Source organism: Mirounga angustirostris, unplaced genomic scaffold, assembly GCF_029215605.1.
Source record: "Mirounga angustirostris isolate CCGP_5_RB_7025 unplaced genomic scaffold, mMirAng1.0.hap1 SCAF_8, whole genome shotgun sequence".
NCBI classification, from domain to species: domain Eukaryota; kingdom Metazoa; phylum Chordata; class Mammalia; order Carnivora; family Phocidae; genus Mirounga; species Mirounga angustirostris.
The window spans coordinates 137931705-138072347 of NW_026991716.1; the positions used below are offsets into that span (position 1 = coordinate 137931705).

Here is a 140643-nt window from a genome sequence, read left to right on the forward strand (position 1 = left end):
GCCTGCTTCTCCCTCTCCCACTCCCCCTGCTTGTGTTCCTGCTCTTGCTAACTCTCTCTCTCTCTTTCACATAAATAAATAAAATCTTAAAAAAAAAAAGACTAATGATGTTGAGCATCATTTCATGTGCTCATTGGCCATTTGTTTATCTTCCTTTGCGAAATGTCGATTCAGATCCTTTGCCCATTTTTAAATTGAGTTATTTGACTTTTTATAATTGAATTGTAAGAAGGTGCCTGGTCATTAAGAGGAGTTGATATTTAAAGCAGCAGATCCCAATTGTGGGTCACATGGTCCTTAGGCGATTCACATATACATGTTATTTTTAAATATTTGCAAAAAAGTGTATATATATACCAATCATGAGGGCTCACCGGGCATTTCTCTCAGATTCCTTTCCTTCATTCAAGAACTATGAAAACCCAGAGTGGTCGCATGAGTTATGTCATGCTCATCTGGAGCTGATGGCATGGGGATTTTCAGAGTGAGATTGATGGCCCCAAAACAGAGGACAGAGCCACATCTCAGGCAGCCACAGTTCCTGAACTGGACAGATCCAGCATGCACTCCGCCTCAGTCAAGAGTATAAAGTGACATGCCTAATCTTAGTCCTTATACCCTATTCTGATTCCTACACTCTAGCATCCTGCTTATGCTCAAACCCCTTCCCTCCTCCAAACCATAGATGCTACTTCCTTTCCTAATATGGAAGAATGTTAAAGCTGGTAGTAAGTGTTGTCCTCTCTGGATTTTTTTTTTTTTTTCTAGTATACGTGTGCCTTACCCACTCCCATCTCTTGACCACGGTGTTGATTTTCTCTCCCCTGCTGCCATGATATGCTCCTTCCGTGAAGACTTCTCTAAATCCACTGAGCAGAATTAGTCATTTCTAGCCTTGGACTTCCAGGGCACTCTCTGGAGTCCTTTGGTATGCAGCTTGGTTAATTTGATTGCTTATTTATCCACTTACTCAACAAATATTTGACAGGTGCCTACTATATGCCAGTGATGTGCAAGGACTAGAGGGACCACCGTGAGCACAATAGATGAGATCCCCACCCTCAGAGAGCTTGGAGTCTAGTGGGAGCAACAGATCCTAAATAAACAAGTGACTCTAAAGCGTCAAGTGCTAGGGAGTGAAGAAGAGAAGCATGCTGAGATAGAGAATAAGATGTACAGAGAACAACTATTTAGATCAGTTGCAGCTGGCCTCACCAAATTTGAGAAGGTGCCAGTTTCCTCTGCTGGTGTGAGAAAGAGTGTTCCTGGCAGAAGAAACTGTATACACATAAGCCTTGAGTCAGGACAGAACTTGGCGAATGTGCTGTTCACAAAGGGGACCAGTGGGACAAAAGCTTAGTAGGGGGTGGGGTGGAACCAGAGGAGGAAGAACAGATTCATACTCTTGTAGGCCAGAGGCCAGAGTCTGGATTAATTTACAAGTGCAACAGGAAACTATTATAGTATTTTAGCAGGAGATTGCCATGACCCCAGAAAAGGCATAAATTTCTCCATCCACAAGCATGGGTGTGCAGAAAAGTGATTTCTCTAAAACCAAATTCAACTTTGCTGACAACTTTGCATTTCTTCTGAAGGAGAATTTCATCTTGCCACAAGTCAGTTGCCTCTAATTTACAACAGTCTCCTTTGGGAAACTACTAGGTTAACTGGGAGTCTTTCCGACCTCTCTGCCTTCCTCTTTCTCCCCAGGTGGTGTCTGGGTTCAGGGGAGGCTCCCATACTGTTCTGCTGTGTGGAGGTGCTTTATGGTCCTTGTTCATTTTGTTCTCACTGGTTTCCAAGCGGGTACACTATTTTTCAAGGCCACCTACATTGGGTCGACTTGGTTGGTCTCCGTCCCACTCTAGAGAGTCCTTTCAAGACCCCTGGCTATTTGAGCCATTTCCTTGCTGCTCTGCCCCGTTGTGAAGTATAGGGGCGGAAAAATTTTCCTCCTACTCTTTTAAGTTCTTCGGCTGACCCAATAATTGACAATTAGACAGCTAAAGAGGAGAATAACTAATTTAATTTTGTATGTACAGCAACCCCATAAAAATATGAGCCCCAAAGGCAAGTCCAGCAGTTGAGGCTTATATGCCATCCTGAGCTAAGGAATGGGATAGGGCCTGAGGCTTCAGAGGGCAGGAAGGTAATTCACAGGACATAAGAAGAGCAGATGTTGATAATTAGATGTTTGCCCTGGCATACGTATAAGTCATTTAGATAAAAGTTATCTCTGATAATAGTTCTCTCTCTGAGACAGGCACCCTATCTAAATTCTTTTAGGTAGATAAAGGAGAGGTAAAAGTTTTTCTTGAGTCTGCTGGACCTTGATTGCTTTCACCTCAAAATAATCTGCATGCTAAAATGACATATTTGGGGGTCATACATTCTGTTCCCTTTTATAAGCTTCTTTTAAACCCACTGGCCTGAGCACCTTGACATTACTATCCAACCACTCAGGTGCCCCGTGGGCACATGAATTGTCTTTGGGGTTTGCAGCCTCAAGGGCTTTGCCCCGAGAGCCAGGCATTCCTCAGTTTACCTGGGATTTCTCACTTTCTTGCTCTCCTATTCCAGCACTGACCCAGGAGTAGGGGATGGGCCCTTCCCAGGGACCCCCCGAATCTAAACTATAAATGATTCTCAATTTCCTTCTCACCTGCAGGCTGAACTCTGCCTTATGGGTGGGAAATGGCTCTTGGGCACTTCTGTGTGTTTGCCACTGTGAAGGCAGAGTTACCCCAGTCCTGGAAAGTGTAACAGGTCAGTATATTCCACCCTAGGGGGTTGAAAACTGGTTCCCTCTGAACCCATCTTGGCTCAAAGTGAGATTTCCCTTCATCTGGTCCAGTCCCTGCCCTCAGGATGCTCACCTCCACAAACACCTCTGTCCTCTATTCTAGAAGTTCTAGAGGATATAGGAGTGCCCTGGGCCCTAGAACAACAAACTGGGAAGTCTTGAGTCAACTAAAACCAGCTAATTGGCGGGCAGTATTCTGGTGATCATCAGCAAAGCACAGCCAGAGACTGGTGTCTCCATCTCTTTGGGACTCAAGGTTGCCTAAAGCCCTCTCCAGGCTTTGTCCAGAGGACCCTTCCCTTCCTCTCTGCTTCTGCAACTCCTGTATATTTTCTCTCAGCTCCACGAGCTGAAAAACCAGCTCTGTAAATCTGTATTTGAATCCTCGCTTGGTCCAGAAGCTAGTGAATCTGGGGCCAAGTAGCCAAGTATTTACAAACTGTTCCTGGTCTCAAGTGGGTGACTCAGGTCCAAGGGCGGGGAGGAGAGGCCCCGAGTCACAAGGGAAGGAATTTCAGGTGGGGATGGGGTTGGAGAGCTGAAAGGGAAATTCGCTGGCAAGGGCTTTGAAATCTGAGTCTAGAGTGTTCTAAACATTCTAAAATTTCCCCCTTGGCTGCCTTCTAACAAGCAGAAGACAGAGAAAGCCCAGTCAGGAGGCTGGAGTGGATGGTAACTGGGCCTGGGGTGGCTGATTTGTTTTGCATTTGTAGACCCTGTCATATTGTGTGTGCTTCTAAGTCAGGGACCTTATTTCATTATCTCAGGGACCCTTGGAGAGGAGTCCTACCCATTTGTGGAATTTACAAATTCTATTTCAGTCCGGTAACCTCCTCAACCTTTCAACCTTCATTATATTCTTGTTCTGCCAAGGACTATAAATTCCGTATACATTTTGATTTAATGGCAACAACTAGCCAAAGAAAGCAGATGTCTCTTGTAAACATATTCAGGATCTATTTTGTCTCCTGAATAGGCATCTCCTGAGCGGATACCTCCAGGAAGGCCCTGTTTGTAAGAGATTAGACAGTTAACGAAGCCTGTGTGATTAAGGGGGAATGTGCCATTTGCTGTTGGTTCTCAAGAGGTGTCTAATTTTTCCCTTAAGCCTAAAGCCAGCAAGTTCCAGAGCTCGGTAAAACCAGAGTCCGATTAGCCTTGGCAGAGCCCACGCAAGCTGTCTCCCTCGTTTACCAAAAAGGAAAGATTTGCTGGAGGGATGCCAAGGTCAATGAGAGACACACCTGTGGAGGTTGTATGCCTCCCGCCAAGATTTCCTGTCTCTTTGGTGGCAGATCTGCCCCTGCTGTGTGGACAGTCATACCATCTGCATTGAGTCTGCGGGACAAGAAAACGTGAAGCAATAATCCATATATAATTAGCTCTCCCCACCCAGCCTTTTCTAACTTCTGTAACCGCAACCCTTATAAGCATACTCTTGGGAAACAGAAAATCATTGTAAGAACTGCTCAATGGGGCTATTTCACAAACTCTGGAATAGAATTGTTTAAAAGCAAAGCACAGCGTTCAAGGTGGAAAAGCAAATGGGAAGCAATGGGACAGAAACAGCTGGTGTGCAGGGACCATTTTCTCAAGCAGCCGCCTGTCACTGTGGACATTTTTCTTAACCTAAAAGGAAGATCGCCTCTTCCATGAGTGTCTGTAGGCCTATAATGGCCACTGTAATTTTCTTTTCTTTTTAAGATTATTTATTTGTTTGTTTGACAGAGAGAGACACAGCGAGAGAGGGAACACACACAGGGGGAATGGGAGAGGGAGAAGCAGGCTTCCTGTGCAGCACAGAGCCTGATGCGGGGCTCGATCCCAGGACCCTGGGATCATGACCTGAGCCGAAGGTAGATGCTTAACCACTGAGCCAGCCAGGCGTCCCTCTATTTAACTTTATTTTTATTTTTATTTTTTATTTTTTAAAAATATTTTATTTATTTATTTGACAGAGAGAGACACAGTGAGAGAGGGAACACAAGCAGGGGGAGTGGGAGAGGGAGAAGCAGCTTCCCGTGGAGTAGGATCCCGATGCGGGGCTCGATCCCAGGACCCCGGGATTATGACCTGAGCCGAAGGCAGACGCTTAACGACTGAGCCCCCCAAGTTCCCCTGGCCGCTGTAATTTTCAACAGAAATGCTGGCAAGATTTACTTAGACCTATCAGAAAAGTGTATCCTCAAATCCAAGGGCATCCTTACCACTGCTCACATGGCTTTATAACAAAGATGAAGACTGTGAATGACAGAGGAATGAATGTGTGGGAGATGATGTTACCCAGAAAGGTAGCGCAGAAGCATCTAGATCCGTGGGTCCTAAACCTTTTGGGGTTGGGTGGGATTCACTCTTAAAAATTACTGAGGACCCCCAAATTGTTTTTTTTTAATGTGGATTATATCTATTGATATTTACCATATTTTAAGAATTATTTTATTTATTTTGGAGAGAGAGTGCAGGAGCAGGAGGGGCAGAAGGGGAGGGAGAGAGAATCTCTGGCAGATTCCCCGCAGAGCATGGAGCCAGATGTGGGGCTCCGTCTCACAACCCTGAGATCATGAACTGAGCCGAAACCAAGAGTCAGTGCTTAACCTGAGCCACCCAGGTGCCCCAGATATTTACCATATTCAAAATTAACACGGGAAAATTTTAAAAACACAGGAATCCCAAAACCCTCCTGCCATCAGCTGAGAGAGATACCACATCATCTCCTCACACCTCAGGTACCCTTTGGAAAACACCACTTTACACGTGTCAACAAATGAAAAAGGCAAAGCCCATCTGATTTTTATAGAAATAGCTTTGACCTCACGGACACCTCGAAAGGGCTCCCGGCCCACACTTTGGGAACCACTGACATAGAGAAGTGTAAATGGCTCCCACGTCCCTGCTGGACACCACTGAAGAACTGGATTCTGTGTACAGGGGGACCCTCAGTTAGTGCTGTTGAGTTTTAAATCTATAGCCTGAAAGGGGGTGCAGCACAAGGTGGAAAAGATGATCCTCATTTTATAGGGATTAAAAAAATGTGTTCCCCAGAGCAGGTTTACAGCAAGTCAGCAACAGAGTTGAATGGCAAATTTATTTCTGCTAATTCTTAGTCTACTTTTTTATGTGCATTCAACAAGTGTTTCGGTCACCGATAATTTAAAAACCATCACTACACACTGATGAGAGAAAAACTTTCTGAAGCCCTTATAGACGAGGGAAGCCAGTTTAGATTTCTAAGTCAACATGACTGTGTATGAACTTCGTTCAAACCGAAAGCCTGATTTTGGGCCGCCACGCATGCATTATACGTCCACTTTGTGAGTGAGTAGTCTAAAGGAAAACCATCCAGGGACGCCTGGGTGGCTCAGTCGGTTAAGCATCTGTCTTTGGCTCAGGTCATGATCCTATGGTCCTGGGATCGAGCCCTGCATCGGGCTCCCTGCTCAGCGGGAAGCCTGCTTCTCCCTCTCCCTCTGTCTGCCGCTCCCCCTGCTTGTGTTCTGTCTGACAAATAAATAAAATCTTAAAAAAATAAAGGAAAACAATCTTGTCCTTGGCATAGGGATCGATGCTCCCACTCCCTGCCTTCCTTTACAAAAAAACTGGTGTGATTCCTGCCCATATGCTAATCTATAATCTCTTGAGCTTTCATAAGACGTAAAAAGTACACAACCCTGTAAAAACTGCTCATTCTCTGGAGCACCTGCTTCCCTGTGAAGTGTGTTTCCCGGGCAGCTGTCCTAACTTGGGCTCAAATAAAAATCTCTTTCTTACTTTTAGAGATGCTAAAAGCTGTGTTCAATTTGCATTGACAACCTGTACCATTTATTGAGAGCTTAATGTGTATGCAGCATATGGAAGCTCTCTACGAGGGCTCTCTGTGTGCTTGAGGACAGTGCTGGGCACTTTACTGCCATTTATTATTATTCGTATTTCACAGATGAGGAAATGGAGGTTGGAGAAGTAAATCATCCAGATGGCCCAGCTAGAATGTAGGAGAGCAGGATTTCAAACCCAGGCTGCCTTTTTGAAATCCGGTGCTTGCCCACAGAACTATATTGTAGCTCATAAACACTCTGTGCACTCAAGGGCCTCTGGGAAAAGGCACGTGTAGGCCCATGTCCCTGGTCCATCCCTATTGCTACGTCAGTCCAACATCGGGTGAGGGTGGTTGTGTGCTTGGTGTCATACTAGATCCTGTGAAGGGCACCAAAAAATATTATGTAGTGTTGAAAGAAAGAAAGAAAGAAAGAAGAAAGAAAGAAAGAAAGAAAGAAAGAAAGAAAGAAAGAAAGAAAGAAAGAAAGAAGAAAGAAAGAAAGAAAGAAAGAAAGAAAGAAAGAAAGAAAGAAAGAAAGAAAGAAAGAAAGAAAGAAAGAAAAATAACAGGCCCAAGGTGGAGTCACTTGTCCTAGGACAGAAAAACCAAGACTTAATTGCAGTTTCAACCTCTCCCGGGAGTGGAATTTTAAACCAATAGATCTGAAATTTCTTGGTCAGCATTAGGGAGGTAATCTGCCTGATAAGACCACCTGCCCTTCCCCCTAAGGGAAGGTGACCTTGCCTGAAAGAATCCTTTCTTCTGCTGATAACCTCCTTTTCCCACCCCCACCCCCCACTTCCTGCCTATAAAAATCCTTCCATCTTACTTAAACAGCTCCTCAGAGCTCCTTTCTACTCCCTTGACGAGATGCTCCCTGATTCTCGAATGTTGAATAATGCCAATGAGATCTTTAAATTTATTCAGTTGAGTTTTGTTTTCTAGCAAAGGACACAAAAAATCATAAAATATAGCCCCTGCCTTTGAGTTTTGCCCAAATAAATGCACAAAAATGGAAAATTGACTAATGACACAAGTTAATTAGTATATGGCAACTGTCATTGGAGAAGGTCGTCCTTGGCATTCCAAGTGGGGATGCCGTGGGGCCCAGAGGGGTCCCACCAAGGCACTGTGGAGAAGAGGGTTTTGTGCTGTGCTTAAGGGAAGAGTCTTTTGTTGTTTTGTTTTGGGGTTTTTGTTTTGTTGGGGTTTGTTTTTGGTTTTGTTTTTAGCAGGAAAAGGTAATGGGATAGGAGTCAGAAACTAGACGTTAGCTGGTTCTGTTGTGTGTGAACTTGAGCCTGGTATAGAGCTTCTTGGGTTTGAGGGCTGTGGCGCAGCAGGGACAGCTCCAGCCCACCAGTGTCCCCGCTGGGCAGCTTGCCTGTTTCCTCACTCATGCCCAACATTCGAGTCTCCAGAGCCCCATCACCCAATGCAGCACGCCCACCCTTGCAGTAGTCTCTCAGCCAGCAGTCCTGCATAATTCAAGCTTCTGGCAGACTCACAATTTTCATGCTCTCCGAGTTGTTCTTCCCGAACCTCCTTTGCAATCCCCCAGACGTGTATCCACCTTGGGGTCCCCCACTTTCTTGTTCTGCAGCCTTGGGCAATTCCTTTGCCCTCTTGGGAACCTCCATCTCCCCCCGTGTAAGAAGCGGATAATAACGCCTTACGAGGTTGTTGTAAAGGTGAATGACTCGTCCCCTCAGTACGTGGCTTCAGACATCCTAGGTACTCGATAAATTAGAACGGCTCTTTATTGTCCGCCTCTGGTATACGGTACCTGTGACATAGTTGCAAGCAATGCAGGTTATGAAATGTTAGATTGGATTTATTTATTTCTTTGTTTCAAATTCTCAAATCATCACAGAACTGGGTCATCATGGAAGATAAAAAAAGAAGTAGAAGAAACATACTGCTGGTTTGCCAAACCTCTCCAGAGGGAGGGAGAGAGAATAAGACCGTGTTTTCACTCTGTAAGGGACTCAGCACTTTTTATTTTAATAAAGAACCACAAATCCCTAGTTATCCCTTTCTGATACGAGAGAATAGTCTTTATGAGGACTAGTAACATCTCATATGTAACAATCTACTCAGGGACAGAAGTTGGATAGTCAAAGAAGACCGATTGTTGACTCCAGACCCACAACCCTCAAACTCAAGTTTCTGCGTTGCTACTTTCCAGAAAATGAAGGGAGGGAGAGAGATGGGGGCTGGGGGGTGGAGAGGGAAAGAGAGAGAGACAGAAGGAAAGACTGCTTTGTAAGCACCTTCACCAGCCCCTGTGGTTGTCCTCACGATGCACTACTTCATCACTTTGACAAGCTAATAATTATTGTTGGTTTCTTTCCACTAAGTTTTTTCTTATGTGGGTTGGGAATCTCAACCTAAGAGAAGTGATAGTTTGCAGGGGTTTTTTGGTTTTGATTATTGAGGAGACACGAAGGGCTTTTCAATGGACTATGGGTGCCAAAGACATGTGTATATAGTCAACGTGACTGAGCCCCAGTGATGATCGGGGGAAGGATTCTTGGCGATTATTTCAATATTACCAATATTCATATCGGCAGAGCTTTAAACTTACATGCCACAGTTACATACATCTTTCCCATTTAGATCTCATAAGTATCTTTGATGAGGTTTCCACTTAGGATGACTTTAGCTGAAATAACAGATGATCCAATCCAGGGTTAATAAAGAGAAAATGGAAATTTCTTTAGCTCACATGAAAAGAAGTCTAGAGAAAGTCTTCTGTCTGCCATCTACATTGTATAGTTGTTGCTAAGGCTGGTAGGATGGCTGCTAGTGGCAATTTGGCCTGTAGGTTCTTGCCCATGATTGGGATACAGAGAGGCTAGCTTTGTGCAGCAGAATTTTTCTAAGAGCAAGGACGCTGATTTCACTGAAACTTCCAGTATTCTTCTCATGTCTCACTGGAACAGAATGGCTTGGGCAAGCCCATTTCTGAACTAACATGGCCCAGGGGATCAACATCTTAGATTGACTTAGACTAATCAGCTGGGATATAAAGATACCGAGCACTCAACTGTAATGTTTTTGCATGTGTTCATTTTCTAGATTGAGGATTGGCAGACTAGAGTCCTTGGAATAAATCTGGCTACTTGTTTTGTAAATAAAGTTTTATTGGAACACAACCATGCTCCTTTGCTCATATTTACAGATCATTTCATGCTGCAAAAGTAGAGTTGAATAGTTGTGACAGAGACTGTGTGGTCCACAAAACCTAATTTATTATCTGGCCCTCAATAGGAAGTTTGTTGACCCTTGTTCTAGAAGAAGAAAGTGGAGTTGAGGTTACATGACCTGTCTGAAGTCAAAGAGCTAACAAGAGGCAGAGGCTAGATCCTAACCCATATGCCCAAGCTCTCGCCATCACCAGCAGCTCAGAGAGAATTTCTTGGGATAGGCTTGCATTTTTTTGTGATGTGTGCCAATGCAGTCTTTTATACTCAGCAACACGGACATAGGCCTGATGAAATAAATATGTTTATAATGATGAATAATTCTTAGAGACAATGAATGAATTCATAGGCTGCTATAAATAGAGGAATAGTTTTGGGCATGAGAAAATTGAAGGGATATTTTATAATTCATTGTAATAAGCTTGATACCCCACTTAAAAATACAGAAACACCAACTGGAATAGGATTAAAAATTTTCAATGACCTTTGGGTTAAAATGAAAGATTTTCAAAAAATTACTTCACATAGATGAAATATTGATTCATGTTATTTTGATGAGTTTTATACAGAGGAAGTTTTAAAATGAAGGGAAAACAGTGAAATGACTGAATATAGCATTCATAAAAAAGACACACCTATGATATCTATTTTTCCTTTAGTATGCCTTCAATACCCCCTCCTCACCTTCCTTTCTCACTTTCTGTGGTAGTCAATCTCCAAGATGGCCCCCAGGCACCTTCACCTTCTCGCATGTATGCTTTCGTGTCGTTTCCTTCCATATTATATAAGGGTTGGTCTGTGTGACCAGTAGAGTATGGCCAGAGTGATGATGGGCAGCTCTAAAGCTTTGTCGCAGGGGGCATTGTAACTACTACCTTGGTTTCCCGATTTGCTTGCTCCGGGGGAGATCCAGTCATTGTGTAGGGCAGATGCTCAAGCAGCCCTGTGAATAGGCCCCCATGGAGAGGAACTGGAGCCTCCCACCAACAGCCATGCCAACTTGCAAGCCATGTGAGTATGCAGCTTTGAGGCAGACCTACCTCAGTCAGACCTTCAGATGATGACAACCTTCGGAGAGACCCGAGCCAGCACTGCCCTGCCCACCCACAGAAAGTGTGGCACATCATAAATGCTTACTGCTATTTTGAGTTGTGAAGTTTTGGGATGATTCATTAAGCTGCAGTAGATAACTAATATATGTTTCTTCCATATTAGGTCAGAAGAGTGGTGGTAGATTGGGTACGCAGGACAGAATGAAGGATTAGCCATGAAATAAAGGACAAAGAAGGAGGCAAGTAAGAAATTAAATGAAGGGAAAAAAGAAAAGGTCTGTCCAGATTTATCAGAGAAGTACAAGTTTGATATTCAGATAACAACAACAGGTAGCTTTTATGGAACACTTACTTGTGTCAAGCACTATGGTGGAATCTGTAAGTATGCTTTCTTTAGGGGGCCATGGGCTCTGATTTCTTCAGTTAGAAAATTTGCACCTTAGCATAAGGAAAGTGAAAAAGGGAGGGAATGGTAAATAGGAGGGCTAAAAAAAACTGGACAATAGAGAACCCTGGAAAGAAGGCTGCACACGAAATGAATTTGTATGGGACTTTAAAAACTTGGTGGGGAAATGTTGAAAATGTCTGTGTGTGTGTTACAGATATAAGACAGATACCCTTCCCCTATTCCCTATTTCATTTGGCTCCCCACTCATCCAGTAACTATCTGTTTCTAGGTACTGAGCTGTCACTGTTCTGGGCACTAGGAGTCACACTGAGGAAAACATAGCCACAGAGCTTGTGTTCTGGGAGGATTTCCTCTTTTTCAGTGGATGGCACCACCAAATACCCAGTTATCCTACAGGGACTGGGGAGCTGTCCTAACCCCTCTCTTCTAACCTCCACTAGGAGCACCCAAATCTGATGAGTACTTCCTGCTGCTCTCTGTCTTCACTGTGGCTGCTTGACCTGAACACTCTTCATCCTCTCCAGGTGGATCAGTTTCCTTAGGCCACGCAACAAACTACCACAAAGAATTGGGTGGCTTAGAGCAATTGAAGTTTCTGGAAGCCAGAAGTCCCAGATCAAGATATTGGCAGGGCCATGCTCCCTCTGAAGGCTCTAGGCCTCTCTCCTAGCTTCTGGTGTTTTCTTGGCCCAGGGCAGCAGAACTCCAAACTGCACATGGCATTTTTCCCTGTGTGTGGGTCTGCCTCTCCGTGATTCCTCTAGGTTGAGTGAGACATAGAGGAAACTCTGTCTCCTTTGGTTTCCTGCAGGCAAGTACCTCTCTACTTATCACTCTGAGTAGGAAATTATTTACTTGTCTCTCTTCTTAAATCTTTGAGTCCTTTAAGACAGGGACTGTGCCTTCTTTGCTCTCCCAGTGCTGAGTATAGTTATCAATTGAGAAATATCAATATTCAATATGTGTTTGTTGAATTAACTTTACTGCCTTCTCTTGGGGTTATGCCTTTTGTGGAGAGTGAGAAGAGAAAGGTGGTGGTCCAAAGAGTCACCTCGTTCCTGTTATAGTTTTGTGAGAGAGTGCACTCGTGGAGTCTTGCTAATACAGACCTAATGGTTTATATTTATTCATAAGCTCCCAACTCTCCTTGCAGGGAACATTACAAACTAAAGGAGCAGCAGTCAGATAATGGTTTGTTTAAAAGGGCACTATCTATTTCCCCATCTTCTCACTTTCATGAGGTTGTCTTGCTTCCTAGCAGGAGAACTTAAGAATGGATGTCTCTAATCTAAGGACTTGACTTTTCAACCACCAACCTGTAAGTGGTATTTTTGCTGCAGTTGCCCACGACACAGCCGCCACCATCCATTTTCATACATGTTTCTCATAACTGAACTCTACACCACTCCCAAGTGGAATGTCACAGGAACTTTCTCTTCCCTCTTGGCTCCTGTGAATCCCCTCTGTTCTCTTCCTATTCCTCTGCTCCTTTTCTGGCGTATTCTCTCTTCCCCATGAATATGGTGCTTCCCAAGGGTGGCAAATTGCTCTTTCCAAAGATGCCCACTCCTTAACATTTATCTCATTCGACTTTCTCTTCTTATGGAGTGACTGACACTCTCCCCCTGAGAGCTAGGGTCTAGGATTCCTCCTCTTGAAACTGGACAGGGGCTGGTGGCCGCCCTGATCAATTGCACATGCCCAAAGTGGGGTTACGTGACTTCCAAGCTGAGTCCACCTCTCTCCCTCTTCTCTCCCTTTCTCTCTCTCTGCTTGACTTGGAGCCCAGCCACCATATTTGAAGGAGCTCGGGCCACATATGGAGGCCACACACAGGCATTCCAGCTAAAAGTCTCAGTTGGCAGCCAGTGCTGACCATCAGACCGGGGGATGGGGGGTGGTGAATGAGTGTTCACATGACTCCAGCCTGAACTTTTGAATCTTCCAGTTGAGGGCCAGAAGTCATGGAGCAGAAAGGAGCCATCCCTACTGGGCTCTGCCTGAATTCCTGACCCACAGCTACTTGTGAGAATTAATAAATAATGATTGTTATTTTAAGTCACCACATTTGAGGGTAATTTATTACATTTTGATAGGCCTCTAATATGCCAAGAATCTCTTTTTTGTTTTTTCCCTGGGTGGTTTCATTCACTTTGTTGATGTCCAGTTATCTCTCCCATCACCAATTCTTCTTTGCAAGTGTCTCCCCATAATTTCTTCCAGTTCCAGCTTCTCGTCCATGTTCAGTGTTATACTGTCAGCTGCTTACTGGGCACCTTTCTCTGGGTGTTCCTCACACTCACTCTTGCACAGAAAGACACTTAACCTCTTTCTCCTCAGGTTCATGTCTCTTCTCCTATTCCCTCTTTCTGTTCTTGACACCAACCTTCCCATCTAGAAACTTTCATCATCATTGACACCTTCTTCTTTGTCTGTCCTATCCAACCAGATGCTAAGGTGTTGCATTGGGTCAGTTGGTATGTTTTTAGCTACAAGTAATACAAAAGCCAGCTAAACATGGTAGAGCAGTCTGGGTCCAATCAGAAGATAGAAAAAAGGATGTTTAATATAGAAAATTATTAACTATGACAAAAAAGCAACTATAAGATATGAAGAAACTCTATATGGTACACTAGGGCTGAGGGAGTGAACCCAAGGAAAGTCAGTCTTGGAAGGGGTTCAGATCTCATTGGAGAGGGTGGGATTCAGGTCACTGAATAGTAGAGAAGTTCTCTGCATTGGCCAGGCTGGAGCTGGTCTGCAGTTGCAATAAGTCCTCCTTCGGTACATGTGTGTGGGGGTGGGGTGGGGAGGGGAGGGTAGCAGATGATCAGCAACCAGTGGCACGGATGTGCTGGAAAGGACCGGAGAACCTGGTCTCCCACAGCGCCCCTCCAGAGTGCCTTCTACTCAGAAACCTTAACAGCATGCTCACTTTAAAGGAGAACTACTGGGCGCCTGGGTGGCTCAGTTGGTTAAGCGACTGCCTTCAGCTCAGGTCATGATCCCAGGGTCCTGGGATCGAGCCCCGCATCAGGCTCCCTGCTCCACGGGAAGCCTGCTTCTCCCTCTCCCACTCCCCCTGCTTGTGTTCCCTCTCTCGCTGTGTCTCTCTCTGTCAAATAAATAAATAAAATCTTTAAAAAAAAAAATAAAGGAGAACCCACTGTAAAAAAAAGTTCTTTATCACAGAACATATATTAGAGGGTGCATTTGGAGCTGAAACACAATAAATGATTAACTAACACACATGGCTTAAGCAAATTTATTTATTGTGTCACAAAGCAAATGATCAGATACTGGCCAGTTCTAGGGTTCCCTTGAAGTGGTCGGCAATGTCATCAAAGATCCTGATGTTTTCCATCTTTCTCCCACTGTGTTGGCCATATCTTCCCTCAGAGTTACAGGGGCTGAAGGACCTACAGGTATCTTATATAGAGAGCACTCCGTCCACCAAAAAAAGGGGGTGGTGAATTTCCTCCTTTGCTTCACTTTTTTTCTTTTTTACTTACTTTATTTGAATTCAAATACTTAACATATAGTGTATTATTGGTTTCAGATGTAGAGTTCAGTGATTCATCAGTTGCATGTAACACCCAGTGCTCATTCCATCTCGTGCCCTCCTTATGCCCATCACCCAGTTACCCCATCCTCCCACCCCGAACCCCTCCAGCCACCCTCGGTTTGTTTCCTACAGTTAAGAGTCTCTTGTGGTTTGTCTCCTTCTCTGATTTCATCTTATTTTATTTGCCTCTTTGCCTTACTTTCTATTGAAGATGAAAACATTTTGCAGAAGATCTCAGGAGACGTCCCATCAATTTCCATTGTCAGGATTGGGTCTTATGCTCTCCCTCTGGTTGTAAGACTAGCTGGGATGAAGGGTCTCTAGGCTCTTCAGTGAAAGGTGGGCTTTGCATATTGGAAGATGGCACCCTACCTGCCTCACACCCCTATCCCCATTCCCCTTCCCTCTGGGTAGTCACAACGAACCTAAGTGCCCTGGATAGTGACAAGCCCTGAATTCTACTCTTGGCCAGGTGTTAACCAGTTCTTGGGGAAGGACAAAAGGCTTTTTCCATGGTCTCTTTTATCTCCTTAATTTTGATACCTTTACTGAGCCGTTTCCAGTGAACTCTGCAACCAGAGGGATTTTCCTGAAGAGGTAACTGAACGTCCCTCTCTCAGGCTAGGAATCTCTCAATGAGGAGGAAGTTTCTGAGTTAAAATCATGGACTTCTGTACCAGATCATACAACTCACATCAAAGATCTGTCTCTTACTAATTGCATGACCTTGGGCAAGGTGTTTAGTTTCTTTATGCCTGAATTTCTCATCTTTTAAATGAGGATAATAAAAGTACCTATCTCCTAGGTATGCTATGAAGAGTAAATGGTATAATACAAAATGGTTTTTGGCACAGAGTGAGTCTTCAATACGTATCGCTTTTGTCGGCTATTATTGTTCCTCACTTAATATTTTTTTTAAAGATTTTATTTATTTATTTGAGAGAGAGAGAATGAGAGAAAGAGCACATGAGAGGGGGGAGGGCCAGAGGGAGGAGCAGACTCCCTGCCGAGCAGGGAGCCCAATGCGGGACTTGATCCAGGGACTCCAGAATCATGACCTGAGCAGAAGGCAGTCACTTAACCAACTGAGCCAACCAGGCGCCCGTTCCTCACTTAACATTCAACTGAACCTAAATTTCTTAAGTGACCATTTAAAATCCTGTAGGAGCTGACCCCAGCAAAATTTTTCCAAACTTACATTAAAATGGATGATCTTCCCTACTATGCCATGGACTACTTGAGGGAAGGATTATATTTTATAAGGCCAGGATTTAGCACAATCTTTGGCCAAAGTAGTTTCTCTGTATTCCTATGTGCTTTTCACTCAAGCAAAAGCCCTGGCTCATTATACAGCTTCTGTCTTTTTCTACCTGTGCCTTGCTCCTGCTGTTCTGTCTGCAATGTCCTTTCTCTATATTTCCTCCTCACCCCCCCCACCCCCCCAATCCAACTTCCTTCCAGGCTCATCTCAGAAGCAATCTCTTCCCTGATAGGATCTTTTTCCCAACTCACATTGGAAAAATGTCAAGCTTCTAGAAAAATCAAAAGAATAGTACAGAGCACTGATACACTCTTCACCTACATGTAGCAATTGTTAGTATTTTTGACATCTGCTTTTTTTTTGAGAGAGAGAGAGAGAGAAATAAGGGAGGGGCAGAAGGAGAGGGAGAGAGAGAATCTCAAGCAGGCTGCACACCCAGCTCGGAGTCTGACACAGGGCTCAATCTCACAACCCTGAGATCATAATGTGAGCCGAAATCAAGAGTCAGATGCTCAACCAACTGAGCCACCCAGGCAGCCTGACATCTGTTTTCTCTCAGTACATAATATCCTTTCTTTTTGGAGTCATTTAAAAGTTGCTGACATCATGATACTTTACATTCAGCATGTATCACGTAAGAACAAGGACGTTTGCCTACAAAATGACAATATGATTATCTCACCCCCCAAAATTTAACATTGATTTGATAATACTATTTACTATTCAGTTTTTTTCTCCTGGGAAAACAGATTACTTTGTTTATCATTGTAGGGATCAAGAAATAGCTAATAGATATGACAATGTGACTTGAGGGTTTTTTAGTAGAATTTTGCTCTTCCCTGGGTATTCAGAAAAGTTTCTGGAATTTTGTTGCATGCTTCTTCCTGGGTTTCAGAGAGATATCTGAGCACCATCAGTTTGATAGCTTGTGGTTTGTGTTCCAAAGGGCACCCACTCACTCACCCGCAGCTACTCTTATTTTAGACACCAAGCGGGACATCTGCACCAGCAGCATATGTATGTCCGTGGTCTGTCACCTGAACTTGTGTTTCCAAAGCCAGGCCAAGTGTCAGGTGCAAGAAGATTGAGCCTTCATGATGGTGTAGTTGTCGGAACACCTGGATTCCAAGCCCGAATCTGTCCTGTTAGCTGTGAGGTGTATTTGTGTTCTAAGACTGTTGTGACAATTTTTTAAAAAAGCAAAACTCAACTGAATAAAATTTTGAAGATATTGCTGGCTTTATTCAATCACTCATGAATCGGGCAGCATCTATTCTAGCGATAGAAAGGAGCTCTGAGTTGCTGTACAGAATGGAAGACTTACAGACAGAAGGGAAGAGAAGCAGTTATACTAGCAAAGGGGGAGTTAACTGGAAGGAAGTCACACTAGCAAAACGTAGTTTGGTTGTGGTGAGGATACTTCCCTTCAGGAGATGGCAGGGGTTGATCAAGCAGATGACCTCACTAGGGTTGACCAGCTGATTCCTGACTGACTGGTTTAAGATTCCGTTTCTCGGAGAGGCTGAAGTTGTAATTAAGTTAGGTCTCAGTTTGGTGTCCTGGAGCTTAGCATAAGTGATTCCATTTTGGGGCTGCTGTCTTGTTTTTAACACACAGTACCACAAACCGAAACTACAGGAATGTGCTGTTTCACAGTTCTGCCGGCTAGAAGTCCAAAATCAAGGTGTCTGCAGGACCCTGTTCTCTCTGAAGGCTCTAAGGGATGATTCTTTCCTTGCCTTTCTCCCAGAAGCTGGTGTTGCCGCCTATTCATGGTGTCCTTCACTTGTAGATGCTTCACTCCTCCATTCTTATATGTCTGTCTTCCCCTGTGTGTCTCCATGTCTCTACTCCACTGCTTATAAGGATACCAGTCTAAGACTGGATTGAGCCCACCCTACCCCAGTCTGATCTAAGGTCAACTAACTACATCTGCAAGGATTCTATTTTTAAATAAGGTCACATTCTGGAGTAATGGGGGCTAGGACTTCAACATATCTTTTCAGGGGACATAATTCAACCCATAACATGGGGTCTTGAGCCAACATCTTGGAGTTTGTATTTTCTCAAAGGTTTACTACAAAATTTAAATGAAATACAGGAGAATTATGCTCTATACCATTTGACTGTAGAGTTTCTAATATACAATTTATATTCAAGTTTTCCCAATTATCCTAGGTGTCCCTTAAACCTTCCTTTTTTGGGGTCCAGTCTCCAACTAAGGGTCATGCATTGCATTTTGTTGTCTTGTCCCTTTAGTCTCTTTTAATTCAGGATAGTAGTTCTCAAACCTTTATGTGTATGAAAATCTGCTGGAGAGCTTAGTAAAACAATTTTCTGGGGCCCATCACTGAAGATTTTGAGTCAATGGGTCAGAGCAGGGCCCATGAATTGGCATTTCTAACAAGCAGGAAAGCGATGTCAAAGCTGCTGGTCCAAGGACCACACTTTTGTGAACCACTGATACAGAACAGGGGTTGGAAAACTTTTTCTATAGAAGGCCAGATGGTAGAATAGGTTTTGTGTTGCAAAATACTCACTGAAATTGTAAGTGAGAGGAGCCATAGATAATATAAATGGGTATGGTTATATTCCAATAAAACTTTATTTAGAAAAGAGCTCTCTAGCCAGATTTGGCCCTCAGTGTTTTTTCTAACCCCAATTTGGAAGAGTACTCCTGTTTTATTGGAGAGGGAGTGCCTTACAGAGCACTGACATTTTAAAAAAAGATTTTATTTATTTATTTATTTATTTATTTATTTATTTATTTATTTATTTATTTATTTAATTTATTTAGAGCATGAGCAGGGGATGGGGCAGAGGGAAAGGGAGAGGGAGAATCTCAAGCAGACTTTACATGGAGCACAGAGCCCAACTCTGGGCTCGATCCCACAACCCTGAGATCATGACCTGAACTGAAACCAAGAATCGGATGCTCAACCAACTAACCTACCCAGGCACCCTGAGCATTGACATTTTTTAATTGTCTAGTTCAGTTTTCTTGTAGAATACTCCACAATCTGGATTCAATTGTTTTATTCTGATTAGATTTAAATTAAACATCTTGATAAGAGTATCATGTGAGTGATATTGTGTACTGTAGGGGAAAATTATGGAAGACTTTGAAATGGACCAAAAATAATATCGAGCAACCTCAATAGAAGACTAGGCACCACCTAATGCCCCTTGCTGGGGTATCTGATTCTATGGGGTTTTGGGCCTTTCATTGTCTGTGAGCTATTTTAAAACTTTGGAGATTGTAGAATACTGTTGATAATATCTATGATTCTTGTCTTTAGAAATGCAAATTGTGTCCACTGAATATGCAGTTGTTTTTTGATTTATGGATATTGACCAATCGTCCATCTATTAGGCAATTTAACTTCAGCATTCCTGACTGCTTATAAATGTGTTGGACTCTCTCTGGATTCCCCTTTGAGCCAGTTGTGACATGCTACTGGTTGTCATGTTAATTAATGAGTTAAATAATATCTTTAACACATGTTCATTTTACATCTGCATCTGAGTCATAATTATGCTTTTAAATGTTACCTTTAGCAGTATTCTTCATTGCATCACTTTGGGATGCAGGAAAAATTAGTTTATCCAAATATTTGTGATAACAATTCTAATCACTTGATTAAGGTGGTTCTTTTAAAGATATATTTCCCCTTTACTAGGGAAATATACTTTGAGGGTGATACTTTAAGACAAAGTGAATATTCCAGTTGTAATAATTCTTCACCTGATGGTTTTAGTATCCCTTGAAGTTCTTTGCCTGTATCAATTATAATAGTGGAGTTGCAAAATATAAACCCTTTCTAGATGCCCACAGTTGGACATCTGAGCTCTCCCTTTGAGCCACCACAACGCTTTCCTTTCTTGGGTTATATTACTCTTTCAGTAGCATGGTGACTAAGCCAGACTCTGGCACTGACTTGGCTCAAACCCAGGCTTTTTCTTACTAGCTGCATGACTGGCAAGTTATTTAATCTCTCTCGCCTCAGTTTCCTTATCTGTAAAATAGGCACAATAAAGGTACCCCTTTTTTATAGGATCGTGTTAGAATTAAATGAGCTAAATCAAAGCACCAGAATGCGACTTTGCACATAATTACCTGCTCAATAAATGTTAGCTACTATTGGGGCATGATTATGTGTATGTGCCTGAATCCCAACTTTGCCACATCTTAAAGCCTCTTTGGATAAGTTCCTTAACGTCTCTGTGAGTGTGTTCCTCATTTATAACAACGGTCCAGTCTCGTGGTTTCCAGATTCATGCTTAAGTGCTAGCTAGTAGTGTTTGGCACGGAGTAAGCATTAAAGATGAGCCGTCACCGCTGTGGTTAGTCCGTATCTTTTTATTTGCTCTAAAAGAAGGTAGGGGCGCCTGGGTGGCTCAGTCGTTAAGCCTGTGCCTTCGGCGCAGGTCCTGGGGTCCTGGGATCGAGCCCCACATCGGGCTCCCTGCTCCGCGGGAAGCCTGCTTCTCCTTCTACCACTCCCCCTGCTTGTTCTCTCTCTCTCCCTCCCTCCCTGACAAATAAATAAAATCTTTAAAAATATCAATTGAGGGCGCCTGTGCCTTCGGCGCAGGTCATGATCCCGGGGTCCTGGGATCGAGCCCCGCATCGGGCTCCCTGCTCGGCGGAGAGCCTGCTTCTCCCTCTCCCACTCCCCCTGCTTGTGTTCCTGCTCTCGCTGTCTCTCTCTCTGTCAAATAAATAAATAAAATCTTAAAAAAATAAAAATAAAAGAAGGTAGAATTTTTGCGTTCAAGACTTCAGATTTCTTTTCACTTTCGCACAGCGCATAGCTCAGAGCCATTCACATAGTGTGGGTTCAACAGAACATTTGAATAGAGGAATTAATAAAGTCTTGTTGGGGGCCACTCACTTCCCAGTTACATCTTTGCCTCCTTCGTACTCCCCGGTCCCATATTTGTGCTGCCTTCTCTAATGCAGGAAGCTCCGGCTTAGGAAAAAACATTCCCAGGGAAGGTTGTGAGAGGCTCTGCGAGGCGAACGCCAACCCCGCGCAGGGCTCCGCGAGCTGACTCCGCAGAGCAGGAAAAGTGCGTTCCCACTCGTCAAGGGTCCGAAGCTACGCTGCTCTGCGATGCCATTTACGGCTCGGCACCAAAGTCTGACCCTCTTCTTTTCCCCTCCCCGCCTGTCGGGCGAGGTTGAGGTACGGTAACTCGAAGTTGGGACGCTCCCACACCGCGACCCACAGCGGGAGCGGGAGAAAGCGAGGCCAGGGTCTCTCCCCGCCGAGCACCGGCGCCGGGACGCAGGCCCGGGCCACGCACCTGCGCCCCGCGCCCCGCGCCCCGCCGCGCCGCGCCGCGCTCACGTGACCGGGCCTGGGCGGAGCCGGGGCGGGCGGGGATCACCTGAACAAGGGAGTCATGTGAGCGGGGCGGGGCGGGAGGGCGGGGCCAGGCGCGGTCACGTGACGCGGTTCCGGGGCCGCCGCCGCCGAGCCCAGCCGAGCCGCGCAGCCCTCGGGCTCCTGCTCCGCTCCCTCGCCTCTCGTGCTCCTCTCCGCCCCTGCGCCTCCAGCTCAGCCTCCGCCCTGGCGGCACGACCATGTCCCGGGCGCGGCCCCCGGCAGCCGCGCGCCGCTAGCCCCGCGCTCGCCGCGCAGCCCGGGCCGGCCGCGATGGGGGCCGCCGCCCGCCGGAGCGCCCACCTGGGGCCCGCGCCCGCCGGCCGCCCGCTGCGCTCCCTGCTGCTGGTGCAGCTCCTGCTGCTCGTCTGGGCCCCGGGGGCCGCGCGGGCCCAGGGCGCCGAGTTCCCCGAGCTGTGCAGGTGGGTGGCCCGCCGGGGCGCGGGTTTCGCTCGCGGTGCCCCGGGCGCGCAGCTGGGCTGGGTGGGGGGCGGGGGCGCTCTGGGGGGGGACTGGGCTCCCCGAGTCGCCTTTCGTCCGGGTTTGGGTTCCTCCGGCCCCGAGGGAAAGTTGCCCGGGTAGTGGCGAGGGGTGAGAGACCGAGGGGTCGTGCGCGCGCGGGCGGGGGGCGCGGGGTACTCGCCGACCTGGCGCTGGCCCGGGGGGCCGCTGCCTAGCCACTTGTGGCTGTCACTGAGTCCGGGGCGGCTTTGTGTGCGAGCAGCCGGCCGCCCGGACCCAGCCGGGTGTCACACTGCGGGCGCCCTCCGCCCAGCCCTTGCCCTCTCACAGCGGTGCGCCTGCGAAAGTTGGAGGACGCAGGAACTACAGCTTTGCTTTGTTCCCACTCCACGTTTTCCTCAAAGTTCCATCAGCGGGACTTTGGAGAGGCCCCTTAGTGTGGAAGGACACCGCACGAATGGCCTTAGAGTTGGGGTGGTGGTGGTTTCATTTGCTGACTGATTTCCTCCATGTAGGTTTTCCATTTTCTCTTTAAAGTAGCTTTTCTGCAGAAGGTGACTCTTTTTTTTTTTTTTTGATCGAGGGAATGGAGGGTGGTCATCCTGTATTGGCTTTCAAGACTTTACCCTTCACTTCTCCGAGCCTAACTTCCTGTCTAGTTGCTCACATGATGTCATTGTCTCCAGGGTGGATTATTCTAGTGGAGCCTTTTGCTCTGGGAATCATGATTGTATAATCGCTAGTCCCATCGAGGACTGTTAGTGTCCTATGCTGGCGAGGATAGGAGTCCCGGGGCTGGGGAACTGCCAGTTATGAGAATTTTCTGACCAACCTTTTGTGGACTGTTTAGGATGATGGAAAACCCAACTTGTATTTATTTTTTAAACTTTGGTAAAAAGGAAGTGGGATGAAGAAGAGTTCAGAAAGACCAGTGAACTGGCGCTAGCAAGTTACGTCTCAGAATGAAGTTGAGCTGGCTTTGAGCTGAACTTTGAGTTTGTGGTGAGGTTTATGGGCTTCTTAGTTTTCCCTTGTATCAGACATGGTCTAATTCGTACTCCTGAGTTTAGAACTTGCAGATATCACTGTTCTAAGGAGACTGAGACTGAGTTCACAACAGAAATTCTTTGCAAGGTCCGTGTTCTTTATTTCTTTTCCCTTTTTGGGGAGGGGGAGGAAGGCAGGCTGGAGAGTTTACTGCACATTGTTTATAGGTTAGTTGGCTGCCCTAAGATACATATTACACAGTAATGAGCATGGTACGCAGAAAAGGGGGTCAATTTCTGCCAGGTCAGGCTGCAGCTAACATTTAAAGGAGGAGATTTTGGAATAATGGCTGCTGTGACCAGCCCTGCCCCGAAGAAATTAACTCAGCTGGGCTAGTGGTGTTGAAGTCTTGGTCCTGTTAGCAAATTGGAATTTACTTTTTAATAGTTAAGGTTAAAGTTGGCTTTGAGGGCAGAAACATGTAAGTGGCTGATGCGGGGGTGGGGGGCCCTTAGTTTCGGGTTGCTGTGAGGACTCACAGCGTCTTGAATCTGAATCTGCATTTGTTAACCTCGTTTGTGAGTGGAACATGGCCTCTGGGTCCAGTAGGGAATGGCCTTTGTGTCTTCAACTTCGCAAATGCTAGAGAGTGCTCTAGGGTGATAGGCATTGTTAGTGTGACAAATGTGTCCTCTGCAGTCTTAGAATATCTTTAAAGTTGGCATGTTTACTTTTTCTTCCAGATTTCCTTGGGACAGCAAATCTCCCTGTCCATTCCGGGGTGGGCTTGCACACATTTCTTTTCCCTGTCTTTTACTTCTCTGCGGTTTTGCGTTGAGACTTCTCCAGAGCTGTGCATAATGTCAGCTTTAAACTCAATATTCGGCTAAATGAAATTCTTCCTATTTGTTCCTGTTTTAAGTGAATACCTTGGCTTAAATACTTGTTAAGACTTTTTCTGGGGGGAGTGTCAGAATCTGTGTACTTTTATGAGATAACGCTGGCTAAAAGTTCCTTATCTCTAGCATATATCTGAGGAACAGGAATGCGAGCTGATAATTTTTTAAATCCAGTATGAAAAGTTTTACTTAGGGGGCGCCTGGGTGGCTCAGTTGGTTAAGCGACTGCCTTCGGCTCAGGTCATGATCCTGGAGTCCCTGGATCGAGTCCCGCATCGGGCTCCCTGCTTGGCAGGGGGTCTGCTTCTCCCTCTGACCCTCCCCCCTCTCATGTACTCGCTCTCTCTCTCATTCTCTCTCTCACAAATAAATAAATAAAATCTTTAAAAAAAAAAAAAGTTTTACTTAGTATCACCAAAGCAGGATGTGTTAAACTGCCTTTTTATTCTATCTCAGGGAGTCCATTTGTCTGAAATGTGAATAATCCACCCAGATTCCCCCCAGGAGTATGAAAAGCAGACTTTATTAGTGTTACTACTAGTGTTAGTGTAGCTTGGTCAAGTGGCCCCAAGACCCCAGGTAGACATCCCCAGTAGACACAAGGATCACATCCCAAATATTTGTAAATTGCTTGTTTGTAACACAGAACATACTTTTCCCATTGAAAATTGTCTTGTTCGTTGTGGTTTGATGCCTAGGGCATTCACCAGAAACCCATCATCCACGCCACAGCTTTGGAGTGCCCAGACACTGTACAGCTTTAACTAGAGCCCTGGTAGTAAATTCTCTTTGTCTCTCAATAAAAGAGTTGGGTCCCAGGAAGCAACCTCTCTCATACCCAGCTCTCTAGAACCAAAGAGGGTACTTTTCATCTGAGGTCCCCTAGAACCAACAGGAGGGAAGTCGAGTCTGCTTCAGGGCTGCCTGCAGGTCACCTGCTGAGGCCCCTGGGTGAGGGCAAAGCTGAGGGCCAGCTGTGGCCCTTCTCTCTCCTGGGGTAAGGAGGTGGCAGGGGTTTGGTTCCTGGTGCAGTTAGTTATTGGGAGGGGTGAAGGAAACGGCGGAGAACTTTTTCAGCAGCAGCCTTAAGAATATTTGTGCACATGGAGGAGAGGACAGGTCTCTGTGGGTTGTGCACTGAAAAGCAGGGACAAAAAAGGCGATTTTCCCAAAGTGCATCTGGCTCTACAGAGTGCTTAATGTGTTGCTTCTTAGAGCGACTCAGTCGTATGTTTTCTAAGACTCGAGATGACTGCTGTGCCGGGTGAGTCCTGTGCTGGAGAAGAAGTTGGTGGATTCTTTGTCACTCAGCTGTTTTGGGAGGTGGTGTGCTAGTGGAAAGAACGCGTTTCCTGAAGGCAGTGTGACTGGCTGTGGGTCTGGCATGGAAGGAGTATTAGTGCTGGGGAGGAATGTCTGGAGGTCAGTGGGGCTGGAACAGTGAAAGCAGGTGGGGGGAGGGCAGAAGCCAGGCCATGCAAAGTCATCAGAAGTCACCAAAAGTGACCAAAATGCTCTCTGCTCGTCAGTGGCCTTACTCATCACTGTGTGACTTACACTTTGAAAACTACCATTTTACATCATATGTAGTAGATGAGTTTCCATTTTGTTTAGGTGTTAACATCCTTAGGGGTCTTAACAGTTTGTACTAGTTATAAAATAATGCATTGGGCTGCTTGATTTAAGTAAAGTACTTTATAATTTATTCAGAACAAGTTTTCCCCCAATTGTTTGGGTACAAATGCTGGAAAGTTTTTATTATATCAGGAACAAGAGAATAATGAAGCCAGCTGGGAGTTGAGGTTGATTTAGTTGCTGTCTCTAAGGAGATTTTTTTTTTTTCTTCGATTTTTCTGAAGGAACAATGCTTATATGCTTAATTTGGGCCACATGTTAAACCTGGACCACATCCATTTGTGTGTGTACATTTCTTGCAACAATAAGTGTGTGTAGAAGCCCGAGGTTGTTAATTATGGGTACATTAGATCTCATGCATTAATTCTTAGAACAGCGTCCTGACAAATTCCTAGGAAATGAATTCCTGAAGGGATTTCACATCTTTTATCAGTGTTTCATAGAAGGATTTTTAAAAGATGGGGATTGAGAAAAATAATTCAGATGTTCTCATCTTTATTTTGATCTCAGCATGTAAAACTGTATTGTGCTGGTCGGAGGATTCAGTGGGGTCTCAGAACTGAGACTTAGTGGCAGAAGGTAGCTCGTTATTTTGCAGGTAACATTTTTTTTCTTCTTCGTTCCACCCCCCCCCCCTTCCTTTTTTGTTGTCCCCGCCATGGCGCTCTTTTTTTCTTGAGTAGATATGTAGGAGTGGAATTGTTCATTGAATATGGTGAGTGTTTAACGATGGGGGCTGTTAAACTATTCAGAAGTGGATGTCCGTTTTGCATTCCCACCGCAGTATATGAGGGTTTCAGTTCTATGTCCTTGTCAGCACTTGGTCTTATCAGTCTTTTTAATTTTAGCCATTCTAGTGGGTTTGTTTGGTATCTCAGTGTGGTCTTAATTTCCATATCCCGGACTCATGATGTTGAATATCTTTTCATGCATTCATTGGAATGCCTAATGATGTTGACCATCTTCCATGTGTTTATTGACCATTTGGGCAGCCTTCAGTAATGTCTATTAAAACCAGTCTTTTGTCACTCCCCTCCCCAATTCTTTTGGGGGTCATCTTAATGAGTTATAAGAGCTCTTTATGTGTTCTGAGTACAAGTCCTTTCTTAGATATGTGTAATGTGTACTATGAATATTTTTTCCCAGTCTTTTGGCTTGCCTTTTCATTTTTTTGATATGTACTTTGATCAACAGATACTTTTAAAAATTTTGATGAATTTCAATTTATCTTTTTTTTTTTTTTTTTTTAATGGTTTGTGCCTTTTGTAGCTTAAGAAATCTTTACTTACGCTAGGGTTTCTCGGCCTCCGCCCTATTGACATTTAAACTGGGTAATGCTGTGTTGTGGCACTGTCTTGTGCATGGAGGATGTTTAATTGCATCCCTGGCCCCCACCCACTAGATCCCAGGAGAGAATCCCTTGGTCCCACCCCAGCTGTGACCAACAAAAATATCTTCAGACAATATTAAATGGCCCCTGGTGGACAAAATCACCTCCAGTTGAGAACCACTGGTCGATCAAAGTCAAGCACATTTTCTCTTACAGTTGTCTAGAAGTTTTATGGTTTTAACTTTTATGTTTAGCCCTATGACCAATTTTTTGGGTTAATTTTTATGTATGATGTGAGGAGAGGCTGCAAGTTTGTTTTTTCATGAATATATTTAGTTCTGTTTACTAACATTTTATTTAGGATGCTTATAGCTGTTTTTAAGTGATATTGGACTGTAATTTTCTTGCCATGCTGTTCTTGGCTGAGTTTAGCATCAAGAATATGTTTGCTTTGTGGAAAAAGCTAGTTAGCTTTTAGTATTTTATATGCTGTGGAACAGTTTTGTATAAGACGGGTGTTTTCTCTTCCTTAAATTTTGGCAGAACTCACCAGTAAAGCTATCTGGGCCTGGTGTTTTTGAGAAGGTAGAGTACAGTGGAGGTGGAGTTTTGCTTATGGTTTCAGTTTTACCTTCTTTATGTATCTAGTCAGATTTTCTAGTTTTTCTTGAGCCAGTTTACCAAAACTCTATATTTTCTAGAAAATTGTCATTTTAATTTTGTATTCAATATATAAACATATACTGTGCTACTCTTACATTTTTGAAAATACTCTTTGTATCTCTAGGTAAATTAAAAAAAAAAGTTCTGATGTTTGTGCATTTTTGTCTTCATATTTAGTAAAGATTTGTCTACCTTTTTTGTTTACCCAGCTCCATCACTGTGTATTTTCAGTTTTATTAATTTCTGCTCTCTCTTAGTAACTTAGTCGAAAAGCTTAGATCTTTTATTTTAAATCATTTTACATAGTATGAGATGAATTTAAAGCTATATGTTTCTTTGTTCCAAGGACTGTGCCACTCAGAGCTTTGTTATATAGTTTTTCTTATCCTTAAATTCTAAATAATTTTTTTCAGGATCCAGAAGTTCTAACTGTTTCAACTTCCTGAACCCACTAGTTTTTTAGAATCATTTTTCCCTAGATGAATGGATATCTCCTGTGCTCCCCCCCCCCCCCCCATTGTGGCTAGTGAATGGGGTGGAATTTATTGTCATTTCCCTTGTGGCCTAGCACTTAGTCAAGTTGGGAGTGTTCTGTGTGTTTGGAAAAACTGTTCTCCATTTGGGTCAAAGTTTCTGTAATTGTGCTGTTCAGCTTTTCTTTATTGTAACTTATTCTTTGTCCTGCTTGACTTGTCTTCAATACTTTGTATCTGGCTACCACTTGGAGTTCCAGAAGAAAGTCTTGTTTCCCGTCTCCCAGCTTAGCCAATCTGTTGCTCGTAAGCTGTAAAGCTTTTCTGTTGTTGTTGTTTTTTCTCTTGATTTTTATTTCAACAGGGTCTTCAGTTGATGTATATTCACAGCTGCCTGTGAATCCATCTTTGTGGCTGCTGCAGCTTTCATCATTTCTGTGAAGATAGGTTGTAAAGTTCTGCTCTGATTGCTCTGTTAATTCTCTTTCCTTGGGCCCAGTTTCTTTAGTTGGGAGTTTGTCCTCGTTTTCATGGCGTTGGCGCCCTTTTGATGACTGGTGAGTCTTGATCGTGGTCTTGGCGATAAGTCTCGGACATTTGTTTTGGACATTTGTTGCCTGTCCTGGTGCAGCTGTGCAGGGTAGGGCTGGAAGCAGTTGTTGGATCTTGGCTCTAAATGGTTTCGGGGGAGGTTAGGGGAAGTTGGGGGATGGGCGAGGCAGGGCTCTGGCTGCTGCGTCTCTGTGTCTGCTCTTCGAATCGCGGGACTTTTCTGCCCTCCCAGGTATCACCCCCAGCCTGTCCCTGCCAGGAGATAGCTGATAAACCCGTGTTGATTGCAGTTGGCCAAGTGCAGTATGTGCTGCTTGCAGCTGGAGAGAGGAGAGCTGGATTATTGAGTTGGCTCTGGCAAATCTCCTTTCTCTGGATCTCAGTTTCCTCCACGAGGGCAGCGGCTGTCCTGGGTTTGAATTTGGACCCCTCCCTTTACTAGTTATTAGGTCTCAGGACAGTTACTGGTCCTTCCAGGCCTTAATTTCCTTTGGTGTCAAATCAGGGTGCTAGTCAAGTTTTTAGGGTTGGTTTGAGGATTCAAATGCATTTCAGTGCCTGTCCCATCCTCAGTGTTCATAAACGGTGGTGGCGTGGCGGTGGTGATTACTTTCGGTCTGTAAGTTAGAGTTGCCGCCTTATCTTCGCGATACTTTTAGCTGCTTACTCCGCACCCCCTGGGTTCTCTCTCTATTAGTGCCTTGGGGTTTCTGCCTCAACCAGAGAGCATTGCCTCTTTAGCCGTTTTCTACTTTGGCACTCCGTCAAAAGAGTCCTTTTGAGAAAGAAACGTTTCCATCATTTGAAAAAGTTTAGAAACCACTGGACTGTGCGATTCTCGGGGTCCATTTTGCATCCAAAATTCTGTGGTTCTGAGGTATGCATCCTTCAGGATTCCTTCAGTTGTGAGTTGCAGAAAGCCCAACTCAAATTCCCTTAAACAAGGAGGAGCTTGATGATAGGAGGTGTAGGCTTTGGGCGGATGCCAGATGCCATATGTCAGGCCAGCCCTGGGCCCCTTCCTGCAGTTTTCTTGGCTTGTCTTCCTTCCTGGGGTGGCTGCAGCAGTCTACCGTCCAGGGAAAGAGAGAGAGCCTCCTTGTTCATCTCCTGTTGGGGCTAAGAAGCCCCAGCTGACTTCTGCGGTGTCAGTGGTCAGCAGGGGTCCCTTCTTAGCTCTCCCTGGCCTTCCCTGGATGGGGTGGGTGGGTGGGTGCTGGATTGCAGGCTGTCTGTTGTAGGAGGGAATGGGAAATGAGAAGGCAAGCCAGGAGTTGGGGGGGATGGGTGTGCAAGCCCATCCTCAGCTCCGCCGTTCTGCTCAACTTCCAACAGCTGCTGCTGAAGAGGATTTTGAGGTGCCCAAAGCCCTGTGTCATCTGCCTATTTTCGTCTCTGTGTTAGCCAGTGCAGGGGGGCAGGTCGGTGTGAACCCTTCCCAGCGGAGGGTGCGGGGGAGTGCCAGTTACTCCAGTTCTATGAGCATGAAACTTGCCCTTCAGAGCAGCTAGAGACCTTCCGTGCGACTTTTCTGTTAGCATTTGTATGCTCTTAGATCCGCTGGGGCAACTGTCCTTCTGTAAACGCATGGAGGGCAGTTCCCTTGGGTGGAGGGAGCAGATCCTGACAAGTATTGTGGTTCACAGACGGCGAGGCGAGTTGTAGGAAATTAGAGAGATCGTGAAGGTGTTACTCTTAGTTTTGTTTTAAGGTATGGAGGCAAAGATTGCGGGATGTGGGAACAGCGGAAAGTGGCCTTTGACATCTAGTTGCCCGTGGGCAGCTGGGAGGAAAATTTTCAATCAGGGCCTTTGTGCTGGAATGCTGTAAGTATTCCTCATGCTTCTGTGTGTGCTCTAGGAACGAGCACATGGAGAGCACACTCAGGAGGAGATGCACTGTTGGATTTTGATTGTGTGTAAAATTCATTTGTTGCCATCTGTAGGTTCTCTTCACTCTGAAACCAGTTACACGTTGTGAAATGGTTTTGTACTGAAAACAAGAAACTCCCCCGACACTCCCTACTCTTTGCCCCTGGTCTGAAAATAGAAAACCAAACCGCCAGAATGGAAGTGCCAAAGAAGTGGATTCCTAGAAGTGACAAGGGTGCATCTCCACTGAGTCACCCTCATTTGTTCCTCTGAGCTCCTTCGCCTGCTGTATGCTGTACATGTGTTCCTCACCACAAACAAAGTGAGAAGCCAGCGTGGCTCTCTTTTCTGTCTTTGTTGAGTTGGCCTTTGGTTGACACTGAGGGTGAGAAGAGCTGTGGGCGGGGCCCCTTTACAAGGAAGGGTGCACTTCTCCAAGGCCTTTCTGTAAGATGACGTACAAGCAGAGACCACGAAGGAAGTGCCTCATACTGGGGACTATGTATCAGATGCTCTGGCGGGGAGCACGTGAGCACGCTGATGATGGAGGGGCTAGCATGAGTGTCTGAGGGAACAGAAGGAGAGGGCCGGAGGGAAGGGGGAGAAGTAGCTGGGGACCAGGTCCCATGGGCCATTGTAGTGACTCTGGCGGTGGGAGCCCTGGGAGGATTTTGAGCAGAGGAGTGACATAGGGTGGGGGGTGGCCAAGGTAGAAAGCTGGGACTTTTGATAGACCAGGTAAGAGGTGACAGTAGAGTGGACCAGGGTTGTAGCAAACAGTGTGGTGAAGAATGGTCAGAGTTGGGTATTTTGAAGGTGGAGCTGATGGATTTTCTGATGATTGCTTCTGGGATGTGAGGAGAGAAAGACGAGCACAGGGTTTAGTTTGCAGTTGGAAGTTGCATTGCAAATGGAGTTGCTGTTTTGAGAGATGGGGAGGGCTATGGGAAAAGCAGGTTTAGGGAGAAGACAAGGCCTTGATTTGGCCGTGTCGATGTTGAGATGTGTCCTAGCATCTGACTGGGGAGGTCGAGTGGGCAGCTAGAGCTGTGCCTTTGGGTTGAGGCCCTGGGCTGGGAATGTCCCTTTGGGAGCTGCTGTTGCCTAGCTGGAAAGCACTGGCGCGAGTACTTAGGGAGTGGTGGAGGCCAAGTCTGAGGGACCCTGTTCTTAGAGGTCTGCCGGATGCTGGGGAGCCTGTAGGGGAAGCTGATGAAGAGCTGCCAAGGAGATGGGACGAGAACCAAGAGAGCATAATGTTCTGGAAGCCTAGGGAAGACCGGTTGTAGGAAGCAAGTGGTCGGGTGTGTTGAATGTGGCGCAGTCAAGGACCACGAAGACTGAGAAGTGATCAGTGGATTTGGCAGCGCAGAGGTCTTTGGTGATGACAACATAGGTTTTGGTGGAGAAGGGGAGGGGGAAGCCCAGTTGGCTTTGAGGGAATGTGAGAGCATAGGATGTGCACACAGTAGGGTTGGAGTTTGCTGTAAAGGGATCAGCGTGATGGGTGGGGGCTGCACTGGCGTGTGGGCTCAAGGAGGAGTGTTGTAAAAAGCGGGATCTCTTACAAAAGGTTGGTACGCTGAAGGGAGTGATCCAGCAGAGAGAGAAAGATTGGTGACCCAGGGTGAAGGGAGAGAAGGAAGGAGAAGAGAGAGGACACAAAACCTGGGTGCTGTCCCCAAATGGGGGACAAGTCTGGCAGCCAGGACACCACGAAGGGCGGGCCTCAGGGAGGGGAGTGTGTGAGGATGGCGCAGGTAGACGGGTAGAGTTGATGGGGCCGCGGAAGTCTCTGTTTTGGTTTCCCTAGTGAGCCAAGAAGCAGGATATCTGCTCAGGGCAGCGGTTTAGCAAATGGCCGCCTTTTCTCTTCAGGTCACGTTTTGGTTGGTGACGCTTCTCCCGTGGCCATGTGGGGGAGGGCCACGCGCTCTGAGGCAGGACAGGCCTCGTTCAAGTACTGGCTTTGCCACTTTCCCAACTTGTGGCCCGAGGCAAGGTTGTGGACCTCAGAGGGCCGTCATTCTGTGTCTGAAGGGGGGCAGCACCTACCTGGAGAGGTTGGGTGCGGTTGAGGGACAGTGTTTGCAGATCATTCAGCAGAAGTGTGGGGCACGGGGTTGCCCAACAGATATTTCCCTTCTTCTTCAGAAAAGCTCTTGAGGAGGTGAGGTAATGCTGTTCTTTTGAAATGAGCTCATGGCGGCGATGCCTGGCCTGGCACTAAAGGGGTGCCCTGTGTGTGTGCTTCCTTTTCCCAGTAGGATGTTAGGTTTTGCTGGGCTGTAGGTGCCAGCCTGACATTTGACCCCAGCATCTTCAGAGCAGAGACTTTTCTCCTGTGTCAGCCGCACCGGCCTGGTGAAGACTGGGCGCCTGATGCAGCCTTGTCGGCCTCCTGCAGCCGAGCGACTGCCCAGCAGCCAGGAGGGCAGACTCCCCTGGTCGTTCGGTCTCTGCAGGAATGGCGCTGGGGCTCGGAGGGTTTTCTGGGACACTGGTGACAGCTTACGAGGGGACTGAGCATTATGGTTTGAATTCTGTGCCGTGGGCTGGTGGGTTGGCTTTAAAAGCAGTTGAATTCAGGCATCCGTATAATTAAGGAGGTTTAGCCTGTAATCCAACTTTTCTTTATGTGTATGAGGAACAAAGTCTGCGAACATCCAGGTAATTACTCTGATTTAAAAAAAAAGTCCTCACAGAGGGTTTAGGGTTGAAATACAGGCCTGCGTCCTGATATCGTAGAGTTGACCCGAGCAAAAGTGCCACGAGCATAACAGAGGAAGGACAGGCGGTCCTTTCTGAGAGGTTTGTGCTGTGAAGGGGCCCTTGCCAATTGACTTAAGAATTCCACACCGTGCATTGCAGTGGAACCTCCTTAGGAAGGGTATGTCCCGTCCTTTCTCCCCTGCACCTCTGCCAGAGTTTCAGATTCGTCAGGCCTCTGTTCTGGTGGCAGCTGGTGGCTACGTGGCCCAGGCGTGGGTAGGCCCAAAGTGGCTCTTGTCCTGAGAGATCCCAGGAGGCAGCAGGTGTTTGCGTGTGTGTGTGTGTGTGTGTGTGTGTGTGTCCTGAGGCCGCCCCCCCCTTCCCCCCCTCGTCTCTGTCTTGAGCTCTCCCAGCTCCGTGGAGATGGCCCAAGATAAGGGCCTGCCCCCTCCACTTCCTGGCCAGTGTTACATGACATTCCTTTAGGAGGCTCTAAGCCAATGTACCTTTTTTTGTAAACTCCATTTTTAAGCAGCCTGAAGCCTTCTATTGATCAGATGAAAGCCTTAAATCCTAGTCCCTCAAAAGTTCAACGTTCCTGGTCATGCTTTTCCTCACAGTGACTTTGTGCTGCAGCTGAGTTTCATAGATGAGGAAGTCGGGGCTCTGGAGATCAAGCGTGTCCCACACAGCTGGTCAGGGTGGGGCGGGAGTAGGAACCACGTCTGTGGGCTCCTTCCACTTGCTGTGGCACCTTTCCGAGTGAGGCTCACCTCCCTCTCTATTTCACATGACCTCTGTTAGTCACTCATGGTGCTTAAAACTTTGCTGGGCCACCCCCTTGCCCATCCCCTAGTGCCTTAGGCTCTGGTGCTGACTTAGAGCCTTGCTTACAGCTGGATCCCGCTCTAGCCAACTGGCTTCTTGCTCCCAGACCCTTTGTAACCACCCGGGAAAACCAAAGACTAATGTCTGGCACTTTATTGCCTTTTTTTTTTTTTTTTTGGTGCAGGCCCATATCCGTATCCACAGCTTTGTGGGTTTGTTCGAATAGGAAGTGAAGTACTTCCTGTATAAGCTTTTGCCATGCTGTGTCAAACTCATGTGTCCCCTGGCCTTGAGACCAGGGTGCAGATTTATCATGCCAAATCAGATTCTTCTCTTTTAGTGTCGGCTGCAGAAAGTTGTTGAAAACAGTGGTTACATTGAGCTCTTGACATTCTGCTGCAAATGTCCATTTTGGAAATCCTGCCTTTTTCCGCGCCCTCCTTTCCCCTGCGCGCCCCCTCCCCCCTTCTTAAGTTTAGGAGACTGTTCCAGATTTTTGAAGGTTAGCGAGCTGGATATATGAGCTGAGAAACTATCTGGTAATGATAAGGGGCAGAAGTGAGCCAAGCGATTTCCTGAATATTCTGCAAGAGGACTTGGATGCAGGCCAAAAATAGGAAAATCTTTTTTTGATGTTCAGGTTGGAAAGACTTTTCCCTTGTCCCTAAAATTTTAGATTTGCTGCTCACTCTGGATTCAGAAAAACATTCCTCTAGCCAGTTACTGTGCTGTGTGAATTTAGCCCACATTACCGAGCTTTGTTTTTTTTTTCTTTTAAGAAACCAAATTATAGGGCGCCTGGGTGGCTCAGTTGTTAAGCGTCTGCCTTCGGCTCAGGTTATGATTCCAGGGTCCTGGGATCGAGCCCCGCGTCGGGCTCCCTGCTCCGCGGGAAGCCTGCCTCTCCCTCTCCCACTCCCCCTGCTTGTGTTCCCTCTCTCGCTGTGTCTCTTTCTGTCAAATAAATAAATAAAGTCTTTAAAAAAAAAAAAAAAGAGAAACCAAATTATAGATTCACACATGCTTATTAATTTTATTACTGATTCCATCATACCTCTATATGGCTTTATTTTTTTTTTTTTTAAGATTTTATTTATTTATTTGACAGAGAGAGACACAGCGAGAGAGGGAACACAAGCAGGGGGAGCGGGAGAGAGAGAAGCAGGCTTCCTGCCGAGCAGGGAGCCCGACGCGGGGCTCGATCCCAGGACCCCGGGATCATGACCTGAGCCGAAGGCAGACGCCCAACAACTGAGCCACCCAGGTGCCCCTCTATATGGCTTTATAAGCCAATAATTAATTGTAGGCCAGTCATAAAAATTTTAATAGCTTCATGACCATTACCATAACCCCAGGACTCATGGAGTGCGAGGGAACTAAGGTATGTTTCAAGAGTGTGGCTTTGTGGCAGAAAGCCTGAAGAAGAGCACATGAGGGTTCAGGGGGCTGTTTTGTGTTGGGGGGAAGGAACTCAGTTTTCTAAGTTGTTTTTTTTTTTTCCCCCCCTCTAAGAGGTTGGGCATATCCTACATTTTACAATGGAATTTTATGTACTCTATTTTAGATTTTAGTGGTTTTAAAAATGAAAGAAACCCAAATTCTATTTTGCAGTATATTGCAGTTTTGCAGATATTCAGTGACGACAGAGAGGAAAACCTGAGAGGCGTCCCAGGAAGACACCAACCTCAACTAGTTTACACATTTTGTCCAGTTCTACTTCTCTGGCTTTTTCTTTGGAATTTTCTTTCTTTCCGACAGGCACAGCGACCTCGTTCAGTGGAGATGGCCCTGCATTTCTTCATTAAGCTTTCTGGACTCTGGGCCGTTGTGTTGGTCAGCTGGCTTTGCGGCTTCCTCCCTGCCCCTAGATGGGTGTTCTCTCGCCAGGATGGGTTACGCATGCGGCCTTTGCTGGAGCGGTTATTGGGAAAGTAGGAATGCCTTCCTGTCCCGGGCTTGGTTGACAGTATGCTTCTTGTGTGCCTCCTTCTCACTGGGAATCTGCCAACACCTTTCAGGATATTATGAAATTTAAACCAAATGAGGTTAAAATGGAACCTCTGTGCCACTGAACAGACACGGACTGACTGTGGTAGTTCAAGCCACTCTCAGTGGAGGCCATGGGATTTGCAGTCAGGGGCCGACAGTTTTAAGCTTTCTTTAAGGGAAGGACTTGGCCTGTGTGCTCACTTTTTATGGTGAAATTAATTGTCCATGTTTAGGGCATATTTCAGGAGCAGAATTCACTTTAAAATCAGAGATGTCTTAAAGTCATTTGCCTTGTGTGTGACTTCTGCCCCCTCCCCTGTTCCCCACCGGATCTGAAGGAGTGATGGTAGGATGTTTCCCAGTTACTGGTGACACTGTTGGGACTCTTGGTTGGGGTATCGAAGGGCAGCTCTCTGCCGAGCTGAGTACTCATTTTGAAGGAGAGTGAGTCAGAGATGAGTGTCCCTCTCAGTGAAGTCCTCAACCAGCTTGGATCCACAAGGGGGGGCGAGGATAGCTGTGGGAAGGAGGCCGAGGGGAGTGATACCACTGGGTGAGGGAAGAGAGTTTGCAGAAGGCGGCACCTTTGGTGTGCAAAAGTGTGCAAAAGAGCAGCAGAAGTGGATGGGGGTAGAGAGCAGCAGGAAGTGTAAAATGTGGAGGAGAACTTGAGTTTGGAAAGTTACGGTCTCTTGGGCAGTGTGGCACGGGGCAGCCTGCATCTCGCACAGGTTCACGGCGTTTCCTCGGACCATCCTCAGGTGGATTGGCTCACGCAGGCGGGATCTGTCATTTTAGTGGCATTTATTGTGACAAGATTTAAACTAAGTTCTGTGAACTGTTTTGTCAGTTGCAGTGTTGTAATTGAAACTGTTTTCTGGGAAGTTAAAAAAAACTTTTTAAGAATTGAAAATAAACGAGGCAGTTCACGTTGGTGGTTAAACACTTGCCCTTGGAGCTCAGATGGACCTGGTGCATTTCATAACTCCTTGACGTTGGGCAAGGGGCTTGATCTTCTGAGCCTGGGAATCTTTGGCTCCCGGGCCGAGGTGCTCGAGACGGTGGAAGAAGGGTGGCTTTGCTGGGAGAGCGGTGTCGTGCTGCCATCCTGGCCCACCCTGGCTTTCTTCCTGTGTTGGGGGTGGGGGAGGCGGTGACTGCCCCCGGGAGCTGTGCGGCTGGGGATGCCTAAGAAGACCCACGTTGTGTGTGGGCCATGCTAGGAGTGCTGGGGCAAGAGCTGGGGCTCCAGAGGACTTACTGGGTCTACATGTGTGTCTAGAAGCGCCAGGTGTGTACTGAAATGAATTTGGATTTTTTGAGAGTGGGAGGGGGACATTGGCTTACTATGCTTTACACTCTGGAAAGTGGAGTAGAATGGCAGGGATCTTGCTTGCTTTTGCTCATTTTCAAAGCCAAGGTTCTCACACAGATGGTGCCTCCAGAAGAGCAGTTCTACTGGGAATGGGCTGCCTCCTCTGAGGATGTTGGCCGAATTTCGCAAGGCTGGGACGGGGGGCAAGGCTGCTGGGTGCTGTTTCCCATTGACCAACTGCTTCCTCGGGCCTTTGGGGTTCTCCCTGTCCCACTTCCTTGTGCCCCGTCATTTCCCTCCGGGCCGCAGTGACCTGAAGACTTAATACTGGTTTGAGTGTTAGAGATTCAAGGAAATGCCGCAGGGCGCTCATACTATTTTGCTGCAGGAGATCTTCTTATTGCGGACACATTTCAAATGTGCACGTGTGCACTCTTGTGAGTGTGTGTATGTGTGTACATACACTACATTTCTACACAGCTTGCAAATATTTTCTTCCAGAGGTTTGGTGTAGTATAGATTAGAAACATGCTGCGGTCAGTCCTTCCTTTTTAGGTGATGTGATGAAGGTCCCTACACCAGCTGTTTCAGGTTGGGATTGTGAGTGGTGTTGAAGGTGCCAGCCTGGAGGGGCTGCCGTGTGGTAAGCGGTTATATCAACCCCCAGAAAAAAGCCAGCACTCAAATACTTTCATAGGATCCTCATCACTCCTCACTCCCATGACCACTTACCATTTTGATAAATCTTGACAAAGCAGTTATGAAAGGCAAATAGAGAAAAGAAAATCGAATAGAGCAACGTTTTTCTTTCTAGGGACACTGATTTCCAGATAATCAAGACAATATTCCCCACATTCCTTTTTTTCATCTCTTTTCTGCTCCCTAAACACACACTCTTTACAACTACCTTGTTTAAATATCACCTCTGCAAAATCAGCAGTGGATTTCTGTTTTTAAGAAAAGTATAGCATTTTAGGTACTGTGGGGATTTCTTTAGAGTTGATTCCTAGCAGTTGATTCATTCTAAAATATATCTATATATAGCTCTCTCATATACTTAGGATTGCAAAACACTTTCATGATGCCACTATTAAGGTTTTAGATTAGATGTCTAGTACCCCAGAAAAACATAGTCATGGCTCTTGAGTAAGAGATTAGCATTTTTCTTTAATTAACTGTAATTAATAGAAAAGTTTTGCTAATACTCTGCAAATAAAAACACTAGCTTAAAATTTCAAGGAAAGATCCATAGTGTGTTTGAGTGGCCTTCCTTTGTTTCAAGCACAAAATCAGAACTGCCTCCTTGAATCTGCAAAGCCCCCCATGTAGCCAGCCTTCCCATCCCCCACCTTGCTCCAGCCACACTGCCCTCTTTTCCATCAAGGTGCTGGTAAGTTCATTCCCTCCTCAGGGCCTAGTAGTGGCAGTGGCTCGTCCATCCGCTGGAATATTCTTCGCACCATGTCTTCCCCTGAGTTGCTCCTTTTTGTTGTTCAAGTCCCAGGGCAAATACTATCTCAGAAGACTCCATCTAAAGTAGGTCCTTGTTCATTTCCCAGCACGCACAATTTTGTTTTTGCTAGAGCACTCAGCATACTAGTATGTGAATTTGTTTACCTGTTTATTTTCTTGCGCGCGCCGCCCCCCACCCCCGGAGTGTGCAGTCCTGGGGGGCACGGATTTTCTGGTCTGCTTTGATCATTGCTGCACCCCTGAACTCCTCTGCAGGAAGTCCTTAAATATTTGTGAAGCAAATGAATAAAGGTTAGTGAAGGTCAAAGGAAACAGGCCTTTATTGATGACTTTCTCATGCCCGGTGGTCCTTGGGTTATTTTCTTTTGCCTTTAGCCTTCCTGCCTTTAGGAGATAACTCTAAGGGGTTACTGATAAAGAAGCTGAGTTCAAAATGGGTGGTTGCCAGAGGGAAGAGGGGTAGGGGGATGGGCAAAATGGGTGAAGGGGAGTGGGAAGTACAAGCTTCCAGTTACGGAAGGAACGAGTCATGGGGATGAAAGGCACAGCATAGGGAATATGGTCAGTGGTATTGTAATAGCCTTGTACAGTGGTAGATGGCAACTGTGGCGAACCCAGCCGAAGGAATAGAGATACTGAATCACTGTGTTGCACACTTGAAACTAAGGTAACATTGTGTATCAGTTATGCTTGAAAAAAGAAGCGACCTTCAGTGGTAACTGCTTATGAGCCTGGCTTTGCCTCAAGGCCAGCTCTGTTGGAACACACGAGCCTGTTTTTCAGGTTCCCAGCCGTGGCTGTCAGAACTAGGGGAGCATTCTGCCACCCTGCCTGAGTGCTGTTTTGTGTGCTTATGTCCCTTTGCTTCTTGGCAGGTAAATTTGATCAGTCCCCAGGCCTAGGTTCAGGAGAGTGCTTGGCTCCTTGCCTGCCAACAACCCCACTTTTGGGGCTCCTCCCTTACTGGACAGGGCTATAGGGGGAGGGGAGGGCTGCCTCTAGGCAGGGAGAGCCATGTTGCCTAGTGTTTTGTGTGTGTCCTTGTCCCGAGGCCCAGGGGAAGGGGGGCTCTGGGAAGAGCACTGCTACTTCTCTGAGCCAGCACTTTCTGCCGTCAAGGTGGTACTGCTTTGGGGAGATACACTCCTACACTTGCTTGGTCTCAGGGCTTAGCAACCCCCCCTCCCCTTCCCTCCCCCACAACTCCCGAGTGGGCTGAACCTAAGCAATTCATATTTAACTTCTCTTCAGCAATGCAGTTGAATTAATACAGTATCTTTGCATTTTGCAAGGAGCTTTTTAGTTACTTTCCTCATTTCCTGTCTTTAGCCTTGCTGAGGAAATGACCCCTGTTTTACAAAACGGACAAAACATTCTCCCCAGGAAGAGTGGAGAATTGAGAATAATTGTTTTGACAGAACTGACAAACCATTATTTTGTCCCAAGTATGCAGATTGACTCCTGAACAATTAACTCAGTATTTACTTTGCCAGAGGCTTGAACGGAGAGTGAGTTTTAATGCATGTTAAATGCTTGATGGAGTGGATCAAGCTAAAGTAAATTTTGCCCGAGTTTGAGTCAGATCGTTGATTTATCGCACAACTTCATCTTGTCAATTTTGGATCTGAACTGTAGCCGTAAAAGGTAAAACCAAGGAGAATTGTCTTTCATGCCATAACTCGTTTTTATATAACAAAGTTAAAAATAGTCCTTTGGCTTTTCAGCATTCCAGTGTGATTGGAAGGGTTACTATCTTATATTCAACATGATTCTTGAGCAGTTACCTATGAGAGTTGATATTCTTACATTGTAGAATTTTTAAGTATTTTGATGGTGGTCAGTCTTGAGGCAGCTTCAGGGCGGATTGAACCAGAGTGAGGTGGTATTTAGTGGTTTCTGTCCTGGCTTCTATTCAACTTAACATAGCTTGACTTTAGTATTTTTGGGTAATGAAAGTATGTCTTCTAGGTTGTGGTAGTTTTAAGTAAATGTGGCTTGCATGTGAAACTAGGGGGAGAAGTTTAATTATTGGCAGATCAGTGACAGTGACAAATTGTTTTTCTTCCTTTCTAGTTATACATGGGAAGCTGTCGATACCAAAAATAACATGCTTTATAAGATCAGCATCTGTGGAAACGTGGATATTGCCCAGTGTGGGCCATCAAGTGCTGTTTGTATGCACGACTTGAAGGCGAGCAGCTATCATTCCGTGGGTAAGTAGAACTACCCTTAAATTGCTGGGTGTACAGGATCCCAATTTTGTATAAATGACTATAGCTATCTACACATGTGCTTATATATGCTTATAATACGTAATATACATTTTCTGTTTTATCGTGGTTAAAAGTAACAATTTACATGTGTCCAACATGAGATCAAATTAGGTTATTTCCATCTAGTGGAATAATTATCATGAAGAATCATGAAGAATTATGTACATTTGTACTTATTGATACAGAAGGCTGTTTTCTAGATGGCTCTGCTTTCTCATGTTTTTCTTAAACCCGGTCTTTGTGATCTACTTAAAAACGTGCAAATGAGGTGGCCAACTTACAGCTGTTCTATTTTGATGATTCATGCAGGGGGGCCACAGGTGGGCCTGTTGGTCACTGTTACTCAGGTTTTCAGAAAGAGTAAAGGGAATCTTCCTCTTGACTTTATTATAATATTTGACTACAGTATTTCTGGCTGATGAGAAAGTACAGTGTAATGGATGGATACCGGATGCAGACAAGCAAGTGTCACTAGGAGGATGATTTGTGAAGTTGGCATGGCTGGACAAAATTTGAGAATGACCTAGTTGGGTTGGCTTTGAAAGCCAGGCAGGAGAGTTTTTTCTGAGATGTAGGTAGTGGATCCATTATAGATTCTTTGTGACAGTAATGGGGGAGGTGATCTGGTAAAATGCATTTTTAGAAAGCTGGGCCCAATGGAATAGGAGAGGCTGGTTAAAGGAGAGGCCAGAGGTAACTAGCTGAGTTAAAAGCTAAGGTACACGTTGACTGTGATGTAAACTAGCAGTTTCCAGTCTCATTTTACTCCCAGACACACATGACACAGATACTTTTCCCAGAGCTCCACACTTCCAAAGGGAGAGAAAGGTGTGCTAGATGATAGATACTTTCTGGATTGTCCTGTTCTTCAACTCAAGAAAGCAAACTAGTTTGAATGAATGCGAATGACCTTACACTAGCAAAGAGATAATCTTGAATCAGATCTGATTTTGCCAGTTTGTATTACATAATAGAAATAACGGAATTTGTTACTATAAATTTGATTTCATAACTAAATAACAACTAAATTTGTTGTGCATTTATGTGCCAGGCATTATGTTTTTTAAGTAAAATATCTTTAGTTCATTCAACAACTTTTTGAAGTAGGTGACTTCTTTTTCCCTTATTTTTATAAATGGAGAAACTGAAGCACAAAATGGATACAGGAGCTTATCAGAGGTTGCATGATTATGGATTCAAATGTTGACAGGTGGACTCCAGAGCCTGGGTACTTATTCTGGGCCGTGTTGCTTTGTGAGTCATAGGGTCACATTGGACAGTTGCATAGCTAAAATGGGAACCATGATGGGAAATCCGAACTCCTGGCTGTGAGAGGACAACTGAGAAAGTAACTTATGAACGTGATAGAAAGGGAAAAATGTGAATTTTGAAAACAGCCACAAAAACTGGAGCTCCCGATAGATGAGAGGAACAGAAAAGCTAGTATAGTAGTAGATCAAAAATAAATGAGAACTTAAGTATAACCAAAAGTTGGAGTGTAATTTAGCTATTTGTCCATTAGGAAACCGCTTTAGACCTCTCCTTCGTATCCTATAACAGAAATTTCAGATCAGTTAAAATTAAAAGTAAAATGACAATAGAACATTGGGAAGAAACCTAGCAAAACAGAAAAATAATCTAGGGGAGGTAGGAGCTTCTCTCAATAAATGATAAGAAAGACAGACAATCCAAGGAAAAATGGCAAAGTCGGAAGACAGGCAGTTCACAAAAGAAGAAATCCCAGATGGTCAGTACAACTTCATTAGTAAGCCAGGTGTAAATGCAAATCAAAGCAATAATGAAATCTCATTTTTCTTCTATCAAATTGGCAGAAGTTTAAATGGTTGAATCATAGAGTGTTGGCAAGGAGCCTAGAAACGGGCACATGCCTGTATTGCTACAGGTAAGATGGTTTTCTGTAACTCTTTTGGGAAGGTAATTGTTGATGTGCTTTTTATGGTGCCCACAAAGGCTGCTTTTGTACTTAGAAATGAATATTAAGACCTCAACTTTGGTTTAAACAATACTACATTATTTTTGATTAAAAAAATCATAGATTAGTTCTTCTGTAGGCAAATGGTATTGTTCCATATGTAAATCTGGCAGAGTTTAGCAGTCATTTTTATGGGACCCATGAACAGCAGTTGCAACCTAGTTGAACCATCTTTGCCACAATTTAAAATGATTTTTACATTTTACCTATTTGATTTCCTTTTAAAGTACTTCATATGTCTGATCTGACAATTAGAACTTAAGCACTAATAATTATAAATTCCACAGTTTAAGCTTATAATATAATAAGTCTGAAGTTCTCTTAGATGTTCTGATACTGTGTCACAAGTTTCAATCAGTTGCTCAGTTATTACAACCTGTGGATTGATTGGAGTCATAACGTTAAACATTGCCAGGATGTAAAAATATCGAATACGTTCACATTCCTCGTGCCATCCCAAATGGTAATTCTTTGGTCTTAATTTAATTAATCTTTCTGAGGGTTAAAAGCTGTGTAGATCTGCTTCAGGAAGCCTGTTACCAGCCACAGAACTGAGGTAACATACCCACCAGGAAAGAGTGTTAATTGTGGTTACTTACTGCCAAAGCCTGGGATTCTGACCGGCTTCTTGTTGGTGACCTGGGTAGGACCCGTTGTGGTTACTGCATCACGTGCCTTCATTTACTGTAAGGAAGCTGGCCCCTGACTTCAGATGACATTTGTATTGTTCAGTTCTTGTGTGCACTCAGAGAAACCTAGAACATCTCCAGGTTGGTCGCTGGATTGAATTTTGCATCTCTGACTCTTAAGATGTGAAAATCTCTTTTCCTCTTAAACCCTGTATTCTTTCCTTTTCTTAAAACCATATTTGGATATTTAAGATGATAATCTGGTTGAGTTTTAGATATGACTCATGTTTTGTCTTACTTACGGTCTCTCCTGATAGTCTGGCAATACCTGTTAAATTTTAAAGCCTGTATTCCCATAACCTACTTTTGTAAATCCTACCAGTAGAGGAATTAGCACTGTACCTAGATTTTGGTACAAGATGTGTTTTTTTGGTAGCATTGGTAACTGTGGCAAATATGCTGGCGCAACCTAACTGTATGGGGATGGTTCGGTAAATTGTAGTATATTTTATTCTGATTTACTTGGTTAAGTCACATCTTAAAAGATATATATATATATATATATATATATATATATAAATTATATTTTGCAACAGCCAACACTTAGTATTCATTTATTTATTTATAACAAATACGTGAATGAATCAGTCACTAAAACAGACAAAGTCCCTTTTCTTGTGGAGCTTACATACTAAGAGTGGAGTGGGGGATAGACAAACAAACAGTGGCTAGGCACTAGACCGTGATGAGTGCTGTAAAAAAAGGAAGGAGAGTCGGGTGCTGGAGGTCTCAGGAGTGTGTGTTCAAGAATATTAAATGGGGGTGAGTATCGCTGAGAAAGTGACATCTAAGCAAAGATTTGGAGCTGAAGGAGTGAGGTGGCTCAGGGAACAACCAGTGCGGGGCACAAGGGGGAGTATCTGAGGGGGGAGGGTACTGGTGGTAGCAAGAATAGAAATCTCTCTTAAAGAGTGTTCATATAAAGAGGAGCGGAAAAATGAGGCAGAAGCTGGGGGGAAACTGGGTAGAGAGGATTCTTTCTTCACTTGGTGAGAGAACATGTGAATAGTACACGTTGAAGGACATGACACAGTAAAGCGGGGAAAGGAAAGTGGGTAACGAGGGGAGCCTTGCCGGAGCGCATTGGTGACTAGCACGGGGAGGGTTGTCTGCCTGCCTGACAGGCTCTGAGCGATGTGCTGGGGAGGCCCGGTGGCCGCGCGGTGGGCCCTGAGGCCGCCTGCGAAGTCGGGATCGCCAGGGCTTGGGGCCTCAGCGAGGCCGAGTTGCGAGCTCGGCTGGGCTCGGCCGGGGACGCCGAGGGTTGCAGGCGAGGCCTGGTAGGCCTGGAGCGCGGCCTGGCCTGGCGGGCTCGGGTGAGCGCGGCCTGGCGCGCAGGGTCTGCAGGACCCGGCGCGGCCTGGCCTGTAGAGCGTGGCCTGGTCTGGCGGGTGCGGGCGAGCGCGGCCTGGCGGGCCTGGCGCGCAGGGTCTGCAGGACCCGGCGCGGCCTGGCCTGTAGAGCGTGGCCTGGTCTGGCGGGTACGGGCGAGCGCGGCCTGGCGGGCACCCTGGCGCGCAGGGTCGGGAGGACCGGGCGCGGCCTGGCCTGTAGAACGTGGCCTGGTCTGGCGGGTCCGGGTGAGCGCGGCCTGGTCTGGCGGGCCCGGGCGAGCGCGGCCTGGAGGGCCCGGCCTGGAGAGCGCTGTCTGGCGGGCCCAGCGCGTGGTCTGGCGGACCCGGCGCGGTCTGACGGACCTGGCCTGGAGACCGAGGTCTGGCAGACTCGCCACGGCCTGGCGGGCCCGGCAGGCGCGGTTTGGTCTGGCGGGCCCAGGCGAGCGCGGCCTGGTCTGGCGGGCCCGGCCTGGAGACCGCGGTCTGGCGGGCCTGGCGGGCCTGGCGCGCGCAGCCTGGTCTGCAGGACCCGGCCTGGAGAGCGCGGCCTGGAGGACCCGGCGCGGTCTAGTCTGGTGGGGCCTCGCCAGCGCGGTCTGGTCTGGTGGGCCCGGGCGAGCTCGGCCTGGTCTGGCGGACCTGGCCTGGAGAGCGCGGTCTGGAGGACCCGGCGCGGTCTGGCGGGCCCTGGTGAGCGTGGCCTGGCGGGCCTGGTACGCAGGGTCTGTAGGACCCGGCGCGGCCTGGCCTGGAGAGCGCGGCCTGGTCTGGCGGACCCGGCCTGGAGAGCGCCGTCTGGTGGGCCTGGCGCGCGTGGCCTGGTTTGGAGGACCCGGCCTGGAGACCGTGGTCTGGAGGACCTGGCGCGCGTGGCCCGGCGCGGTCCGGAGGACCCGGCGCGATCTGGCGGGCCCGGTGAGCGCGGCCTGGTCTGGCGGGCCCAGCGAGCGCGGCCTGGTCTGGCGGACCCGGCTTGGAGAGCGCGGTCTGGAGGACCTGGCGCGCGCGGTCTGGCGGGCCTGGCGCGGTCCGGCGGGCCCAGCGCGCGGTCTGGAGGACCCAGCGCGCGGTCTGGCGGGCCCAGCGCGCGGTCTGGCGGACCCAGCGCGGTCTGGCGGACCCGGCCTGGAGAGCGCGGTCTGGAGGACCCGGCGCGGCCTGGCGGGCCTGGGCGAGCGCGGCCTGGTCTGGCGGGCCCGGCCTGGAGACCGCGGTCTGGCGGGCCTGGCGCGCGCAGCCTGGTCTGGAGGACCCGGCCTGGAGAGCGCGGCCTGGAGGACCCTGCGCGGTCTGGTCTGGTGGGGCCCCGCCAGTGCGGTCTGGTCTGGCGGACCCGGCCTGGAGAGCGTGGTCTGGAGGACCCGGCGCGGTCTGGCGGGCCCGGCGAGCGCGGCCCAGCCCATTTGGCGCCGTCCTCAGGAGCTGGCCGTGGCCCTGGCGTGCTGGCCGCGGCCCCGCAGTCCTCACCCGGCTCTCGTCCGGGGAGGACGGCCAGGCTGGCCGGTTGCCGCGGTTGTCTGCCGCGGTTCGCTGCGGCCTCTCCCCGAGTGCCCCGGTTGGCAGCCGGTCCCGGCCACCGGGCGGAGCGGACAGAGGAAGAAGGCGAGGTGGACAGGCGGGTGCGATGCTGATGGGGGCCTGGCGCTTAGGAATGCCGGTGCCCCGTGCCGCGGCGGCAAAAGGTTGGCTGGATCCCTCCCAGCCCGAGGCCAGGGCCCTCCGCGTTTCCTTTTCAAGGCGGGCCCAGCTGTTATGAGGAGCCCCCGGGAGCTCTGGGCACAGGGCCGGAAGGGGCCGCTGTGTGGGGGGACAGGAGGCGTGGGGGAGGGTCTTGAAGGTGGGGGGTTGCGGCCTGTGAGCGCCCCCTTCTGGCCGCAGCGCGTGCCGCTTCCTGCCGTCCTCGCCCGCCCTCCGTGTCTCCTGGAGCGCCGCGCTGCAGGGGCGCGTTGAAGCCCCGCCCCGTCTCCCGGCGCTAGACACACCTACCGTGGGCGGGGCTACGGGCGCTGTCCACGGGGCGCTGTCCTCGGTCCCGGAGACTGCAGGGATTCTGTGCTTTCGGCCGAGAAAAAAGATTTTTGGACAGATCTCGGGAGTTTCAGGGAGAGAGCGATTCAGGCAGACCTTTGCACAAAGGCAGGCGGGCAGTCAGGAGAAAGAACCAATGGACTCTGAGCCTGGTGCTGTGGGGGCAGCTCTGAAACCCATTATCCCCTCTCCACTGGCATCTTAATTTTTACTCTCCTCCTCCTCTTCCTCCTCTGTTTCTTTTTAAAACGAAGATCTCAGGTGTTTGTATCGAATTGGACCAGTTACAATCCTGAGTTCATGATACACAGTCATAACTAATCCGTAGACTAACCATTTTCTGTTCTTTCTTTTTTTTAAGATTATTTATTTGAGAGATAGAATGAGAGAGAGAGAGAGCATGAGAGGGGGGAGGATCAGAGGGAGAAGCAGACTCCCCACTCAGCAGGGAGCCCGAGGCGGGACTCGATCCCTGTGACTCCAGGATCATGACCTGAGCCAAGGCAGACGCTTAACCAAGGAGCCACTCAGGCGCCCCTTTTTCGTTCTTTAATTATCTGTTTTGGATAATGTGATGAGCCCCATCCCTAACAAAATCTTGTAACCTGAGAATAACCACTGTCTGTGTGTTTTCTCCATCTTCTTGTCTCCCTTCAGTGGGAGTAATAATTAGCCTGTATTTAAAATTTTCTTCCCTTTCTTTGTCTCTCTCTTTCTCAAAAGTCTCTGTATGTGTGTGATATTTTTATCTTTATAGAAAGTGTGTATTATGCTATGTGTAATTTTCTGGGACTTAAAGTGGTAACAACAATATTATGTTGCTAAAGATTGGCCATCTTGTTATCTTTCACTGTGGTTTGTTCCAAGGAACTCTTATATAATATTGTGTGGCTCTCCCAAGGTAAGTTATTCACTGTTCTACTGATGGGCATTCGGGTTGTTTCCAGGTTTTGCTTATGTTTCATGTGTTTCACGTGCATGGGTTTCTTTTGTGTAGATACCTAAGAGTTGAATATGTAGCTCATGGGGTACATGAATGTTCAATTTCAGGACCTAATGCCATGCTGAAGCAACAAAGGAGAGCTAGGCCATTTCTTCTCCAACGCTTGGTATTTGACTTTTGTCAGTGGAATGGTTCTAATTGGTATGCCATGTGGTTTCAGTATGCAATTCCTTGATGACCAGTGGTGTTGAACATCTATCTCTTCATATATTTACTGACATATTTTTCTTCCCTTTGATGGATCTTATCCATTTTATGTTGGGTTATCTATTGCATGTGACCCATTCTACGTCTCTAGAAGCCTTAGAGTTTTCTCTTTGTCTTTAATATTAAAATTCATCGAGACATGACTAGGTGTGGGTTTTCCCTTATCTCTTCTTTTTGTGTTCTTTCAGGTAGAGGTTATTTTGTTTCACTTTCTAGGATTATAGAAAAAAAAGTTTTTTATTCTTTTGTTGTGTGTGAGTATATATATTCTTGATGCCAGTTCTTTGCCAGGTCTGTGTATCTCCCAGTTTATAACTAGTTTGTGTTCTTTAAGCTATTTTCTTTAAGCTATTTATGAATGTAAACTTTTAAATGTAAGAAGTCAAATATATTAATATTTTGGAGTTAATGCTTTTGAGTCTTAAATAGTTTTCTATATTAAGATCTGAACGACAACTATATTTTCTACTAAGAGTTCAAAAGTTTGATGTTTGTCTTTAATTATTTTAGAGTTGATTTTCATATACAGTGGTAGGTTAGAGATCCAATTTTTATCTTTTTTCCCATATGGATGGTCATTTTGTTTTTAGCTCCCTTTATTGAAGAGTCTGTTCTTTGCCCATTGATCTATTATTCTGTCATATATCAAGGTTTGATTCATACATATCTCTCTCTGCTCTCTGTTCTAATCTGCTTGTCAGTTTATCTGTTCCTATACCAACTTATCACCATATTGGTATGGTATAGACATTTTATTCTGGATTATTACGGTGACATACCAGGCAAACTGAGATGTAATCACCCCACTTGTGGGCCATTCTAAAGAATTTTGATTTTATAGCACGTACGATGGGAAATTATTGAAGGACTTGAGCAGTTGAGTTATATGTTCTGATTTTTATTTTCGAAGATCACATTGGTCAAGGTAGATGGGGAAGGGGGGATGGTGAGGGACAAGAGTGGAGGCAAGGGGACCAATCCTACGCTATTGCCAGAGTGTAGGTGAGAGATGGTAGTGGTCTTAGCAGCAGTAGTAGAGGTGGTGAGATGTGGACGGATTTGAGATGGAGGTAGAACCATTAGATCTTTCTGATTTCTTGAATGTGCTAGATGAGAAAAAGATAAAATTCAAATGTATTGTGTTTGGGGCTTGAACAGCAGCTGGGTGGATGGAGATGCCATTACTCAGATGGAGAATTCTGGGGAAGGGACAGTTTGTAAGTTTATGAGCCTTCAGATGAATTATAGTATGACTTTTAATTTGCTTATGCTTGGAAATGGCTTTATGGTTATGCATGTTTTATGGCTTGTTCATGCTCTTTCCTTTCCAAATAGGTGATTCTTCTTCAAAAACTGCAACCAGATCTCTTCTGGAATTCAGCACAACAGAGAGCTGTAAGCAAAGCCCAAATCACAAAATCCAGAGTAGCATTACCTTCTTATGTGGGAAAACCTTGGTGAGTCCACACAGAGTCACTTTGTAATGTTCCTTTTGTTAAAAATGTTTGCCCGTTAGGCATTCTTGCTGTAGTATTTTTCCAGGAAGAATAAGTGAGCAAAATTAAAAACACAAACAGAACCATCAAACCACCAACCAAAACACCATCACCATTAAGAGCCAATATGTAAACAAACCCTAGCCCATAGTTACAACTTTTAAGTGAAACTTGACCTACATCCTGTATAAAACTACAATTCAAGGTGATTAGTGTGTTTAAACTCAAAACACTGTTGAGTGTTTACATTGTAAGCATAAATTTTTTTCTTTCTAAAACTTCTTTTCCTAGCGTTTTATCTTGGTAGTTTTTAGAGCAATGCATTTATTTTTTTAAAAACTGTTTTTGTTTCCTCACTTACATTAAATTGGAGAGACTAGCATCTGTCTAGGAGAAGTCTTGGCCAATAGGTAATGGCCATTAATCATACTTTTTTTGAGTGTAACTAGTATTGCAAGGGGACATTATTTAAAGCATGATGTTTGTTCTTACTCTTGCATATTACATGTGAGTTGTTGGTTTTAATCTCTGGTATATAGAAAGGGATTTTCAGTAAATAATTGCTAGCTTTTAGGAGAAGCAATTTATGTACAGATCTTACGAAAGTTCTCTAATCAGAGTAAGAACCCATGTGTTTAGAAAAATAAGGTTGAGCGAACTCATGTGGGCTACCAGATTGCTTTAAAGTATCATTTTAGAATTTGGTGCTATGACTGTTGCATCTTCAGGCCCATAATGTCTCCCCTGAAGAACTTTAAAAATAGAACTTAACATTGTTAATTTTGGACCAGCCTGTCAGATGCACTCTTGTCTATGTTGAAACCTTAGAAAAAGATCTGTTTGCAGTGGCATGAAATATGGAGGTCTGTGTTACAGAATAAGCTAGCTGCTGCTTTAATTTTAACTGATTTCTTTCAAGAATTCTGTGTTCATCATATGAGAACCAGAATTGCAAAGAACTCCCTAGATTTGCACATGGGAGTGTAGAGGTAAATTCGGTGTCACATATCACCCAGCAGTGCTGTGGTTGACCATTTTGGAGTCGACCCTGGTTGCAGTCTGTGTGGAGGGGCTGCCCTTGAGTGTGGGGGTGTCTAAAGCGAGGCTGGTGTGTGAACTCGGTCGGGTCCAGATGGGCCTCCGTCCTCAGCTTACAGGAAGTATGAGGTCACATTTTCTGGCTTTGATTTTGTTGGCATTTGGTTAAGAGAACATTTGGAGTTTGAGAGTGGAAGGGCTCTGAGGATTGCCTCCCATGAGTTTACTGTGCTTGCATAGTTGGTGCAGTAGAACAGTTTTGGACCAGTTATACCAAAATTCCAACGTGATTTCACGAAGCTTTTGTCTCATAATTTCTGGGTTTGGGAACTTCTCAACGACCTTGATTAGCTAAAACAGTTGTGTCCTCCCTCCTTCCCCTTCTCGCTGCTTTTAAAATTTTCATTAGCCTTTACTGTTTCTAACTTTAAGGGGGGGGGAACCCCGTATGATATGCAGTATGGTAACTTATTTTTACTCTTTTTTAAAAATAGGGAACTCCTGAATTTGTAACTGCGACAGGCTGTGTGCATTACTTCGAGTGGAGGACTAGTGCTGCCTGCAAGAAAGACACGTTTAAAGCCAATAAAGAGGTAACAAGGGGACCCAAGGTCATGTGCTTATGAAGGACATTCTGGGACCTTTAAGATTTGAAATATTGGCACAAGCCTTTTGGGGTAAAAATCTTTTTTAGTTTTCAAATGCCATTTGAGCAGAGATGCCATGTGATTTAATTGTTAAAATGATGCTGGGTGGTTTTATTTTTAGGACAGGGCATTTAAAATATCCCAGGATGTCATTAGAAGTGATTGGCTCCCCCTCTACTCAGTTAGGTAGTTAGTTCGTTCTTGGTTTCTAGTACTATGCAACTCAGTGACTGACATGGGTGAGCTGGTGTTTGGATTATTCACTCTCCCTCCTGGCGCCCATCTCCTCAGCCTTGGTGTGGCTTCTGGATGCTGTGGGTCCAGGCCAGGTGTCCCTAGCTGTTCAGTTCTTTGCCAGTTCCCCTAGGTAGAGACTAGATGGCTGTTGTCGTTCCTTCCGCTCTTTCTCTGGTGTTTGGTCAAGTCATCCTTGGTGATTCGTGAAGCGTCCTCTCCCCGAGCGCAGAGACTGTTAGCTTGGCTTGGCTGTGTGGCTCTCCCCCCCGCCGCTCCTCCCCTCCAGGTCTGAAAGTGGTTTTATTACCTTAAAACAACCTCCACCAGAATCCACTCAACAAGCATTATACACCGCCCCCCCCCCCCCCCCCGGTCTGAAAGTGGTTTTCTGTGCTTGTCTAGGTGACAGGCTTCACCGGTTGATTATTTTCACATCTCTCCATTAAGTTTTATGTTCTGAAGGGTTGAGTTCAAAGACTCTCTTAGGCTCTAGGAACTGAAAATGGGAGTAATCGGTTATTTTCACTGATGGCCCAATGCAATGTCATTCAAGAAGGGCAAAAAGAGAGGAGTTTGTTTTTAAAAAATAAAGCCAAATGAAGCTATAAATAATAAATGATCAGTGGTTTTTCAAATATGGCAGTCTTTAAAAGAAAAGACAGTCTGGTAATGGAAGTGAAAGAGGCAAAATGTTGCCTCCTGGAAAAGAGCATAAGGGACACTCCGTGAGAAAAAAATTTCAAGTGTGGAAAGAGTCAAGGCCTAATACAGTGACACTGACCTTGAGGTCACGGTGTCAAATTTAAACCTTGAATTTTAATGCTTCAGTTAACCTGTGTGCCAGCACACGGTTCGTGGCAGGAAAAGCATCTGAGAACCACAGAGGGATGTGCCTCCTCCTCTCCTGTGGGACCTCAGAGCTGTCTGGGCCCCACAGAAGTCCTCCTGGGCTCTGGTTCTCCAGCTCAACAGTGATACCCATTTTTCCTGTTTTGACGAGTGTCTTCTTGCCTTGCTTTTCTGAACTGACTGTCATGTCTCCCAGTACCTGGGGAAAAATTGCTTTGCAAAATAGATACATAAATAGCTACTTGTTTTCTATTTTCTTTGTGTTGGAGGTCAGAAATCACAGACTATAGCCCCTGGGCCAAAGCCCGGCCCCGGCCTGTGTTTGTACAGCCCCAGAACGAAGAACAGTTTTTACATTTGTACAGGATTGTGAAAAAAGCAAAGAAGAACAAGACAGACCTGTGTGACTCACAGAGCCTAAACTATTTACTTTGTTTGCCCTTTATAGGAAAGTGAGGGGGCCCCTTGCTCTAAATCAGTTTTTGATGTTTGAGGGGAGAAGTATAGTCCATGTTTTTTCTCAAAACAGTGACATTTAATTTCTCTTAGAAGCTGATCTAAAAATGGATGAGAAATGTGCACTTTGTCCTCAGTGAGCCTCTCTTTAGGTCTAGTTGGCAGCCGGGGCTTTATTCATTCAGTTTTCATTTATGGGGGGCCTGTCGTGGGCCAAGAAGTAGGAATTTCATTAAATTTTGAAAGGGTTCTTGCTTTTAGAGAACGCCTAGATGGAGGGGATGGAGGGCAGGTCCTCGTTCACGGCCTGGATCCGTGGTGCCTCAGGTATGGGTGAATTGAGACCAGGGAGTGGAGGAGCGCGGCGGTCGCTGAAGCGAGCGGGTTTCCTCTTCTCGGTCTTCAGTAAGGTTTGAGTCCACCTTTCCACCTTACAGGCGATCTTACCACTTCAAAAACTGCAGTGAATGTTTTATGTTAAAAAAAAAAAAGCAATCCAGATTTGGTTTAGTGTCACTGGAGTCTGGATTTCCATACCTCATTTCGGTTGTCAGTTGCTCTGTCTGGTTTAGAATAATTGGGGGGCGAAGCTCACGGTAGTTCAGACACTGTCCTTACAGACTGCCGGTATAATGCTTGTTGAGTGGATTCTGGTGGAGGTTGTTTTAAGGTAATAATTTCTTTGAAATGTTTTGGACGTACGTCCTCTTACCATAGCACTCCTGGGAACACAGAGAATTCAGGACTGGCGTGCTCGTGTTCTTACCAGAGTTACATAAATGCAGTTCATATACGTCCGGCGCTAACAAGTTGATTCACTGTGTGGTGTGTGAGGCTGGCCAGCGGCCTCCTTCCCCCGTGGCTACATTCCTGCTCTTATGAATGTCTCCATTGCTTTGCTCCGTGGAGCAGGAAGTGGGGAGGACTTTCCCCAGGAGCTTTGACTGTTTTTCCGATGCACGCTCCAGTTCTGTGGGGTGCTGTGTTAGGCGTGTCTTCTGTTCCTTCCTGGAGTAGAGAGCCGGCCAGAAGTGGCTAAAACTGCCTCGAGCCGGGCGTCTGCAGACCTTGCTTACTGGAATCTCTCAAGCCTTTGGTGAAACTGAGCTAGCTGAGAACTACGAGCTCTTTCAGACGTGGCCCCGCTTCTTCCTGCCGGCTGCCAGCCTGCTCCCTTCTCTCAGAGGCCTTCATTTCGTAGCTGGGGAGTCGCCTCTTGTGTCCCGTTCCCACCGCTGGCCCGGTAGCTCCCTGCTTGAGTTACTGTTTCTGCATTACCTTGCCAGAGGATGACAGGCTTTCCATTTGCAGGATGATGGACGTCGTGGTCACTTTTCACTGGAGCCTCGTTACAGTCTGCAGGAATCCCTTTGATTTTGGTTGCTTTTCTGCAGGGTGCAGTGTGAGGCCTGGCATCTGGCCTTCTGACCTAGCTGGCTTTGTGTGCCTGCCCCCACCCCCCGCAACCTCCCCCAGTCATCAGTGGGACCACTGATCTTCTGTGGGCGTGGGGAGAGTTTGCCTTAGGGGTCTGGTTGAAAGGAGTTCACGTGTCCCCTGAGGCTTCGAGGAGGTGCCGGTTGACTTGATCCATTAGATCTCTGTGAAATCTCTCAGAACTGGACTGGGGAAAAGGGTTAGTAGGTCAGAGCATTCCTGCAGGTTTGGTAGCATCTTTCTAAGAAAAATTTGTTAGCTAAACAGTAAGCAGTTAACTTTTGTCATAGAGATCTATCTGCCTGTGAATACCCTCAGTCTAAGAGACCGCACGCATATCGCTTTTGCACCATCGTAAAGTGGAAAAATCGTAAGCAAACCACTGTAGGTCAGGGACTGTCCGTTGATCAGGGATTCAGTTTGAAGGCAGAACTGACAGGACCTGCTGATGGTTTTGGATGTAGAATGTCAGGGTCTATGATGATCTTAAGGTTTTAGCTTGAGCAGCTGGTTGAATGCCGAGATGGAGAGTACTGAAGTAAGAGCAGGTTTGCAGGGAGAAATCAAAGGCCCATTTATTTTTATTCTTTTTTTTTACTTTATTACTTTTTTATTGTTTAAATTTTTTATTTTTTATTCAATTTAGTTAACATATAGTATATTATTAGTTTCGAGGGTAGAATTTTTTATTTTTTATTTAACTTAGTTAACGTGGAGTGTATTACTAGTTTCAGGGGTAGAGTTTAGTGATTCATCAGTGGCATATAACAAACACCCAGTGCTCATTTTTAAATATTAAATTTGAGATGCTTTTGGGTATCTAAGTGATAATGGGAAGTAACGGTAACAAGTAACATTTATATGAACTTGACAGGAACTGTTCCAAGAACTTTACCTACATAAACTCATTCGGTCCTTATAGCAACCCTCTGAGCTAACGACTGTCATTATTTCCGTTGGACACATGGGGAAACGGAGGCACAGAGGTCAGATTGGCTCACGGTCGTACTGTCAGCAACCAGAGTTTGGAGCCGAGCATTCTGTCTCCAGAGTCTGCTGATAAACTAGATCTACTGTGGTTGGCTCAGAAGTCTGGAGTTGGGCAGGAGATGAGCAGGGGGATGAGTGTAGACAGGGAAGTGACCAGAGAAGTCAGGTATGGAGCACCTCTGCATTAAGGGTTGGAAGGGAGATGAAGAATGTTCCCAGGAGGCTGAGAAGGAGCAGCCAGCGGGTGGAGGGAAACCCGGAGACTCTAGGGGGCCAGACAGCAAAGGAAAGAATGGGGTTGGGCAGTAGGGAAGGGCCAGTGGCACTTGAATGCCACTGTGAGTGAGGCCGGGGGAAGGCTGAGAATGCACATCACGTCTGCAGCAGGTGGTTGATGGTGACTGGGTGGGGGTGGTTTTGGTGTGGTGCGGACAGCAACCTCCTGTGCCCATGTTCAGGAAGAATGGAAGGGGAGGAAGGGGAGTGGACGAGGATGGACCAGTCAGGTAATTTCACCATAAATTGCAGAGCTCCAGGATGAGGGCCGAGGGCAGTGGAGGGGTGAGGGAGGTCATCTGTAAGCTGGCAGATACTATAGCGTGCTGATGGAGATGGGGCGGTCGGGAGGGAAAGACGTGGTTCTCAATGCAGAGCAGCTGAGGCACTTGTTGACCTTCGTTTCTTTTGTTTCCGGGGGACCCCACGGCCTGATAGACCCTAAGCAGTGGAGACTGGTGTTCTGTGACATTGGTCAAAGGCTCTGCTGAGCCGGTACCCCAAGAAGATGGGTGTCCAAGACTCACTTTTTCTCTTCCTCTCTGCCAGGTGCCGTGCTATGCATTTGATGGAGAGCTCAAGAAGCATGACTTAAATCCACTGATCAAGATTAGCGGGGGTTACTTGGTGGATGACTCTGACCCGGACACTTCCCTGTTCATCAATGTTTGTAGAGACATAGGTAGGTTTGGGGGTGGTGGTGGTGAAGGGTTTCTTAGAAGGCTTCACTATCTTTGCCCTTCCACCGTTATTCCTAGTTGGATATCCATGTCACTGAGTCGGCCCTCTAAGGACGCAGAAAGATGTTCTCTGTGCATCAGCCCACCCCTGGACCCCCAGTCAGTTCTGGTTCCATCACCGATTTTGTCCAGACTGTTGGTCCATCTCAGTGAGTTCTCTCTGCCAGACATTTTGGTTCCAGGAATCTCGGGTATCTGACTTCCAGTGAGATGGTGGGAGAATGAACGGGGTGGGTGTGCTTGGCACCCCGAACCAGCTGCAGCAGGATGAGTCAGCCTTCCTGGGAGGGGCCGTGGGGAGGACGGCCTCGAGCCATCAGTGGGCTTTGAGTTGCAGGCCAGGTGACAGGGAGAGAAGGATGGTCCAGTGACCTTGCGAACTGGGTTGTGATGCATATTTTGTTCTAAGCCAACTTCTTGCCTCACTTCTTCCTTAGGAGTCAGAAGTGGTGTGAGAAGCTTGGGTGTCTTTGCTAAATAAACTGAAGGCTGTAAATCGTCTTTATCTAAATAGGGCATTAGGAAGTTTTACTAAGCCTTTGTTTTGTCAGCACTTTCTAGAACCTAGCTTTATGTGTTTTTCAGGGAGTTGTTAGTTCCGTAGACCAAGATTTGTTTTTCTCCTACACCAGCAGCAATCGTGTCACGAGTAAATTAGCAAATGAAAAGATCATCGTTAGTGTTTTCTTTATGTTCCTTTTTCTTACATTGTATATGGGACTTTGGCCTTAGAAAAGTTTGGAAAAAATATTAGGAATAAACTCAGTACAGGAGGGTGTGGCTGGGTGATAAGTATGAGTTTACGGTGAATTGTACAAATACATTAGGTACCATTTTGATGATTTCTAAACAGTTTTAAAACGTGCGTATACCACATACGTGCTTCACTAAAAGTGACCAGTGGTAATTTTAGATTTTTTGTGTGTCAGCTCTTTACATCATTCCTTTGTTCTCCAAGGACGGCTTTTAACGTTCTTTTGGAAAAAGGCAGACAGACAAAGCCTGTGTCTTAAATGGGCCCATAGTTCAGATTTGATTATAAAGCTGAAGAGTGTTGCAGATGATTGAATTCATTTTAGTTTAGAAAACATTAAGATTCCTGGTCTTTTATCATTTTGAGGATTATCTGAATTCAGTGGAGATTTTCTTACAAAAGTTTTTTCTTTGATTATTGGCAGTTTGGGTTGAACTTCAGTGACTTTGACTCACAGTAATTTTGTAAATTTATAATTCAGAAGTTAAAAAAAAAAATGGACTTACCAGTTTCTGTCCAGATATTCTCCATCCCCAGGAAGTTGCCTCGGGCCGCAAACCTTGTTGATAGTGACCCTGAGTACCTCAGGAGCAGTTGTGGGCTTGCGGCTGTGTGTCCGCTCTGCATGCTCAGGGCGCGTGCCTCCGGTTTTGCCTTCAGTAAACCAAGGGATCTGCTGAGCCGTGGGGGCAAGCGGCACAGCAGGGACACGGTGTGGACTCAAGCCACCCCCTGGTGCAGTTTTGCGGGACGGCCTTGACCCCCTAAAGGTCCACTTTCTGTCATACTGGAGAAGATAGGGCTTTAGTGGAAGACCCCCTCTGGTTGAGAAGGCTTGAAAGACCAGGCTGGGCCATAGCTACTCCTTTGTGGGGCACATGTTTTTTGAGCCCCTGTCATGTGCGAGGCCCTGAGTCACAGCCCTGGATGGAGCTAGAGTTAGGTACGGTCCCAGTCACGGGCCTGGGAAGCGAGTAAGGCCACCTCTGTGTACAAGCAGAGCTGCACGTTGTTCTGGGCCCATCTAGACGTTCTCTGATCCTCTCCCAAACCGCAGTTGGATAGTTGTGTCGTTAGAGCAAAGTTACAGAGATAGCAAGTGGTGGTTTTACGATCTCAACCCAGAGCTGTTTGTAGGTTCTTTCCGTGAATCTCCTCATCTTCCCACCAATCCATGGAGTGCCTGTGTTTTCGAAAGTTTGTTTATAGCTTGGAGAAGGGGATAAAGCTCAAGTTAGTGTATCTTTAGAAAAGGAGGTACGTACGTTCCTTGAGTACAAATTACACGATGGTCCCTGTTTCTCATCGCTTCTTCCCTACCAGGGGCAGAGTGAGTGCCTTGCAGTCTTGACTCTGCTTCCTAGCAGCCCCAGGGGGCAGGACGCACACACTTCATGCATCTGGAGAGGCCCCTGGTGTGCCTGTGGTCTCTCAGAATGGGGTTGGATCCTAGCTTGTTTGTTGTTTCCAGACTTCCACTACTTTGGGTTACTTTGAGGACTTTCAGAACTTGGGTGATTGTTGTCAAGGGACACCTGTGCATAAGGTTAAGTGTGATTACCTGTCCTGAGGTACAGTCTGATGGAGTGTCACACGTGATGTCTTACAGACTCGCTACGGGACTCCAGTCCGCAGTTGCATGGCTGTCCCCCCGGCACGGCTGCCTGCCTGGTGAGAGGGGGCCAGGCCTTCGACGTCGGCCAGCCCAAGGAGGGACTGAAGCTCATGAGCAAGGACAGGTGGGTCTGCGTTGGTGTGTGTAAACCTCAGCAAGTCCCTACAGATGCTTGTGAAGTCATCCGTGGTTGCTACCAGTCACATAGGCTGCTTTGCTTGTTGATTGTCTGATTACTGGTCATTACAGCCATTAAAGACGAATATCCTGATCCATCCCATATCCATACAGGTGTTCGGTTCATGAAATAACCCCTACCTTAAGGCGTGTTCTGATAGTTTCTGTGTTACTCATGAAGTTGCTTTTGTGTCCCTCGTCCTCTGTCCTTTGAGAACACCTTCGTGGAGGGGCAGTTTGCTTCCTGCCTGGGGTGTGGTGAGCACCCTCGTGCCCGGTGTGGGGAGGTTTGTTTCTTACGATACGCTGTGTTCTCGGTACATGCTCTCTCACTGCCTTTCTTCGTACCTTGAATTAGCAGAGAGATGTTTTTGTCCAGCGTGTCCCACGCCAGCCCGTCTTAGATCACGTCATAGATTCCAGAGGCCTTTGGTAGAAGCCTTGCTGTGGCTTGTTCTAGCACGGAACTGGTGGTGTATCGGGGCGGGTGCTTGTGTCCACAGAAGACTCTGGAGCATAACCTAAATTTAAAAATGTTTGGGAGGTTTCTATATGTGTGTCTGTATTAGTTTGCCGGGGCTGCTGTAACAAAGTGCCATAGGCTGGCTTCAGCAACAGAAATTTATTTCCTCTCCATTCTGGAGGCTGGGAGTCCAAGGAGTCAGGAGGGCTGGTTCCTTCTGAGGCCTCTCTCCTTGCCTTGCAGACGGCCACCTTCTCCCTGTGTCCTCACATGGTCTGTTCCCTCTGTGTGTCTGTGTCCTGGTCTCTCCTTCTGATAAGGATGCCAGTCATATCTGGTTAGCCCCACGCCCACACGCCCCGCACTCCCGTGGCCTCATTTTTACTTCATCACCTTTGTGTAATAAGCCTTGTCTTCGAGTACAGTCACATGCTGAGGTCCTGGGGATCAGGGCTGTGGAATATGAGTGTAGGGGGACACCATTCGTCCCATCACACTGTCCTGAGTGACAGGTGGGTGACTCCTCACAGGGGAGAGGAGACTCTGCACAACGTGGGCATTGAGTGAGAGTTCGAGTTTGTCTTCAGAGAAGAGGGAGGTCCCGTGTTTTCGGCGGCTCTGTGGCCTGCGCGCCAGGAATAGCAGGCGTGTCCTGCTGGGAGACCCCTGCGCACTCGGGCGGCTCAGGCTCTTCCTGGCTGTGGGAGGTCACAATGGCTGGGCCACTTGGCTGTCTTCAGGTTGAAGAGAAAAAGATCTTGGCTTCCACTTACAAGTTATTGTTGAGAGAAGAAGTAGTCGTGCAGCCTCGTGGACAGAGATGTACTCAGCCTGCTCGGCTGTGTTTATTTTGTTTTCTTCGATCGTTTATAGTTTTTTTTCTTGTTTGTCTTACTCGAGCAGCTTTTCTTAGTATTTAAATTTACATGTTGGTCATTTTATTTATTTTTAAAAAGAAAATAGCATTCATTGAAGTTTACTTAAAATCAGTTTGTTTTTTTTTTTTAAATGGAAATCGAAGGTATTTCATACTATGGCTTCCTTTATAGTTTAGTGTTCATTCTGTTACCCCTGGCCCCCAACTGAGTGAGCTGAATGCTCAGGGCAACAGATCAATTTGAGTGTAGTTCATACTTTATAACACTCTTTCCTCAACGTGTATTATTCAGGCTTGTCCTGAGTTACGTGAAAGAAGGGGCCGGGGAGCTAGACTTCTGTGACGGTCACAGCCCGGCGGTGACGATCACGTTTGTCTGCCCGTCGGAGCGCAGAGAGGTGAGTGGCTTGTCTTTGGAGGACTTTCCAGCAGCGCGCGTTAGCGTGGGCTGTCTAGGAGAGTGCATCTAAGGGGTGGGGCGGGGCGGTGGGTCTGGGGGCAGGAGAGGGGGAGCGAGAAAGCGGCAGCCGCGGTGGAATATCCGGGAAGACGTGCTTCCTGGGGTCGACTCTCCTGCACATGTGAGGGTCTCCGGGGGACAGCAGCTTGACGTTTGCTATTTCTCACCAACCCGGAGGGGCCCCTGCGTGTGTTGATGCAGGATGGTGTGTTGATGGAGGATGGTGTTTTCTAGTTTGTGTGAGATGATTTTAAGTGATTCATGGAAAGATTTTAAAATTTATATAGTAATGCTGATTTGAATGACTGTTTGAAAAGCCATATATATAATTTCAAACCTGTGATTTCCTAGCTAGTATTTGTTAGGATGAGGCAAGGTAAAAATAGCTGATTGGTTTATAGAAACATAGAACGAAATGAGTGGAACAGATGGTGTGCAGCCCTGGCCGAGCTTCTGCGGGCCAGTGGCCGGAGTTTGGGGGCTACTCAGGTAGGAGAGTCCTGGCCAGAAGGAAGGTTCTTACTCGAGGGTCTCACAGTGGGGCGTTTCAGCCCCTCCTCCCACACTCGCAAGCGGGTGCCTGACCCTGTCCTCTGGCTGTTCACTCACTTCTAGCACACTTTTAAACTCCTCGCGGGTAGGGCCGGAGTCTGGTTGTCCTTGGGCCCATGCCTGGCCGTGTTGCACGTGTCCGTTGCTGTTCGAGTGTTCTAGCAGGTGCGGGGTGCTGATGGAAGGGAGATAGCCCCCGGGGAGGAAGGGCAGGGCTTTCCTCTCATTTATTTCTGTCTCCTCATAATAGAATGAAGGAGGAGGAGCTGAATTCTTTGGCGAGGGAAGCGAGCTCCCCCTCCCCACAAACAAACATGGAATTTGGTCTGGTTTCTTGCTGGCAGCTGGCCTGTTTTGTGGGGGGGATGTGGAGACAGAGTGTAGGCCAGGCCAGCTTTCCGTTTTATGTCCGCAGACTTGCAGGGCCACGTGGCGTCCGCTTAGCAAAGACCTGACTGATGAGCGGTCAACGTGAGCTCTGAAGGTGAATGTTAGGGAACATTTGTGGACACTTGCAGATGTGGGGTGAGAGTCTTCAAGCCCCATGAGACAGGTGTTCCAAGCTGGCCGGGGTCTTTGTGTTGCCCTTTCCTCCCTGTATGTTCAGGGAGGAGCAGTTCATTCCACCACAGTGAGGCGAATTGGGAGTTTCCCTCCTTTCTTCTCCCTGGGATACAGGGTGCTTGGTGGCATTAGGAAAGGAGGCCGGTTTGTTTTTTGTGGAGTGAAAGGTTCCATTCCCAGCTTAACTGTTCACCGGACAGAACTGGGTGACATACGACACCTTAGCGCTTGAGGGTTTCTTTAAGTGTTTACACAGGCTTACTGAATGCCCTTAGGAGCTGGAATTTTAGTCAGTGTTCACTTTGTCATATAGACCTTTTTAAAAAAGATTTATTGAATTTACATACTATAATGTTCCCCTGTTTCAAGTACAACGAAATGGTTATTAGATATTAACCAAATTGTGCAACCACCAGCACGATCGAATGTGAGAACATTCCATCACCCCAGAAGAAACCTTGAGCCCAGGACAGTCACTCCCATTGAACCCCCAGCCCTGGCAGCTGCTAGGTGACTTTCTGTCTCCATGGACTTGCCTTTTCCTCTCTGATGAGTGAACCTTGCTCAGTGGGGCCTTTTGTGCCCGGCTTCACTCACTCGGCGCTCGGCACCCCAGCCCTAGGTGTCCAGCTTCCCCAAGCCAGGTGGTTAAAGCCTCGCTTTTGAGTCAGAACTGGACTTGGAGCTCTGTGTCTTACTAAGTTGTGACCTGTGTGTGTAGCCCTGGTGCTTCGTCCCGTGCCTGGCACAGGGCAGGCGCTCAAGAAACGTTTGCCGAGGAGTATTTCCTGGAAGCGGCGAGGCTATTCCTGGTACGAAGAGCAGCGAGGCCTTTCTCCCAAAGATGGTGGGAGAGGGTGCACTGCACCCTGGTCAGCAGTGATTGCATCCTTCCCTGTTCACACCAAACACGAGCATCTGAGCTCCCATTTGTAAAAGCAGGTCTTTGGCAGAATTTGGGTTTGTGGCGGGTGATGCCCTGGCTTCCCCCAAGGGCAAGAGCAGATTCAAGGACCGGTGAGGTGTGTCCGAGACCCCCTTTGACAACCTGAAGAAAGGAGTTACGGACCATCTCCCCAGACACACACACACGGTGACTTCTACTCAGCTTGGGGGTTCATCTGGCCAGCTCCCTTCAGCTCCGATAGAAAGGAGGGAACAGACCATGTGCCTTCACAGGTCATGGCTGCTTGCGGAGGCTGTGGCTGTTGGGTGATGTCGAGTCCAGGCTGGACCTCGGGTGTGACTCTGAAAGAGACAAGAACAGTTGCAAGTAAACAGGGTGGTTATATGCCAAGTGCTGGAACTGTGTTAGGGGTCGTTATCATTCAGAAACAGGAACGGAAGAATGTAAAAACCCAACAACGTACCTTTGAGCTTTTCAGAAGTATGGAAAATCTGCATTTAAAAACACTAATTTTGCTCCTTTCAAATTGTTTCTGATAGGGCACCATTCCCAAGCTCACAGCAAAATCCAACTGCCGCTACGAAATTGAGTGGATCACTGAGTATGCGTGCCACAGAGATTATCTGGAAAGTAAAACCTGCTCTCTGAGCAGCGAACAGCATGACATCACCATTGACCTCCAGCCACTCCGACAGGATGGAGGTGAGGGGTGCTTTGAAATGAAGCAGGAAGGGGGAACGTGTGCAGAGGGGCCCACTTCGCCTCTGCCCCTGGGTGGGTGTTTCCGAAAGGGGCTCGGGTGTGCTTGAAGTGATGCCCTCACCCTCTAGCACCTGTGGACCTAACAGAGCCTCTCCTCCTGTATTCCTCTTTCTTTAGCTCTGTCCTCCTCTTACTACGCTTCAGATGGAAAGGAATATATGTTTTATTTGAATGTCTGTGGAGAAGTTGAAGTACCGTTCTGTAGTAAGAAAGAAGCCGCCATTTGCCAAGTAAAGAAGAATGAACCCTCTCAAATCAAAGTAGCAGGAAAATACCAGAATCAAACCCTCCGGTGTGTAAACAGTAATTTTCAAGTGCATTGTGTCTGTTCTTGTGAAACATAACCGACTCCCCTTGTCTCCTTCCTCCTTCCATTTTCCATAAAGTACAGGCAGGTCCGTTAAGCCAGCATTCCTTCCTGTTTGACGTAGGCGAGTTGCCATTTGTCACTGAACCTGGCTTTCCAATAGGACTGTTTTCTGTGAAAACTGTTCGTTTTATCATCTGGTGTGTGTAAGGAACCATGGTGTAGGAAAGGTATTTAATCAGTTGAAGAGTTGATTTGGCCTTTGTATTTTAAAATGCATTTTTCTGAGGAGTTCTGATTTTTCCCTGGCAGTTTGAGAATCTGAAATGCCGTTAGCATTACATCAGAGTTTGAAACAACTAAGAAAACACATTCAGTACAATTCCTGGGACCCTTAATTTGGTAGCTATCTTCACAAAAGCGTTTTGAAAATGTAGCTCTCTGCAAATGAGTATTGTCCAGGATCCCTCAGGTAAGACTGTGTTTACGGCAGCTGCTACATATACTGTGTGTTTCTTGGGCCTTATTTATTTTGTACAAAATCCAAAACAAGAGTGGAAGAGTTTTCATGCTCACAGCAAAACCTTCAGTGCTTTCTTCCAACCAGCTATTACTTTGAAGTAAGAGGACGACAAGCCCATACATTTGGAACTCATTTCCTTTAGACGTTTTTCCCCAGCTGGGCAGAGAGCTTGCTGTTTTATGTCAGTCCTGATTTGTTGACGGTATGCAAAAGGCTTCATGTAGAAACGTGTAACAATTCAAGTTTCTTTCTTGGTTCTCCCAAACCCGTGTCTGTGTGTTACAAACATCTAGATACTCCGACGGAGACCTCACCTTGGTCTATTCCGGAGGGGACGAATGCAGCTCTGGGTTCCAGCGGATGAGCGTCATAAACTTCGAGTGCAATAAGACGGCAGGTGAGTGCCGGCGGTCTGTCCTTGCCCTTTGCAGTGATGGGAGCACGTGTGTTCTTGGGAGCGGCGTGCAGACGGACCAGGCAGACCTTCTCCTTTGGACGTGGCCACCTCTGGTCCCCAGACGAGGTTGCTCTCTTGGAGCGGGCAGGAGTACCCCTTCCATCCCACCCCACCCACGACACACACATCCTGTTTCCATTTTCCTCTGCTCTCTGTTTGTTTTGGGAAGGGGCCCAGCACTGGGCTTGCTGGGAAAGCGTTTCTGTCTTGAATTCTGGCTTGCACCGAAGTGAGTGCTGGTCCAGCAGGGTGGGTTTACTCCCTACCCGCGAGGGGTGGTCACTAAAGAGCTCTTCTTTTCTGAAGTTAGTCTCCAGACGACCCTTTATGCAAACGAGTGGCCCAAACGAGTGGCCCAAACGAGTGGCCCTGTGGTGGAGGCTGGACATGGGGGATTGCAAGAGGTCACCGGGCAAGTTTAAGTGGAACGTTTGGTTTTTCTGAGAGATTAGGATAAGCTTTCTTGAGGTCATAATGGCGCCAGCAGTTCAGAAAGCCGTGCTGCGGTCCGTATCTTGAAGCTCTCGGGCGTAGTCTGCATCTGCAGTGAAGTGATGGGATCCCATCATCATCAGAGAGCCGTCCCGTCCGTCAGCGTCCAGGCTGGGACCCCAGATGTGTGCAGGCGGACTGAGCCTCTGCATGGAGCTCTTGTTTTAGAGCTGGCCCGGTTCCAGTCGGCTGTATAGCCGCAGAGGCTCGAGAGGCTGCCCCACCCCTCAGGGTCTTTCTGGCTCTTCGTTCTGTTTGTTTTTTGCGTTTCTATGGCAGAACTTAGACCAGCGGTCATGAGGCAGGTTCCTCTGTGATTCAGCAGGGGCTTAGGGAGAGGCAACTGCACACGGCGTGCCTGTTCTAGAACCTCAAGCCTATGACAGTGAAGGGGGCCAGGGAGGTTGTGACGGGCACCAGGCTCTAATAAATTGCCTCGGGAACAGGCGAGGAAGGATCCTGGAGTAGAGCAGACAGGAAGGCTTTAAATCAAAGTGCCCTTCACTCCTGCCGCCCCCCCGCCGCCTTCACCTCTGCTTGTCTTCCCAGAGCGTGCACTCCAGTCTCACCCTGGAATCTGCTTGCTGGCCCTTTTGATAACATCCACGTTCAAGTGGATTTGTTCAGCATATGTTTTGTCCTTATCTATCTGCTTAGACCCCATGAGGCCCAAGGATACCGTAATGGCTGCGCGCTTTCCAGGCGCTCAGACTGGGAGTATAGAGGGAGAGACGGCACGGTGCCCGGAGGGCGGGTCGTGCAGGCTGGACCAGGGCTGCGGGCGAGTGTCGCACCCCGGACCTTGTCAGGAGGGAGGCAGCGAGTTAGCGGTTTGGGGTGTGGGCAACGAGGAGGATCAGGGCTGTCAGGGAAAGAGGAAGTGCTGCTTGGTGAGCTCTGTGGGCCGAGTCGGAGTAAGTCAGGCACGCAAGTAGGGTGGCTGTGGGGACCAGTCTCTGTGGGAGGGAGCAGAGGGAGCAGCTCATGCAAAGGCCTGAGTGTGGGCAGGTGTGACTGGGTCAGAGCTTCGGATTCAGAATGCACATGGCTAAAGATGACCCTCAAATGGAGGGTGAGAAATTTGTACGTCCTGCAGAGGAGTTGGATTTTCTGTAGAAATCAGTGTGGAGTCCCCAGGACTTGAGGTGGAGGGTGAATGACTCTGGTTTGGGTGCCTCTCGCATGTGGTTTGAATGCCCCCCTGCTGCCCTCCCCAGACCCCCCATCTTTCTTCCATCCTTCTCACCTCTTCAGGCTTTTAGGGGACTGTCTCTGAAGTCCAGCCCTTTCACTATGTCCCCAGGCCTGGGAAATGCACCCTGCTCCTCACGCTGTGTCCCCAGGCCTTCAGGCCCCCGGGCGCCCGCCCTCCCTTGCTGGCTGAGCGCTTTGCTGTTGGCCAACTCCTATGGTTCAAGTCTCCCTCCGACCTTGTCGTTCCCCCTTTTGGCCCCATTCTGTTCTGGGCTTTTTATAAATGACTTGGCTGAGATCTTTGCGCACACACTGATCTCATTTGGGCATGCTGGGAAGATAGAATAATGATCTAAAAAGATCCCAGCAGGTGAGGAGGATATTGAGAAGGGTACATAGTCTGGGACTGCTAGGAAGAGGCGCCAACACTCAAGGCTTGTGCTGGAAAATGCTGGCGCTTGAAAAAAGCGCTAACGGCCATTTTTTCCTCTTTTATCTTTATTACTAAAGGTTTTCAAACATACAAGTAGAACATTACGATGAAAATTTATATGCTCACTGCTCTTTATTGAACAGTTGCTAATGTTTTGCCAAATTTGCTTCATACAAACTCTACGTCACCACTGACGGATCAGAACATTCCACCCCATGTCCGTTCCTTCACGTGACCCCAGGGCCTTTATCAGACCTGACAGGATTCACAGAGATGTCCTCATGCCAAAAACTTAGTGTCTTCCTAGGCTGTTTTAGTTAGGATGGTGGCAAGAAGACCAGACAGGGAGATGTTAGATGTTTTGTGAGAGGTTTTGAGCCTGCTCTCACGCTGGAGTAGGGTCATAAAATATTTACGACTCCTTCCAGCTCCATGATTCAGTCCTTCAAACTTTGGAGCAGACTGTGTACTGCAAAAGTTATTTCATTATTATTGTGTTCAATCTTAAGTTTAGAGTTCTTAGAGAAAAATCCTTGGTGGATTTTGTTTATTTGGATAAATGTAATAATGTGATTTTTGTATGTGAATGGCTGTTAATTGGTTATGTGATATAACGTGGTTTATAGTTTAAGTTGGATGTTCTAGAGTTATATATGTTCATGAATCTAGGGCTTATGCATTTTTAAGACACAGAGGTGCATACGTTTGTTTTTGAGCCTGTATATGTGCACAAATATACACAGCCATTCGTTTCGGCAGCTAACATCGAGTTTGCTGTAATGGGACACTTACTGTTGGTGATCTTGTCAAATCGCTCTTTTTGGACGAGTGATATATTGGAATAGGCTGGTACAGAGGTACCCACAGATTTAACGGACTCACTCCGGTAAGGGTTTATTTTCTTTAGTTCAGTGCAGGTCGTCGGAGGTGCTGGTGGCGGGGCTCGGCTCTGCGTGCTCCTCTCGTGCGTCCCATCCCGTGGTGTTGCTGTCTGTAGACTTGGCCTCCAAGGACTCTGCAGAATGGGAACGGCATTTTTTAAAAGATGGGCTGGAACTAAGTGGCATGGCCCAACTTTGGAGGCAGGGAGGCTGGGCAATGCAGTTTAGCTGCACAGCTAGAAGGAGAATTAAACCAGTGTGGTGCGTGGGTAGCTTTGTCTTTGCCATCGCATGAGGTGGAACGGTGCTGTAGGCAGAGGGTGACTGGGTTCTGCTGCAGGAATCCATTTTCCCCTGAGCCGGCGAGTTTCATTCTTCTAAAATTCATTGAATAATGAAATAATACACCAGTGATTATTGAAAACTAGCACTCCCTCAAGCAGTAAATTTCAGATGCAGAACCAGCTCCAAAGTGGGGATGGATTCTCGAACCATTCCTAGTATTATTTAATGATTTGTGAACTTACTGGTGAAAGAGAAATGCAGCGAATACATCAAGTTTGTCGGAAACACAAATCTTTTCCAGGTAGTGAAATGCAAACCCAACAGGTCCAACAGGAGTAAGCTGCTCGTCCTTCCATCCTGTGGGCGGGGTGAAGAGGTGCTGTTGGGGTCCGCTGTTGGGGTAGCACGCATGGAGGGAGGCCCCAGCGGTCCCAAACGGGGCGGGGGGGGGCTCTTTGTTGTCAGAAGGGAAGCTGGGAGTGCTGCATCTTAAAAAGAATGGCTTAAAGTACATACATTTAAAAGAAAAAAAAAAAGAAAAAACCCCACAGTAGTGTAGGGAAGTATTGCTTGTGGTTATGGTTATGAGCCTGGCTCTGGGGCCAGACTGTCTGGGTCTGAATCCCGACTCCTTTGCTTCTAGCTATAAGACCGTATGCAAATTATTTACCCCCCCCTTAATCTGCAAAAATAGGGCTGAAACTGTATCTGTGCCGTGGGATTAAATATGCCAAGATCTATCAGGTCCTCAACCCTGAGCCTGTTTTCTGCAGACCTCTTGCCTGTAGCCCTTTGGTGCTCAGTGCCTGGTTCAGGTTGTGCTCCGTATACCCTAGCTGCTCTTGCTGGTATTACAATTACAATGTTTATAATATTAAAGACTAAGAGAAATTACAATCAAAACATCATTTGCCCTTGGTACAAAATATTATTTCCCTTTGCTTTAGAACATTGTGCACTTCAGGGCACCAAACCTCAAGAAAGGCAAATCATGTAGGAGGTCCAGAGGAGGATTATTAAACCATCAAGGGGCGGAAAACAGAGCTCCGTGCCAGCCGTCTACCAGCTTGGAAAGCTGAGGGGTAGTATTTCTAGTAAGGGAAAAATGACCAGAGTTTGCCGAATCCCAGGCTACGTGGATCAGGGAAGTGGCCTATGAAGAGCTGGCTTTCAGGGCTCCCTGGAGGTGTGGCGAGCAGCGCGTGGATTATGGTAGGGTGCTGGAGGCAGCCACACCGATGAAGGTCTGGGGCTCAAGGATGCTGGAACGCCGGCAGGCATGCCTCTGGCTTTGGGAGGTGACGTGGGCCTCCGCACCAGTTCAGTGGGGTAGCTGTACACTCTCACTCTTTCTTTTCCGGTTAGGGATGAATCTCCGGGAACTCGCCCTGCCCGAAATTGCATCATAAAGCCAGTGGCGCTCCTGGGGCTCGAGCTCTGGTCTCTGTCCGCCTTCTGGTGAATCCCTGTCGTCTGACGCAGAGGATACTCATGCGCCTGTGCGGGGGCTGACCACAGCCCGTGTGCCGCAAGCCCTGCCTGGTGGCTTACATGTTCCTTGTTAGGCACCCACAGTGAATGTGTTGTAAACAGCCTGATGGCTTACTGAGACCGTCTTACCGAGGTGGAAGGGACACAGGCCTGCCATTGAGGGGTTTATGATTGTCTGAAACGCAAGAGAAGCCTCTCTAACCTCTGACCCCTCTGATGACCCCAAAGCCTCAGCTTTGGGTTTGGGACTTGAGTTTAACTGCCCAGTTGGCATTGGTGGCCAATGGGCTGACTAGGTTTTGGTTACATATAATGAAGTGTTTCCCACCCCCCTTCTCAAATTGCACAGGTAATGATGGGAAAGGAGCTCCTGTATTCAGTGGGGAGGTAGATTGCACCTACTTCTTCACGTGGGACACGAAGTACGCCTGTGTGAAGGAGAAGGAGGATCTCCTCTGCAGTGTGGCCGACGGGAAGAAGCGGTACGACCTATCTGCGCTGGCTCGGCACTCAGGTAGGGCTTGCGCGCCGTGGGGCTCCATCTGCCTGTTCACAGGAACCTTCTCTTGCCTCTTTCCCTGTGAAAACATTTGGAAATGCTGTTGCTTTTTTCTTCGTCAACAAATTGTATCCTGGCCTTGTCCCTCTTTTCACAAAGCAGTCGTGCAAATTATTAGGAATTATGCTGACTTAGGAGGCAAAATACCTGAGTTTGAGCTTGGCATGACTCTTCTCATTGGGATGCCCTGGGCTAATCTTACCCTAGTTTAGTAAAAACCGCCAAGTCCCAGGTCTTGTGCTCTGTGATTAGGAAGTTTTTTATTTTAGATCTACATTCTTGTTGCTCAGAAAGTAGATCTTGAAAGTTCTCTCTCTCTCTCTCTCTCTCTCTCTCTCTCTCACACACACACACACACACGTATCTGTGTATGGTGATGGATGGTAATTAAACGTGGGGGTTCTCCCACACACAGCCTGCACACAGATCAGGTCAGGATGTCGTCCACCTAAAACGACTGCCGTGTTCCATGTCACTTACATCTCAGTTAAAAAGAATAAAAAGTTCTGCAACAGGCTTCAAGCAGGCCGTGTTTCCACCTCGCCCCAGCCTGTCAGGCTCTGAGGGTCGGACCCTCGGTGTGAAGGCCGATGCGGCTGGGGTCGGTCTGTCTTTTGACCCTGTGCTTTCCCCTTTTGTCTCACCGTCTCTTCCCATCTCTAAGGTGGGGTCAGCATTCCCTGTCTCACCTCAGATGCTTGTGGGGCCGAAAGGAGAATGAGTGTGGGAGCCCTTGGATGCTGTGTCCCTTGCCACATCTATGTGATGTGGTCTGTCCCCGAGGCCTGCCATCACAGTAGAGACCTGCCGAGCTGGAGATCTGCTCAGCAGGTGTTGTTGAGCACTGGTTACGTGGCAGGTGCAGACCAGGTCCTGGGGATATGGCAGCAAACCTGGCGGGCATGACCCTTACCCAGGCCTTCAAGCTTCACAGGGGGCCGAGAGACCGAGTGCTAAGAATCAGGGTTCCCAAGAGGGAAGCAGAATCGAGTTGGGACATTTTTAGTTTCATCCTTTCAGCAGCCCTGGAATTAGGTATAAGTAGAAGCAAATTGCATCTGTAGAGATAATATCTGAGGTAGAGAGAATGCTTGCCTAGAGTCACAGAATTACCCATGCGTAGGAGTGATTACTCATGGGTTCTGAGTCCCCATCTGGTTTGGACAGCATAATATTAGAAAAAGGAATTCCTCACTTGTAAGGATCGTCGGAGAGCTTCTTTTTGGCACGAGACCTCTGTAAATGTTCAGTGTTGGTGAATTGCCTCGGAAGCAAATGTTCTTTGTGTGTTAGTAGCGCAGTGCCCGCTCAGCGGGAATGGTGCCATGGTTCAGTGCGGGTACATATGTGTTCGTGAAGAGATCGGCTTTGTGCGCTGGAAAGAGAGCACGGTGTTGTGCGTGGTTCTGAGTGAGTTGTCTGTCTTCTGCGGGCCTCGGCTTTGTCACAGTAAACTGGGTGGTGCGGTTAGGTCCCTTTGTCCAGCACTGTTGTTTAAACATCACCGAGTACAGGACACACATGGGGCCCTAAGGGATGCAGAGACACACGCACTCACGCAGCCGACGCATGCCACCACCGCCCGGGCCCTCCAGGGACCTGGGCATTTCTGCAGGATTCACGCAGACCGTTCAGGATGCTCTTAGAACTCCTTCCTTGCTAGCTTAAACAGTCCTCCTGTCTTACGGCTTGTCAGCCCACCCCACTCCCCCTGTCCTTGTCCCTATTTGTCTTTGCATGGCTTCCAATGGGTTCTTCTCGGTTGTTGACATTGGCACATAGCTTTTCAGAGTAACTGTTACTCTGACGAGCGGTGGGCTTTCCCGCCTGAACCCCGGCGTCCTGTCCATAAAAGGAGTGCCTTCAGTCTCTGTACGCCTTTCACACGCATTTCTAATTCATCCCTTTGGCCACTCGTTACGGGATGCCTCCGATGTGTGCCGGTCCTGTTCTTAGCGCTTACGTGTGCTCCCTCGGCCTTCTGTGGTGTTTTGGTCCTGTTCATACATGACTGGCTCACAAGCTGTTTGAGCTCAGGGACCGACGTGTCTTGTTAGATTCCAGAAACAAAGCATGGCCCACACTCGGTCTGCTGGTGTGGAAGAGGGGGCAGGTGCCTTTAACCTTCCTGGTGGTTGGAGGAGGGCGCGGGACTGATGGCGTGGTGCTCTGCCCCTTGTAAGGCACGGGCTGCCAGCCAGATTTGCTTTTCCATTTCTGATTTCACACTTCGGTGCTTGGGAAAGTTTCGCTGTTCGATTCTCTCTCCCTACCCCCTGGTAAGCCTACTCTTCTGAGGAGGTATTGGGCCATGCTTTGTTACTATCACGTGAGGTGAGGAGCCTGAGGGTCTCGGTGAATTTCTGTGCCTTTGGTCTGCCTGCGTCCAGAAACGTGAGTGCCTGAGGTTTAGGGACTACATGCTTGGTGAGCTTTGGGCCTTTTCCTTTGGCTTAATCACCATTTATGGTGTGACTCACAGAGAAATAATCACTGCCTTTGGCTAAAAGTTTTTTTTTTTTTTTAATTACAGAACCGGAACAGAATTGGGAAGCTGTGGATGGCAGCCAGGGGGAAACAGAAAAGAAGCACTTCTTCATTAATATCTGCCACAAAGTGCTTCAGGAAGGCCAGGCCAGAGGCTGTCCTGAAGATGCGGCCGTGTGCTCTGTTGGTGAGTTGTGCCCAGAGCGGGATCCCGGTAGTGGTTTCCCCAGAGGCGCGTGGGACTCCGCTGCATCCAGTTTGGAGCGAATTAGAGAATCTTCCTGTGGTTTGTCAGTCTCCTCTCTCTGGGTTCAGCATATACAGGATGGGGAGGAAAAAAAGTTCATGACTCACACATAGGTAACTGCTTGGTGTCCTCTAGAAACTGGCGCTCCGCTGTCCTGAAGTTGGCCAGAAGCTTCTGAGGTCAGCTAACGCCGTAACTGGGAACAGAAAGAGCCAGGCTGGGAATTACTTGGTTATCTTTTCCCTTTGTAACTTGAAGAATAACATTGCCAGTATTTGTGTAAAACTGATTGTGAGTTTTTAACGCTTTACTGCCCGTGATTGTTAAGTTATGGCTTTAGACAAGTGGCACCTCACTGTACGCTCCTTAGAAGAGTCCTTGTGCCCCTTGGGTTCCTTTTGCTGTAATTCTGTCGGTCCTGTGGTTTTCCTGCAGAGACTGCATAGTTTGATACAGACGTTTTGCACGTTAGTTGTCCGCCACTTCAGACTCACCTGGAAAATGAGAGGCAGGGAGAGTAATCAGAATCTGTTACGATTAGATAAGGAGTTAGGAACCCAGGTTGGGTTTTAGGAATTACCCCGGTATTCCGAATTGCTGATGTGTCTTCCGAAGCAGGTCCGGGCATGCCCGTGCGTCTGGGTAAGCAGGACTGGGGACAGTTTCAGGGCCTCATAGTAAAGTCAACTGACCCAAGAATGAAGTAGTCACCTTCCTGGCTTGCTGGACAGGTTCAGTTGTTTCTGCTTTGGTCCTGGGACAAACTCTAGCCTCTTGGCTGTGCTTTCAAAAGACCTTGTGTCTCAGGGGAGCCGAGGCCCTGGGAATAGGGGCGCCCTGGGATGGTGTGACATGCAACCTTGCTGTCTGCCTCTCGTGCCCACGGAGCAGGACGTTGTTTATCGTTACTGCCCTGTCTCCCTGAGCCTTGGGGTGGCTTTGGTGTCCTCAGTGTGGCTGCATGGCCTGGCCAAACCTGTCCCTTGAGAAAAACCCACCGACCACGGGGCCAGGCTGGGCAGGTTGGGGAAGGGGCCACGGCACCCCTGCTGGGTCCTGGCTGACATGTTTGTAACTCTTCTCTGGGTCATTATCATTTTTAATCATGTCTTCTGTTTTTTCCCCTTTTTTCCAGATAAGAGTGGATTTAAAAGTCTAGGCAAGTTTATTTCTTCTCCCACGAAAGAGAGAGGGAACCTTCAGCTCTCGTATTCAGACGGTAGTGACTGTGGCCACAGGAAAATAACAACTAACATAACACTCATCTGCAAGCCAGGTGAGCACTTTTGAAAAAGGGAAGAGGTGACATATTGTGGTGGCTTTTGCTCCAGGTGAGCCTGCATCCTTCGTTTCTCTGTTTCTCACAGGCCACTGCTCAGAGGGGGAGGTAGAAAGGGGTCGTGTTGTGTACATCTCCGGTTCTAGAACCTTCAGTGGTGGTCTGTGGGATTTGAGCCCCCAACCCCCACCCAAAACCAGTCCAGAAATGGAGAAACCATATGGTGTCGAGAGCGTCATGTTGCAATTTTCCAAATGAGTTATGGGTCTCAGCGTGGCTTCCTCTTCCTCAGGACTGATACCGAGCGGCCGTGTCGGCTGCTTAACTTCCTCCAAAGGGGGAAAATCGTAAGCGCTTGAAAAATATTGTCCGTGATCTCACCCTTTAAACACAATGCTCTTCTTCACTTATCTTTATTTATAGGTTTACATTGTTTTTACAGGGTCAAAATCTGTATATATTCAGACATTTTTTTTCAGCGTTCCTCAAAACATGGCATTTTGTGAATACTCTTCTGTGTTCTGCAATTATATTAATAATTTTTAGGGACTTCCTTGTTGATAATGGCTTGGTCTTACTATTTTTAAACGTTTTCCCTATTGTTGGATTAATAGCGTGTTTCCAGGGCTGGTGATTGTGCTGTTGCAGATCCCTTGTCCGCCTCCTGTTGAAATATTTTCTTTGGATAAATGCCCAGCTGTGGGATAAGGTCAAGGGCTAGGACTGTTTTTTGTTTTTGAGTGTTTTTCGAATTGTGAAATACACGTAACGCAGAATTTACCATGTTTAAGAAACTGTCGTAAAATGCACATAACACGAAATTCAACGTTTTGGCCTTCCTAAGGTGCCCGGTTCAGTGGCATGAAGCACATTCACGGCGTTGTGCAGCCATCACCACCATCTGCCTCCAGAACGTTCTCATCTTCCCAAACAGACTCTGTCCTCACTGGACACGAGCTCCCCACCCCGGCCCCTGGCAACCGCCCTTCTTTCTTGCCGCTACAGGTTTGACTACTCTAAGAACCTCATGTCAGCGGAATCCCAGTATTTGTGGGAGTATTTTTAGTTGAGGACCGATTAGTGATACATTTGTCTTGCTCGCTGACAGGTGATCTGGAAAGCGCTCCGGTGTTGAGAACCTCTGAGGATAATGGCTGCTTCTATGAGTTCGAGTGGCATACGGCCGCCGCCTGCGTGCTGTCGAAGACGGAGGGCGAGAACTGCACCGTCTTTGACTCCCAGGCAGGTGCGTGCCCGCACAGCACCTTGGTGGTCGGGTGCCCCCCCGAACGGCTTAGGTTTTTTTTTTTTTTTCCTTACATATTTTCTTTGAGCGTTTTAGAGATAACCCACTTCAGAATTATACTAATGTTGTTTAACTGAAATTCTGGACGTCTGACATTTGGGGTTGAGATAATGAGAAGCCTACCCCTTTGATGCATGGTAGAGCTAGGTGTGAGCTGAATGCAGAACGTGAGGATCACAAGGAAATCAATGGTGTTTGAAAAGGCTTTTAGCATAAGTTAATGCCCTAGAAACCCGCCTTAGAGGTCATTGGATTGTGGTCATCTAGCTTTGAACATACTGGTTGTTTATTCATCCAGCAGTTATGGGCTTTGCATAGGGTTTTTATAGGTTAACGCAGTAAAACAGGAATGCTGGTGGTGAATCCATCTCCAGGGGAGATGTCCATAAGAGCAGTTCTGGTGGCCCGAAGGGGAAAGCATCTCTTCTGCCATCTTGCGGCTCCCTACCATTGGCCAGTTCCTGGGAAGTCTGTCTTTGAAGCTGTGAGCTTGGACCCACCCTTCTCCCCTGTGGTCCGACTGACCTTACATATGGCATCGTTTTTACTCTTTCTTAGGGTTTTCTTTTGATTTGTCACCTCTCACAAAGAAAAATGGTGCATATAAAATTGAGACAGACAAGTATGACTTTTACATAAATGTTTGTGGTGCGGTGTCTGTGAGTTCTTGTCAGCCGGACTCCGGAGCCTGTCAAGTAGCAAAAAGGCAAGTAACTTACTTTTTAGTTATGGGCTTTCCTTAGGCATCTTGTAATAGCAGATATTTTATTCAGGAGTGCGTGTATTCTCTACTGACATCATTGCTTTTCAAGGAGCGTGCAACCCTAAGAAGCCCTGGCCTCAAAACCAGAGGATGCTAGGAGTTGAATTTCCTGGAAAAGGAGCAGGCCGCAGCCTTAGACTTTACCTAATACCTAGTTTCAGTGTAGCCTGCATGTCTCAGTTATTAGATGCACACAGGTCTCTCTGTTCAGTGTGGTAATAGCTCAGGCAGGGTGGTTGTACCTTAAACCAGCCAGGCCGAGCGTGGCCTTGGGTCCTGGTGTGGGGGTGCGGCTGCCCTTTGGCCCCACTGCAGACCCTGGTGATCTGCAGCCCTGGGTCGTGGACCTCGCCCCCACCCCACCGTGCAGCGGCCTTGCCCCGGTGTCCCAGTATGGCAGTGCTTCTGGCCTTGCTGGCCTTGCTGAGAGACATTTGTTTGCTCATTTTAGTGTTAATAAGGCTTGGAACTTGGGACTGAGTAACGCTAAACTGTCATATTATGATGGGATGATCCAGTTGAACTATAAAGATGGCACGCCCTATAATAATGAAAAGCATACACCAAGAGCTACACTGATCACCTTCCTCTGTGACCGAGAGGCTGGAGTCGGTCTCCCTGAATATCAGGTAAGAGCTGTGTGGTGTGTGCATGTGTGTGGGCTTCCATCATGAGAGCCGGGAGGGAGAGAACGCCAGTCTCATAAAGGCAGGGGGAGAGAAAAAAGTGGGTAGAACAGGGCTTGTGGCTTTTCTGGAATGAAATGTGGTTCTAACCATAGGTGAGGTGTGAGCTATGGTTTTTCCTGGGGAGAAACCATCAACTCGTCTGTCTCCCTGAGACTTAACACAGGAGCCTGTCGTGGCCCTTTTATTTGGAAGCAGAACTATTATTAGTCTGGTTTCCTGGCCAAATCATCCTCTTCTATGATTTTAATTAATCTTCTTAGATTTGCCAGGGTACATAGGCAGTATTCATCTGAGCTGGTTATTCAGTGGGCCATACACCTCGATGGTAACCCACCACCCTGTTGGTTTTGTGTACGAAACTTGCATGAAAAATCATCCTAATGATATTTAACTGAGGCTAGATTAATTTATTACTGGGAACTCTTCATTTTAATAAGACAAATGTAGACGGGCAAAGTAGGCTTTCTTTCCTCTAGTTCTTATTTACAGAAAATGCCCTTAAATGGTGGCTTTGTGTTAACATTCCCCTTTCTCTTTGCCATCCCTCCCGTTTCTCTCCTTGTCATGTGATTAGGAGGAAGATAACTCTACCTACAACTTCCGGTGGTACACCAGTTACGCCTGCCCGGAGGAGCCCCTGGAGTGTGTGGTGACCGACCCCTCCACGATGGAGCAGTACGATCTCTCCAGGTGAGGCCAGGGTCAGCCTGCCCTTGGCCTTGGCCCCGGGCTGGGTCTAGTGTAGTGCTAAGTTGGCTTAGGCTTTGCTGGTGAGCACATAACTGAGTGGATAATGGGGACACAAGTAAGTTTTGGGGGTGCAGGACCAAGATGGGGAGTTTTAAGCAGAATGAATTCTAATAATGGTCTGGTAGCCTTTGTGACATCCAGTGCTCTTTGCCATAGCGGAGTCTGTCTTCAGCTGCATCATTTAAAACAGGATTGTGAGTACAGAGGTGTGGGGGAGGGGGCCGGTGCAGGGCCTGCCGAGTGTGACGAGTTCAGTGAAGGTCGAGGTAGTCGTGGGTGTTGTGAGTCACGGTGAGCCACGTTCCATGGTTCGATTGGTAGGGCGTGTTTCATTCTGTATGTCCGTGACTACTTAGAAGTGAATTGTCAGACTGAAATCTGATGGCATCAAAACCATGCGTTTTGCTTTGAAATTTTAGTCTAGCAAAATCTGAAGGTGGTCGTGGAGGAAACTGGTACGCCATGGACAATGCGGGCAAGCACAGCACGTGGAGGAAATACTACATAAACGTGTGTCGACCTCTGAACCCGGTGCCGGGCTGTGATCGATACGCGTCGGTGTGCCAGATGAAATACAACAACGATCAGGTGAATCTCGCGCTCCGTCTGGAGCACGTGACTCGGTGGAGGCAGTTATTCTAGAGTAGGCCTGGCTGCTGAGGTGAAGCCCCCTGAGCAAGAGTAGGGGCCCCCCCACAGATGTGATCACGCCTGAGTCGTCGTTCAGGTTTAGAACTTCACAAAATGCCATGGTGCTGGTGGCCTCCGATCTCGGCGCAGGGCAGAGGAGGCTCCTGGTGGCTAGTCTAGCCCGAGCTCACAAGTGTCTTTCAGTCCGTAAACCTCTGTGAAGAATAGTTTTTCCTCCGGAAGCTCTTGCTTCTGGCTCACGACGGGGAGAGCGGCCTGGGACCATTGCTGTGGCTGAGGTAGATCCAGGCGTTCGCACTTACTCGCAGTGCCGGGCTGCACCTCATCACCGATCGAATGCAGTGACTGCCAGAACTTTGGGACATTTCCCTGTGTTCCTCATACACGGTGAATCTTAAAGACGTATGTGTGCTTCTTCAAAAATAGCATGTCGGGAATGTACTTTTCCTGGCGCCTGGTACAGGGCAGCTTGGAGGTGCTTTAAGGCGGCTGGTGAGCGCACTCTGGTGGTTAGGAATTACGTTCCCCGCTGGGTATGCATGTGCACACGTGTTGTGTGCACTCTGTTGGAGCGATGACTTCAGAGTACAGTGAGTCAGTCCTCGTTATCCACGGGTTCTGTGTTTGGGGATCACTGACCTCCTGGCACGGATTTGTGGCCCCAAGTCAAAACCTGCGGCGCCCTCAGTCCTTTGTGGATGTGTGTGCAGTGGGCCCAAAGTGCACACTCCCAGCAGAGGTGGAGCCAGGGGAAGCTCTGCCTTCTCGAAGGTTCTCCTATCCACGACTCTGGGAGGGAGACACGAGGGGCCGGGTGGGGGAGCGCCAGAGGCTCCTGGTTCGGGGCTGGGAGGACAGGGCTCGAGGCCTGCCTTGGATGCCTGTTGGCGGGGCGGCCTCAGACAAGGCACTTACCACGTCCGAACCTCCTTCCCCCTTTCGTAAAATAAAATAGAACCTGCCCGCAGGAGTTGTTCTCAGGATTTAAGATCATCATCTCTCTGGGATGGTGTCTGTATAGGGCACGTGTTTCCCCTGGGAGTGACGGGTCAGTGTTTGTGGCAACTTTATAGAACAGGAGTGCTGTGAATGACAAGAATCAAATGTGGCAGTCACGAAGAAGCCGTGTTTTCTCTTCAGAGGGAAAACCTAACAGACGTATTTGTTTGCAGGGCTCCTTTTCTGAGGTAGTGTCCATCAGTAACTTGGGGATCGCAAAGACAGGCCCTACGGTGGAGGACAGCGGCAGCCTCCTCATAGAGTACGTGAATGGCTCAGCGTGCACCACCAGCGATGGGAGGCTGACCACCTACACCACGAGGATCCATCTCGTCTGTTCCAGGGGCAGCCTGGTAAGGCGCGCGTTGCCTGTGACCTTGGCTCCTTCAGGGTCTTTTGTGACTGAGTACTAGCCTATGTGTCTCTTCTGGAGATGGAGTCTGGGGGTGGCATTTTCACTCTGGGTTGTGTGGACGCCATCCTGTCCCTTAGTTCTTGTCAGCTGGTGATCGAGGATCCTGACAACAGAACAGGTCTTAGGGACAGTTTGGCCTGAACCCCAGCGTTCATGGATGAGGAAGCCGGGGCTCAGTGCCACTCGGGGCCACAGATGAACAGTGAGGGTTATATATGTAATATGTGGGCAAATCAAGTAGAAAAAATGAAGGCCGGGAAATAGAGAAAGTTACAGAGATTGTTTTTGGCCCTGAGATCCTCAGCCAGGGCAGAACAGAAGAAAAAATTCCACAAATAAAAATGCTCTGGGGGTCATTGTACAGTACAGTCCAGTTGCTTTCCTAAAAAAAAAAAAGTTGGTAAAAATACATATAAAATGTACCATTTAGGGGCGCCTGGGTGGCTCAGTTGTTAAGCGTCTGCTTTCGGCTCAGGTCGTGATCCCAGGGTCCTGGGATCGAGCCCCACATCGGGCTCCCTGCTCGGCGGGAAGCCTGCTTCTTCCTCTCCCACTCCCCCGCTTGTGTTCCTGTTCTCGCTGTGTCTCTCTGTCAAATAAAATCTTTGGAAAAAAAATAAAATGTACCATTTAAGCCTTTTTAAGGTGTATAATTCAGTGGCATTAAATATCTTCACGGTGTTACACACCATCCCTGGCACTCAAGCCCAGAACTTGGCTATCACAAACCCAATTGTTTTTCTACCTGGAGTTTCACATTTATATGGGTCATGTGTTTTTTGAATAATTGCCAGACTCTTAGATGAATGCAGAGTGAAGATAATGGAATTCATGTTTATTATCAAATAAATTATTGGAAAGGGTCAGGTACACGTGCTGAGGGTCTGTTACAGCTTCCTCTGCTTCACTGAGCGAAGAGCACAGCGTATCCAGTGCTAGCCGTCCCGTGGACTTTGTCACCTACATTCCAGGTGCCCTCCAGATCCCGAGTTCTCTGTGTCATTTGCAAACACACGATTTTTTTCCAAGATGTGATTTCTTTAGAGGTCAAGAAGGGGTCTCTGATAAGGGGATGAAGTTATTAGCTGGATGAGCGTGGGCCCGTGTTGTGCAAGAAAGGTGTTCCATGGCCGAACTGTAAACACACTTCTTGATTAGCCTGGGGTTGGGTTTGCTGCTTTCTTCCTCAGGCTCAGGAAAAACTCCCGGCTGCCCAGGCCAGCCCTTGCTGTCCCCTGGGCATGTCCGTGTCCCCTCCTTAGAGCCTGGCCCGCCCTCCCCTTCCCATGTGGTCTCTTGTTGCCATGGAGATACTGGACTGTTCCAGGAGGTTCTCCGGGAGCCTTAGTTTTTCAGCTTTCCTGTGACACCTTATGTGGACAGTGTGTTGTAGTTTTCGGGGCGACCTCCCATGGTCACCGTATCTCTGAGTGCCCATGTAGGGCTGGCCATGCCCTGGGCAGCCAGAGACCATGAGCAGAGGTCACATCTGCAAGGTTCTGCAAGCCACAGAACTTTCAGAACTTTCACGGCTAAAGCAGCTCCTTTTCACAACCACATTGTGAGGCAGAAGGGGCAGATGTGTTTTACTGTGACGGACGCCAAGGCCGAGAGGGTGGGGGACTTCCAGGCCAGAGAGCGCTCCGTGGGCGAGGTGTGGGCTCACCGTCAGATGGCCGCTATCTCCTTCTCCTGTGGGCCTGGGCGGGTGTCCTGATCTCTGTGCCCCTGTGTTCTCGTCTGTGTACACACAGTGGGTGATGACAGAACCTGGCTCCCGGGGTCATGGTGAGGCTCCGTTGAGAAATGCTAACAAAACTCCTAGTGCTGCGATAAGCGCTCTCCGTGTGAGCTGCAGTTGCCTGCAGAACGTGGCCCCACACATGTTTGGGGAACTTTTTCCTGGAACACACTCAGAAAAGTACGCGGAGTGTAAGTTACACTAACAGCTGGGTGAGTGTTCACACGTGGAGCAGAACTGTGCAGCCAGACCCCACCTAGAGCAGCCACACTGAGAGCAACCCAGGAGGCGTCCAGTGCCCCTTCCAGTCACTTCTCTACTCCTGTGCTGGCCTCTGACACCATAGGTCACTTTTCCCCAGTTTTGAGCTTATGTAGCTGAAATCTCGCACACTGTAGCCTTTTGTGCTTGGGTTCTTACGTTGCATACTCTTAGCGTAGAGCGTTTCTCAAGAGCATGGACTTAAACGCAAACCCAGATTTGGACCCCAATTCTGCCGTTTACTGCCACGTGACCTCAGGTGAGTTTTGTGACATCCAAGCCTGAGAGGTGCCATCTTTTTAAGTAGGAATAATGAAGACATTAAATTGTAATTAGCTAGTGCACATCTAGCAGCTAGCCGATCACGGACACACAATTAAATGTTCAGTAGAGTTTGGTTATTTTTATATATGAGGCCAGTATTGTCTTGGTGAGATTGAGCCCCATCTTGTCGTACTGACTGTTACCCTGGGTTTAATCTTCCAGAATACCCACCCCATATTTTCCCTCAGTTGGGAGTGTGTGGTCAGTTTCCTGTGGAATACAGAGGCCGCCTGTCCTATCCAAATAATGACGGACACAGACCAGGTACGTGTGCTGTCTTGGGGCGTCTCGCTGAGCTGGCTCTGGACCTTCCCACCTGGGTGTCCCAGCTCTGCACTCACCCCTTCCCTCATGCTTCCAAATCTGTTATTGGCGTCACCTTGTCCTGCATGTTGACAGCAGGCCTCTGGGAGTCATCCTGCATTGCTCTCCCTGCCCCAGCTCCCATATGCCGGGCTGAGAACCAGACCCTCAGCTTTACTCCCCGCTGATTGCAGATTCCTTCCTTTTTCTCCATTCCCCTGTCCCTTCCGTGTTGCGGTGGCATCCCAGTGGGCTCAGGGGGTTCACCACCACCGCAGAGAAGTGAGTGGTTAACATACCACTCCAACACCTAAAACATAGTCATCTGTAGGATCTGCCCCATCTGTTTCAGTGTGATGCTCGAGGTTTTAAAACTCCGATCCCAGTCCTGTTACTGCCATTTCTTCTGAGTGCCTGTTGCCATCCTGGCGTATCCTGCTCTTTGGCCTTGGCATGTGTTTGTGACCTTGGGCGAGCCCTCTCCTGCAAAGCATAGCAGCAGGCTGCCCTGTGATGTGTCCTCTGACTCTGAAGGGACACTTGTGGTTTCCACAGCCTTGGGTGTTTTCTTCATGGTGGGACTTACCTCTCTCCTCCCCCTTTAAAATCTCCGCTTTGACAGCAGAGCCCAGGCTCACCTAAATGAATGTTCCCAGCCAGGGTCCTGGGTTCGTGGAGCCTGGGGAGGGCGGGGATGGTAGGGTGCTGCACTCTGTCCTTGGCCATACTTTCCGGGGCTGGGGCTGCTGCCAATTTCCCTGCATCTGGTGGACTGTGCAGAGAACAGACATGGGGGGGGGGAGGTTTACAACGTCTCCTGGAAGAGAAGAGATGGTGAAGCACCTCGTCATGCCTCCCATCACTGTTGCCTTTAAGTAAATAGGTGAGATGGAAACAGAAGACTTAAACCAACTTTCTAAGTTTGTTTGTTTTTGATTACTTATGGGTTGCTTATGGTTTCCCCCTAACTTTTCCCTTGGGGGTCAGCGTTGGTCTTCTTACCCAGGTAAATATTGTAAGCCCTAAGACCTTTCAGGTAAGTTAATATTTCTGAGCCCAGTATCACACTGGGGCAGGCAGCAGGGGTTGTGTCTGGAGGGGCGGGTGAGTATGCATAGGGCTGCTTTTCTGACAAGGGTTTAAAGTCAGTGAGAAGTGCATGTCTTGTGAGGTCCATACACACAGGCTTTGGAGGCGCTCTGTATTTATTGAGTTCCTGTGTCTTTTTCCCCTGTTGCTCCTGCAGGCCTGTTCCATAAGGGACCCAAACAGTGGCTTTGTGTTTGATCTTAACCCGCTGAACAGTTCCCAAGGATACGTGGTTTCGGGAATTGGGAAGACTTTTGTGGTAAGAATTATGTGATGAATTTCCGGTTTGCTTTGAGACAAGGAAGTGTGCGTTGAAGTCACCTGCAGTTTGTGCAGCTGGTGGCAGGTGTCTCTGGGAACGGCCCAGGGCACTGTGATGGCAGCTCTCACCCAGGAAGAGATGGAAGAATCCAAATTTAAGGGGAAAGAGAGGTAAAACTCACTCGCATCCTGCTCGAGTGCAGACATGTGAGGGTACCATTTTTCTGGAAATAAGTTATTTCTGATTTGTTGCTGTGTGTCTAGAGCGGTGGTCCTGGGCAGTTTGTTAGAAATACAAATTCTTGTGGGGTGGGTCCATCAGTTTGTTTTTAACCAGCCCCCAGGTGATTCTGCTGTCAAGAGGAAATGGTACTTACCTAATCCAAGAAAAGGGAAATGACCTGGGTGGGTGTGTTCTAGAATCTTCTGACAGCACTTGCTACATGGATAGCCCTGACGGAAGGAGAGAATTAGCTCTGAAAACAGGAAGTTGGGATAAGAACATCTTATGTGGATTTGGTACCGAGGGGAACTTTTTAGGTACACGTCATGCGGGAGAGCACAGCCCGGGAAGACACTGAACAGGGTTTGTCCCTCAGCAGCACTTTGGCTGGTCCACCACCCACCCCCAACCCCCAAATTGCTCCTACAGAGTTTGGTTTATAATAGGTTTGTAATAGGTGAGAGCGTATGTGGCCACATGTGAGTGAGAGGCAGACAAGAACATTGTTGGTCCACATAGAGGACGTGCTGGAAGATACTAACCCTTATAAAGAACATGCTAGAAGCAGGCCAGCCAGGCTCTGCCTTGTGGGCACTAACTAGCAGGGGCGTCAGCAGGTGGCAGGTGTGTTGAGGCTCCTGGGCGATGGCACAGCCAGCATGCTGCCATCTACTTAGGACACCACCGCCACCAGCTGACTCCCTGGCTTTGTACCCTCGCTGCCCGGTCCTGCTGGGCTCAGCTGCCCCCAGATCCGCGCCCCCCCCCCTCCCGCCGTGGCCTCCCCCCACTGCTGAAGCTGCCGAGTGAGACATCTCCGGGGGTGCCTACACTCCCAATCGGAGGGGCCTGTAGATGTGGGCAGCCAGGATGGCCAGTGCCCACAGCATGGCAGAGTGAGCCCAGGCTTCTCTCAGCTCTGTTGCCAATTTACAGGCAAGACCGTGAAAGTAGGAAAGGGAACCTGCCCCAGCATTTCGTCCTCAGGGCCTCCCGCACACAGCCCACATGGCTGCTGAGCACCTGCGTGGGGTTTCGTGCTAACTGGCCATTTCCTGAGAAGGAAACTTCGGTTTTTAAGAAAAGCACTTTCTATATGTAGACCTTGATTGTGGACACCCCGTCCATGAGCACTTAGCAGACGTAGAGAAGTCTTTCCTTTCTGTGTCTTCATACCACAGAGCATATTCAACTTCATTGTCACGACAGAGTGATATCAACATCTGTGAGAAATACAGGGGTGTCCCCTCATGGTTACTGGTAATTGACATTTCAACTACAGATGCCTTCGCTCACGTTGACAATGGTGTAAAATTCTCCATGCGTATTCCCTCCGTTATAGGTGGTGCATTGTTATATGCAGCATATCTCTTGCATTTACAGGTACAGGGCTATATAAATAAACGTGTTTATTATTCCTTAGAAGCAACTTATGGGCATTGTCATTTGGACTTTAAATGTTGCATTATGTACTAAGTTTAGGCTTTAACTGCCTGAACATGTAAGGTGGAAACTTGAACACTGGTTAGTCTGGCAGGGTTTGAGTTGCTAGGGCTCTTGTTTGTGGCGAGTTATGTGGCCCAAGTTAATGTGTATGGTTCTTGCTGTCTGGCCTGCAGTTTAACGTGTGTGGCACAATGCCGGTCTGTGGGACCTTCGATGGAAAACCAGCCTCTGGCTGTGAGGCGGAAATTCAGACAGAGGAGCTAAAGAATCTGAAGCCAGAAAGGCTGGTTGGACTCGAGAAAAGCCTGCAGCTGTCCACTGAGGGCTTTATAACTCTGACCTACAAAGGGCCTCTTTCCCCGGCCACAGGTGAGCTCAGAACCACGTCGTGTTGCAGCTAACAAGTGTCCTGGTGGCCCCGTGACTGTGAACCTTCTGAGCATGGACCGTGAGCGACCTGCCCTCCTGCCCTGGGGCCACGGCGCTACACTCCCGAATCGCCCTGTGTGCCCTGCCAGGCCCCTGACGTGCGGTCCTGTAGCTGGCGGGTCGCGCTGTGGGCTCTCCCTCTGCCTGCCCCGTCCCCCAGCCTCCTAACACTAGGCCCCTCAGGTGGTTCTTGGACGTAAAGCTTTGTGACCTCAGGCTGGTTACTAAACCTCTTTGCTTCAGTTCCCTCCCGGACTGGGCGGGGTCGATGGCCTTACCTGCCGCCTCCGTGGACTGCTCTGGGTCCTTGGTGGCCTGCCACTGCTGGCCCTGGCTGCAGCAGCCCTGCGGTGGTCTTCCTGCTTGTGCTCCCCCCCGCCGCCCAGCATTCTGTGTTCAGAGCACGTCACTCCCAGCCATGTGCACCTGGAGTAGAGGCCAGTGCCGTCACGGTGGTTGGGGCAACACGATCTCCCACTCCGCGTTCCATCCTGCTCACCTCCTGCTTCTGAACCCGTCCGGGCCGCCTCTCACCCGCCCTCCCGTCCTGAGCCTGTGTCCTCGCTCTTGCCTCTGCCCATTTTGCTCTTCCCTCAGGATGGCCCCGTGGCCCCTTTCTTCTTTCTCAGCTATCCGCCCAGATGTCCCTTTCTCGGCGGGGCCGGCCACCGCATTTAAAACCCGCACCGCGTTGGGGTTTCCTTGGCCTGGGCCTGCTGCATGTTCCTTCCTTGCACTTCTCGCTGTTTTGTGTGCCCTAGACTGCATGTCCTAGGCTCAGTGTGGGGGCCGCCGTACTGGGACGTGAGCTCCTGGGGGGGCGAGGGTTTTTCTGAGTCTTTCACTTCTGTGTGTACGAGGAACTAAGTCTTGTCCAACAAGCCAGTGACGTTAGCTAGTGTTTGGGTTGAGGAATGGATGTTGCGTTTGCCTGTTTTCTGGAATACCAGGACGGAGGACGTTCGGCTCACCCTGTGAGCCCATGGCTGTGTGGGTCACGACTGCGCTGAGGGTGGCCGCTCGGCTGCTCCCGTCGGGCCCCGTGAAACAGACCCAGGGCAGTGGTGTCGTCCTTCTAACGGGGGCTTTGCGGTTTGTCCCCAGTGGCAGCCGCTGCTCTGGGATGTGTCGGGACGGCTGCTCTGCTTCAAGTCTGGCCTCCTTGTTCCCAGGGACCGCTGACGCCTTTATCATCCGCTTTGTTTGCAACGATGACTTTTACCCGGGAACCGCCAAATTCCTGCATCAGGACATTGACTCTGGCTTGGGGATCCGAAACACTTTCTTTGAGTTTGAGACTGCACTGGCCTGCGTCCCCTCTCCTGTGGATTGCCAGGTCACGGGTAAGGCCGAGAGGCCCGGGCTGAGGAGACCGGTCGAGGGTGTGCGTGTGTGCGTGAGTGTATATACGCGCGCGTGCGTGAGTGTATATACGTGTGCGCGTGTGTCCGTGAGTGCGCGCGCGTGTGTGTATATATGCGCGCGTGTGTCCGTGTGAGTGTATATACGTGCGCGTGTGCGTGGGTGTATATACGCGTGCATGAGCCTGTGTGTACGTGTGCGTGAGTGTATATACGTGCGCGCGTGTGTCCGTGTGAGTGTATATACGTGCGCATGTGTGGGTGTATATACGCGTGCATGAGTGTGTGTGTACATGTGCACGCGCGTGTGCGTGAGTGTATATACATGTGTGCGTGTATATACACGTGCTTGTGTGTGTCCGTGAGTGTATATATGCGCGCGCGTGTGCGAGTGTATATACGTGTGCGTATCCGTGTGAGTGTATATAGGCGCGCGTGTGCGTGAGTGTATATACGTGTGCGCGTGTGCATGTATATACGTGTGCATGTGTCCGTGTGAGTGTATATACGCGCGCGCGTGCGTGAGTGTATATACGTGCACGTGTGTGTGTCCGTGTGAGTGTATATATGCGCGCGCATGTGTGGGTGTATATACGCGCGCGTGTGTCCGTGAGTGTATATACGCACGCGTGTGCGTGAGTGTATATACGTGCACGTGTGTGTGTCCGTGTGAGTGTATATATGAGCGTGCGTGCGTGAGTGTATATACGCGCGTGTGTGTATGCGCATGTGTGAGCGTGTGCATGTGAGTGTATGTATGCGCGCGTGTGAGCGTGTGGTGTGCTTTGTTTTATAGGCAGCATATTTGTGTTATGTGCTTCTTTGATCCTTACACTTGAGAGGTTTCTCTTGAAGAGAATGTGGTTATATAATTCAGGGTTTTAATCTACATTTTGGAATCAGAAGCTGCCTAAGAACAGAAGAAAACTCAGGGGAAAGAAATATCAGATCTTATTTGAGGACCTAAAAGAAAGGATGTAAAGCTCTGTAAGGCGCACCCGGACACTGAACAGTGTCCCAGGATGCCTCGTGCTCTGCAGATGGCTCTGCCCCTCCACATCAGTGGTGCTTGTTGTGAAGGGCAGCTTCGAGGGCAGAGCGAGTGTACGTGTCTGTAGGAAAAGCCTCTGAGCTTCCTGTGGATCTCCTGATTCCTTCATAACCAATGTCAAGTTCGTGCATCATGGGTCTTCGGTCAGGGTGAAAAAGGTGGTGCTCTAATGCTAACCAGAAAGCAGGGCTAGCTGGAGTGTTTCCGTGTATTTCAGACGTCGCTGGAAATGAGTATGACCTGAGTGGCTTAAGCAGAGTCAGGAAGCCCTGGACTGCTGTGGACACCTCGGCTGATGGAAGAAAGAGAACTTTCTATCTGAGTGTTTGCAATCCCCTCCCTTATATTCCCAGATGCCACGGTGAGTTGAGAGCATTTGACTTGAGTTCCATCTGCCTTTCTCCTGTCCTCTGCCCCAGACGAGCTCCCATCTCTTGCAGGCAGCGCAGTGGGGTCCTGCCTGGTGTCAGAAGACAACAGCTGGAACCTGGGCGTGGTGCAGATCAGCCCCCAGGCTGCCGAGAATGGCTCCCTGAGTATTGTCTATGTCAATGGTGACAAGTGCGGAAACCAGCGCTTCTCCACCAGGATCACGCTCGAGTGCGCTCAGACCTCGGTGCGTGAGTTGATGAACTGCTTTCATTTCCCACTTCCCTTCAGTCTCTCAGTCTTCTCTCCGAGTTCAGTCCTGCCTGCGTTTTCATGGGTTTTCAGCCTTTGGTAGCATTTGACTAGATTTTCTTCCAGGTCTCACATGTTAGTAAGTGCTCTGTGTTTTTCCTCGTGGAGATCGAAAGTTGGATATTAATTGTGGCTATCTTTTTGACTGACTTTTTAATAAAAAAGGCAAAAACATAAATATTTGGTTTCTATTCTAGGGATCCCCAACATTTCAGCTTCTGGATGATTGTGAGTATGTGTTTGTCTGGAGAACGGTGGAAGCCTGTCCCGTCATCAGAGTGGAAGGTAAGACCTGGGGCCCAGCCCACTAATAGTTGTAAACGGATGAAGTAGCAGAGGCTCCTAACAGCGTCCTAAATGCAAAACCCCGTCGTAATGGCGGGGGGGGTAATTTCTTATCCTTGGGTTTTGACTCCAGTGCGCAGCTAATTTTGTCGGTGACACCCTCCTTACCTGCCTGGAGCGATGCTGGGCTAGCGCCTTCTCACATTTAAGAATCTTAACTTGGGGTTTTGATTGGTCCAGTGGATCTTTACCCTGTGACCTCGGCTTTTCTAGAAGGCTATCTGATAGGCGGTTTGTACTTTGTGTAGAAGCACATTGAGATAACGTGGAAATAGCGTTTAATGCTTATTTTAAGACTGTACTCATCTGATTAAAAATTGGAAGACTGTTTTTTGCCCGACGGTGTGAGTGTCGGTAGGCTCGCAGTTGCCCTTCGTGTCTGTGTGTCCTTGAAGGAGACAACTGTGAGGTGAAGGACCCGAGGCACGGCAACCTGTACGACCTGAAGCCGCTGGCTGTCAATGACACTGTCGTGAGTGCCGGCGAATACACCTACTACTTCCGGGTCTGTGGCAAGCTGTCCTCAGAGGTCTGCTCCACTAACGACAGGTCCAAGGTGATCTCATCGTGTCAGGAGAAGCGGGGACCCGAGGGATTTCAAAAAGTGGCAGGTACCGTGGGTTTTTCTTCTGCTCTTGTGCAAGAATGGAACTATGTATTAAGATGTTATACTGAAGGATGACTTCTTTCTGGAGTAGGAAAAAAGCTTTGTTCTGGTGAAATATTAACGATGCTTCTGATTTCACTTGATTTTCTTAAGTAGATGTATGCTGACAGATGTTGTTAGAGCTTATTCTGTTCGTTCTTCAGCAATTCCAGTTAGTGATTCTTTACTGCAACCAGGGACATGCTGAAGTAGCCAGTAATGGGTGTTCTGAGGTGGTACTTTCTAGAGTTGAGTCAGAGGGGAGGCATCTAGGACAGGGTTTGGCTATAAACTTACAGGGCAGGCTTGTTGGTCATCATGCTGTCTCAGCAGCTGGGCAAGTGATACTACATTTAAGAACTCTTAAAGCGAGAGAGCACACGAGCACAAGTGGGGAGGGGCAGAGGCAGAGAGAGAGGAGCTCACGCAGACTCCTCCTTGAGCTCGGGGCTCGATCCCACAACCCCGAGATCACGACCTGAGCCGAAACCAAGAGTCTGGACACTTACCTGACTGAGCCTCCCAGGCACCCCTAAGTTTAAGAACTTTTAAAAAGAAAGTAGCTGACGTGACAAGTGCATGGGCAACGCCTCGGGGCCATCCTCTTAGGCGAGGAGGCTGGGGAGCGGCTGCTCCTCATTGTTCCCACCATGAGTCTGTAACGTCGTAACCTTGGGTGAGAGGAGGCCTGGTTTTATTCCGCCCGCAGTGCAGTGTGGCAGGGAGCAGGTTCCAGCGCCCGGGGGCCAGGCAAAGCCCCTCTTCTAGCCCTTTATCTGGGGTACGTGATGTGACGTGCCTGTTAGGGTTAGCATGGCGGCACCAATCCTTGTTTTAATTAGGTTCTTTCTGAACAGGTCTCCTCACCCAGAAGCTGACGTATGAGAATGGCTTATTGAAGATGAACTACACTGGGGGGGACGCTTGCCATAAGGTGTACCAGCGCTCCACAACCATCTTCTTCTACTGCGAGCGGAGCACCCAGAGGGTGAGTGTGCTTCCAGCCCGCCCGGATGTCTGCCTGGCCGGGAGCCGCTGCTCCGCATTCCTGCTGCTCGATCTGCTCTGGCTAGCTTCGTTTAGATGTACCAGTTACAGAAGATACGTCAAAACCGTGATGGATTTGTCTGGATTTTAACGACCATAACCGTCCTTTACTATATTCGTTCCTAAGATCTAAAGGGTAAGAAACGAACTGAAGTTTCCCCTCTGACGTATCTCTCTCTCGCCTTCTCCAGCCGGTATTTCTCAGGGAGACTTCGGATTGCTCCTACTTGTTCGAGTGGCGAACGCAGCATGCCTGCGCGCCTTTTGACCTGACCGAGTGCTCATTCAAGTAAGTGGATGCCGTCTGTTGACCTTCTGTGCAGTCGGGGGAGCTTGGCACAGCTTAGCTTTAATGATTTGTGGTCGGGGGACAGGAGGTTAGCTGAGGTGGTTTCTCTCCACCTTCGTCCCTTCATATCCAGATGAGCAGTTGGACTAGGTTAACTTCCAAATCCTTCACAGCTTTGGGTTTCGGTGACTATTTTGTGTTAAGATGCATACAGGGAGGTGATTGGAGTTGGAACGGAAAACCTTGCATGATTCACAGGTGTAAGTGGAGTGGAGTGACCAGGACGTCACCTGGCCTCCGCCCACCCTCGCACACCGCTTGTGTCTGGGGACACCACAGTGAGGAAGGGCGTGGAGAGGATGAGGGGCTGGGGTGTGGGAGACGGTGTGGGGGAGGCGGCCCCCAGACTGCAGGTTTTTAGGGGCTGTCGATGGTTCTTTTGATCTCTGTTGCCTGTGGCTCCTGGAATTGGGTGGCTGGCAGCTCTTGAGGTAAGGGAGAGGTCTTTCCTGTGTGGGAATGCCAACAGAGTTGCCCTTGGAACTGTTACAAAATAGGCATCTTGTGTCCCATCCGTGGAGGTTGGTCTGTGGTTCTGAATGTTTAAGGGACATGCTCTCTCTTCCGCTGTATGATGATCGACCCTGAAAAGGATCGCAGGGTTACAGCATTCAGTCCTGGGGGACAGTAGAGTAGTCACTTCCATGTTTTCCTTACTTCCTGTTCTGTTTGATTGCGTTCTCTCCTTTTATTTAGGTAAAGTAATAATTCTGTAAGTGTTAGTAACGTACGGAAAAGCATACATTCAGGAATCTACGTGTTTAGTGACGGTGAATCATAATTTGTTTTGTAACATTTCTTTTTCCAGCTAACGCTTCATGAACGTTTCCACGTGAAACAAATTCATTTCTTATTTCTAGTGGGTGTGAACGATCCTTCCGAGTAGATAGCCCTGATTGACTTGACTGTTTTCTTACTGCCATTTGAGACTGTCTTCCACTTCCTGAGATTTGTGTACAAAGAGTCTTATATTTTTGTACATAAAGCTTTTCCTACCAAATATTTTTATTTACCGTTTTTAAAAGAATTAATGAAGTAAAAAATGGAATAATCAGTTAAAATGGAAGTTGACACATGCATATTGTAATAACTTCATGGGAGTACAAAAACGTGTACAGTGAGGTCATCTTGTTGGTAAGTTTTTCTCTGACCACGACGTCTAAAATCTCAACCTCCCTCCACCACCCAGCCCCAGATTTTTTTCCTCTTCAGCTTTAATCGCTCTCTGACATACTGTCTACTTAAAAAAACTTATATCCTGTTTATGGTGTTTTCCTTCTCCTGGTAATTTCTGCAAATTTCATAAAATGGGTGATTTGTATCTTTTTGGTTCAGTATAATACCCTCAGCTTAGCACGTATTTTTTGAACGAATGAATGCTTTCCGTTCTCCTCTTCCCTGCTGAGACCTTATGGGGTGGCATCTGTGATTGCGCCTCTGTCTTCACCTGGACCTAGTGCTTCCTGGGGACAGACGTGGGTCTTGCTCACCATTGACCCTGCACCTGCTATGGGGTTGGCCCTCAGTAACAGTTGTGTGTGGGATTTGTGTAGTAAGTAAACTTCAGCCTGAGCAGACATGTCAACAGCAGTTCATTTTTATTTCAGTGGCCGTCTCAGGGTTGGACAGCAGGTGGTTGCTCCCGAGAGTGCTCTGTGCTGTGAGCGCGCCACGGAGCCCACTGTTCTCTCCTGTCCTCTCACGGGCCTGAGCACGGGGAGCGCTTCCTTTGCAGGCCTGGTCTTTGCTTTTTTTTGGATTAATACATGATTTTGCTGAACCAAGTCTTAAAGTTTCCTGAGCTCAGGTTCTGATTCTGACTGGAGGTGGTGGGCCAGGTCCAGTCTGAAGTTCTGTCCCTGGGTGGGACCTGAGGCTCAGGATGTCAGGCACAGACCGCACCTTAAATATTGAGCCTTTCCAGTGCTTGGTGTCCATCCGGAGTCCAAGTGAGCCTAACCGCAGTGTTCTCCTCCTTCCAGAGACGAGGCTGGCAACACCTTCGACCTCTCGTCCCTGGCAAGGTATAGCGACAACTGGGAAGCCGTCACAAGGACAGGAGCCACCGAGCACTATCTCATCAATGTTTGCAAGTCTCTGTCTCCCCAGGCTGGTTCCGGTGAGAGAGGACTCTTGGGTGGATGGCTTGTAGTCAGTTTGGGAGAAGATCGAGTAGGAACAGGATTCTGTGAAGGTGTTTTGGCCATGAAGTGGCAGGAGGAATTATTTAAGGGTCTCATGACTGATCCCTGGGATGGTCTAGCAGAAGTCTTTGTTGAAGGTTGAAGGCTCGCTGGGAACACAGTAACCTTATTTGAACAGGAGTTGGAGGTGGGTGGAGGGAATCATGGTGGTAGGTGATTTCTTAGCAGGGTGGGAGACACAGAGAGCAAAGCAGAGATTGAACGCATGCCCTCTGTGTTTACTGAGAGTAATGTGGGTGGGTGCTCCTTTACATTTGAGGCCGTGGGCCCCTTTCCCCTCACTTTCTGTGCTGGGCAGATCAGTGACAGCATGGTTCCTAATCCATGAGGTGGGACTAATTCTTTACACAGGGCAGATAGCACAGACATTTTGGGGACTGGGAAATTGGCAGAGTTCTCAGTAACTCTTTTTTTTAAAGATTTTATTTATTTATTTGAGAGAGAATGAGATAGAGAGTATGAGAGGGGGGAGGGTCAGAGGGAGACACAGACCCCCGCTGAGCAGGGAGCCCGATGTGGGACTCGATCCCGGGGCTCCAGGATCATGACCTGAGTCGAAGGCAGTCGCTTAACCAACTGAGCCACCCAGGCGCCCCTCTCGGTAACTCTTAAAGATGGTACTTGAATGTGGGCCATTTAAAATGTCCTGTTGGCTTATCTAGGTATTTTAGTCTCAACGTATTCGGGGTTCAGAAATAATTCGGTCTATGAAACCTTGCATTCTCCCCGCACCGCATGCCTCTGCTAACTGAGAAGTTCTGTGGCATCATTGTCATCTCATGCGAAAGAAACAGCAGATATTTTGGAGTGACTATTAGAATGAAGCGTACAGCATGTCTGACATTGCTTACCAGATAAATTCTGGGCTGGAAAAGCGGCCAAGGCAACAACCATGTCTCCTCTCACAGAGCCGTGCCCTCCGGAAGCAGCCGCGTGTCTCTTGGGCAGCTCTAAGCCTGTGAACCTCGGCAGGGTGAGGGAGGGGCCGCAGTGGAGAGGTGGCGCCACTGTCCTGAAGTACGTCGATGGTGACTTGTGTCCAGACCAAATTCGGAAAAAGTCAACCACCATCCGCTTCACCTGTAGCGAGAGCCAAGTCGTAAGTGACAACGCTTCCTCAGCCCCCGGCGGGTAGCTCTGGGGCCCAGGGAGACGGTCTTACTTGCCCTGGGATCCGAGTGGAGGATGCGATGCTCGGGACTCCGTGGCGTGACTGCGGGTGCTGGCAGTCCTGCCTCAGCCCTCTGGCTCGTGGGCACCTACCTCTCTTCTCTGGCTCCTGGCGGGTCTGACCTGCAGTTCTAGTCTCAGAACTGGTTGGTTCTCCTTAAAGTTTGGTCCCCTGCAGGTGCCCCCCAAGGCTGTAGAGCAAACCGGTATTTGACAACCTGCCCTTTGCCTTCACGGATGCAGCTTGGGAGAAGCAGAAGGTTAGACAGACCAGGTTCAGGGCTGCTCTTTATTTCCTAGCTTGGTTACTTAACTGTGCTAAGCTGTGTACCCGTGAATAACACGAGCTGTTCCCGTCTTGCCAAATCGCTGTGAGGTGCAGAGAGAGGAAGTAGGAGGTGCCGGGCATCACTGCCCGTTGGTGCACGGTCCATGGGGGCTGGTCTCATGTCTGTGCTCCATGCCTCTCTCTGAGGGGTTGGTGGGTGTAGCTAAGCAGGCGTGGGACTGACTGAATGGTCTCTCTGGACTGTCCCCACAGGAACATCTCCACGTGTGACATGAAGGTGAAGCCCCCTGTGCTATTAAAAATTAGGGTTGTAACTAATTTTAGGAATAAAGTCAAGCTGGACCAGCCCACTCAGTGTTCTAGGCTGGAGCGCCCACTGTCTCCCGCTGCGTTTGGCCAGCAGTGGTAGGAGGAGCTCTGGGAGCCTGAGGTCTGCCCTCTTGGCAGGAGTAGCAGCTGGGCCTTCCTCCTCGGGAAGCTGTACAGAGGCTTAGCCTAGACAGGAGCTGCTGGGGCCCGGACACCTGGGCCCCGATAGACCCTCTCAGCTCCGTAACTGGCAGAGGCTCATGGTAGAGGAAGAAAGAGCTGATGGACATGTGGGAGGAAACACGAGGGTGATGTGTGAGGGGCTCTGCACGTGGGTTGCCCAGGAGGCTGGCAAAGCTGCCAGGGGTTTATCTGCAAAGGAGTGTACTGCTGAACCAGTCTTAGCAGCTCCGTGGTGGACAGGAAGCGTGGGGACGGAGCGCGTGTAGCTCGTGCAAGTGGAGGATCGTGGAGTAAATGACGAGTTTTCTGGGTGGGACTTTTTGTTTTGTCTATAATAACAGATCTGAATTCCTTTGCTTTTAGAGTGTTACCAGCTATTTCCTCTTTCCTGACTCACCAGAGCCTTTGAGCCACTTCCTCACCCTGTCCCCTGCCTGTCTTTCCCTAGCTGTAGCTGTAGAAAGATCTCCATGATGCCCCAAGTGGATTTCTGGCTCTGAGTCTGCCTCGCCTTGCATATGTTAAGGCCCTAGTGCAATCCCAGGAAGATCTTGACCTTTTGCTTTTCTAAGTGTGCCCTCAGTCCATAAACACACTGACAAAAATTCCACGTGGTATTGCAGAGAGGCTCCCACTTGATGGAAGCTGACGTTTCGTAGAAATTGTGCCCTGTTGACAACACTCTGTCCTTTGCTCGTAGAATTCCAGGCCCATGTTCATCAGTGCGGTGGAAGACTGTGAGTACACCTTCTCCTGGCCCACACCAGCTGCCTGTCCTGTGAGGAGCAATGTGCACGACAACTGCCAAGTCACCAACCCTGCCACAGGTGAGGGACGCTGCCAAGCACCAGCCCCCCCATAGTGAGAACGCTGCCAGTCACCAACCCCCCCCCACAGTGAGGACACTGCCAGTCATCAATCCCCCCACCACAGTGAGGGACACTGCCAGTCACCACCACCCCCCATGGTGAGGACGCTGCCAGTCATCAACCCCCCCCCCCCCAGGGAGGGACACTGCCAGTCACCAGCCCCCCCCCCCCCCATGGTGAAGACACTGCCAGTCACCAGCCCCTGCCCATAGTGAGGACGCTGCCAGTCACCAACCCCCCCCCCCCACAGTGAGGGACACTGCCAGTCACCAACCCCTCCCACAGTGAGGGACACTGCCAGTCACCAACCCCCCCCCCCATAGTGAGGACACTGCCAGTCACCAGCCCCCCCACAGTGAGGGACCTAACTTGAAGCTGGGGAGCAAGACTCCCTTGGCAGTAGCATTCTGTCCACATGTGTGCATGTTGGCGTCCTCTCTTGCTCTACCCAGTTTTGTTTGCTAGGACTTCTCCTTCGGTGGGGAAGAGATTGATCCATCTCCCTGCGAGTCTTGCTGCCCATAACGCCTGCTTCCGAGTGTGCCTGTCACACCAGCTGTAGGCTTGCAGAGTTGCGTAGAGTCCGTGTCCGTGGTCCAGTGGTCCTGTGGGGGCAGCGGGGAGGCCTCGACTGCCGTCCGTGCTGGAGACCCAGCAGGCTGCGGCTGGCCTCCCTTGGCCATGGGAGGGATGCCATCAGGCCCTCCTGAATCCCACCAGGGCCCTCGTGGCCCTGTTGTGGCCCAGCCCCGGGAGGAGGAGGACGCTATGAGCCACTGTCTTCTGAGGAAAGATGAGCCATCATATAAACTTGCAGTCTCTAGCCTCATGATGTAGTCTAGCTGGCCAGGAGCATTTTTAGGGCCAGGTCAGTGAACATGGCAAGTGGCGGACCCACGGCAGGAAGTCAGAAGTCCCAACGGCCAGCGTGGTCCGTGGGTGAGCATGCTGGCGTCACTGTGTGTCTGCCCCTTCCCCCCTTGCAGGACACCTGTTTGATCTGAGCTCTTTAAGCGGCGGAGCTGGACACACGGCCGCATACAGCGAGAAGGGGCTTGTGTACATCAGTGTCTGTGACGACAATGAAAACTGCTCCCCCGGCGTGGGTAAGTGCATGACCACCGCCACGCCTGGGTCTCCCGTCCCCAGGGCTGTCCCCAGCCTCCGCATTCCTGTGGCAAAAGAGGGAGTAGAACTGAAGATCCATCACCTCTGCTGTAACATTCTGCTCATGGCGGGGGAACCCGTGGCTACGTGATGAAATGGTAGATGCAGGACACTTGCCGAGACCTCACTGGACGCTCAGAATGACAAGTGTTAGCTCTGGATTTGCAGAAAGCAGTCCTCAGAAAGCTGGTCACCTGAGTCCATAATTGTGCTTTTCCTCTCCCTTCACGTTCGGTACAGGGGCCTGCTTCGGGCAGACCAGGATCAGTGTGGGCAAGGCAAACAAGAGGCTGACCTATGTGGATCAGGTCCTACAGCTGGTGTATGAGGATGGATCCCCCTGTCCGTCCAAATCCGGCCTGACCTACAAGAGTGTGATCAGCTTCGTGTGCAGGCCTGAGGCCGGGCCCACCAACAGGCCCATGCTCATCTCTCTCGACAAGCAGACATGCACGCTCTTCTTTTCCTGGCACACGCCTCTGGCCTGCGAGCAGGTGGTGAGTCTGGGGTCCGTGTGGCCTCTGAGAAATGCCTGCCTGACGCCCGGGTGGGCCCTGGTTCCCGCACCAGCTTTCCTGCAGGTCACTGTCGGCCACCACTCCCCCCCCCCCCCCCCCCGCCAGAGGGTACCCAGAATGGCTTAGCCACCCGCGATGGTCCCAACAATGAGTAGGTCTAAGTGCCCAAGCATTTGGGGGATGTTGTTCCATCTTTCGTGCTTTTTTTGTGCTGCTTTTAAATTCCTGGGGTGACTTAGTGGTGATGAGGAGAATGTTACTGTGGACTCCAGCGAGGTCCTCCTTGTCTAACAGACGGAGTGCTCTGTGAGGAACGGAAGCTCCATTATTGACCTGTCCCCCCTCATCCACCGCACGGGGGGCTATGAGGCGTATGACGAGAGTGAGGATGACACTTCGGACACCGGCCCTGACTTCTACATCAACATCTGCCAGCCACTGAACCCGATGCATGGGGTGCCTTGTCCCGCTGGAGCGGCTGTGTGCAAGGTTCCTGTCGACGGTCCCCCCATAGTAAGTATGGGAAACACAAGGCAGAAACAGGTTTTGCAAGATTTTTAACAACTGTCATGTTGTGTTTCTTGCTTTCAGTGGAGGGTTACTCAAGCAGATAGGAAGGTGAAAGGATCTGGGACTGTGTGTGTCCTGGGTCCAGTTGGGGAAGATTAACGTTAAGGATTTGTGCATTGAGCCATCCGCTAATGATGGCGACCAGGAGGTCTCTGAGTTGTGGAAGAAAACATGAACACGTGTGAATAGGGTGTCCTGTTAGGATTCTTAAGGTTGACTCTGATCAGGAAACTTATATGTAAAGTGGCAAGAAAGAACTGATAAGAACTTGATTTCTTTTTTTGAAATGCATGTCTGGGGTAAAGAAAGTGCTTGGGAGATACAATCACTTTCTTTGGTAAATGAGTCCTTCGGGGCAAGAGCAGATCTGCTAATTGCTGGATACTCTGCCTTAAAAGTTTGGGACTCCTAGCTCTTTTTAGTACAGCTTTGGCTCTTTGAAAATTGTCTTCATGAGTTTTCTTTATGTTTTATCAAATCTTTGCTGTGCTTTATTATTTGAGATGCATCTCAAAAGGGTCTATTTCTATATTTCTATCTGTAGGCTTTACGCAGTCCTGTCATAAGATATGGAGATGTCCTTTTTTTTTTTTTTTTTTAAGATTTTATTAGAGAGCGAGCATGCTTGTAGTACGCATGAGTCGGGGGGAGGGGCGGAGAGGGAGAAGCAGACTCCCTGCTGTGCAGGGAGCCTGACTTGAGGCCCGATCCCAGGACCCTGGGATCATGACCTGAACTGAAGGCAGATGCTTAATTGACTGAGCCACCCAGGTATGCCTGGAGATGTCCTTTTAAAAATGGGTATTATCTGCAGCATTGGTATAGAGAAATGGGAGCGGGTGGGGAAATTGGCCATGATATGAGTCTCACAAAGTCCTACCTGCATGAGGGGCTAAGGGCCTGGGTGAACCACATCTTAGTAGGAAGCTCTTCAGTGCCGTCCTCTCTGACCGTGCAGGTTGGGACCCTGGATGTGAGTACCTTTCTGATAGGTCAGATCTGCTGTATTTTCCTGCCTGGCTGTCCTTTTTCAGATTTTAAAAACGGTAGCCAGTTTCCTGCTTGGAGTAGGTGTTGAGTCATCATAGCCTGAACATGCCGGCACCATGGTGATGAACGAAAGCCCCGTGGCTCACTCATGCACACATACACCACTTCTGACCATTCGTCTTTCCTTCGTTTTTGGGTTTATTTGCTCAGAAATATTTACTGAGCAGCCAGTGTGCGTCAGATGCTAGGCTGAGCAATAAAACGTCATGGGAAATAAGCCTGTGCCCTCCCAAGGATGTACCGAAGGGCACTGCCAAGGAAACCGAGCAATCCTGGGGCAGTGCTGGGTGTGAGGAGGCGGCCGGCGTGGGGGCAGATCTGTGGGCTCCTGCCGCCACTCACCATCAGGTGATAGGGGACCATGCAGCATTCTTGATACTCCTGGACAGAGACCTATTGCCTGGAATCTTTGAAAATTCACCATGATTGGAAATAGAATCCTATTGTTAGAAATCGTAGGATCGAAACTGATGACTGCTGACAAACTGAACTTTCTGAGTAGCAGCTTTTATTGTCAAGACTTGTCAAGTGAGTTGCTCTTAACCTAGTTTCTTTAGATGCTACTCATTTTCAAAACAGATGAGGTATTGTTGTTGCAGTTCTGTATCAGCCTGTGTTCGCCAACCCAACGAGCAATTTCCTGAAATGCTGTTTGCTTTTTTCTTTGTTTAGGATATTGGCCGAGTCACAGGACCTCCAATACTCAACCCCATAGCTAATGAAGTTTACTTGAATTTTGAAAGTAGTACTCCTTGCTTAGCGGACAAGCATTTCAACTACACCTCACTGATCGCTTTTCACTGTAGGAGAGGTGTGAGCATGGTAAGTGTGCACCTGTTCACAGTCTGGGGGCTGAAGCCTGGTTTAGTGAGCCAGAGCTGCAGGCTCAGAAAGCATGCTTTAGGCGTAAGGATGCCCGTATTGAAAATGGATGCAATCATATGGTGTGTCAGTGGTGCATTGAATAATTTAAAACCATTAATTTTTTTTAAAGATTTTATTTCTTTATTTGAGAGCACAAGAGAGAGCGAGCATGCACATAAGCGGGGGAGGGCTCGGGGGGGAGGGGGAAGCAGGCCCCCCACTGAGCAGGGAGCCTGATGCGGGGCCTGATCCCAGGATCTTGGGATCATGACCTGAGCCGAAGGTAGATGCTTAACTGATTGAGTCACCCAGGTGCCCCTAAAACCATTAATTTAACAATGAGTAAGCCCACACTGAATTAATGGAGCGGACTTTGCACAGCGAGGCTTGCTGTAATTTAAAAACGTGAAACACTTAAGCATAGGAGTAGTTTTCAATGTGTACCAATGTATAGAAGTGTCAGCTTTTTCCTTTTTTAAAACTATAGCATTAGTGATTTTATTCTTATTGGTAACTCAGACTTTTGGCAGCTATCATTGTTCAGGATATAACCCAAAATTTAGAAGTTAGCGAACAAAAGAAGGCCTCTCCGGAATCAAAATAGCTCTAACAGAGTTGCATATGTTCCTTCTAAGGAGGTTATCGACTTCTGTTTTAAGTGCATTTAAAAATAACATGGCTTCCATCACGAGTGTCATTCTGTTCCACAGAGTTTCTGCATACGTTCTCTCTGTGAATAGGAGATGAATGGGTAGGTTGTGGCCCCCATTTCACAGGGACTCAGAGGTGCTGGGTGCCGTACCTGACTCATGCAGCCCTGCAGTGGCCGCCGGGACTCCCCCTTCTCAGCTGGCGAGCTCTTTGCTCCAAGCAGCCCAGCTTCACAGCGCGGAGTCTATGCTTCTGAAATCTGTAACACTCTGAAAACTCAGTCCTCTGACATGAGTGATGGAGGCTACTCATGGTATTTGTCCCACTTGATAAGAATATTCATACATTTGGCTACAGAAACATGAGTGTGCTTGACTGTAGGACTGTGTGTGTGTGTGTGTGTGCGCGCACACGTGCGTGAGAGAGAGAGAGAGAGAGAGAGGTGATAGAAATATGTGCCTCTTAAAATCCTGAAGATGATGAACTGTAAGGCTCATCTGGCCCTAGGAGCTCAGGTAACGGGTTTCGGTTCTAGAATGTGTCTTGTGGATTCCCTAGGCTGACTTTCTGGTTTGTTGGCCTGTAGCAGGTCTGTCAGGGAAAGGGAGCTCTAGCTGCCCGGCAGTGGTGGGAAGTGACGTGGCAGCAGCCTGGGGAGAGGAGGGACAGGGGAAGACACAGACCATCGCTGCCTGGGCCCTCCCCATCTAGTGGCTCCCCCCACCTCAGGGCCCTTGGACACGTCCCTGTTCACAGATGGTCCGTTGGCCCTCAGGATGATCCTGAGTTACCAGGGGGGCAGAGCTGTGATCAGCGAACTCCTTTTATCTCTGGGTATGTGTCTGTATGTTTGTGCAGTTTGTCCACCCGGCGGCCATCGGCACACACAGCCTAAGGCAGCGTGGCTTAATCTGTAGAAAGGCTGCCACGTTCAGTAGTTCTCTCTTCAGAGGGGTTCTTTTGAAGACCCACCTCCCGAGGAGCTCCGGTTATCTCAGCCTCCCACATGGAGAGCGTGTAACGGCCTAGCTGGGAAACTGCTAACCCCACATGGTGGGCCGTCCACGGGCGGGCACGGAGTCTCAGGGCAGCAGTGTCATGTTCAGAGTGACAGTGTTCACTGGCTTTCAGAGACCGGGCACCTCACACGAAGTTGTGCGCTCAAGGTTGGAAAGATTTTAAAGAGGCTTTCTGCCCCTGTGGTTTTTACCTTTAGTGGGAATACTTTTCCACTGAAGCTTATAGAAAAACCGATTCTCAGCAGCAGCTAAAAATGAAATTGCTGACCAGCTGCCCGCCTGTGCTGTTGCTGAGCAAGGGGGGCATAAGCATGCCGGTGCGGGCTCCGTGGCCCGCGTGCAGTCTGGCCGAGTGGTGTGTGGGCCTCGTCCGGGGTGGCCTCAGTTTGTAGCAGCGGGGGGGAGACGCTCCCGGCGAGCGTCCCAGAGGGCTCGGCTCCCTCCTCTGCCTTGGCAGGGCCTCACTTTCATACCCTGCTCGGTCATGACGTTTAAAGAACTGGTAGTGTGGACATGGGGACTTTGTCTAAACGCAGGGCCACGTCCTGGAGGTTGCGAGAGGCTCCAGGTGTGTGGGCAGGGCCATCCTGGTTCCTTGCAGGGTGGTGCCCCTGCCCCTCCCTCCTGGAGGGGGGCCACTGCGGGTCACCCAGAGCACCTGGCAGCCTCCCCGCCACGGCCACAGCCCCGGAAGCGGGGGTCTCTCTCTGGTGCCAGCTGGGGGAGGAGAGCCGTGTGAGGATGCTCTACTTGACCCATGTGGGTTTTCTTTTGAACAGGGAGCTCCCATGCTGCTGAGGACCAGTGACTGCGACTTTGTGTTTGGGTGGGAGACCCCACTGGTCTGTCCAGACGAAGTGAAGGTGGACGGCTGCTCCCTGACGGACGAGCAGCTGCATTACAGCTTTAACCTGTCCAGCCTTTCCAAAAGCACTTTCAAGGTAATGCCGCTCAGCTGGAGCCCGCTGATCTTGGGGGCACAGCGGCCTGGGTTCTTTGTGATACCTTCTTGTGTTGTAGGTGATGGGGCACATGTGACCACTGAGGCACAGTGCACGGAGGGGTAATGGGCTTAGTCTCCGCCCTGGACACACAGGATCAACTTGTCGGGGATTCTAGACTGTGTAGCGAGCAAGGCCCAGCTAACGCCTGAGTTGTGCGCCACGGCTCAGAGTTTAGCTCCATAGGGCTTTGTGAGGATTAAATGATACAACGGAGGTCAGGAGGCTGCTTGGGGACGTGCATGTGACCACCGTGTATCCCATAAGGGCAGGGCCAGGTCTGGTACACCCAGAAGAGGCTGTGAGTCATTCCCTTGTGTCTCCTGCCAACCTGACTTCAAGATGCAGATGCAGCTCTTTTGCTGACCACAGAGGTAATGGATAGAGGCAGCTGCTAGGATGTTCCTCTGACTTGAGATACATCTGTGTGTGTGTTGGGGGGGAGCTTATCTGGTCTTTGTGTCATGGGCTATTTGTGATATCGATGAGGCCGTGGACATCTTGAGTCACTGGGGTTTGGGGACCCTCCACCTGGGGGCCTGTGATCTAGATGTTACTGAGTTAGGCACCTTGGACCATGCCACCAGATCCCAGCACCTCCCAGGGGATGGTGGCTGGGGAGTAGTGAGCCCCGAGGCCCGTGCCCTGGCTCCTGTGATAGAGACCTTGCACAGGTGGGACTGGTGCGCTGCAGGTGTGAGCCTGCAGAGGGTGGGGCCGGCAAGGAAGGCGACGTACGTGCTCAGCGATGCTGTGTCTACTTCCCGCTCATCAGCTCTGTCCTCAGCACTCCTGCGTCACAGGTGGGGAACCCGGGCTTCAGGAAGGTGGAGGAGCAGCCCGAGGTCTGACAGCCGGCTCCCCGCCAGGGGCCTGGGGGTGGACGGAAGGAAGTGCCCAGACGGTGGGTCAGGCATTGCCCTCTGGAGGAAGGTCAGGAGTGGAGAGGAGGAAGGGAGCACTGAGGCAGCCGTGCCCAGCCCGCAGGCAGTCCCTGCTTTCCGGCACGAGCGACGGCTCTCCCCACCTGGAGACCCACTGACGCCCACGCGTGTTCTTGTCTGTCCAGGTGACTCGAGACTCACGCACCTACAGTGTAGGGGTATGCACCGCGGCGGCAGGCCTGGATGAAGGAGGCTGTAAGGACGGCGGTGTCTGCCTGCTTTCCAGGAACAAGGGGGCATCTTTCGGGCGGCTGGCATCGATGAGACTGGATTACAGGCACCAGGATGAAGCTGTCATTTTAAGTTATGCCAACGGAGATAATTGTCCTCCAGGTAAATCTTTGTAGCAGGGCGTGTTTTATGTTGTGGGGAGTGTGGTGGTAGACCCGGCCACAGGAGGAGACTGAGGCATGGAGCTCGGATGCTGTGAATGCGGACACCTGGCTCGGACCCCGTGGCGTTCCACCCACACAGCCCTGAGTGTGAGTGCTCTGGCCTCGGGCTCATGCTGGTCTGTGAGCCTCTTGCCATGTTGGGACCCAGAGGCCAGCGGTCCTGATGTTGGCTCAGGGTGGTGGCTTTCATAAGGGATCCCTGTGAGCGTTCCCAGGTGATCGTGTGCAGCAGTGAAAGCACAGCTGAGGTGCCAGTAATCAGGGTCACGCGATGTTCTTCTTTTCTCCAGAAACTGAGGAAGGTGACCCCTGTGTGTTCCCCTTCATATTCAATGGGAAGAGCTACGAGGAGTGTGTTCTGGAGAGCAGGGCGAGGCTCTGGTGCTCCACCACGGCCAACTACGACAGAGACCGCGAGTGGGGCTTCTGCAGACGCTGTACGTAGCGGAGCACGCGTCCGGGCTCGGGCTGCCGCGTGGCCGGCGTCCTCCCCAGGCTGGCTTCGTGCTCAGACCTCTGTGGCTGTCCGAGTTAACCCTGTCGCGTGTCGTTTTTCCACGTCACGCTTGTTTTGCATAAAGAGAGGACATCTCAAATGGCTCCGTGGGATGTGTTACGTGACTGGGTACATGGACTGAAGTGGGGCAGGGCTGACAGGCTGGTGCCAGGTGGTCAGCGGGGCCCATTCTCTAACTCGGGCGGTGGGTGTCCTCGTGCCGGCGCCGCTGACGGCCGCTCGCGCCTGTGCGGAGTCCTGCCGGTCACGGGCCTGCGTCGGCAGGAAGCGCGGTGGGCTCACCTGCCGGCTCTCAGCCGTGCGGCGGGCACGGCGCGGGGCTGGGGCTTCAGGCTGAGCCGGGCCGCTCACGGGCGGCACAAACGGGCGTGAGTGCTCGAGGGACGTGATGAGGAGATACACGAAAACGACTTAATTCTTGTAAATGCTCAGGGAGCGAGAGGGTATAAAGAAATTCTAAGTGTTAAATTTGCAGGGGCCTATTATAGTTTTGTTTTGAGGCTTATTATGACAGGGCCTTTCTCCTGGTCTGGTGGACAGCACTCACGTGTTTAGGTAATTACAGGTACCTGTTGCTGTTTTCATTTCTTGTCCTCATTCACATGTGACCAAATGTTGAATACCGTCCACGGGGGATTGAGCTAGTGCCATGGGGTCATTAAGCACAAGAGGAGGCAGACACAGGGCCCTGGGGGGCCTTGGTCTGTTTCGGGCCGGGGGACACGTGAAGGAGACGGCGCAGCTCTGGCGGGGGCGCGGGGGCGGTGGCGGAGCGCAGCGGAGCGGGCTGGGGGGGGAGACGTGAGGGGCCGGCGGGGGGCCAGGCTGCCGTCTGAGTTTTCTGCATGCTGCTCCCCAGCAAACAGCCACCGGATGTCTGCAATTATCTTCAAGTGCGACGAGGAGGCCGATATTGGGAGGCCACAGGTCTTCAGTGAAGTTCGTGGCTGTGAGGTGACATTTGAGTGGAAAACAAAAGTTGTCTGCCCTCCAAAGAAGATGGAGTGCAAATTCATCCAGAAGCACAAAACCTACGACTTACGGCTGTTGTCTTCACTCACCGGGTCTTGGTTCTTTGTCCATGAAGGAGACTCGTGAGTACCTATCACCACGTGCCAGCCGTGTCCTTCTCGGGCCTGTTGGTGGTGGGCTCTTGGCGGTCCGCTTCCATGTCCCTGCAGAGCTGGGGCTGCCACGTAAAGCCGGTGCTTGCGGTGGCTCGAGAGCCCCTCACGGTGCCAGACCTGGTGCCCGGGGCTGGGTTTGAAGGCAGAGGTGGACAGAAAGGGAGCCTTTGGAACCAGGAGCCGGCGATCCGCATGCGATAGAATGAGTCTCGATGAGTGTTGTGCTTGTGAGGGGCTTCTGTCTGCTGCTGGGTGTGTGTGTGCGGGGGGGTGCATTGATTTTCTCAGCTCTTTGGCACCCACCCCGTGGGCTGTGTGGGTCTGAGATTTGTGGCCTGTGGCGGCCGCTCCATGTCTCTCTGCCAGGGGCCCTCAGACCAGGAAGGCCTCAGCGTGGGGTGGGGGTGTGCACTTGGAGGCCTTCGGTCCTAAGGTCAGCAGCTCGCTGGGATTGGAGTCGCTGCAGATCCCAACCCAGCAGCCCTCCTAAACCACACCGTCTCAGGGTTCACCCCCACCTGCCTGGGTGCCATGCCCCCTTTTTCAGGAAGCAGCCACTCCCGGGGCCTTTACTGGAAAATCTGTTTTGGTGCTGTGTTCTGAGGTGCCGTGGGGCACTTGGGGACCAGCACGGTTCCTGTTTCTGAAAGGGAGGGGCAGAGAGCTGCACCCCAGTGCGCAGGGCAGACTGGCCTTGCACCCTGCTCCTCCACTTCTCTGTGTTGTTTCACAGGTACTATATAAATCTCTGCCAGAAAATATATAAAGGGCCTCTCGACTGCTCTGACAGAGCCAGCATTTGCAAAAAGAGTGCATCTGGTGTCGTCCAGGTCTTGGGGCTTGTTCACACACAGAGGCTGGACGTCTTAGGTAAGGCCCTGGCTCCTTGTTGTGCATGCTTACGGTGTTGCATCGCAGTTGGGAAGGTGAGGGCATCCTCATGGCCAGGAGGGTCAGCACTGGCTTGAGCTGAAACCGCCAGATACCATTCCTTATGACTGTTTCTCAAGCATTTTGGTAATTCCTGGAACATTAGAGTAAGTACCACTTTGTATTCCCAGAGATGGCAGGTCCTAGCAGGTGTGTGTAGGGGGGTCACCTCTCCTGGGAACGTACTTCTACCCTGAGAGGGTCACAGTGGTTAAGATTCCTCTGAATCCTTGCTCCAGCTCTGGATTGAGTGCCGGAGTCTGCATATTATATGCACCAGCATTTACTCAGGAAAGCTGAACAGTTATGCAAGAACTTGGTAAAGATAATTCAGGGGTATGTTTTTGTAATGTCTTAACAATTAAGAAAATACTGAAGCTCTTTTTAATAGTGTTAGTAGAAAATTCATGTCGCAATTGGTTGTTGAGTGAAAGATTCTATCTTTCATTATTTATTTGAGAGAGAGCGAGAGTACGGGAGAGCACGAGCTTGGCAGGGATGGGGAGAGGGAGAAGGAGAAAGAGAGTCTTTAGCAGGCTCCATGCCCAGTGCAGAGCCCGACGCGGGGCTCCATCTCACGACTCTGAGATCACGACCTGAACCGAAATCTAGAGTCAGACACTTAACCTACTGAGTCACCAAGGCGCCCCTGTCTTTCATTATTTAAAAGGTAGGTCTTTCTTAGATAGGAATAACTGGGATATGTTCGGAGGAACCAGTAAAGAAAAACACCTTTACCTTGTTGGAGTAGAGTGGGGTCCCCGAGTTGTCCTGATTAAACCACGGGTGACTTGAGTCTGCTTGAGCTCTTGGAAGGGAGACAGGGAATTCCGAGGGACCACTGTCACTGTGGATGAGAGGCGCACCAGATGGTAGGGTCGCCTGGAGCGGCCTCCCAGCCCGCCATCCACCGCTGTTCCCACACGGCTCACGACGAGGGGTGAGGGTGGCTCTCTGCTCTGCAGTCTCGTGGTTGTGTACAGATACTGGATCAGCCCTTCCCCCGGCTGCCCACAGCCAGCTGAAAGAGGTTTGCAGGGTGAAGGCCTCACGGAAGGTTCGGCTAGCAGGGTCCCCAACACACCCGGGGCCTTACTCCTCGGCCCCAACAGGACGGCTGTCCAAGGACAGACACCGTGACCCACATGCTCAGGAAGGGCTGCAGCCATGTGGGGTGGAGAGATGGACTGTCTGTTCCAGGAAGTCACGTTTATCTACAGCTGTGCTTTCGGCCTGTGCAATCCTCACAGCTCTGTGGGGGTGGGCTTGGGGTTAGAGTCCATGTCCCAGGTTGGGCAACGAGCTGGGGAAGGTCGAGTGTATTGCTCGGGAGTGGAGGGTGTCTACAGTAAGACCTGCGTTGGTTTGTTTCCCATGCCCCGGCAGTTTAAGAATTTCTCTTTAAAGCAGTAGAATTCTGTCTTCCAAAATTTTGCACAGGAGCCTGATATGTAATTCATCCGGTACAGCTTTGAATTTGGGCAGGGCTGAGGGCCTGGGCCTTTGGCAGAGCAGTCCCCTACGCCTTGGCCTGTGTCCCAGGAAGAACAGGTGGGAAGCTGGTACCAAGGCCTGTGTCCCCCCGCCCCCCCGGGTCTCGGGGGTGTGAGAGTCGGGGGCTGCAGGGTGGGCGCTGCTCCCGAGGCCCCCGCCCTGTGCCGCTGAGCCAGCGTGGGCTTGGGCTCCCCCAGGACGGCTCCGGGCGGCCACACACAGGAGCTGGAAGTGGCAGCAGCGTTGAGCTGGCCGCCACACTGGCTCCCAAGAGGCCACTGTGAGCAAGTGCTCACCTCTTAGACCCTGCAGGTCAGGGTCTTAGCTGTCTCTTCTCTGTGATATTTTTGGAAGTGGAAAAGTTGGATGCAGAGCCGGGAGACCTGAGAAACCTGAGTTGTTCTGCTTTTGGTTTTTCTCTTTGTAGTTTGGAGGTCTAGCTCCTGCCCTGTTACTCCTGGGATGTTCCGAGCGGGGAGGGTGGGGGGGATGTGTTGGGAAAGCACCTAAAATGACCCTGGAATCCTAAAAACTGGAGCAGCTGTGACAGCTGCCGTTAGGCGAGGTTCTCTGTGTGCCCATCGTGCCGGGCTCGTGGCAGACGCTCTGGGCGGTATTCCTCCCGCGCAGGTAAGGGGACAGGCTCAGATGCTCAGCAGCCCCGAGTCAGGCAGCTGGTGAGCAGGAGGGGCTGGGATTGGAACCCAGGTCTTCCCCAGCCGTGCAAGGTGTGGTACGGACCCGGAGGCGGTCACCAAGCTTGGCATGCTGAGAACCCAAGACTGAAGACTTAGGAGTCTTGAGAGAGCCGAACATTTGTTCTGTCTTGGCTTTTAACATTCTGACGCCGAAGCTTTTTATAACCACAAATCCATCCTTCGTGTGTTTCAGATGACAAAGTCATCGTAACTTATTCAAAAGGTTATCAGTGTGGGGAGAATAAGACGGCATCTGCCGTCATAGAGTTGACCTGTGCGAAGACCGTGGGCAGACCTTCATTCATGAGGTGAGAGGGTTGGGGCCTGCACAGGGAGCTGTGGAGAGCAGGGACTGGGGGCTCACCAGCATCTCTCCCCCCGGTTTTCATTTCAGGTGTGCGGACGGGTGTGCAGGGAGAGGGTGTTTGTGCAGCCACTGAGACTTGGGGCCTGGTGAGGGGGCCGGGCCTGTTAATTGTTCTAGAGTGTGCGGGGCTGGTCCGCACAGGGAGGGATTTCCTGGAAAAGGGGCCGGATACACGGTCACTTGGCTAAAGCGACAATGTCAAGTGATGTTTCACCGGCCTCTGCCTTCGACATCATTGTAGAACCAAAGGGGCAGCGGTTGGTGCCACCAAGGCCAGCTGTTCAAGCAGCCTGAGACCCCCCCAAGCAGGTGGGGCTGGCACCTGGGGTGCTCTTGGGTCACCCTAGAATTTTCTAGGCAACTCTGCATCTAGTGCTAGGAGGAGTTTGGCCAACAGAGGGAGCATACGAGTGCTATTTCCCAACCAGTGATTCTTCCAGAAGCTGGGCTGGAATTTCTGGGGAGACCTGGGAATTGTCTGAGGATTTAAATCAATGTAGGAGTCAGAAAAGCTTATAAAATAAAGTTCAAAAATTTGGGAGCAAAGTTTTCCAGCTTTTAGATGTTGCACTGTTTTTCTTTTCTTTTCTTTTTTTTTTTTTGAAGATTTTATTTATTTGAGAGAGAGAGGGGGGGGCGGGGGCTGGGAGAAGCAGACTCCCCACTGAGCAGAGTCTGACACAGGGCTCCATCCCAGGACACCGGGATCATGACCTGAGCCGAAGGCAGATGCTCAACTGACTGAGCCACCCAGGCGCCCCTAGATGTCACACAGTTTCTTAATTAAAAACAAAACAAAGCAAAACTGTGTTGAACAGTTTGCCTGCTTTTTCACATTGCTGATGTGCTAGACCATCACCTTCCCTATTACACTGTTGAGAAAAGTCAGTAATAGCCATTCCAGCCAGAGCTGCCAGTGGCCACTGTGGGGCTGGCGAGGGCTCGGCGGTGGGGGGGCTTCTGTGGGGACCCGGCTCGGCCCGCATGGAGCCCTGAAAGCCAAGCTTCCAGGCGCAAGAGGCTCCGTGCGGCCGCGGCCCCGCGCCGCCCCGAGCCCGGCTGGCCGTGACCGCGGTCCTCGCTCGCTCCCTCCAGGTTCGACATCGACAGCTGCACGTACTACTTCAGCTGGGACTCCCGGGCTGCTTGTGCTGTGAAGCCGCAGGAGGTGCAGATGGTGAACGGCACCATCACCAACCCTATAAACGGCAAGAGCTTCAGCCTCGGAGATATTTATTTTAAGTAAGTGGAACATTTTCCTTTCGAGCACTGAAATGTATTCAAAATGAAGCCAGCAATTTAGACCTTTCCCTAATGGGGCGGGGGGGCTGCAAGATGATAAATAGGCAGTGTGTTTTAGTTACTGTTTCTAGGTGGTTGTCATATTTTGCTTAAACCGAGGGAAAGCATTACTCAACCATGAAGTTTTAACACCAAAGATGGTGAATTCTCTTGAGTGTAAAAATAAAGTCTCCCCTCCTCCTCCCCTTCCTGATAATCTCGGGGGTCGGCTACCGGACCTCAAGGACCGGCCAGAGCTGCTGGCCGCACCCAGGGCAGGCTGGGGTGGGCCCAGAGCGGGACACCACTCAGAGTGCAGGCTGGGGACGCAGGAAGACGATGGGGTGGAAGTTGGTGCCCTCGGGCGTCCTCACGGGCTCCCAGGCCGGCAGAGCCGGAGAAGGGCCGTGGCCTGCAGCCCTGCAGTTCCCGGGTGTTTGAGTCCCTCGTAAATGGGTTTCTGGAAGGACTAGAGTCACTGCCATCTTTTCTGTCTCTTCAGGCTGTTCAGTGCCTCTGGGGACATGAGAACAAATGGGGACAAGTATCTGTATGAAATCCAGCTTTCCTCCATCACAAGCTCCAGAAATCCAGCATGCTCGGGGGCCAACATATGCCAGGTTAAACCAAACGACCAACACTTCAGTAGGAAAGTTGGAACTTCTGACAAAACCAAATACTACGTTCAAGGTAATTGCTTTCCATCAGTGTTCCGTGTTCAGCTTCTTCAAAGGAGGGACGTTAGAATTTTCATGAAGAAACCCTTCCGTTGAAATCCCCGATTTGAAAGCAGAAGCCCGGTCTGTCTGTGTCTTGATACACAGTTGTCAAAATGATTGAACAGTGTGTGTGAGACGAGCATTTCACTCTAGGAGAAAGTCACCTCAGTTCCAGATGAACACCTGAAAACCAAAACTTGGTTTCAACCCGAGGTTGTGCAGTGGGGGTGAAGCAGAAGATAAAGTGTGCGTGTCCAAGAATTGCCTTCGATTTTGTTTTGTCATGTTGGTTCTTTACTTGGCAACTTCAGATATTTTTATAGTAGAGTAAGACATTTTACATTTGTCAAAAGGTTGAAAAGAAAGGCTAGACACCCTTTAAAAAGTTAAATGTGTTTAAAAACCCAGCCGGCTCTGTTGTAAAAAGGGCTCCTAGAGATTCCCCGAGAGGAGAAGCAGCTGCTCCCCGAGTGGTAGGAGCCCAGACGTCCGTGCGTTCACGCGCAGACGCTGAGTGCCAGGTCAGCCTGATTTGCTGTCAGGAGTCCACATTATGGAGTAAACTCCTGTGGTTCTCTGTTCTTTTCCAGTAATTCTGAGTTGGATTCACTCGGGTCACATCTGCACGTGCTTTTATTCGTTGTTCTTTAAACTCCTTTCAGACCTTTTCACTTTGAGTATTCACCAATGCTAGAAAGTCGGTTTAGTATTAAGACCACTTTTTGCATTTCGTGAAAAAATCAGTTTAAATCTCTTCCCAAGTCTCCACTCATTCCAGAGGGCAAGAGTAGGAAGCTACGGAGCCCCGTCTGGCTGCGATTCGGCTCCCCCATCAGCTCGGGGATGTGCGCCCACATGCCAGCCTGGCGGGTGGTCCACTTGGGTCACGCCTCAGCCAGTTGTGAGTGAGAACTCGTGGGGCCTTCCTGAGTCCAGCCGTGGGGCTTGGGGCTCGGGCTCCCTTTGGTTCGTGAACGTGGCCGCTTCATGCACTGAACGCCCTAGCCCCGTAGCAGTGGCTGACTGTGAACTTCCAGCCGCCTGCGGAGTTTGGAGAGGGCAACGTCTGCACACAGCTCCGTCACTTCTGACACCAGCTGCAGGTTTCAGGGAGGTTCTGTCACCACCCTGAGGTTTGATCATTTGTTAGGACTCAGGACTCATTTGTGCTGTTACAGTCACGGTTAAGGATAGAAATTGGCCAAGGGAAAAAAGCACATAGGATGGCGTCCAGAAGGGAGCAGGATGCTTCCATCATGCTCTTCCTGTGGCATGAGGATGGGTTCCATTCCCAGCACCAGTGTGTGACGATATGCACGGAGTCTCGCCAGCCAGGGGAGCGCACCGAGCCCCCAGCGTCCCGGGCTCCGTGTGGAGGCTTGTTTAGTTGGTTGCCTGGCTGGTTGCCCACTGGGTCCATTTCCGTCTATGGAGGCGCTGATAACGCGTGGCCAGTCCCTGTTCTGAATCCTACTGTTAGCTGAGGACGGAGCCAGACCTCTTCTGGGGCAAGGCTCAAGACTTCCCTGCTCCCTGACGTGAGGCAGGGGCTCCGTAATGTGTGTCGGGCGGCCTGTGAAAAAGCGTGCATGTGGGACCTTTGAAGAAGGCCCTTTACCATGATTTTAAGTGTGTGCAAACTTTTTACAGACTGTGGAAAGATACACTCAGCCCTTTATTGAAAAGTTGATGGTAATGTTGCCTGTATTGTGTCTTCCTTTCTGACAGATGGTGATCTGGATGTGGTGTTTGCCTCGTCCTCTAAGTGTGGAAAAGATAAGACGAAGTCTGTGTCTTCCACCATCTTCTTCCACTGCGACCCTTTGGTGAAGGATGGGATCCCCGAGTTCAGCCACGAGACTGCTGACTGCCAGTACCTGTTCTCCTGGTACACCTCTGCTGTGTGTCCTCTGGGGTGAGTGCGCTGGCCCGGCCTGGGCCGGAGCTTCCTGTCAGCCGCTTTCTGCTCGGGACGCACACTTCCCAGCTGTACCCCCAACCTGCTCCCTCAGGACTTAGCTCAAGCATGTGTTTGTATGTGTTCTCTGCCCCCAGTGTTGTCTTGTGGGAACATTCCAGTGTGTCTGAGAGCCAGAGAGGCAAACCCCACGTAGCCGGCATCCGGCTTCAGTGGCTGTCCAAGTCTTGCCCTTCCTGGCCCCCCACGCCCCCATCACCACCGTCCGCCTGCATGCACGCTCGAGGCCTGAGCGCCCCCACTTTCTTTCCCGGCCTTCCCCAGCCGGCATTTCCCCTCACTGGCTCACCAGAAGTGGCCGCTCTGTCTCATCTTTGTGTTCCAGCACGGTTTTCCGTGTGTTCTAGTGCAGATTATTACGTGGTAAATGTTACTTTAACTTGAATGATGTATTGTGTGTGTTTGAAGGAATGAAAACTTGTTCTACAGATTTTGAAAATCAGCTACAGGCCAGGTTTTCATGGGAAGTATGCGTTTCTGTGCTGAGGGCTTTCTGGTGAGGGAAGGGCCATCTGGGCCTCCGTGTGGCCACAGGGAACGTACCTCTTCTCGGACCCCACAGCCTTCGTCCCTCTGCCTAGGTCATGGCTGTGTTTGGAGGCCCTCATCTAGAACACAGTGTTACATGTTGCTCTCCTCTTGTATTTGCTTTCTTCCTGTTTCATCCACGTTAGGTTCTTATAGGAGCTTCTCGTTCTCTGTGCTGAGACTGAGATCAGGAGGAAAAGTTCTTCCCTTGCAGTTGTTGGCTTTGTGTCCCAGAGAAGGGTGTCTCTGCAGTCCATAGAAACCGTGCTAGGGACAGTGGGGGAGTTCCAGATGCCATCTGTCAGATCTTAAATCAGTATTCACTTTTAAAAAGAGTACACTTTGTCCTGTATTTTCCGGGAACATGGATGTAAGGCAAGTCTTAGCAAATTTCTAAATGTGGGTGCTGTATAAACAACACACACGGTGCAATTAAGTTAAGGACCAGTAACAAGAAATTAACTGAAAAATAGAAACCCATTTGGACACTAAAGCACACTTAAGAATAATTCCTGGCTCACCGGGGAGCCCAGAAGTAGAAACGAGAGCACATTTAGAAGTGAGTGATGTCGTGCAGCCGGTGCCCCCGCTGGTCCCGGCTTTCAGGGCAGGGCGTGCGGGGCTGGCCGATGTGCGCCTCGTGGGGCTGTCCCCGCCCGAGCACACAGTGACTGGGAACGCTGAGCTCCTCCTCCTCATGGTTCCAAACCAGACCGCTTGGTTCCGGCTGAATTTTTTTTTTTTTTTTAAGATTTTGTTTATTTATTTGACAGAGAGAGACACAGCGAGAGAGGGAACACAAGAAGGGGGAGCTGGAGAAGGAGAAGGGCTTCCCATCGAGCGGGGAGCCTGATGCGCGGCTCGATCCCAGGACCCTGGGACCATGGCCTGGGCTGAATTTTGATCAGTGTGGTTATCCTTATGTGGTCGGGCCGTCAGCTGCCCTCTGACCCAACTCGAACCGAGTGGTTTTCTGAATTTGTAGCATCTTTAGCATCCAGCTCATTGCGTGTGTGTGGCCTGTCGCAGTGCCCTCTCTCCTCCCGAGCAGCCCGGATGGCCCCTGTCACTTTGCTCTCTGCTTTCTCGGGGTGGGGAAGAATTGGCGGTAGTGGGTTCTGTCGGCACAGGCGTGAGGGCCCGAGGGTTCGGAAGTGTTGAGTCATTCCACAAAGGTCTGGTTCTCTGAGCAGAAAGGGAAGTCCGTCCTGGTGCTTCTGGTCTTATATTAGTTAAGTTTACTGTTTCCGTTGAATGGTTAAGGTCCTGGAAATATACTGCTGTTCACCACATGTGGGTGGGAGTGGTGAAATCTTAGCTGGTTGAAGAGTGGCCGTGTTGGTCACCAGCCCTGCCTCCCAGGACAAGCAGCCTGGACAGACTGTCCGTGTCACACCCCGCGGTGACCTGGGGGGGTGTCCCTCAAACCCCGCCCCCCCCGGCGCACTGACGCCGCGTCCCAAGACAAGATGCAGTGAGGGAGAAGCCTTCCCCAGGTGGCAGCCACTGTTTGGCCCCAGAGAGGAGAGCTGTGGTCCTGGCAGACCAGTGGGGCCAGCTCGTCCCTCTCGGCCACCTCATAGCTGACGGCCGCCCGGTGGGATGAGCCGGGGCTGAGGCTGCGGTCCTGCGTCGCCGCCTTTCGCCTGTGCGCCGTACTCTTGCCTGACCTCACTGTCCGAGGACTTGGTCCCCCGCCGGTCTGCACATCCCGGCCTGGGGCCGGCGAGGGTCGCCGCTGTGGTGGCATGTGCCTGACTGAGGTGGCTTCCTTTCAGGGTGGGCCTCGACGGTGACAGCGCGGGCGAGGACACGCCGGAGCGCAGGGGGCTGTCGGAGCGAAGCCAGGCCGTTGGGGCGGTCCTCAGCCTGCTGCTGGTGGCGCTCACCGGCTGTCTGCTGACCCTGTTGCTCTACAAGAAGGAACGGAGGTAAGGGGAGGGAGGCCGCGGGGCCACCAGGATCTGTGCTTGTGCGTGTGCGTGTGTGTGTGTGAGAGAGAACGGTATGGACGCGGTCTCCGGGGTTGTGTTCCGTAAATAGCTGTGTTCCTGTGACAAGGTGTCGTGTCGGACCGGCACCATGGGGCCCGTCCCAGGCGTGTGAGTCCGTTCTTAGGACGTTGGTCTTTGGTTGTGTCCAGAGATGGACAGAAAATGAACACGTTTTATGAGCAGATGATCAGCTGAGCCCTCTACGCTAGCCTCCCCTTGCAAAAGTGAGCATTTACGAGATGCCTGCTGTAGGATGCCATCCTCTGGGCTCGTCCCCACACATGGCTGTCCCTCCAGGAGATTGCCATGTCATGCATGAGTGAAGCTGAAGCCCCGAGCCCAGGAGCCCTGTAGTGTGGCCGGAGCCAGCATCCAGAGTCCTGAGTGCGGCCACCCCACCCCAGAGAGGCTGGCACGGGAACGAAGAATCAGGGCAGAAGGGCTGGGTACGAGCTGGTCTTGGGTTAGTCGTTCGGCACACACAATCCCAGTGCAGCCTGGGGTGGCGGGGACGTGTGGCCTTATGGTCACATGGGACAGCGGAAGCACAACTGTTAGGTAACTTGCTCTTGCCTTTGCTAGACCACTCGGGGAGGCAGGTTTCAAATCCACTTCTGTCTAATTCCAGAGTGTTCTTTTCACTGAACTGGTTTATCGCCCCTCTGCCATGGGCTTCTCGTGCCCGGGCCGTGCAGGGCTGTGTTGTGGGGGCTGCAGGCGTCTCTTTCGGTGGGCGCTCGAGCTGTGGGGCTGGGGAGGGGCTGGCCAGCTGGGCCCCCTGTCCTGCTGGTTCCACCCTGCAGTGACTGTGCTTGCCTTCCAGGGAGATCGTGCTGAGCAGGCTGACCAGCTGCTGCAGGAGAAGTGCGAACGTGTCCTACAAATACTCGAAGGTAATTTCCCGTCCCCCCTGCCCCCAATATCCAGCTGTCCGTACGGTGGTGACATCAGTCAGTGATGAGAAAAATGCCGTCGTAGGCAATTTGACGTACGAAAGGGAAAACATCATCCATTGCTTTTAACCCAAACACACTTTTTGTCCTCTTTTCTTTCAAGTTTTTCTCGTTGTGGTTACAGCTGATTTTCTGAGAACATTTAATACTCGTTGCTTCTACTTTTTTAGTTATTTAAAAAAAATAAAAAATAATGAAAATTTTTGTGCATCTGGCATTTGGATGGTTGCTTTCAGATAAATTTCCCTAAAAGAGGCCTCATTTGGTTGAAGAGCTACACATTCTCATGACTTGCGGTACTCCTGCCAAACTGCTTTCTAAAAGGCTTATCTCAGACCTTCACGTCCTTCCTGTGGCTTCTCTTACTGCCTGTCCCGTCCCCCCCCGTCCCCCCAGGGCACCTGGCTTGAGTAGAGGCCTCTTTCCTGCCCTCGGGGACACTGTCTGCCTTGGGGGGTCTCCTCAGGAGCTGACAGTTGCCAGCCCTCCCTTCCTCTCCTGGTGGGGAGCCTGGGAACGTGGTGACTGCAGTGGGCAGGGGAAGGGGGTCCCCAACTCGGGGGTAGGTCGTGGAAGGGAGGGCCACAGGGGAGCAGAACCGAGTGGGGCCTCAGATGGGCTCCAGGGTCCTGCTTTGTCCCTGGCAGGTGAACAAGGAGGAGGAGGCAGATGAGAACGAAACGGAGTGGTTGATGGAAGAGATCCAGGTGCCAACCCCAAGGCCCGGGAAGGAAGGACAGGAAAACGGCCACGTTACCACGAAGTCTGTGAAGGCCGAAGCCCTCACCTCCCTGCACGGGGATGAGCAGGACAGTGAGGATGAGGTCCTGACCATCCCGGAGGTGAAGGTGCACTTGGGCAGAGGGACTGGGGCCGCAAGCATGCCGCATGGGCGCACCCCACAGAGGAGGGGGCTTCGGGAGAGCGCGGATGGCGCTGGGGTGCTGCCGCGAGGGGACCTGGCCCGCAGAGGGAAGTCCAGGCCTGTGCCGCCGAAGACCGTGAGCTCCGGCGGCCTGGCGGCCTTCCACGACGACAGTGACGAGGACCTCTTACACATCTAGTCTCCTGGTGCCTCCAGGAGACGCAGGTCCGGTGTCACCAGGCACCTCCAACCAAATAAGACTTCAGCTCGAGGATGCTTCTATCATTTTTGCCTTTAACAAAAACTGTTTCAAAAGGGAAGAGTTTTTGTGATGGGGGAGAGGGTGAGGAGGTCAGGTTTACGGTCCTTGGAACGAGGCTCTGTTCCTGTCGCAGGGGGAGGAGCCGGGGCCCTGGGTTTTGTCCCCAGCCCTCACTTAAAAGCGTGGCAGCCGTGCGCCTCATACTGTGCGCCTGGGCCAGACGCATCTTGGAACCGAGGGCTGTGTATTTGAGAAAAACCCTTGCTGCTTTAGGCCCTGTAGGGTTTTGACCATTATATTTTAGCATTTAATTCTCTCCTCCTATTTATTGACTTTGACAATTACTCAGGTTTGCAAAAAAGGAAAAAAACAAAAACAAAAACAAAAACCACAAAAAAAACAAAAAACGCCACAAACAACCCCACAGTCTTTTTCCTGACGGCAGGGTAACATAGTGGTTCATCCCCTGTCCGGAGGAGGAGCTGTTGGTGTGCTAGGAAGGTTCCATATGCGATTTTGAGCTGGTCAATAATGTATCCTCTAAGTTAGAATGCTCCCTTCTGTCCTTCCTTTTTGCTTCCTGTTTCTGAAGGGAACACGCACGTGCAGGGGTCCCCGAGTGCCTAGGCTTGGGACGGTTCGCCTGTTCTCTGCCTTTAGTCAGTAACGGCTGCAGCTTTTTGCATGACATCCTCAATCCTAGGTGCACAGAACACATGTATCAGTATTTCTTTCGCCGGCTGGTGAATTCAAACAACCCACCCAAAGATTGATTATTTTTGTGTGTGTGTGAGGATGGAGTTGAGATGTCAGAGAAAATAACTTTTTCCCAGATTTGGGATATAGGTCTCACCTCTTCAGGTTCTCATGATACCACCTTTACTGTGCTTATTTTTTTAAGAAAAAAAAAAAAAAGTGTTTATCAACCATTCGACCTATAAGAAGCCTTAATTTGCACAGTGCGTGACTTAACAGAAATTGCATGAAAGCCGACGGGCCAGCACTTCGCCCTAGCGTTGCACTTGGGATTCCTGCGCTGGGGGTGCTGGCTCCACCTCTCAGTGCTGCAGGACGGGAGGGCAGGACGCTGTCCTTCCCTGGCTGTTGGCACCTTTCTTGAAGTGTTTTTCTCGAATTATAGAATTGTATATAGACTCAGTGGTATTCATGTACTGAAAAGCAAGCTGCCCTTGGTTTGTACTCGGTTTGGCTGGCTAATTTGATTTCAACATGAGTGTATTTTTTAAAATTGATTTCTTTTCTCATTTTTTTTCAATCAAATTTACTGTAATATAAAGTATTCAACAATTTCAATAAAAGATAAATTATTAGTCGGGTGTTACTGCTTTTTCCCCCTCGATGGTGAAAAGTTGCCGAAAGATGGTGAAAGGCTGCCTATGTGTTCTGTGAAGTTCCTGAAGAGGTCTGTGCTTGGGTTTCGGCAGCGGGTGGATGGTGGGGGTGGGGGGGTCCCCGCTAGCCCTTCCTGAGCAGCACCGCGGGTGCTCTCTGGACTCATTCCTGTGGGCAGGTTCGAGCACCAGGGCCACCTTGAGGTCTGCTGTCATCCCTCTTTTCGAGAAAATGGACGTCAGGGTATCCCCGGCTTGTCCAAGTGGCCACCTAGGAGTTTGGATTCTGGTGGCGCCGACGAGCATGCCGGTGAGCTGTCCCCATCTCGCACGGGGGTGGGTCCTCTGTATGCTCATCACTCTGACCCGTAATGAGTTTCCGAGATGTTAATGCCAAAGTGGATGAAGCAGAAAGTGACAGTGGCAACTTAGACCTCTTGGAGTCAGCATCCTTCCTTCCCTCCGTCTCGGTTTTTTCATTATCCAGTTGGAGTGACTTTGTTTTTCTTTTTAAGAATTTTACAATGTCGGGCACCTGGGTGGCTCAGTCGTTAAGCGTCTGCCTTCGGCTCAGGTCATGATCCCAGGGTCCTGGGATCGAGTCCCACATCGGGCTCCCTGCTCCTTGGGAGCCTGCTTCTCCCTCTGCTCCTCTCTCTCTCTCTCTCTCATGAATAAATAAATAAAAAATCTTAAAAAAAAAAATTTACAATGTCTCTTCTGAAACAGACACTCAAGTTTTAGAGAAGTGTATGTTACGACCAAGGTGTCACTGGTCCTCGGGCATCGAGCCCTCCCCCGCTTCCCCCGAAGACACAGGAAGCCCCTCGGTCAGGAGGTCTGGGGGGCCACTTGCGCGCACGCCCCGGCCCCGTTGGTGAGCTCGATGGCAGGGGTCTTCGCCTGCACCCCGGGCTGCCTGCTGAGTGCGCAGCTCATGGCCGGACAGCCGAGGGGGCCAGGTGGCCTGTGTGCCTGAGGGCGTTTGCTTGGACTCTTGAGAACCTAGACCATCGCTGTCCTGGGTTCTGAAAGACAGTCACCATCCTTGTCAGTTGTTGCTGTAGGTAGTTTTAGGAAAATGTGCCCTGCCCGCAAATAGGAACTATGGTGTTTCCAGAGAAGGGATCTTACTGGTAAGAGTACAACCCAGATACTCTGTTTCCTTGAACCAACTTTTTTACGCCCGTTTGTTGGAGACTGTCCAAGAGCGGCAGAGAAGTAGAGTAAGGGGGGGATAAGCACAATGTAGGCAAACCTGTGTCAGGGAAATCCATAGTAAAGTAGAAATCTGCTCTTACTAGAACGCTTAAAACCAGACGAGCCCTTCAGGAAGGCTGACTGCCACCTGGGCATTTAAAACAATCTTGTGGGATAATCCAGCCCTTCATGTGAGTGAACTGATGGGCATGGAGGACTTAAGTCTCTTCTTGGGGATCAGGTCACTAGGGGATAGTGAGCATGCTGGGGGCAGGCAGTATGGACAAGGTTAGATTTAAAGAAATCCCCTTCACCAGCTTCTGAAGAGCACCCACGACTCAAGTGCATTCACAGGGCTTGCTTCTCCAGCTGGGCTTCACTGGCTCGGGGTTGGCCTCGCCCTCGAGCTAGCCTTGCTGTGTGGCCGGGGAGCACGGGGCGAGCGAATGATCCCGGCAGAAAGCACCAATGGGGCTGCTGGGGGTGCGGGGCTGGCCACCTGGCCGGGCAGTCCTGTTACACACGTCCAGGCTCGGGTGGGGGCGGCGTTCAGGGCAGATGGAGGAGGTAAGGCTGGAGCGGGCCCAGGACTCGCAGTGTCTCCTGAAAGTCGCGGTGAGCCGTGTGCGCTTGCCCCGGAGGCCCCACGGCGAGCCGCGGAAGGGCGGGGTCGGTGGAAGAACGGCCCCCTGGCCGCGCACACCCTGGAGAGCCTCTTAGCCTGGAAGGGAGTCCTGGCGGGAATACAGAGTTTTCTTAAAGATGGAGGGAAACGGGGCACCGGGGTGGCTCAGTCCGTTAAGCATCTGCCTTCGGCTCAGGTCATCATCCCGGGGTCCTGGGATGGAGCCCCGCATCGGGCTCCCTGCTCATCAAGGAGTCTGCTGCTCCTTCTGCTCCCCCTGCTTGTGGGCTCTCTCGGTGTCAAATAAAATCTTAAAAAAAAAGAGCAAAGGGAGGCTTGTGAACTGTTAACTCCTGTTTCTTCACCTCTTAGTCTGTGTTGTGTGCTGACCAGTTTGCAAACCAAATTCAGTAAAAAAATTACTTCTAATATTATTTTGGTACAGCGTTAGAGGAAAACCAGATTGAACACATGGTGCAGGTGGTCATTACGCCTGGAGAGGGCAAAACTGTGGAGCCCCCGTCTGTGCTCACAGCCGAGTTGGGGTGACCTAACGGCTGCTCTCAGCACTGCCCTGGAGGAAACGGCCTTGGGGAGCTGGCCGCGTGGGGTGCATAGCTGGAGACAGACACACCGTGGGGTGCGGTGCCCCAGAAAGCCATGAAAGAAGCCGAGGGCCATGTCCCGGCAAACCTTGTGACCCTTGACTGCAGACTTTTTTGTTTTAATTTTGAGACAATCAGAACATAACAAATTTTGAACAAACAAGATAAGGAACTTTTGTTTTCCTCATTTGCTCTTTTTATTTCAGCCCAGAAAGTTCCTCTGTCCTCTTTGTACTTTCGTGGCCTTGACGTGGGAGGTTGCCCTCCTCACCCTGCTTGGGGTCTGAGACCCTGACAGGCCACTCTCCCCATGGGCTGCCCCTCACCCGCCCCTCACCCGCCCCGCCCCTGGAGGATCCCTGTTGTGCTCTGCCCCACCTCGTGGCTTTACGACTCTTGTTCAGGAAGCATGGGAGAGGGACCTCGGGGGTAACGAAATCATACTTAAACTAGGAAATCTTGTCATCATAGAGTGATGTTTTCCAAAGTGTGCCCCGTGGAATCCTTGTTCTGTATGATTTTGGTAGATGTTCTACAAAACGTGTAAAGGGCCTGTGCCCAAGTCAGTTTGGAGGATGCTGACTAGACAGGCTTTCTTGCCACGAGACCTCTAGAGTCTTCAAAAGGACAGATGGTTGAAATTATAATAAACGATGTGGCCAGTGAATCTCCAAGAAGGGGTACAGTATGCAGTGCTTTCTAAATGTTTGCCAGTGTCCCCTTGGGGAGGTTGGTGGCCTGTGGCCAGTGCCCTGAGAAAAGCTGTCACCATGGGCCCCAGTTCTGTTGTTTCCTGAGGGTCACAGGGAACGGGCTGGGGGTGCCGTCTGATAGATGGGGAGGGCCCAAGAGATGTGTACATGCTTCCTCTCCCCGAGGAAGCCCCTCCTCCCCAGGGCCCCACCCCTGCCATTTGTGACCCCCCACAGCACCTCTCCCCACTTCAGGTCCAATCCCCAAGATGCTGACCATGGCACTGACCTTGATGAGGCCCTGCACTGGAATGCCCTTCTACTCTCCACACATGAGTGCTGGCGAGGCGACATTGTTAGGGGTTGAATCGTGTCCCCCCAAGTTCATAAATGAAGTGCTAACCCCTAGCACCTCAGCATGACCTTATATTCAGAGAGAGGGTCTTTACAGAAGTCACCAAGTTAAAGTGAGGTCAGGCGGTGGGCCCTAATCCACTAGGACCAGTGTCCTTACGAAAAGGGAAAATTTGGACAGAGACAGATGTGCGCAGAGAGAAGGCGGCGTTCCACAAGCCCGCGCGACAGGCCTGGGACACACCCTCCCCGCACGGCCCTGGGAAGGAACCAACCCTGCCCACACCTTGGTTTTGGAGTTGTGGCCTTCGGAACAGTGACATAATACATTCCTGCGATGGAGGCCTCCCAGCCCGTGGGGCTTCGTTATGTAATCCAGGGATCTGAGGGCCGGTGGCGCTCCTAGAGGGGCCAGGCAGCCATCAGACCCAGGAGGAGCCATGGCTGTGCCCGGGGCCCGCATCCAGGCCGCCCCCCTGTGACCTGTGATGGCCTCCGTGCCCGACGGAGGACGAATGAGGGAATGCACAGATGGTTATGCGGACTCCTTTGTGGGGACAGGGTGCGTGGGTCACCGAGAGCGAGTGGGTTCTCACGGGCCAGGCGTGGACCCTGATATCTTGAGGACGTGGGTTCTGGCTACTGGGACTTGGATGCCGGCATCCAGTTGGGAACAGAAGCGAGCCTGGGTGATCGCCTCGGCTCTAACCCCAGTCTCCCATGCTGACTGGTCGTGCTCCCGGGGACCTCTGGCCCCGGTGGTGACGCTGGCGAGCCCGCAGCCCTGGGAGCTCTGGAGGTGGGGAGGGTAAGAAGGAATATGCTGTGTGGCTCCCGTTTTATATGTGTGTGGGACAGATGGGGACAAGAAGATTGTTGTGGGCAAGGCAGGCACCCCCAGGCCGCTGGGTCAGGATGGTCCCAGCACCTGGAGAGGGAAGGTGGAGACAGAAGTCTCCTGCGTCCAGCCCTCTGGCTGAGGCCTGGGGCGCAGCGTCCTGCCGGCCGTCTCCCGCATCAGCGGGTTTGGTGTGGGGGAAGCAGAGTTCTCAGGGGGGCCCTGACATCGGGGAGGAGCCTGCGGTGTAAGGACAGCCTGGGTCACTGAAGAAGGCAACGCCGTCGATGGCGCAGCCCAGCTCCCTGGCTCCCATGCTGGCTCCTCATTTCTGGCAGTTTCCAGACTTCTCAGTGCAGTTTAACTATCCCTTAAGGCCCTTAAAAGAAAGCTGCTGTTTTGGAGAAGGTGCTGGGGGTTGAGGGCAGTGAGGAGAGGACATGGTGGTCCCCTCCTGGTGGCACATAGAGGGAACCCGCAAACCCAGGGCCGGTGAGGAGGCCTGCAGCCCGGGACAGCTCTGGGGCTGAGGGCAGCGGGGAGGAGGGGCGCCCACGGGGTCGGGGGTGGGGGGCACGGTGGTCGGTTGCTGTCCTGTGTTGCTTCTCCCAGTTGTAATTCTGATCCCCGAGAGATCCCCGGCCTCCCCTCCATGCACCTGAACCAGGGACTGGGAGATGAGACAGGGAGTGGCCTGGTCTGAGCACGAGAAAGTGTGCCAGGCCCTTGCCGACAGCCAGGCAGGTTGCTTTCTCCGCAGAGAAAAGAGCAGTGCACGGCAGGCCTGGCCGGCTGGACTGGCCACTGGGGAGGTGGGGACAGGGAGGGGCCTTGCTTCGGCCCCAGGATGTGTGGAAAGCAGGCCCTTTGCTCCCTGGCTGCTTCCCAAGCAGAGGAGTTGGTGTGAGGAGAGCCAGCCTGTTTGGGGCCAGCACATTTGTGTTACAAAAAGCCACTCATTTTTCCTCCTGTGCAGGGAAAACCCAGCTCTCCCCTCTCCTGTGTGTCTCCCTTGCTACTCACCCAGAACATTTCACTTCTGGTCACCAGACGTGTGGGATTTTCCCCCACACCTAGCAATTCTTTGGAACACCACCTGGGGGTCCTCGAATTTAACTCAGTTCTGACACTGTCTACTTGGAGATCGCATCAGACCCCCCCAGGTTGAGGGCTCAGTCCCACGAGACTGTCCCCCACTTCAAATGCCAACTGCAAATCGTCGGTCCCCAGGTGACCCATAATTCTGTCTGACTTGGATGCAAATTGGGGTTCTGTGACCTCTTCCCCATTGATTTGTTAGAGCGGCTCACAGGACTCAGGGAAACATTTATACCATTTACTGAAGGAGCGGATGAAGAGCCAGACGGAGAGGTACGTAGGGCAAGGTCTGGGATGGAGCTTCTGTCGCCGTGGGGCTGGGGTGCATCCTCCTCCCAGTGTGGATGTGTTCACCAGCCAGGAAGCTCTCCAGATCCCGCACTTTTGGGATTCCTAGAGAGGCTTCATCATGTAGGCTTGATGGACCACTAGCTCCATTTTCAGCCCTTCTTCCTCCTCAAGAGAATGGGGGTGGGGCTGAAAGTTCCAAGCTTCTAAGCATGGCTTGGTCTATCCCATGACCAGGAGCCATCCAGGAGCCATCCGGAGTCACCTCATTAGGACAAGGGACACTCCTGTCACCCAGGAAATTAGAAGAGTCCAGAAACACAAGGGCACCCTTAGCACCATGAGCATCACTCTATCTGCCTCTCATGGGTGCAGGTGGAGGGACCCGCCCTTAATGTCTGTGTCCTCCCAGGGCTGAGATGGGGCGCATTTGTCTGATGGCATTTTGATGTCCTCTCTCAGCAGCTCTAGCCGAGGCTCCTGGGGTCCCACCCTGTGCCCAGATGGCCCCCTTGACCCAGTGTCCCGGGTGTCAGGTTGTTTCACAAGCCAGCAGCTGGGAGCCTGCCCCGGGGATGATCAGGTGATGATGCTGGGTGAAGTCCACGGTGTCTGGAAAGCTGGCCGTCCTCTGTCGGGGTGAGGAGATGGGGAAATGGGCTTGTTCGGGGAGCTTGGCTCTACCACTACCATGTGCCCAGGCTGAAGGACTGGTTAACCAGAAAACCACAGGCTGCTTCCCCGTTCGGCCCATGGTGCTGCCTGCAGCAAAGCTATGCTCAGTTCGTGGCCAGCTGCTGGTGCTGCAGGCTCAGCCTCGGTTCCTCCTGGTAAAATGCGGGATGTGAGTCTCTGCCTGCCCGTTCTGCGGCGGGGGCCAGAGGACCCGACTGCCGGCTCCGAGCTCTGCCTTACAGTGAGGAGTGCAAGGGGGGACCAGGATGAGGCCTGGAGGGGCCCGGCCACCACCGGCTGCCGTCTGTCCCACTCCAAGAGCAGCCGCGGGGCGGGCGTGCAGTCGGCTGGGCTGAGGGACGAGCTGCTTGAGCCTGGCGTCTGCTGCCGAGGCCCTGGCCTCTGAGGTCAGCCTGGCAAGCAGAGTCCCAGAGGGCCACATGTGGAGCGCCGTTAGCCAGCCGCAGGCCTGGTGAGTGGGGCTGTGCATAGGCCCCCCAGGCCTCTCGAGGCCCTGCTGCTCCCAGGAGCCCACGGTATTTCTCCTCGTTTATTGCCATGTAGCCACATTTCCAGAAAACTAGCTGTGGGAGGCCACACACACTTGTCTCTGGTTTCTGGGGGGCAGGGGGGTGGCCGCAGTGTAGCTGGACCCCCTGCAGTCTAGGGAAAGATCCACTTCTGAGCCCACCTAGTCCCTGCACTGTAGGCCCGAGGGTCTCTGTCGGCCAGGGCGCCCTACATCCTTGCCACGAAGATTCCCCCCAGGTCGCTTTCTCCAGCAAAGCCAGCAATGGGGAGAGGGAAGCCCAGCAGGGCGGCCGATACACTGTACGTGATGTAACCACACAAGAGCATGGCCATGTCTGTGGTATTTCATGCGGACAAGCCGGTCTCAGGCCCCGTGCCTACCCCAGCGTGCAAACACCAGGAGGCAGGGTCATCGGGGGCCACCTTCCCATCCCTGCCTGCCACACCCTTCCTGCCTTTCCTCACCTCCAAGGTGCAGAGCAGGCCGAGGGGCCAGTCTGGGGGGCTCCCCTAGTGCCCTCTGCTTGAGCTGTCGTCCCTTTGTGAGTCTATCCCCCCTGAACTGTGAGCCGCGTGGAGGTCGAGGCTGCCCCATTTCTGTGTCCGGAGCCTGGCACTGCTTGAAACGTAGAGGGACTCGGCGGGTATCTGGTGAGACAGCAAAACACGTGAGTTGCTGAACCAAGGGCAGGTTAATAAATTAAGGGAGGTTGCTCTGGAGTGGAACAAGGTTCGAGTTCAATGACGGTGTGAACTTGGGCAGTAGCCGGTAGCTCCCTAAGCCTCCGCTTTCCCAGCTGTGCAGTGCGGAGCGTGATAGCACCTCCCGCGAAGGCCTCCGCGAGGGGTTCGAGAACACACGCTGGAGCTCTGAATTGGCGGCTGATGGCTTTCGTCATGGGCAGTCACGGGCTGGCCGGGCTGGCCGCTGGGTCTCGAGCGTTCCCTGTGCTCGCTCGCTGCTCCCCTGTCCATGGGGCGCGGGCCTGCGTCAAACGGCCTCGGTGGCGAACGGGACGCGGAGCTGGTGGCCAGTGAGCGAGCGTGAGCCGCCCGGTTGTACACACTCTACGGTTTGCTGTCTTTGATTTAGCGGGATTCTAAACAGTTTGAAGAGGTCATCTCTCTGGAAGAGCCCTACGGAGACCGGCGGGGCGGGGGTCGCCCAGCGGCCTCTAGCTCTCTCCTCTCTCGGAGGGAACTCTGACTCCAGAGAATTCGAAGCGCCGCCTGGTTGACTGGCTTCCCTGCCAGGCCATGTGGCCGGTCACCGTCCTGCCTTCCACCCTCGCTTGACGCGGGCAGCACGGGGTGAAAAATTGCTTCCAGTTGGTCGGCTTCCAGGTCGAGCATGCTTGGACAGCAGCGTGCTCTCGAGCCAGCATTGCAGAGAAGGGCACGCGGAACATTGACCCCGGCCCTGGCAGCCAGGGCAGTTCGGCCAAAGCGATGAAGGAGGTGCTGGCCCCATTATGCCCACCGTGGATGATATTCTGGAGCAGGTCGGCGAGTTTGGCCGGTTCCAGAAGCAAGCCTTCCTGACCCTATGCCTGCTCTCAGCTGCCTTCGCCCCCATCTACGTGGGCATCGTCTTCCTGGCCTTCACCCCGGATCACCGCTGCCTGAGCCCCGGGGTGGCCGAGCTGAGCCGGCGATGCGGCTGGAGCCTGGCGGACGAGCTGAACTACACGGTGCCCGGCCCGGGGGCCATGGGCGAGGCCTTCCCCCGCCAGTGCCGCGGCTACGAGGTGGACTGGAACCGGAGCGCCCTCAGCTGCGTGGACCCGCTGGCAGGCCTGGCCACCAACAGGAGCCACCTGCCGCTGGGGCCCTGTCGCCACGGCTGGGTGTACAACACGCGGGGCTCGTCCATCGTGACCGAGGTAAGGGCAGGCCCCGGGTTTGGGGGAATGGGTGGGTTTCAGGGGCAGGGAGGAGACACACAACAAATCCTAGGAGGTTTGGTTTCGCGTCAGGAAAGAGGAGAGTTTTGTCGGCTGAGCACTTAGGATGTGCCCGGCTCCGTCCTGGGCACTCTGCCTGCTTCTGCCGTCTGGTCCCCCACAGACGCTGGGGGTTCGAGGAGCAGGGCTGGAGGGCGGGGAGACCTTTGCCAGCCAGGCTGAGCTGCATTTTTGGAACATGGGCCTACGGGGAGATGGGTTCCTCGTCTTTCTGCCCCATGGCTTCTCCAAGAGCCTGTAGAATTCCCTTGGGGTGCCGTTAGAATGGTGGGTCCCCCTTCCTCTACTCATGTGACAGCTGAGTGCCGGCTGGGGTGGTTTGGAAGCCATCCTGGCTTTGGAGTCAGATTGTTTCAATCCCAGCCGTGCCCCAGATCAGCTGGGCATCCCCGAGGATGTTACTCAGCATCTCTGAGCCTCCGCTTCCTCATGGGTGAGCCAGGGATGGCAGTCACCGGCCCCACGGGGTTGGCGAGTTCAGCTGTGCGTGGCGGCCCCACTCCCCGCCTACAGGATGGGGTAGTGGTGTCGAAGGGCCCCGCTTGCCGAGTTCAATGGGTCCTGTCTGTATTGCGCCTCGAGAATATTTTAGTAAAAAGCCACCAGATTTTTTTTTTTCCTTCGTGCATCTTTTTGAAAATTGCATTGTGACAAGTGTGGGCCCTTGGAAATTGGCTCTGAGGTCAGCTGTTCAAGCCACAGGCCAGTTTTAGTGTCAACACAGCCGAGGCTCTTACTGGAGGAAGGTGCTGGGTCCTCTCCTCTGGCCTGATCAGTACCCCGTGGTGGGGGGTGGGGGTCGGACCGGGGAGGGGGCAGAGCAGAAGTTTCCCCTTTGGGGGGAACCCTCCTACACTGTTGGTGGGAGTGCAAGCTGGTGCAGCCACTCTGGAAAACAGTGGTCTTGCTCCTCTGCCTAAACAAGACCAAACTTCCTCGTTCGGCATGAAGGCAGAGTTGCCAGGTTTAGGAAAGGAAATCCAGGGTGCCGGGTAGAATTTGAATTTCAGATAAACAACGCATTTTTAGTATTAGTACATCGCATGCAATATTTGTATTCCCTGCCTCGGTTATCAGCATCAAATATTGTGCAATATGTGGCCGGGAGGGGCAGCAGAGCCGGAGGGGGAGGGGCAGACGCAAGGGGATTGAGAGAGCTCCAGAGCCCAGTGGCTGTCTGTGGCAACAGGGGTGGGCTTCCAGGAGACCCTAGATCAAAGCACTGGCAACGATTGAGGGGATCCTCGAATTGTCACTCACAGAGGGAGTGGGGAGGAGGTAGCTGTAGGGTAGAGTGCTGAGTGTGAAGGGGGGTTCGCTGGAGACACTGGGCTGACTAGACACAGGGGCCCTAGGGTAGGGGGCCCAGGAGGACTCAGCACTCTCCCCCCATTGCTTTAAACCCGCCTTTGCCTCCGCTCCTCATCCTAAACTGCAGCTTATTCTCGGGGGGATTTGCCTTTCTGCAGAAATAATTTTTAACTTAGCCTTGCCTTGGACGTTGGAACTTGCTTGAGGGAGGATGCTGAGCCAGCTTGTTTGAATATCCCAGCGGCACTCCCCCTCTGTGCTAGGGATGGGGCCTGGGGCTCCGTCTGGGGAAGGAATGTGCATGTTCTCTGACTTCTGAGTCCCCTGCCCTGTCAGCTGCAGCCCCACAGTGGGCTGGGGGCCCCCCTCCAGGCTGGTTAACCCCGGTCTTCCCCCGCCTGGGAGCATGAGCAAGAGAAAGTCCTCAGCTCCAGGTCCCGGGAGCCCTCTATCAGCAATATCACTGTTTCTAAACTTGTCTCATCCTAGAGATCTCCTGGCTTCTGCTCTGTGATCTGCTGAGACAGGATCCACAGCAGTCTACATTCTGGCAAGGACTCTGGGTGATCTCGTGATCAGACGAGCTTGGAAAACACAGACTGTGCCTGAGACCCCAGGCACCGGCCCTGGCGGAACCCCAGTGGGCGCAGCCACCCATCTAGCGCCCCCTACTCTGCGCCACCCCAGGCTTTCCTGAGGGCTGGGCCTGTCTTCCTGGTGTGCACAAATGTGCAGGGGGGGCAGTGGTTGGGTGTGAGGTGGGGGAGGCACAGGGCATGGCAGGTGACTCTAGACACGGATCCTGAGCATAGTGGGGGCAGAGATCTCCGCAGGAGGTGGTGGTGCCGGGTAAGGCCAGATGCCCCTTCCTCCAGTCTGTGAGCGCCCTGGCTTCTGCACAGTCTGGGGGACAAGATGGCGCCCTGGGCATTTCAGGAAGGGGGGCAGGGACATCCTACAGACACACTCATGGCGAAGATTAGAACAAAAGACAAAAAACGGTGCCCTGCAGCTTTGGTGGAATCTGGCGCACACAGATTATGGTCTTGGACATTTGAGTAGAGGCTACAAAAAGACAGTTGGGCAGGTGGAGATGCAGACCCTGGGACAGCCAGATAACACCCAAGTGATCTGTCCTTCAGTCCTCTAACGGCAGGGCCCAGGGCAGGCCGGGAAAACCAGCGAACCGCAGAAGCCTCGCGGGGCCGGTATGCTTTCAGCCGAAGGGAATGAACATTTGGGTTGGTAGAGGGACCGCCTGAGATGCTGAGTGGCATCTTGTCGTGCCTCCCAGAGCTGAGCCACTCACGGGAGCAGAGCGCGGGGTCTGGGCAGCAATAGCAGGTGTAGACAGGCTCGGGATTCGTTTCTGAAAATCAAGTGGTGACCCAGAGTGCTACCTAGATTTTAATTTAAAAAGTGCTCATGTCAAGGAAGGAAGCAGCCAGTTGGAGAGAACCCCAGGCTGATGGAGCCCAGAGCCCTGGGGCCCTTAACAATCGACCCCTGAGCCCGGGGACGGGGGGTGGCGGGGGAGGCCCGGTTTTAACTGGCAACCTAGAGATTTGCGGACGGTGGTGTGTAGTAAAACCTCTATCCTGAAAGGTAAAGGGTTTGTTATTTACCTAAACCATTTTCACAGGACTTCTCCCCTCTGTGCTCACACCAGCTCTGTGAATGGAACAGGACAGGCACAGTACACACAGTTCAGACTGGGAAACTGAGGCCCACCTGCTGTCACATCTGGTAGGGGGAGCCATGAATCCAAGTAACTAGAGTGGAACAGAGACAGGGAGAAAGGAAGGATGTGCCACTGGCTGCCACCTCGTCAGGGCTGTGCCAGGGACGGGGACTCCGTGAGGGCCCCAGCTGTGGAGCTCCACACCTTACTTCTACCTCCTCTGTGCCCCGAAGAGGAAGTGGGACCCTCCTCCTCCTCCTCACGGTGCCCTGGTGTGTGTCCCCTGCGGTGGGGCTTCCCTGAAGCACAACAGAGCCCTTCCCCAGGCGGCTCTGTCCTGCCTTTGCCCCTGTCTCCCTCCTGCCTAGTCCCTCTGCTCTCTGGCTCTGGGCACAGTGCTCCCTGAGTCTCTGGCCACCCTGGGCCCCACATGCAGGACACCAGCGCGCACGCTGCTCCCTCCAAGCCCTCTCCTTGCCCATAGTGTCTTTGCTCAGCCCCTCCCCGTGGCCCCTCGCAGCCACATCGGCCATGCTGAGTCTCCAGAATTATCGGTGGGTTTCACATAATTAAATATATAATTAACAGGTACTTAATGGATGGCTTTTGACCAGTTCTGGAAATCACGTTCGATTTATTTTGCTACATTTCTGTCTTTAGGAAATTACTGTGCTGTACTTCTTTTTTTTTTTTTTTTCTTTAAAGATTTTATTTTTATTTATTTGACAGAGAGAGACAGCGAGAGAGGGAACACAAGCAGAGGGAGTGGGAGAGGGAGAAGCAGGCTTCCCACTGAGCAGGGAGCCCGACGCGGGGCTCGATCCCAGGACCCTGGGATCATGACCTGAGCCGAAGGCAGACGCTTAACGACTGAGCCACCCAGGTGCACCTGTGCTGTACTTCTTTTTAGAAGACTTATCTGTTGGCTGTGTTGTCTTTCAATAACCGGCTGTCAAAGTCAGAGCTCTTGACAGTGGTGAGGGTAGAGCAAAGATATTAGGCATATAATGGTAGTAGCTGAGGTTGGCCAGAAACCTGGAATTTGTCTTATGAAACTGTGGCAAAAGAAAATGATGTGAAACCCTTGGGGGTATCACACTTCATGGTAAACATTTACTTTGTCCGGAGAGAAGACGGAAGGGACAGTTTGACTTACAAATGGTCTTGTGTTTTCGGCCCTTCTGACTGTGGTGTGACCCGCAGTTTAACCTGGTATGTGACGACTCTTGGAAGGTGGACCTCTTTCAGTCCTGCGTGAACCTGGGCTTCTTCCTGGGCTCTCTGGGTGTCGGCTACCTTGCAGACAGGTACGTAAAGGTCAACCTGACTAAACGCAGCGGCGATGCCGTGAGGAGAACAGATCGTAGGGGACAATGGTGGAAGCATCTGGCCGGGTGAAATCTACCGCAGACGCTGACGGAGAAAGACGTGGTAGCTAGTGCTTTGGACTGAGGTAGGGCAGCACGATGGAGTATGGGCGGGGATTTAGGATGGATTTGGGGGGTCAAAACTCATGCAGATTGTATAGTTGGGGTGGTGGGCTGAGAGAAGGTGGGGACAAAGCCAGGGTTTATGCATGGAGCAGATGGGTGAGGTGAGGTTAGGGCCATTTTTTGAGACAGGACAGAAGAGGTTAGCAGCCTTTGTTGTGGGGGGAGAGGGTGGGGAGCCATCAAGAGTTCTGTCCTGGTGGGGTGCACATGGCAGCTAAGCTAAGCGTAGCCCAAGTGGTGCAGAAGAGATGTCACCTAGGGAGGTGGATGCGTGGGTTGTGCTCAGAAAAGAGGTTTGTGCTAGAGATAAATATTTGGGATTTGTTGGCAGGAGCTGGTATCTAAAGCTGTTGATGATGTTTGAGAGAAGCTAGCGGAGTGTACAGAGGCTGGTAGGGAAGGAGTTGCTGGCAAAGGAGATTTGGAAGAAATGGCAGGGAGGTAGAAAGACAACCGCTCTTCCGGGATAGTGTGAAGCTATAGAACACAAGACAGGACTGGCCTGACGGGTCCAAACCTGTGGACACGGCACCATGACTACCAGTGGCAAGGATGGTGTCAGGGGAAGGGTGAGGAAAAGAGAGAGAGGAGAAAGTAGAGTTTGTGTGTGTGGAAAACTCTGTAAGGCAAGTGGGCCAGGAAGGACAGGGGACAGGCAAAGGGTCCAGGATGGGGGTGACCCATCGTGGAGGGCTTGAGGGAGCAACAGGGCAGTGGAGGGGCTGGGCCCCAGCGGAGCAGGGGAAGCAGCCTTCCGTCAGAGGCACAGGAGACAAGATGGAGGCAGATGCAGATAACATTAGTTCTGATTGTTCTGAGGTGACAAGGTGTGAGCGTCTGACAGGAAGTTTCTACATTAGTACAGGATGAGGACATTCACTGGCTGGTGTGGAGGTATGCTGGGGAGGAACGTGGGGCTGGAGGTGAGAAGGCAAGGAGTAGGGGGATGAAGGGCCTGGGATGGAGTCTAGGAGGCAGAGGGCAGGGAACACAGAGGTTGCAGGGTGGGGAGGTCTGGGGGTGGAGACCAGGTCACTGTGACCACACAGGAGGTTGGCCCCTTGCTTCCTCAAGTAGCCACCAGAGTGCGGGATCAGGTTGGAAAAATGGAGTCAATGAAGCTCCCTACCGGGATGAAGAGTTAGCAAGTGATTTGCCCATTTCATTCATGAAAAAAGGAAAGGGAAATAATCCTCAATTGTTATACCATTAGAACTGAATATTTTCCCAGAAAACTTTCTGAGGCTGCTGATAAGACTAGCACGTTAATAATAATACAGTCTGCCGGGCGATGAGAGGGGGCACACGTGGGAACCTGCAGAACCCCCAGGTGAACCCCCCACCCCCCCGGCTGAGATGCCAGATGCCTGAGACCAGGATTCTGGCTTCCTCCTTACAGTGAGTTAATGAAGCTCAGAAGGGCCGCTGTTCCCTGAGGACCACACGGTTGGGCCCTCAGGTCCGGGGGGCAGTCCCTCAGGACAGCAGTGATGAATGCCTCCCGATCGAAACCCTTGCTGCCCCTTGGTGCCCTTTGGACCCCAAATACTCCCCACTTCCCTGTCTCCTTGCCTCTGAAGGTTTGGCTGAAAATTATGTCTCTTGCCCACCAGCCTTATCAGTGCCATCTCGGGTGTCCTCATGGCCGTGGCGCAAGACTACCTGTCTCTGCTGCTCTTCTGCCTGCTGCAGGGGCTGGTGAGCAAGGGCAGCTGGACGTCTGGCTATGTCCTGAGTAAGTGCCTGCTGGGCTGAGTTCCCACCAGGGCAGGTGGGCGGGTGGGCAGGTGGAAGGGGGTGGAGCCAAACGTGGAGGTGGGATTTAGGGGGAGAGGGGACATTTGTGGGGTCTAGAGAAATTGTCCTAGCTCTAGTTGTATGTGATTGTCTGTCTGACCGGGCAGGGCATGACGTGGGGACAGCCTCCCTCCCTCCCTCCTTCCTCCTCCCTCCCTCCCTCCCTCCCTTCCTGCCCCCCTGAAGGCTTGCAGGTCACATATTCCCTGGGCCTCCCCTGGGAATATTGGTCTCCTTTATTGGCTTCTCTTCTCCCCCATCCCTCAATGTGGCAGGACCCAGGACTTCGTCTTCCCCGTCCCCAAACCTGCTCCACCTGCAGACCCCCACTCCAGCCCCCAGCCAGTGACGTGCCCTCTGTCCAGCCACTCAGGCCAGAGGTCTGGCAGTCAGCATGGCCCCCATTTCTCTACGCCTGCTTCTGGCCCCTCAGGGGTTCTGTTGCTGGCTTTCACAGCGCACACGTGTCCACCATCTCTCCTCTGCCCCTGCCCCTGGGCCCAAGCCAACGCCATCGCTTCTCCTCCACATGGGTCACCAGTCTCAACTCAGCAGTGGACGTGGGATTGTGTTGCCCCTCTGGGCCCGGGCTCTGCACTTCATGCAGCATAGACCAGCCTCTGTAAGGCCCCCAGGACGGCCTGGCCCCGGGCACCGCCCCTCTCCCTGGAGATCTGCGTCCTTGGCTCCCACTGCCTGGAACTTCACCCTTGAGGTTCACCCCCCTGCACTGCTCTCTGAAAAACTGCAACCCCTTCACCCTCCACTCTCCCGATCCCCTTCCACCAGTGAACTCTCCGTCCCCCCCATGGCACAAAGTGCATTCTGGCCTGGCACACAATTTACGCATCTGCTGGGTGTGCCCTCTGCCCTCTCTCATGAGGACGTGGGGTTATGAGGGCACGACTCTGCCCGTGGGGCTGATGACACACCCCAAACACCCAGAGTGGTGCCAGGTCCCTGGTAGGCACCCAGGAATGCTTGTTAAATGAATGTGCGCTCCTGGGGCCGTGAGAAATCTCACAGCTCAGTCTGAAGTTTGTCGGGGCAAAGCTCTGGGGAGGAGAGAGGGGCCTGTGTTCAGGCATACCAGACCCTGAAGCACCCAGAGGACACTACAGACGGCAAAATGGGGGGATTAAAAAAGGAAGAGCTAGAGAGAAGCTGGGACCGACAGCCCGGTGTATCTCAGGGAGGCTTGAGCTGAGTAACATCAGCAGGACGAGGGGAAGGAGCCTGGGGTCAGCCAGGCAGGGGCAAGGTGCAGGGGCTCGCCGGAGGGGGGGAGGGAGGGAGGCCACGGGGAGCACAAGGAGCCCCAGGGGTGACTCATGTCCTGTTTCAGTCACAGAGTTCGTGGGCTTGGGCTACAGGCGAACGGTGGCGATCCTCTACCAGATGGCCTCCACGGGGGCCCTGCTCCTCTCTCCACCCCCGGGACCATGCTGAGTGAACTCCGACTGCCTGGTGACCTCGTGGCCACACAAGCCATCCCCCAAATGGCCACAGTGGCCACGCACTCGGGCGCAGGGCTGCTTCTGCCCTTTGTGCCATTTGCGGTGTTCTAATATTACAGGATGGCCCCTGTTACGTGGGGAGCTACCCTCAAACAGAGCCTCTGTCAATTTGCCTCCCTTTAGGTAGAGGGGCAATGCTTCAATCAGATAGGAGGCCACCTAGCCACATAGAAGGCATTTGCTGTTTGTTGAGTGAATGAGTGAATGAATGAATGAGTGAATAAAAGTTCTTGGGGAATGTGCACATTAAGCCATCGTGAGACAAACCAGTCCCAAGAGGAGGTATTAATCTTACTAGCAGACAGCACTGGGCAGGGTCCCAAGAGATAAGCAGCTGGACAGATGAGTTTTGAATTTTGATTGTGGGCCAGGGAAGGGGTGCAGAGAGGGCTATGGAGAGAAATATCTCATCCCTGCACCCTTTGTCACCATTCTGCTAGGGACAAATTATCTGCGGGTAGCACTGAAGTAGACCCAATCTCTCTAAACCAGGGCTTGCCGCTGGGAGCGGTATGTCTGTGGTCAGGACGAGCCTGCTCTCTCCCATCAGGGTGAAATCCGGGGCTCCCCAGTGGGGAAGGACGCCCTGGCTGAGTCTCGCTGGCCGGGCAGGGTGGGCCTATGCCTGAGTGTTTTCAGAAGACCTCATGCCAGAGATTCCCAATCCTCACGTTGTAACATCCTTACCCGGTTTGAAATGGACCGCATGCTATCTGTTTATTTGGTTTTGGAGATATTTGGTATCTTGTTCAACAACCCTTGTAAGACGCGGAGACACCCTGCTGTCACACAAGGGTCGGGGGCCATATGGGTCATCGATTCTGTGCGAGCAGTTTCCAGGGGAACAAGAGCTGCCAGTGGCCAGCAGAGAGTGGGACCCCTGCTCAGTGGAATGAAGGCCACAGAGGAAAACAGCAGTTCCCTTTTTGCCCCTAAGTCTGTGGCACTGAGAGTATGAGGGACCCACAGAGCTGCTTCGTGGGCACCCTGAGCCAGCGCAGGACGACCCCAGGTCCTCGTCCACTAGCTGCTTGAGGAATTACAGTCCCGAAGTGAAGAGGGTGGGTTGCTTGGGGCAATAGCACCTCTCTGAGCAGGGCTTACCATCAGACGCGCTCTGGGGAAGCCACCACATAGGGACATCGGTGTCTGCAGGTGGGTGCCCGAGTCTCCCCGGTGGATGCTATCACAGAAGAGAAACGCTCAAGTGATAAAGATAATGGACCACATCGCCCAAAAGAACGGGAAATCGCCTCTCGCTGATCTAAAGGTGACAAACTAGCAAGGGGTTTCTCATATCACTGAACTTTGGGTTGGGTTTATGATTTAGAAAATGCTTCCGGGGCTGCCTTGAGGAGCAGGAAGGCCCTGGAGGAATTTGGGGTGATGAGCGCTGAGCACAGGAATGGGTGGGGTGGCTCTGCAGGCTTCTTCTGCTCCCCCCAGCTTGGATGCAGCTGATGCTCTGACTCCCTCCTAGATGCTCTCTCTCGAAGAGGATGTCACTGAAAAGCTGAGCCCCTCCTTTGCAGACCTGTTCCACACGCCACACCTGAGGAAGCACACCTTTATTCTGATGTACCTGTGGTGAGGGGCCTTTCCTGTACCTTCCCGCAGCGGAATCGGGTGCTTGCCCGGGCACTGGGGTACTCACCCACGTACCCTGGCCCACCCCCGGGGTCTGCACCCCTCTCCAGGCTGCTTTCTTGCAGCCTCCTACCCTGTTCCCTCAGAGGACATCCAGCCGGCTCCCCATCACCCGGGCTTTGTCCTTGACATTCAGTAGCTCCCCCAACCCCAGGGGCTGAGTGGCTGGACTGTGGGCTCCCCGCCTTCAGCTGGAGCCACTCTGCTGCTGGTACACTCGTTTCTGCTTCCAGCAAGGTTTTACTAGAACCAAGGGTCCAAGCTAGTAGGGTGATGCCTGGTACATGGTAGCCCTGCAAATATTTGCTGAAGGTTGAATAAATAACCACGGTTCCACAGAATCCATCCCAAGTGCAGGAGATGCCAGCCAGGCTCACCATGCCCTCCCTTGGCCCCACCAGTCACCTGCCACGTCCCCGTGTTGGCCCCAGAGTCCTGCAGCCAGCGCACGATGGGTCCCGGGAGCCTTTGCAAACACCCCAGCTGCACTTCCATCCCCCTCTTTACTTCCTCCCCTTTCCACTCACTCTCCCCACTGCCATCCCCTAATGCACTCCTCTGGGGGGGGGGGGGCGGGTTTGACTCCTCTGCTCTCACACCCCTGCACCCACTCCCCGGGCCAATTCTGCTCTTTTTTGAAAGGTCACTCCCCTGTCCACATCCTCCGCTGGCTTCCTAACAAACTGAGGATAGAACCAAATCCCTTTCCGTGGCCTACAGGGAGCTGACCCTGAACACCCTTCCCTCCACCTGCTCCTTCCTTCCCAGCACTTCCCAGCCGCGTGACTCCAGACATCTCTGCGTTCCCTCTATGACTCAGTTTCCTTGTCAGCAAATAGGGGTAATGGGAGTACCCCCCCTCACCCGCGTGTTGGTAGATTCATGAGATAATTTGTGTAAATGGCTTAGAACCAGTGGCTCGGTACCACAGGCCACTATTTTAACATGTACATGCAATTCATGGGTTCTGCCAAAAGATGGCAGGCCTGCACATTTGTTAACTGTTCCTTGATGAAAAATCAAGCTTATACATTCTTTTCTCTTAAATCAATCTCTTCATCGGTAAGATGTGACTGTTCCATTTTACTGGGGCAAAGAGAGGGCGTGGTGAGCCTTTCGGAAATCAGGAATGATTCAGGACTAGAAACAAGAGCATCCCAATGTTTCTCTGTGTGCAGCTTTATAAAACAAGGGAGTATATTGATAAGAACTCTCAGTTGTGATCTCCGTTTTGGAGCTGATGGACAATTTACATGCTGGGATAAGACAGCAACTTCTTATCAACCAAAATCTCTACTCGCAGTGTAAATACCAATATAATGATCAAATGTTTCTAGCCTCCAAAATGATACAATGTCACCAAAAGAGACACATGGGACTCTGAATTCTCCCTGAGTGACTTGGCCTGTCCCCACTGGTCTCTGTGCCGTATTCTGTACCACTGCTACTCTTCCCTGGAATATGGGTGGAGCGTCCTCTGTGGGCTACAGGGTGGAAGAGGGAGGGGAACAGCGCTGTTGACGAAGCAGGAAAGACTTGGCTGGCACCTCCTCTGCTGTGCTTTGTGGACTTGACCTTGGGAAGATGATGATGAGGATGCCAATCATCGCTCATCTTTAGCGAGTGCTTTCTTCGTTCCCAGAACCACACCAGGCACTTACTGTGGGACAGAGAGGGGGTGCAGCAAGGGTTGTGGAGAGAAATATCTCATCTGTGCACCTTTCGTCACCGTTCTGCTGAGGGCAAGCCTGATCTGTAGGTGGCACTGGGGTAGGACACAGTGAATGAAGGCTGGTCTCTAAGCTTTATACATCTGTGGTCAGGACAAGGCTGCTGTCCCCTTGTGGGTGTGGAACAAGGGGCTCCCCCGTGGGAAAGGATGCTCTGGCTGAGACTCGAAGTTTGGGCAGGATGGGACTGTGTCTGAGTGTTCTCGGAAGACCTTATTCCATTTATTGATGAGGGAATTGAGGCACAGAGGGCTTCGTTCAGTTACTCAAGGTCACACAGCTCACACAGCAGTCTGATTGCTGAATCTGCTCACTCTGTGGTGCCTTCTGCCCATCCCCTTGTAGCTGCTGGGGCCTCAGGGTCCTCGTTTGCCATCTCGAGGACATGTCGTTGTATCCTGGAAGTCACTATGTCACATCAATCCTGAGAGGAGCTTCTCCCTGAGCGCCCCTCTAGGACAGCCTTCCTGATTTTTATCCCCTCTTCTCAAGTCGCTCCAGGACATTCCAAATCGAGGGACACCTGTTCCTCTCCAGCTCGTAGGGACCTTTGTCCTTGCTGGACAGGATCTTAACTCTCTCCCGTCCCACAGACGGAGCCTCTGCCTGAGACTGCTTCTCTTCTGTGCTCAGGTTCACCAGCTCCGTGCTCTATCAGGGCCTCATCATGCACGTGGGCGCCACGGGGGGGGAACCTCTACCTGGATTTCTTTTACTCTGCTCTGGTTGAATTCCCGACGGCCTTCATCATCCCCGCCACCATTGACCGCTGTGGCCTCATCCGCCCCTTGGCTGCGTCGAATCTGGTGGCGGGGGCAGCCTGCTTCGTCATGATCTTTATTTCACATGGTGAGTCGTGCGTTCCCCTCATCTTCTAGGTAATCAAATTATCGATCTGAAATTCAGATCGAATTTGGGAATAGTGTTTCAGGTCCTGGATGTGCCCCTTGAACAAGAACAAAGACAAAGACAGGGTGTTATCTTAGTCTACTACTGTGTTGTTGTTTTTTTTTTTTTAAATTTTAAATTGCGGTATAACATACACACA

General features: G+C 50.3%; 2 protein-coding genes across 2 annotated transcripts in view; both read left to right on the top strand.

Annotated features, from left to right (window-relative positions):
* Positions 1-21598: 21598 nt before the first annotated feature.
* On the top strand, positions 21599-118542 carry IGF2R (insulin like growth factor 2 receptor). Its single transcript, XM_045865843.3, has 48 exons — positions 21599-21922; positions 40763-40902; positions 49555-49676; positions 51248-51346; positions 56195-56327; positions 58749-58878; positions 60564-60669; positions 63294-63456; positions 63634-63808; positions 64640-64743; positions 69929-70093; positions 72672-72812; positions 74008-74148; positions 75260-75397; positions 76016-76163; positions 76672-76849; positions 77484-77599; positions 78079-78247; positions 79483-79662; positions 82213-82314; positions 83600-83701; positions 85546-85741; positions 86974-87144; positions 88431-88574; positions 88654-88829; positions 89092-89179; positions 89635-89850; positions 90743-90873; positions 91124-91221; positions 93264-93400; positions 94394-94584; positions 96137-96263; positions 97292-97411; positions 97713-97969; positions 98285-98503; positions 100283-100432; positions 102924-103085; positions 104215-104422; positions 104775-104921; positions 105861-106095; positions 106862-106998; positions 109444-109558; positions 110713-110859; positions 111401-111588; positions 113346-113532; positions 115902-116054; positions 116941-117010; positions 117718-118542. The coding sequence occupies exons 1-48, from the start codon at positions 21774-21776 to the stop codon at positions 118132-118134; spliced, it is 7488 nt and encodes a 2495-aa protein (XP_045721799.1). The 5' UTR covers positions 21599-21773; the 3' UTR covers positions 118135-118542.
* A 9108-nt stretch (positions 118543-127650) lies between these two features.
* Positions 127651-140643, top strand: part of LOC123836550 (solute carrier family 22 member 1-like) — a 19932-nt gene continuing 6939 nt past the window's right edge. Inside the window, 8 exon segments of the mRNA XM_064598319.1 lie at positions 127651-128338; positions 132615-132718; positions 134485-134639; positions 136047-136209; positions 137329-137488; positions 137699-137805; positions 140229-140280; positions 140282-140444. Of these exon segments, the coding sequence (XP_064454389.1) occupies positions 127928-128338; positions 132615-132718; positions 134485-134639; positions 136047-136209; positions 137329-137488; positions 137699-137805; positions 140229-140280; positions 140282-140444 (1315 nt within the window). The 5' untranslated portion in view covers positions 127651-127927.

Excerpts from the sequence above, each read along its gene's own strand:
- IGF2R (XM_045865843.3), top strand. The coding sequence starts at position 21,774 with ATGGGGGCCGCCGCCCGCCGGAGCGCCCACCTGGGGCCCGCGCCCGCC. Across the intron at positions 100,433-102,923 it reads GTAGGAGAGGTGTGAGCATG|GGAGCTCCCATGCTGCTGAG; the intron begins GTAAGTGTGCAC and ends TCTTTTGAACAG. Across the intron at positions 109,559-110,712 it reads GGCAGACCTTCATTCATGAG|GTTCGACATCGACAGCTGCA; the intron begins GTGAGAGGGTTG and ends CGCTCCCTCCAG.